At 38.8% G+C, this 144,179-nt stretch overlaps 1 protein-coding gene across 4 annotated transcripts; it reads left to right on the forward strand.

Moving 5' to 3' along the window:
- Nucleotides 1-299: 299 nt before the first annotated feature.
- Nucleotides 300-62,525, forward strand: BCL11B (BCL11 transcription factor B). 4 transcript variants are annotated; one of them, XM_053474893.1, is made up of 4 exons: nt 300-1,097; nt 13,146-13,517; nt 55,897-57,759; nt 59,259-62,525. In XM_053474893.1, the coding sequence occupies exons 1-4, from the start codon at nt 1,040-1,042 to the stop codon at nt 59,291-59,293; spliced, it is 2,328 nt and encodes a 775-aa protein (XP_053330868.1). In that variant the 5' UTR covers nt 300-1,039; the 3' UTR covers nt 59,294-62,525. The 4 variants fall into 4 exon arrangements, with proteins under 4 accessions (XP_053330868.1, XP_053330867.1, XP_053330866.1 ...); XM_053474892.1 differs by having other exon boundaries at nt 59,831-62,525; XM_053474894.1 differs by lacking the exon at nt 300-1,097 and adding an exon at nt 1,207-1,316 and having other exon boundaries at nt 59,831-62,525.
- Nucleotides 62,526-144,179: the final 81,654 nt, after the last annotated feature.

Below are 144,179 nucleotides of genomic sequence, written 5' to 3' on the forward strand. Positions count from 1 at the left end.
ACCTGTTCTTCTCTGGACTCTTTGTGTGCCGGATTGTTTCCACTAATGATCCCAAACATATGACTACAATGCTTTGGGTATATATATATATATATATATTTTTTATGTTTTGGTGTTGCAGAAGCAGTAGCGTTGTACAGGGACCTGAGCTTCATGCATGTGATTTTTGTTTGAGGATTTTTTTTTCTTCTTTTTTCTCTTTTTCCTTGTGTTTCAGGGCACAATGTTAAAAAGCCACCACTAGTCGTCCCCAGTGCTCCTACTCTCTGTGTTTTTTTTTTTTTTTTGTCTCTGGTGTGGATTAAACGTCACGTCCGCACTTGAACTTGAATTTTATCCCATTGTACAGAGGCAGACCCAGCCATAGAGAGACAGAGAGCTCCTGGAGAACCAAGACTCCGCCATCTTCACATTGCAATTAAATAGTAATCCCCCCAGCACTGCGCTGCACTGGCTGAGAAAGTCCTATCTCCCAGCGCTCAGCTCAAGTGAAGTGGCTTCAAACTGCTGGGCATTGCATTCCAGGGCAGTGTCAGGCTTAGTGCAAGAAGCTGACACTTTGGCAAAACCCTTTCCAAAAAAAAAGAGAAAAAAGAAGAAGAAATCCCCTTGCAGGGTCTGGTCCCTCTCTGTTTTTTTTGGGGAGCAATCATATATTTTATTTTAATTTTTTTTTATTTTTTCTGAATTTTTTTTTTTTTTTTCTCGTCCCCTTGTTTATTGGAGAATTGCCACTGCCGGGCACTGTGGACATTATTACACGAGTGGGCAGCAGCCAATTTTTTTTTTTTTTAATTTAAAAGAAGAGATTTGGTGACCCAAGTGGAGAAGAAGTGCCTGCCTAATTAAGAAGAGGACATTTGCATTTATTTTTATTTTGCAATTTTTTTTAATTTTTTTTTTTTATATGCGATTTTCTTCATTTGAAAGAAGAAATAAGAAGAGTGCAAAAAAAAAAATTAAATAAAAAGGTGGGAGAAGAAGAAGAAGTCCCGGACAGAGCAGATCTCCGGGCGATGCCAGTGTAAATGCCAGGGCAATGTCCCGTCGCAAGCAGGGGAACCCTCAGCACTTGTTACAAAGGGAGATTATCGCACGTAAGTCTGCATGGGGGTTGAAGGGGGGGACCCTAAAAAAAGAGCAAAAGGGGGCTAACAGAGGGCAAGCTTTTTTTTTTTTGCAAATGGGGAGGAAAAACAGAAGTGTAGGTGGGAAAAGCAGGCAGATCTGTATGGTGAGATCGTGGAGGGGGAAGGAAAGTTTCTTGAGGAATTTTTGCAGAGGGTGCATGCTGTAACTTGAATGGTGGCAGAAAGGTAAGGAAAAGTTGCTTAAGCACATGGGGGATCCCATTGACAGAGAGTGAGAACTCCACTCCAGCACCCCACTGGTGTATTTAGACATTTTTGCCTCTTTATAATCCTATTATCCCCCCGCTGCCCATTGGCACCCAAGAAGATTTGCATTTAAGGGCAATGTATCCATGCATTTGCCCCAGGTCCCTATAAGCTGCCCATAGATCATGTATGGATGCCCTGTGCCAGCTCCTATCATTATTATCATTATTATTATTATTATTATTATTATTATTATTATTATACTCACATGCAATGTAAATGCATGCATCTGTTGTGGGCTACAGCAGGGGCATTTAAATGTTGCATGATGCAGGGGGGGGGGATCTGTGGATCTATATGGGATTTCTGTTGTGTGGCTGTGTTGGAGGGGCATGTAACATGAATAGAAAGGTAAGAGCAGGGCAATTCAGACTGGGGGTGAGCTAATGACAAACACATGGCCAGCAGAGAGGCTGTAAAAAATGTAAAAAAGCAACAACCAGACTAGCAGCAGGGCCTGGGGAGGCAGAGAGAGAAGGGGGGAGAGGGAGAGAGAGAGAGAGAGGAGGGGGACCCTGGATCAATTTATTAGGAGGGAGGGAGAATTTACTCTCTGAATGGGGCATGCATATCCCAGGCTGTCTGGGGCAAATGGGGTCTAGACTGGCCCACATGTCCATGGCTTTGGTCTGGCCCATCCATAAGCCAAATTCTTGTTGGATATTAGAGGAGACCCCCAAAGTATTACATTAAACCCCCCTTTAGAGTGTGTCAGCCTTTAGCCTTATTTTTCCTTTTAAATATACTTTTTATGATTGTTTTAAACCAACTTTAAATCTAAACCTTTACATTCAGATTTTGCTCTGTAAGCTTATGGATATTTCAGGACCTATTAGAAACGGTCTATTTTTATGCAAGCCTTTGACTCTGCGTTCTGTGTTTTTTATCGACGCTGACCCACTGGGTCAGAATAAAATCCGGCATAATTCTTGTTTTTTTTAAAAAAAACATGCCCGCTGTTTAAGGCACAGCCATGCAGAATAATGCAAGACGCAGAATTATACATAACCTGGTACCCGCCATATAGGTAAATATGTCACGGTTCACATTCCTGCCCCAAAGGGCTTACAATCTATCTCTGCCGGAAGACACACCAAGCTTAGCAAGACTGAAACATTAAATATGACATTTGAACACGCCATAGGTGTGTTATTCCGAATCATTTTTTATGAAACAGTCATAACTCCTTAATTATGGGGGGGGGGTCCTTCTTCTTGGCTGGTGTCTGGCTATAGTGAAAATTAATTTATTTTGTGTGTGTGTTAAGAAATTGAAGATTTCTTGTTAAATTCAAGAACCAAAATATAAAGTATCCTGTTTTATGTTTATTTATATATATATATATATTTTTTATAACCTAAACAAATAAATTCTTTCCGGCTGTGGAAATGTATATATTTTTATTTTATATAAGTTTATTTTTTTTTTGTTTGTTTTTTGTTTTCCTGGTGGAAAAAGAAATACTTTTTATCTTTCGCATTGGTCGTATTGATACAAATCTGCTTTAAAAAAAAAGAGCTAGATGCCTTGCACGAGATGGTAAAATCAGTATGAAACTGCAAGTAATAGTGGCGTGCTCGGTGCACATGGGAGCTCAGTGTGAAACCCACCTAATGTAGGGGTTTATTAATTTAACTCGTGCAGCAGAGCAGCCCCTATTGTGAACACGGCCAAGGGGGGGGGGCAAAGGTATTTTTGGGATACAAACAGGGGATTTGAATGGGGTTAGGGACGGATAAAACCATGAGACCTGTTTGTTTGCATTCCCGCCCATAGCCTGTGCACAGCACACAGCAGCTACTACCTCCTTTTTTTAACCCCCATGATCTCAACCCCCCCCCCTAAAAAAATAAATAAATAAATTGCAATATCCCCCCCCAATATCTCCAGATTGCGCTACACAATGCACAACCGGTTATTCTTGCAATAATCCCAGTTCTAGAGAGAAAAATGTTCTTCTTTCCCCCCCTTCCGAGCTCTTGGCGTGAGGATCCTGGGAGGGAGAAGGGGCAAGGGGGGGGGGGATATTTATGGTAGATTTTACCAAATTTAAATAAATATATATTTATATGTATAGGGTTACATAAGGGACTACCCCCTCCCCTGGATTGCAGGGAGAAGCCTCGCTCTACAAACCCTTCTTCTTCTGCCTGCTTGTATTCTTTTATTTCTCATTCATTTTCACACTTTCATTTTTAATAAGGGGAGATTTTGAATTATTAAAAACTGGCTTTTTATGTTATCCCCCCCCACCCCCCCAGACAGGAAGGTGCACGTTTCTGTTTTTCATATATTTTTTTTTTTGCTCTTGTTTTACTGGTTTCTATTAAAAATAGCAGATTCAGATAGGATTTTTTTTTTCCTCGGGTCAGAATAATGATGCTTATTCCGTTCTGCATATAATGGATGTTTCAGCGTTTACCGTATTTATCTATTATACGGTACTTATTTTTCCAGGTAGCCAGGTGTATCATGTTCTTATTTTTGGGGTGCTGTTAGGACGGGGCTCTGTAAGTCCGAAGAGCGCCCCATTTAGTCAATAGGACCCACTTAAGTGTATAAGGGCTTGTGTTTTTTGGGGTGCTGCAATGACCCCCCCTTATGCGAGGATACTCAGTATACAGGTAGGTATACTTGGCTGTTTACAATAATTTGCTCTTTCGGACCATTGATCGCCGCATCTAACGTGACATCGCTGGCACCGCTCGAATATGCACGAAGAGTATTAGTAGCCAGTTTAACCCTCTTCATTGCCACGCGTGCCAATGTAAACAAAAGAAGTTTAGATTATATTCCGGGTTATTTCTCAAGTACGCGTTTGCTCGAGAAACGACCGCAAAGCAATACATTCTGCGGCGCCGGCACGGGGGATTATCTAATAAATGCAATTGTTGGATTGATTTATTTATTTATTTTTTGTGACCACTTAGTAATGAAGATGTCCGTTTGCAAGGGTACTTGCCAATAGGTAATAGCGAAGCCGGTAGAGTGCTTGCCAAAAGCGCTTCCATGGGGGGGGGGTGATTTTTGGGGAGTTTGTAGACTGAAACTATATAGAGAGGTCAAGTGCAAGTTTAGTGATCTTGCGCAGGACCGTGGAAATCTACGAAGCCCCTGCTTTACAGAACGCGGACCCCAGGCTTACCGCTTTACGCTTTATCTGCCCCCCCGATCGCATTAGGGCGCTATGCTCAGTAGGTGCTGGCAAACAGAGGTGGCGTTTAGGTGTGTGGCGTTCATCTGTCCGTCGTAGAGACCTGTAGCGTGGACGGTAGAGATTACTGCTTAACGTGAGATTACCAGACGCGTCCCTAATGCCCGGGGTTCCGTAAATCTAAATTTATACGTATCGAAAAAAGAGTTGACGGAGGAATTGTTGATTTTCGGGAAGGTAGCTCTTAAGAACAACAGATCATAGCGGCTCGTAGGTGCGGGTATTACGTGGCCCATGTGAAGTAAGTGACTGCTGCGTGGCATTAGATTGCAAGCCTCTGTGACTCAGCCCCGTAGCCATTAACTAATGTGCATCGATGCTGTGTGGCAGAGCCTATTCCATTATACCGTGGAATATCTTGGCACCTTTTAAGTAAACAAGAGAGACGACCAGACAGCAGCATGAATGGCTAAAAGCCTTAAAAGCCCAGCGTGCCGTGCCACCGATGCACACCGTTTCAGCCACTTTCTGTGTCGTTTTGGGGCCACGGAGAGATATTTTTATCCGGCTGCGTTGTCGGCCACCTGAACGTAAAGCTTCCACAAGTGGATGGAAAGAGGAGACCGGGACGGATGTGTTAGCAAGAAAATACCTGCAGATTTAGTGGCCGGAGCGGTCAAACCAGTTTTTATTGTTTATTGTTAAAAGCCCTCTGTTTTTTTTTTGTTCTATAGGAATCTGCTGTCTGCAAGATCTTTTATTTTTTTTTTTGTTTGTTATACAAGGTATCTGCACACGACTTTTCATCTCAATTATTTTAACACCAAAATCTTGTAAATACGTGTCTCTCATGGCATTGCGCTGGCTCCCGGTGTCTAATTTTTTTTTTTTTTTTTGTAATTATTTTTTGAAAAAGAATAATTTTTGAACATTGACGCTCAACCAAAATTTGGACGGATCAGAGCAAAAATAAATAAATAAATAGTCGCATGCAGAATTCCTGCCTATTGACTAATTTAATTCATGTCAAAACCGTGAAACATTAGCGTCCTTCCAAGCTTTTCCCTTTAACTAACTCCTTTTAAAATGAACATGCAAGGATCAGTCGATGATAAAACCATAAAGCCTCTGCAATTAATATCAGCCTAATTACCTTTTATTATTTCTGAGGACGTCACACTGAGTTTAATGTCTGTTTTGCCAAACTATTGATAGAATTGTTGAATTTGTGGAAAGCGCAGAATAATCTTAGATTAAGTTTCTTCTGTAATAAATAATATAATAAATATAAATATATATAGTTCTATATAATGCATGGCATATATATTTTAAATAACATGCATTATATAGAACTATATATATTTATATTTATTATATAAATCTATATATATTACATAATTCCAGTTTGCAGATTTCATCATCTTGAAGTCAGCCTCTCTCTTTATATATATATATATATATATATATATATATATATATATATATATATATATATATATATATATATATATATATATATATATATATATTATATAGCAGAGGGATGGCTCTTTCTCCCATGAGACAGGAGACGGAGAACAGAAAAAGCAATATAAAAAATTAGGCATTTGTGATAAATTAGCTTCGTAAAAAAAAAAAAAAGGTAAAGTTTATTTAAAAAAATAACACTTTAATCAAAAAGATTGACAGCCGACCCTTTCACCGCTGGAAGGTAACTCCATACAGAAAACACTGCGGTCGTTATTACTCTTGCAATGTGAGATGGAACGCCGTTTTTTTTAATGTATGACTAATTTTCTATATGCAGATTAAAATTTGCATGCAAGTCTTACATTCAGTTAAAAAAAACCTTCTGAAGACATCATAGCATCGATTAACAATTCCAGCCCCAAACTCTTTTAAAATACAATAGGGTTCTCTGGGGCGCAAGCTAACAGCGGTAGTCAATTTTCTTATTTTTTTTTTCTTTATTTTGCAAATCTTGAAAAAATGTTATTTAAAAAAAAAAAATTATTTTAATACGTTTTTAGAATTTTTCAGTACGGTTCTTTTTAATTACCGATGGATGCACAGAGGTGAAGCTGTCTTCGTGCGAATAATTAGTCATTAATATAGCGCGGAGAAAAGTAAGATTGATCAGATTTTAAATACCCAGAAATTGCTCGCCGATCGCCTTCGTAGCCTGAGCGGTATTTAAAAAGATACAGTATCCCGATTTGCCTGAAATGTTACCTGTAACGTTGACTGTTTTTTGTTTTTTTTGTTTATAGGCTTTATAGATAGTTTTCAGAATAAACTTTGCTTTTTTTATATTGAATTTCTAGGCTGCACATCTCAATTGAGCCCTAAGGCATTTAACTGACAAGCAGTAACTACTAGGGGGAGCCCGTAGTCCGTATCATTGGAAACCGGTAGCTGAAACGCCACCGTCGTGTTCTAGCAAATAGACAAATTCCACATCTGAGTCTGTTTACTGGTGTAAAAAAAAAAAATCTAAAGCACAAAGAGAAAAATCGACTTATGCAGATTTCCCGATAGCAAATTCATTTTTTATTTTTTTTTTTTTTAAAGAAAAAATAAAAATGCAATTATTCTTTCGCTCGTTTCTTAGAACTCCGGTAGTGTGTTCTAAATCCAGGTATATTTTTATGTTTTTTTTTTTTTAAATGTACCTTTCAAGACCTGCATTTTACAGGATAGGGTTATATTTTAGTATTAAGTGCACTTTTTTTTTAACCACTCGTGTACTGTAAAAAAAAAAAAAAAAAAACAGAAGAAAAAACAAGCAGAGGAAAATCTTGAATAATTAAAAAAAAAAAAAAAAAAGTGCATTTTAATTGAAGGTGCAGAAATCATGATACTTCTTGTGATGCTGGCATACAAAGGATTAAGGGGTTATGGAATTATGTCAAAGATGCATTTAGTAACTCTTTCGCTGCCAGGGACTTCACCTGGTCAGAAGTAAGTTTTGGTCGTCAGCCGGCAGTTTATTTTATGGGGAGGTATCGTTGCGTTTAGTAGCTTAGTCCATACTGTACCATATTGTAAAATTTGTGTATTCTGAAATTATGATACATTTTCTTTAAAAAAAATATTTATTTTTTTTTGCCAGAAAGCCAGGACATTTTTTTTCCCGACGCTTTTAGGAATTACCATGTAATTTCTAAATGTTTTTTTTTTGAATAGCAATTTTAAATGTAATGAACTTGGTCCGTGGAAAGATCAGTAGTGCCATCACTCATAGAAAGACACTTCAGTCTTAGGAACTGAGTACGCTAATTAATTTCAGGTTTAAGGAGGGTAAGATGTAGCCCCCAAAACATGACCCCCCCTACCTACCCTTGAAGGGGGGAGAAAGATATCTGGAAACATCAGCTGCTTGAATATCCCAGCATGAGTACCCCATTCCCTAAAGTGTCTATAATAAACTCGAGTAACGGAGGATTCAGACCTGGAACTGCGGAGAATGCCTTGCCTGGATTAACCCCTGCACTGCTGGGACTGCTTCCACTGCAGAGCTCAGCTGCCATTGCTGCTACCCCGCAGCAGTGATTGGGTTAAAATGGAAGGGAGGATCCTTCTATACCTCTGTGGCTAAAGCTTAGTTAACATGTTTTTGGATGCAAATGTGCCTAAAACATCTTGAAGAACACCACTTCTACCCCAAAATACATGCATCGGAATGTCATTTGCCAGATTCACCAAGTTTTGCCGGTAATAAAAATTACGGGCTAAAAAAATATTATTATTACTGTTTTTTGGCATTTTGCAAGAATACATTTCAAACGATATAATTCAATAGTGGCTTTCGCCTCCGTGAATATTTATTGTTCCAATAAAGCGCTTTCAATAAAGTCCATATTTATATTTCCAATAAGCATAGTTATGTGTTTCAGCAATGATCACAAACTGTGAGAAAGCTTTAAAAACAAGGCTTCCCCCATCACGCTAAATTATAAGCTCTTACCCCCAGCTAAATATGCATTTTTTTTTTAAAGCTGTTTATCTGTCGGCCGCCTGCCTAATCAGTAAATAGAATAAAAAAAATGCCTGCAAAACATTATCATAGGTAGTGAGATGAGTATCTTTGTTTTGCAGAAAACTTGCAGAATTCGGCATTTATTGGAACCCGTGTCCTCTTGTTACCCTGTTGTACCGACGTTTTGGGTCAACAGTAGCTAATTTCTTAAAATATTATCTTTATATGGGTCTCCGTTGGGTTTTTAGGCTGTGCCAGTGATCTCGTCGAAACCCTACCAAAGAAAATTAGGGAAAAAAATAAACAAAAATGTTAAATTGTATCCTCTTATTTTGAAATAAGCAGGCAAAAGAGACGGAATACATAATCTTCAAAAGAGGTGAAAAGTAGGGTGATTTATGGCGAAATACAAGATCTTTTTTCTATCTTGTGCAAAGCGAGAGTCTGTGTTTTAAGCTAGTTTTGAGAAAATGCCATTTTTACCTTTTTTTTTTTTTTTTTTGGAGGAAGGATTTTCCCCAAAATGCCGTAACCTGTATTATGGATATAACAATTTATGGATACACTTTATAATTCACTGATACAATAAAGATCACATGCTTTTTTTTGTTATTTTATGGCTCTTTTTGATTCGCGCTTATACATGTTAACGGTCGTTTGTAGTCCATGAAGATAAAAGATTTGCTTTTATTGTTGGCTGCTCCATATTACAGCATATTGCCCATAGTAAAATAAATGGTTGGGGTTTTTTTCTTTCCAGCTGCATTTAAATTTAAGGATTGAAAATGTAAACCATAGAGTACTGAAGGCACATCATTATATCCAAGGAAAAACATATTATTGGCCGAATATAGAATTTTAGCATCACGAGGCTCTTAAGCTATACCCACAAGACGCAGGTATCCTCGGCAAGTTCTTCGGGCAGAGAAGTGAAAAACAATCCGATTTATCTTTTCCATGTAAAATATCTATTTTTGATTTTCCTTAACACATAATTTAACCCCTTCTCGACAAAGCCTTACATGTACAGGCTCACAATGCATTGTCGTTAATGGGTATAATTTCAACCCGTTAAGGGGTTAATTGTTCAAATCAAGCAAGTATTGGAGCCTTAGGGTCTGCTTGCGACCTAGTCGCCTTTATTCTTAATAATGAATTACAATTACTAATATATGGATGACTTGATGGGCCGTGTTTGATACAGTGTCTGGGAGCGTATATTTAACTCTTTAAGTGCAGGTACTTAACGACGCTAGGCATGACTTTGCAAGCGGGATTTAAAAAAGGCATCAGGTCTAAGTCGAGCATTAATACCCGTACCTCTTGGTTCTGGGTACCAAATCATATATGATAGAGGATAACGTCACCCGTATCAATACGAGTTTAAGAGATGAGACGGGCATTGCTGGGAAAAAAAAAGTCACCCCCCCCAACAAAATGTTACATGCGCGATTATTCAGAGCCATATGTGCACTTGGGAGAGCTGGGCATGGCTGTGAAGGAGGAGAAGTGTTTATGTCGTACAAGCCGTAGGTAAAATTTCCCTGAAGATCTGAACGTACTGGATCCCAGTGATTGTTAACAGCTCCGTTCCGGGCTCTGCTGAAACATACTTTCCTTATAAAACCTGACTTTTCCAAAACAATTCAGATTCCAAAAAAATACTAAGCGTATAATAATAATCCACGAGGCTGGATACAATGTATATGAAGCGGGGGTTAATTGTCACTGTGTAATTGACTTTAGAAACTGTGAAGATCTGACGCCCGTGTAAAATGTACCACCCTTTACGAGGTGGGCCTAACGTTCGATACATGGGTTGACTTATAGAGAATCACCCGGATGTACGTATGCTATACATAAATCTGTAGCTATACGTTCTTCTGCTCTAAGGCGTAAGATGTAGTTCAAGGGGGCGGGGGGAGGGGAAGATTCTGGCGTTCAAAAGATTTAGGTTTTATTTTTAATATAAGTTCAGATGAAAAAGTATCACATGTAAGGCTTAAAAAAAAAAATCGAGCCATGTTTAAGCGGAAGGCACTATATAGTTAATTATATCTAAATTTCTCATTAAAATACGAGTATAGTGGTGAGATCTGGTTTCCGGCCACCTGTAGGATTAACAGACTCGCAGCCGATCGTATAATGCAGTCTAAAGTCATCTTTTAACGATATGCTTTTTAAGTCAAAGGGGACTCCTATTTAACTTGTAGCCCCCCCCCCCCGATATAGAAAGCTGCTAACTGGTACATTCAGTATATATGTGTATGTATTACATATATGTATAGCAAAAAAAAAATAACTTTGCACTATGCTTAAGTCCCTTTCAGCAGTCAAATGGTTAATGGTCCTTAATAACTGTTTGGGGGAAACATGGTTGGTTCTTGGTGTATCTCTGGGTAAGTCCTGGATAATGGACATCCTCCGACGTGTCCTCTGCTGACGTACAGGCGCGTATTCAGTTAATTCATTCATTTACAAGGTCTGAAGACCACACAAGCCAATTCCAGGTAAAAGGAAGGAAGGAAGGTGGTCCCGGAAACATATAATGGCAGAGCTGTACGTAGTCCATGTATTCAGTTTACATTTTTTTGCATGTAGAGTTTTGTAGGAAAGGAATGCGATTAATTGGGAGGTTTCCAGAATTCATTCATATCCCTCGTCCTCCTTTAGCTGGGAGGATGTTCCAGATTCGAACATTTTACCAATCACCTACTTTTTGGAGGGGGTTCTGTTAAATTAATTTATCTATTCTGTTACGGAAGCCCCAGGGTGGGGACGTAGGACATTCCAATGGGTGATAATGCCATATCATGAACTAGACTTCACGTTTTCAAATATTCTTCATGATACATCATTGTCACCTGGAATAAAGTAACAGGGTAGCTGTTTAAACCGGATGTCAAACCCGCATAGAGTGTAAGCTTACGAGCCGGGCCCTCTTTACCTAATGTCTCGGTTCGTCCTAGTCTGTCACTTCTAGAATGTATGGAATGTAAGAAGCGCTGCGGGAATTGTTGGCGCTATATAAGTTAAAGATAATATTATATATATATTTCATAATTTAATATATATTTATATATTTAATAATTTATAGATATTTATATATTTAATACAATATTTATATATATATATATATATATATATAATATATGATATATGATATATTGAGAATTGCTGTTGTGGTGCCTATACTGGTTCAGGCCACGTCATATTCCATCAGATTTGTTTAATCAGACAATAAATCTTACTTTTCAGATATTAATATTGTTAAGAGGCTATATAGCCAGTAGCGGAGTATTCAATTACTGAGCTGCTGGAGTGTATTGCAGGCATTTCATGCGATAAGGTGTACAATGTTATAGCTTGAAAGGCATGATGCTATTAAGCAGACATGAGCACGCGCAATAATTATTTTAAGAACGCGTACGGGTATTTGTAACCACATTCTAGGGCGAAAATATCACCTAGAATCATCAAGGCTTCTGGATTCGTTCTGTATTGGAATGGGAAAGTCGTGTACGGATAATATTACTAGCAGCTGGTTAGGCGTTCTGTCAAAAAGGAAGAAAGAGGAAAAAAAAAATCAGTTTAATTTTGTTAAAATAAGCTTTTTTCAGCTTTTGCGGGAATATTTGTTTAGACTGAAAGAGAAAAGGACATTTTATGCAAACGCTGTGTTCTTTCTCGAGTCGCAAAGAATTCCTATTGTGTTGGTGGAAAGGAAAATAAAGGGGGGAAAAAAAATCCTGAACGTTCGTCTGTCACGGCTTCTACTTTCCCTCGCAATTAATTACAACCCCCAGTAATCGCGCACCTGGTAAACAAGTAGTTTTGTCGATTGCAAAGAGAAGTTACATTTTTTTTTTTTGAGTGGAACGCGTTTGGCACATTCATGGCCAACGCATTCGGAAATTACGTTCAACAGCGCGTATTGCTTGCAAAATTAGGGGACTTTATGCAAAAAAATAAATAAAATATGCAAAAAAAAAGAAATAAAAAAAAAAAGACGCAAGACAATTTATTGCAAGTAAATAATATAAGGAAGTGCGGAGTGCTATAATCTCAAGTGTTATATATTGCCGAGGGCGTGATGCTTCGCTCATGGAACGAGGTGGACGCTGTTAGAAAACATCTCTTTGGTTCTATGGGTGTTTATGGCAGGAACAGATGTCCCAAGGCTTTTTTTTTTTGGGGGGGGGGGATTGTCTGTTAAAATAGATTTTTGTGTGGACAGGTTCAATTAGCTCCTGAAAGTTAAGACCTGTAAAATATATCAGGCAGGTTAACACCTTAATGGCGTTTCTAGGAAACATTTTACTAACGAAGCTGTCAAGGGCGTTGAACATTTAAAAAATATATTTTTATAAAAAATAATTTTTTTTGGACCTTTTTACAGTGTTTTTAAAAATGCTGGCACTGATGCGTGTGTGTGTGTATATATATATTATATCACTTCTCATTTATGGTTATAATATTGTTATATTTATGTTTTTCTAAAAAAAAATTTTTACTTTTCCATAAAATCAGGGAAGGGGTTATGAGGTTTTTTTTTTTTTTTTTTGAGGAAGTGTTTTTCCACATCTCATTGCCTTCTTCTCTTGCTGTCTTGTAGCCGAACACCACCACCATGTTGAAACGGTGATCACCGATGAGGACGACGCTCTAACCATTCCTGAACCGGGATCCATCAGCCTGAGCGGCAGCGGTTCCGACCCCGATTTGTTAACATGTGGACAGTGTCAAATGAACTTCCCTTTGGGAGATATCTTGGTTTTTATAGAGCACAAGAAAAAACAATGCGGAGGCCCGAGTGGCGTCTGCTATGAGAAGAGCCTGGATAAGAGCAGTCCTCCCCCCTCATCTCGCTCCGAGCTCAGGAAAGTGGCCGAGCCAGTGGAGATCGGCATCCAGGTCACACCCGATGAGGAAGAACGTCTTCTCACGCCTACGAAAGGAATTTGCCCCAAGCAGGAGAACGTTGCAGGTACTGTGGCTTTTTAACTGCAGACTACACACTGTGATAAAGTGGGCTGTATCCGCATACACAAAGCCCTGATATATATGTGTCGTATATATGCGCCCTAACATTTTAGGAGACATTTGTATTTCTCTGCCCGTCTCTCTGTTTTTTTGCATCACTGAGAGGGTGGTAGGTAAGTGCAACAGCCTCCCAGAGAAGGTTAGTACAGTGAAGGAATTTAAACATGAATGGGAAAGGCATATGGCTCTTAAATCTAAGACGAGACCAACGAAAGAACCGTTGAAAAGTTGAGGCTAAAAAAAAATGAGCAACTATATAATATCTTTATGGGTGTACAATACAACCGCTCACACGCGCACACGTACTCACACCAGCCATGTTATACACATAATTGCATAGATGGGTGGTTAAAACACTGCTAGCGTTTCTCAGTGCTGGAAATAGTCACACATAAAAAGCACCAATTCATCTTGTAATTAATCAACAGATTAATCCCCGAATATATAGTCTAATATCATTTAAACGTAAAGCTTTGATCTTGTTGGCACACATCCCTTTGCTAACTTACGAGCCTGACGTTGCATTGTTTCGCATGTTAGAAGTCTGAGGATTAACACTAATCCCAAACCTATTTATCGTGATGCCTGTAAGAAGCAGAGTTCCTTTTCCGCTTCCTAGAACGCAGCTATTCCATGCTTCCTTTGTCCCGTATCAGGGAAACCACACGCCCAAACATATGCCAAATCCCAGAGCTCGGATATATGTCCTATGTGTATCAGTGCACAGCCCAAGGACCCGTCCTGATATGTTTTCTATTCCTGTATACAAATCATTTCATAATTCCCAATGACTGACTGCGAAGTCTAGATGATAGGCGTTGTAGTCATCTGAGAACTGGTTAAGATTTTTTTTCTCCAGGGCGTCTTTTCAGAATACTTTGTTAATAGAGAAAAAGTCAACTGTGAAAAACAGGTAAAAAAAATCACGAGCCTATCGCTCTTTCCACGTTTTATTTAATAAGCCACGTCCATAGACTTTCTCCAGACGTAGGGAGAATCCACCAGAATATATGAAATAATCCCTTGGACGCCGACCAAGATCGAGTTTGCAAGAGTCTTCTAAGCCCCTTTTTTTTTTGGCAAATATGCTTGTAAAACTTTTTCTCGAACAATTAGTAGTTAAACCTGCAAACACCGCAAAAGATTTGCTGCATCAGCTGCAGGAAAACACCAGAATTAACTTCAAGACGGTAATTTTTTAAAAACAAAATTTTACATTTTTTTTTTCGGTTTAAATTTAAACAAACTAATAAAAAGCTACTTATTAAATAAATAAGAATACACAATTATACTGGAGAAGCTCAGATGTGGAATATTATTTAAAATTTTAGTTGTTTTTATGTTGATGGATTTCTCAGGGTGGCCATTAATGCCGTTTGCGTTGAGAAGGGCCCTAGATGGAGTTTGGGAGAACAGAGACCAACGACTGATTAAGGTCTGAGTCTTTAAATCAGGATAAATGGGGAGAGTAGATGGGGCCGAATGGGTCCGATCTGCCGGCAGATTCTATGTTTCTATTCCGAAATACAGTATCGGTGTAAAAAACAAATTGGTATTGCTCCATCCCGTTGTTCTTAAGCCATATTTATAGACTTTAAAGGAATCCCTTAAAGTTTCTGACTTCCACCTTTTCGAAAGGAAGAAATACTCATCTAAACAGGATAGTCTTTAAGAAATGGGATTATTTTAGGCTCAACTCAGCTAGGGGCAGCCACAATTTTGATGGTTGATTAGCAGCTACGGACGTAACCCATTAGAAGTGACATTATACTATAATTTTATAAAGAAACCAAGGCATATCACATACATAACTTCATTCTTAACCACCTATTTGCTCACAGTACGCGAAATGGAATATAATGTGGGGAAAAAAAGCCTTCCAGTAAGATAAAATATTTAAACCTTATGAAACTTAACTGCTTGCGTAAACCACAATGTGTAGACCTTCACGGGCTTAGGCGTTTTGTACACCTTTTGGGAAATATTGCCGTGTTGCAGAAATGATTTATTATAATAATATATAGATTCCAGCGTCTTCTTTCGAGACCAACTGACACTTTCTGTTGTTTAATCAATGCCTGTGTCATCCGGGTTATTAAATAAACATGTTTGCCTCTTGGCGGTTAACATAGGATCACGCGCAGTTCCAAAAAAGGTTAGAGGGTGGATGGCCTTCCGTTTAAAAATTCTCTCTTCAAAAAAGTATACGTGGGACCAGTAGAACCAAATGGGCGATACTGGTCAGTCCTTACTGAAGGACCAGTATCACATTTAGAGGAGATGTCTTGGACCTTCTTAAGCTCATGGTCTACACAGTAGAACCTAGAACGTTTTCAAACGTTTAGAGGGCTCACACAGAAGCTTCTTGGGTCTACGGGATGCAGGTTGAACAGGCCCACTGTGAGAATAACTCTACAAGTTTATTTTAAAATGCTAATGTCTACATACAAGTATTATTATCCTCATCACCCACGAACTGCTGAACGTCTTCATTCTCGGCTTAGTTTTAGCGATACATTTGACACGGTTCTCCCCCAGACTCCCTTTACACGACCTTGCAGATCGAAAGTCTAGAATATCCTATAAGCAAATGCCACCGGGTTTAGCCCGTAAGGCAGCGATATGCCTTAACTTTTCAGGGAGGAAAAAAAGAAAGTAGTTGCAACCCCTTATGTATCAAAAGAAGGCGGAATCCTCGTTGCCTTCAAAGAATAATAATCAAGGTGAAAACTAAAACTTCAAGTGCTTCTTTAGGACGCAAAATGAAATTGACTTAAAAAGCAAATGTTTCAACCCCCATATGTGGGTTCTTCATAAAAAATGCATACTTTATGTTTTTAATCATTAGAAAATAGAGTGCCAAGCTGTTGAAAAGCACTATTATGTGAGTAAACTGAATGGGGGGGGGGGTCGTCTCGAGGAGGACACTCACGGAAGTTCTCTGCCCTGCAATTTCTGGAGTGGTGTTCTAGAACGCAGAGGCTCATTCTGGGAGTAAATGATAAACACTGTTATTGGCACCAAATAAGCAATCTGATTTAGTTTCTAATTATTTAGTTAAAAGGGGAGATTAGTTAAATCTGCGTATGTGTGTGTGTGTGTCTGTATGTGTGTGTATATGTATGAGTGATTGTTGAATGGAATGGTCGGGATTATCCTTTTCTAAAAGAAAATCATGACAGCTAATTATCAGAGCTGTCTTTTTTGCTAAATATTCCCCTTTATTGCCGTACGCCATGATGTGCATTAGGCATCCACGTAACAACCGGGCCGCTGACACTCGTCGAGGTTTGCGTAGGATTCTCAGCAGAGAAAATTCGAGTTGTTTTGTGGTTCAGAGCTTCTTACGTTTTTGGCTGCTTATGCATGTCAAGCTGCATTCTGTATCGCTTGGCACGCACTGGCATTGCACGGGCATCAAGAGAAAGAGGCCTGCAGTGACACCTGATGTCTCTAGCACTAAAAGAAAGCAGGAATGTAATTACAGACAGCGCAGATCGTCAATCACAGAGATAGCGGAGAGAGAGGGGCCGACTTCACAAACCGCAGAAAATACTGAGATGGGACAGGCGTAAACTAAAGACAAGGCATCGAATCCAAGCAAATATCCGCAGCACGCACTTTTTTTTTTTTTTTAAATACATTTTAATACAAATGAATAAGAATTTTTGCAGGATTCGATCTTAAGGCCACATTTAAATGGGCCAGGGTAACATATTATTTTAGTGTTAAATTCTTGAAAAAAAAGGAACTTATCTCTGTGCGATTAGCCTTAAGATATAAGGATTTTGCGACCCTGTTACTCAGCCTTAGGACGCGATGTCACTTTAGCTAAATTGTGGCTTTTAAGTATGTGTTTAAAGCGTTATGACACAAAGCATTAAATGGGGAGGATATTTGGAACCTGATCCCCTCTCTCTAGCGCTCGGTTTGAGTGTAGGACGGAGGCAAAGCGCGCTATGTGTTGCTCTTCCAGTGTAATTGTCTGCAAGAGTAGGGAAATAGGCATAATTGCTATTTGTTTTGTCATGCCTTAGAATACGTCTCTGTTTACATCCGCGATGGGCAAACACCAGCTCCAGCTGTCAATGAGCTTTCTTCTCCTATTAGGCCCAGCTAAGTTGGCTGGGAAGGATGGGAACGGTACCCCAAAAAACATAGGAATTCCCCAAACCGCTCCATTCTATTATTGGTCTGATGATGGAACTGCTGGAGTTCTTCTCTCTTTAGAGATCTGTCTGTTTCTCCGGAATGTTACTGAATTCTAGGGATTCCTTGAGGATAGTATCCAGATTGACTGATACACCAGAAGAAAAGATTTTTCTTAAAATTAAAACAGAATGGTAAAATAAGAGAGAACATACATTTTCTGCTTTTTTTTATTTATTTTTTTTAATTTTTTTGGTAACCCCCATAAGCATGGCTTACCACAAGGCTAGCTTGACATGTTTTCTCACCGGTCTCGACAAAGTACATAGCACTGTTTGCTCTCTAGAAGTGAAAGGTCTGGAATTCGCAGGGTATAATAGAAGGGCTGGCGAGATGAACAAGGTGTGTCGGCAGCGGCGTTTTCCTGGTTTACAAGCCGGCTAGATGTAACTGATTTATTAAAGTCCTCGCGAGGCTGTATTCTCGAGCAGGAAATAACGCAGACAGTATGGTCACTGTTCTGACATTTATCAGGTACACCCACCAGGAAGGACTGCAGAAAATAAATGTACTTTATACGCCCAACTGCATATGCTGGTATTTTTGTAGCAGGGCAATATACTTAACTGTCCACAGCTCAAGGACACCAATGAAGTGGCTTTATTTGATTTTTTTTTTTTTTTCTTATTTTTTTAAACTCGGTTAAACTCAGATGTATTTTATTTTAACTTGCAACGTTGGAAGCGCTCCGCAGTTCATAACCCTCAAGGACGAGAAGGGTTAATTGTATCTTCTGGGCATTTCCCTTACAATTTCCCTTCTGTTATTTAAAGACAATTTAGACGATCTGAGAAAAAAAATCCTTTTTTTGCCCCATTTGACTAGTGATTCTTGATGGTGAAAAGCATGGGATCTCATATGAAAGCATCTCATGAAAGTTGTGAAAAGCTCGGGGAAGGCTTACAGATCTCGGCTTGTTGAAAAACGTAATTGTCAGTTTAAATATAGTTTATAGAGTATAGATTATCTTTGTATCATTTGCTTGTGTATAATAATTTCGGTTCTGCTATACCTGAGGCTTTGTTGTCGGTGCATTTAAACATGGAGCAATTCACATGGAATTCTTGCTCTCCTTAACTCTTTTTTCTTTCTCTTTCTCTCTCTCTTTTTCTCTTCCTTTCTTTTTCTTTCTTTCGCTCTCTCTTTCTCGCTTTCTTTCTCTTTCTCTCTCTCTTTCTCGCTTTCTTTCTCTCTCTTTCTCTCTCTCGCTTTCTTTATCTCTGTTTCTTTCTCTCTCTCTCTCTTTCTCTCTCTCCTTTTTCCTGCTGGATGGATATTTATTTATAGATCAATATAAAGTAGTTCATGTCTAGCTGGTGTCAGTGATTCTGTTCTTTGAAGAGAATAGTCCAGCAGTGTATGGAATGCATAGGGTAGTTCTGGGTAGAACCTGCCGAACACCTGTCCTGTAGCATATATAACCAATAGGTGTCATCTGGAAGATGGGCTACTGCTTATCTCCTCAACACGCTTTCTTTCAGGTGCTTCTACATTTTCCAACCTGGATTGCGACAAAAGCGCAATTATCACAGTGCATTTTCTATCTGTTGAGAAAAGTAGGTCACGTATACCTCTGGGGTTGGTTTTGACCCTATTAGTACCATCGACTAATTGTTAGCCTCCTGTAGCGTTGGAAGCGACTAAGTCTGGTTTAATTCCTATGTCAGCTTATTGTGATCATAGCAAAGCCATATAATCCCTCACTGCCTTGGGCATCATAACGAAAATGATGCGTTCAAAAGTTATGCAAAATAGCCTTTAAATGGAAAAATTAAACCACGACATGTGGCATAGATATATATATATATATATATATAGAACATAAGAACATAGCTGATTTATCGTCGAATGAAAGGTTCTATGACCTTTGGGGTTCTAGACTCATGGTTTACATCCAGATAGATTAGCCTAAAGCAGCCTGTTATAGCCACAATTGGGGGATGAGGACACCTACTAGTATGAAACAAATATATAAGGACCATGACCTCTTTTCCAGCCAACAATATGATAGCAGATGATATTCAGCAAAGTAAATAAGCCCAGATATTATTATAAACGGTGTCACTCTCTGAAAAGAATTTGGAATGTTACATGTTACTACTGATAAAAAAAACACCTGTGCATTATCTGGATTATCGGAGGCCACGTCCTCATTCACAATTATGTTTACCAGCTATGTGAAAAATGCACGGTGTTATTGTAAAGATGGAGTTAGCATGTCGGGAGTGTATTGCTCACATCAACGTCAGGGGTGTGCAAACTCTTGGAGCTTGAGGGCTTCTTGGCACTGAACCCAAAAGGCTTGATGTCCCATGGTTTGGCGATCTTCTTAAGATCCCGGCTGCCTCACACTCAGACCCGTAGGCATTAGTACCACGAGGAACTTCAGGACACACAGAGCCCCCATTCATGATACTGAGCCTCATTCAGACGCCCGAGCCTACAAATTTAGAAATCAAACTCTTCCTGATGACAACTCTGAACCTCACTACGCAGCCTCTAGGAATTCCTAGAGGAAACAAAGCCATGACCACGCCATTCGCTGCACATAATGCTACTCAATACAAGTCAAACTGTGCCACAGAAACACCATTCCACGCACACGCTGTACCATTCCACGCACACGCTGTACCATCCCACGCAAACCAAATTAAGCCAAGACTGCTGACCAGATTGTTCAGTATGTGCGACAATCCATACACCACAATCCCACTGCTTTATCCACAGAATTCCATGATGTGCCATCCACAACGAACTAACCCACCTCCACACCATTACATTACATTAAACCACTCACACACCACTCCATTCCTGCCGCACCGAGCCACGGTCACAGCAAGCCAAACACCCCACACCAAGGTCTGGACCTTAGGTAACAGTCTATTCATGGTGCATAATTGCATTTTTACTGTGAAACGATACTATATATATATATTTTTTTTGCTAATTGATTTTGTTTTAATTGGCAGTACAGGTTTCACAATAAACTCTGACATACTAACTCCACGTGTTTGACAACTCAAAATTCACATCGTTCCTTGAGCTGTTTAGGGGAGTAAATGACCTGGTATGTGTTGTTTTTTTTTTTTTCCTCTCAGAGATATAAGGAAATGCATATCTCTGTCCAGGGTTGGGCAGAGCGGAGGGGCCATGTAAGCACACCTTCTAAAACTTTACTGCTGGTAACTGGCTTTTTATGGCTTTATCTGATGGTTCTGGCCTGATAAATATATTAATGTTTTATAAACACTTTAAAGATATACAATGTGTGGAAAACAATGTTGCCTTCTAAATAGCTTCAAAGAACTAATTATTTGTCCAAAACAAACCAAAATAAATGTATAAAAGTAACATTAACATTCTTGGCACAGAAGGAGAAGAGGGTGCTGCTCTTGCGAGCTTACAATCTATTATAAAAAAAAAAAGAAATTAAATTAGATTTATAATCTGGTAAAGAGATCGTATTTTTTTTTTCTTTCATTTCCGACTCCTAACGCCTTAAAAAAAATGTTCCGAAATTCCAGAAGATTTGCCTACTAGAACACACATAGTCTGCCTTGTTTAGATTGTTACATTTATTTATGCACGACGGCAGCACGATACAATGAAATATGCTAATAGGGCTTGTTTGAGAAATGTGTTTTTGAATTCATGTCATGAATCGCACACACACTCATTGATTAACCGGAGTGGGGTGAAAAAAAGAAAAAAAAAGAAAGAAACGGGTGGAATCTCGGGAGATTTGGAATCTGGACTCCGGAGCTAAGCCGGAAATCCCAACGATGTAATGAAAACAGAATGGACTTTTCACTCGCACTGTGGATGGCTGGCAGCGATATCCCTTTCACGAGCCAATGTTTTCGTTGTTGGTGTTCTCCAGAGAAGTAGAAGGGGCGACTCATTAACCCCTTTAACTGGAGTAAATGCACAGAGCCTTTCCATTAGCTATCTGCAACTCTGTGTATAAGTATTTAACCCTTTAATGATGACGTTCCGGTAGCTGCATTTTGATGACATCACAGCTGTTGGAAGCTGGTCGATTGGATTTTTGGCTTGAATATCTTTTTGCATTCTGTTTTTGATCGTGATTGTGTTGGGGTTGGGTGGGGGGGGATACAAAGTGAGATGCATGTGACGCTCTTGTATATAAAGAGGGGTTACACAGGCAAACATATATACAAAAATGAACAAGAATCACAGTTATGGCGTTTTATTAGTAAGTACAGTAGGGTTCCGTTATCGGCTTTATTCCCTACGCAGTTATTATTTTTTTGTGGCGCGTCCCCTTTAAATGCCAGGCAGGAGCCATACCGCGTAGTCTCATTCTGGATTTTTTTTTTCCTTTTACACAGACATGGGGTCAGTCATGGGTATAACAGATGTTACCGTCCTTATCTTTGGATTCTCCATGCTTTTTAAGATGATTAAAATGTAGGCCATGAATACTGTCAGGGTATACTGGCACATTATAATTAAAATATGTTTTTATTAGCATATTTTAACATTGGGATAGATTATGGTATTTGAAGTGGATTTGTGCTTTCAGAAAACTTCAGCTCGAGTAAATCAAGTTAAATCATCTGTATTTCTATTTAAAAAAAAAATTCCAATAAAAAATATAAAAAAATATAATAATTAACAATAATAATTAAAAAAAGATTTTGTAAAAAAAGAAAAAAAATGCTTCTTTATTCTAAGTTGTAGGATATGTCTTAAAAATTTTATAAATAAAAAAATAAATTCTTTTAACTAATCCCTTACGTTTTGAGCACCTACTGCTTTTGTTGTTGTTGTTTTTTTTTTTTTTTTTTTTTTGTGTTTTCCCAGATAAGCCAAATGTCCGTCCCTCTCATTACAATGCTGAATCCTTGTCTGTGTGTACAGAGCTTGAACGATCAAATCCATTATAATCCAGATCCTGCTGCCTTTTGTAACGCAGGGAGCAATTGCAATCATTACACCTTTATTCTGGATGGTTCTAATGCCCGGGCAGCCATATAGATTCCTGGAATTTCAAGTCTGTGCATAATTTGGGGATAATTGCACAGCTGCTCGGGGTCTGAATCCCTTCTGCTGACCTTGGTCAGTGCGTCTGGGTCTCTCTCCTCTCTCGCTCCCCTCTGGTTTTGTCATTTTGACAGCCTCACCCCCCCTCCTCTTCTGCCTTGTCTGGACTCATTCTATAAAACACCAGAATCATTACAACCAAAGCTGCCACGGTAGGGGAAGCGTTTCCTTTGTGAGTCGATAGTTTTACATTAAAGGCCCTGGAGATCTCACGGCTGTTTACGCATGCATGCAAATTTAGGTAGAGTAAGGAAACACTTGAAGACCAGACCATTTTTAGAATTGCAGAATCCATTTTTTGGGGGGATAAAAATGTAATTTTGGTAACGATGGAATAAAAAATTGCATGGTTCCATTTTTAAAGGGTCACTAAAAACCTCTCTGATGGTTTCATGTTGGCCTTTACGGCCGGTGGAATTTTGTACGATAGGGTCCAAAATGTTTGGGGGTCCGTCCTCCCTTTTAAATAACACTAGAATTGACAACTTTTTACTGTATAAATTGGTGTCTCCTGTTTTTTAGTGGCATTCTTGGAACAGTTTCCACCAAGATGTCTTTCCAAAGTTAACATTTTTTTGATGTACGTAGGAGCAGGTTTGGGGTAAAAACATGGTTTTTAGGAGCTCGTGTTTAGCAATCCCTTATTTGTGCAGCCATAGAATTAGAATAATGTCAGGTTTTTATTAACCTCTCTCCTCCGTAGCCTCTCTGTTAGCCGGAGTCTGCCGTTACCAGCTCATGAAGAGATCGCCAATAAAGGGAAGTTTTCATTAGCAGGAAGTTTTATTCTCCTTTTTTTTGTGTAGCTTTCAAGGGTGGCAGGCAGACTTGGCATGTAGCCACGGTATCTTTTCAAGGAGCAGAGAACTATTCCAAGTTGAAATTTATATAGAAACGTGTAGTAAGCCAGGATCCCGCCAAACTTTCCAGACTTCTTTTTGTTACTAATCATTACTGCGAGTGGGTTCAGCTTATTATTTCACCCAGATGCTGTTTTTTTTTTAGTTTAATCATTTAAGTATTTTTGTGACCATCCTTCGTTAAAAAAAAAATTGTTGCCCCTCTTTTAAATTTAATGTTTTTTTAAAAAAAAATAAAAAATTGAAAAAACAAAAAAAACACAATCCAATGTTAATATTTTGAAACAAAAGCTTCCTATTTTTGTGAGGTCTGCAAGAAAAATAGATGCCTATTGGATCCCTGTATTGGTAATAAATTAGAAAATTAAAGATGTATATTTATTTATAGAAACTGGTAACAGGGGTGTAATTGAAACCCAAATTAAGGGGGGGCAAGGAATAAAGAATGTGATTTTTTTTTTAATAATAGTAAAACATGCACCCATGCTTTAACCATCCCTAAAATTGGTTAAAAAAAGTATTATTTAGGCAGATATACAGTACACACACACACACACACGTATGTTCTTTAAACCCGTCCAGTGAGCATAATTGGGCTCTTGGGAAATACATCTTGATCATTGGTAATGATTTGTCATAAAAAAAATTGGAAAAAAAACCCCTGAAAGTGGCATTTTTTACATTTATAATTTGAACGTTAAGTGCTGTATGCTCTTCTCCAAGAATGTACTGCTCTCACATCTGCCGTACACTGTACAATCATTCCCCAGAGTCCCATTTATAGCAATCTAACAAGATAGGATTTGCCTTTGAATATCTGTAAATATGGGTAAAGATCACAAAACTAAACTCGTCATTGTCGAAGACTAAAAGGCAGAATGCGGTGTTTGATGAATGTGTATATTGTATAGTGTTTCTCGGCAGAAGAGAGCAGATAAAACACTCATGAAAGTTCCCTTATTCTCTCTGAACACATCTGCATTAACACACAGTAATTATTTTCTCTATCTGCCTTGAGATTTAAGATAGTCTATGCCGACATAGAGTTCTTGCTGCTGTTACGGCACATAAAGGGTTAATACGGAAGCTAGCGCATACAGTATCTTGTTTGGGGGAGGGGGAATAATATTTTGCGGCATTCAAAAAATAATAATCTCAGTTGTTTCCTTAATATGACAGAGTTTAAATAATTTAAATTCCTTTACTGTCTCAGGTAGTAGGGGGGGGGGAATTCTCAGTGCACTTATAACTTCCTGCTGTGGCTTAACTCAACCACCAATACAATAAATAAAGGGGTTTTTTTAGGCATTGAAACTATTAAACTCAACTTTATTCGTGTGTGCAAATACAATATTTCATTACTTACAATGTATTTAGATGATATTGTTATTGATATTTTGAGTAGGTCTTTAAGAAATTAAGGGCCCACTTTTTATTGAAAATTGAATATTGGGATACTTTTTAGTGGTCCAGCATAGTCACAGAACAAAGTTATATCTGACAGGGATCTTAGAGGCCTTCAAAGCTTGCACGACTCTGAACATATTGACCTGTTTAAAAGATACCACCGACATCTTAAGATCTCTCTCCTTTGGAATCCGTCAATACAGAAATATCTATATTTTATCCAGTTACAAAGTATAAACCATGACTTATTGACATCCCCTCCCCCGAGAGATGTATCAATAACTCCCATGGCATGGACCAGGTGTCCTCTCCATGAGTTGGAAGTGATTGACAAGCTTTCTGGAGACGGTATCCAGTTGGCCATGGTCACGTGCTCATACTTGAAGTATGGTGGAAATGGTTGATCCAGGTACTCTTTTCCTTTTCATCCCAGTTATTTGTTTTATTGGTTATCATAAGAGTGATATTATGCGTATGCGCAGTCTATTAGCGGTTATCTGATATGCACGAGGTTTTTGACAAAGTGAAATTAAATGCCTTTGAGAGAAACCTACGAGGTTTGAAACGCAACGCTTGATTTTTTTGCCAATCATTTTGAAAAATGATAGAATACCTATATAATCCACCAAATCCCTCGAAGGTTGCGGCTAACAACCATAGGGGCTAACAGGTTTCAATGCCGGACCGGTGTTATTTTAACGTGTGGTGATGCTACTAAGTACTTATGCCAATGAGAAGACTGTCAGCTCTTGGGGGGAATATAATACTTCAACAGGGCAGTATGTTTTTGAGTTCTTTTGAGACTTTCTGTTTGTTCATCTTGTAAGATGCACATGTGTGGCAAATCCATGCTGTGACCACATAAATATTGCTTTTATTAGCCGGATCCTTTATCTTTAGTTTTCAGTGTTCTAATTAAGAACAGAATAGGGTTTCTTTATTTTCGGACGGATATATTTTGGGATAGAAAGCACTTGAAGCCATTAAAGCCATGAGCTTAAATGACATAAGTGTTCTGTAATAAATTGCCCGTTTTTTGTTTTCGTTATTGCCTCCCCCCCCACCGTAATTGTAAACCTGGTTCTAGAGCTTAGATCACAACACATTATACATCGCAAAATAAATTATGTTTACTTTTGGTGTTCCTGGTAGTAAGAAAGAGAAAAAAAAAAATCCCTTGGCTGGTTTCTCTTCCTCGTTTCTAAGCATTTGCTTCCTACCTGTTTTTGAGCGAGTGCCCAGAAATAGTAGTTTTTGTCAAAAGAGGGGATTATGCCAACCAGCCGTTCTCCTGCCAAATAAGAGTCTGGATTGCAAAACTCAATGACGTTGTATAAGTGGAGCTTGGGTTTCCTGAGAAGTTCTTTTTTTTTTTGTAGATAGTAAAAACATCACTAGATGCGGCAGGTCAGGTGGGAACGCAAACTGATTAGGGCAACCCCGGTATGTTTTACATCTCAAGAAAAAAATAGAGTTCTCGGCTCTGCTCCACGCACACTCTAAACCCAATTCCCTGTTGTTACCGGCGCAAATGTTACAATAAATGGCAATTGTCACATTCTTTTTTGGCTGAGATTATGTTAGGAATACAGTTTCCTCCCGGTGTGATGTCTGAACTTCCCCGGAAATAAAATTTTATTTAAACAATAAAGGAGCAGCTTGTTTGATTAGCTAACCACACACACGATACGCTAAAAACACAACACGGTTAAGATTTATCAGCATGCAACCTTGTTGGACATTACAGTCGAAGGTGATGTCGTTTATTGTTATGACATAGAGAAAGATGTAACTTCGCATAGGCTTTCGAGACCTCGGACATCTCTTCTTCAGACTCGCAGGAAGTTTAGAAATGTGTCTGTGTATTGTATACACTTACAGGGTTATCTCATTTAAATGTATTAAATACACTTATTGAACGCCTCTGTGTTTTCCAGAACATGTGTAAAGTTGATTGCTCCTGTACCTCTTGGCTGCTAAAACAACTAAGAAAGCCCGTGATACCAATTCTTTCATATTTCTTCATTTGTAGCACCAAAGAAACATGTATTTTGCCTACAAAAACTAGGTTTGCCACCTAATTTTACCATATCAAAGCCAACAATAATCCTATATGTGACTATAGTAAAGAAAAATAGGTGTATCATGTCATGGCTCCGATGTTCAGGTTGACTTTATCCAAATGTAGAACTTCGCCCTAGAAATACTCTCTATGAATATGGCGGACTGAGTGAGATTTCTTTAAATGATCTGTTTTAGGCATTTCCTCAAACTTCTTGTAGCTCAAACCCCAAACTATAGACCCAAAGCCTCTGGGTCACCGATCATTCCACAAGGACCACGAGTGACCCTTGGCTTTAATATGTGCCTTACGAAACCCACCACAAAGCGAGGATGCTCCAGAATTTTTTGAGGTCATAAAGAGGTCTTTCTAGTCAAAAGCTTTGAGATAATTGACTCAAATTATGACATATAGATGCAAAAATCCGGTTAAGTGAACAGTTCTGGTTCCTCAATGTTTTCTTGAAGATATCATTACTCACGGGTCTGGTCAGCTCTGATTTGGTGGCTGAGAGTGTCCAAGCAGAACCGATCAGCTTAGTGATTCCAGCCGGCTGCAATGTTTCCAGAACTTAGCAATGCAAATTAATTGAGCTTGAAGTGATTGTGTGATACGTTGCCACATTTTAATGGCACCTTGTGCCGTGCCGGAAGATAAATATATGTCCTATTTCAGGTGACTGAAGTCCATTTGTTGGATCACATCGTCCATCAGCGCTTACGAGGGGGCGAAAAAAAGCGGTTTGACACAAAATGCTGTTCTGTAACCCTTAAGGTGCCAGGAGGGGAGAAAATATCACTGGCTGGCTTTTTGTTTAGAAACATTTATATTAAAGACAGATCGCCTGTTTTTTGGGGGGTTTTTTAACAGTATTTTGGGGTCTTAGGTTTTATTATAAAGGAAATGAGGCAAAAACTTGAAAAGACTATCATTTCAGCAGCGTTCAATAGATGTTATTGGCGTATCGTCGTACTAGGATCTTCCGAAATCTACAGGCGTTACTATCTAACACCGTCCACATTGGTCACGCGCCAGCTTAATGAGAAGCTACCATTGCCTCATAGTGACTTGATCCAACCAGACAGTCCAAATGTAATATAAATACAGCCTTTAGCTTTTCTCCTTTTTAAATGCTGCCTTGCGATCGGATGAATCCGGCTCAGTGTTTCTAACACGTTCGGGCTACCCTGCCTCCTAGAATATGTTTATTATAATCATTTTCTTATACGGAGTTAATAACATACAGCGTTCTGCGGCTCTGGAAGATGAAATCCTTCATGTCTGGGAAGTCAGCTTCCCCGTGATTTCCAGCAAGACTAATGCGAGCGAGTCTTTCTTTTTTTTTTTTTAATAGATTTTTTTTGTCAGGGGTAAAATGGAACAGATGTGGTGGAAAAAGGGCTGATCTGTTATATATTGTAACTACATCTCGTGGTTCATAGGAGATGAAAATGTTTCATTGAGCCTTTTATAGGCTTGTTTTTGTTACTGCTCTTGAATTTGATTAGTATTAAAGCAGAATTTAACTACTGCGGGGCTTAATAAGGGAGATGACTTTTTAATTTTAAGCTCAGCAAAAGCTGAAAAAAAAAAACGAAATAACGTTTAAGAAATTGCTCTATATATCTCAAGACTGCCACATTTTAATCGGTGGTTTTCCCTTCTTTTCACAAAAGCTAGCATTTGAGCTTCTACTATTAGATGGTAAGCTCTGTTGCCAATATCCCATTTTTTGTTATTTATGGTCTGCCTTTCTTTTTCCCAAAAGGCAGCTCGAAAATCAGATAAGCTGCCAACATCACATGCCTAGAAGTGCATTTTGCAAATAGCAATAAATATTACATTATGATTTGAAAAGCCATAATGCTAAAATAATAGTTTCTTTATCCCTATATTCCCTTTTTTAAAAAAAATAAACCACGCATAAAACTCTCATCAACTAACCGTCAGCTCCTTATTCAAAGATTGTTCTATAGTTCATTAGCATTAACACAATGGCTTGTATGTAATTAGAAACACGGCAACAACATATCTAAAATTAGACTCAACAATTATTAAACAATCGATTTAATTTTTTTTTTTATTCCTAGAAACAAAAGCTCTGGATACATCGCTCTAGATTATTAAGCGAAGCCTTTGAAGAAATTAGAATAATTTCTGCTGTTTTTATATATAAAAATATATAATATTTTCTTTTTTTTGTTTTCTTGTTTTGGGGAATAGCAATATCTTTCCATCTCATATATAGCTATTTTTTTTTTTTTTTTTGCTGGCTTTTTTCTCTACAGGCTCTGTCTCCCAAATCTTCGGCGTCTCTATTTCCAATGCTGGATGCTTGTTCTTTGTTAATCACTTGGCAAGCGCTTATTTGAATATTAAAAATTTCTTTAATCATCAAAGGCAGGAGCACAGCTTCATGAATATTCATATTTTTTTCCTCCTCAGACTGGATTCTAGTTCATTACCCTGCAGTAAAGCCAAACACTCATCAATCGCTCTCATTACAGCCTCTGGCGTTTTGATTGGCTGCCTGCTGCTTGAAGCTCCTCTTTTTTTTTTTTACATATTTTTTTTTCCTCCATTTTTTCCCCCCTCCCCTGTTAGCGTGAGTTGCGGTTCACCTGCCAACAACAACAACAACAAAAGATAATATCGACGTATCTCCAAATAAATTCTTTTGTGTTGTTGTGAGAAGAATCAACAACTTTCCCAACTTCTCAAGTAGCCTCTGACCATAAAAAGAACAAGCAAACAAAAAAAACTCCAAAAAATATCTTAAAGGGGGGGAACTTGAGCTTTGGATAAGAATATTTGTCAAGAGAGTTGACGTAAGTTTCATTTGCATAATGACTTTGTACTTCTGCATTAATAAAATTTGCATATGAAGCCATGTTAATTACTCCTGATCATGCGTTTTGCATTCATGCATAGTAATTTTCTCCGACTTGTGAGAATTAATGTCTTGGCATTGGGGGGAAGGGACAGGGTACAGTCTGCAATATCTTTAGCGACAATCCACTTCTTAACCCTTCCGAGGGGGTGGAGGGGGGCGTCTTATTCCTCAAGAGAACCTCGGTTTTGATGGCAGAATTAGAATTAGTGTTTTGCGTCTTAAATAAGTATACACTGTATCTTTACTATAAAACCTAAGTCATTAAAAAAAAAAAAAGACGGGGACCCTCTGCATGAAGCTGTATTTGATCCGTCCTTAGACATTGGGGGGTCTCATAGAGCAGCAGCTGGTTTCAGAGACAAATATTCCCATGAAAGTCTCAGGAATGTGTCTTTTCCCCAAATGCTGTGTACATTCTAGGATCCAAAATATGAGTTTCCTCTCTGATGGATTTCTTTACCTTTTTATAGAGGTATCCAGCTGTCTTCAAATATGTATATTAGATTTCCATCGAGAAAATGTATCCCCAATTCCTATTGGATATCTCCCATTATAGCTGCGAAAAATGATGGCGCTATATAAATCAATAAAAAATAATCACTTTTAGGTAGACATGAACCGACTTCTTTTTTTCTTGTTACGTTCTGATAAGACCCTCTTCTTTGGAAGAAACTTAGAAGGTACATAAAGGAAAGTCATTTGAATTTCCCCCAAACCGCTTAATCTTTTAAAGCCAAACTTCTGACTCCAGTATTTGAACTGAGAATGGTAACAGGCAATGTGTTCTTGACTGAGGGACCTGTCACGTTGACTAAACATTCCTGGCCTTTCCTAAAGCCTAGGGGTTGATAGACCAACCTAGAAAAAGCTTCGACCTCTCGGATAAGCACACAGGATGAGCGAGAAGAATTTCTCTTACATTCCAGCATTCGGAACGGAAGGTTTTCTGTGCCCATTAGCAAAAAAAGAGAGAGAGAGAGGGAGGAATCCAGGTTACAATAGCATTTACAATAAAAATTGCTGGTCCTGCACTAATCTCGCTGCCTGTTCATGGCAGAATAGGTTTTGCTAAGAACTCCTGCATATCCTGAGCTCCTCTCCCTTCGCATCATTCTTGGTGACCTCTTTATATGACAACTGGAATACAGCATCCGCTCCCGCTGTAAGCTATTTCACCTCTGACGCCGAACACTTTTTTATGTTTCTTCCTCTATGTATTACAGCGGCCTCCTGCAAGCCTACCGAGTGCGATGAGACGGGGGCTTGTTCCGTTTCATAAAAGTGGCGCACAGACACCTCCTGTAGGGCTAGCGTTTCCCAGCAAGCGGTAGTCAGATTAGGCATTTCTCAAAGTTGCCGCACAAGTTGAGGGTGGCGTAGGCTGAATATTTTAATCGGTCATCGGCTTTAGGGATTACACTGCGCAGTCGTTTCCGATTATTTCTCACCCGGGACATTTCCTTGGCTTGTTTTTTTTTTTTAAGATGCGGCAGAGACAGATTATTTTTTGGGAAAATAGAGACTCGGAAGAGGTAACCGCTATTGTTCCCCTGACCCTCTTCCTCGGATGAAACTGCGCCGTCTGCTTTTATGCTGTTGTGTAAATCATTATTCATTCTCATTAGAACCCACGCTTTGACCGTGGTTATAAATAACAGTAAGTATATACATCACACCTTTTGCCGCGAGACTACATTTTCCTCCATAGCGACATTAAGCCGGGTAGTCTCTGGGTGTTTGATACACCTCGGTGTCTTGTTTTTAATTACAGTTCTTGCTAATATTCTAACTGCTGGCCAAGAAAAGAAAAATACATTGAGACGGATATATATTCCATAAATGAGCGTTCTCTTGATTGCTTGCTGTTCCATACATGTGTTGTGACATCCAAGCTCCATGAGTCTTTACCTACAAAAACGTCACGGATCTCTCTACTCCCCAACTAGACCCCCAGGCCGAAGGGTCATCAGGGATGCTGTTTGGACTAAGGGCCAGTGAGGGCCATAACAAGGGCTGAGGGGCTCATCTCTGAGGTTCCATCCTTTGTTAGAACGTATGTGTGTGCGCACGTGGGGGATGATTGATACCTACTTCACGAAGTATGATAAACACTACATGAAAAACTCTGGGCAGTGCTCAGGGCTCCTTGAAAGCTGCCCCTAGGGTTATGTCATAGATAAGAGACTCATTGCGCTCCATGGAATAGAACGCCACGGTTTAAACGTTGAAGCAAAGAAATATTCACGTAATATCTTTTTTTGGTTGGAGGGGGTGGACAGTTGAAGGTCTTTCAGGCATTGAACGAGTTAAAAAAAGGGCCCAAAGCTACATATTCCCCTTGTGTTGGCCCAAACCCATTGTTTCATATGTGTTGCAAAGCCTAATGTGTTAGATTAGGACAGCGCATCAGAATTGTTGATGACAGGAAATGAGCTCGTTCGTAAACTTCCCATTGAAGCCGAGACCTCACAAAAGAGCACTTAGTGTAAAAAATGTTTTGTTTTTTTTTTATTCTCGATACTTAGAGTTGGAGTATTTACACAGGGAATTTTGATTTCTCACTTGTGGTTTTGGCTGCAGCTTCACACAAATGTTTTTGCACTGGTGGTCTGCTCGCCATTTCAGATAAACGACAAAATCAAATGCAGCCCTTCCCAGATGAGTACCGGGTGCTTTGCCAACGATGAAGTATTCCTAGTGGAAACGCAAGGGGCTGGATTCGAGGCCAGAGATAAATCTATCACGAGTAATTGAATAACAACCCCCCCATAGAATGCAGTGAGAAAAAAAATGAGTTAAAACAGTGATACGTTTTATCTCCATTTATTCATCGAGACCAGTATACATCTCATTACTTATCTCATTTTTTCACTGAAATTTGCAGTGGAATTAATTGTGATAACATTGAATCCAGCCATAAGGAAGTTGCCAGATCATTCAGTAAATGTTTTTTTTCTGTTTTGTTTTGTTTTGTTTTTTTTGGAGTTCTGTGTCCTTTTTTATTTTCTCTCAATACATTTTGGTGAATCGAAGATGAGAATTACCCAACGGTTAATGGAACCAGATGCCAATCTCTTCACAGCTTTTTAGGATAAAAAAAAAACGTGTCCAACATCTGTAAGTCGGGTGGAATCTCACAGTGTCCTCATTGAACCTCGTTGGGTGGTGGCCACTTAGAGACCCGTCGTTACCTCCTTGTATGTGATCGATTCCCTGCTTCTGTCTAGAAAACAGAGACCGAGCTTCTGCGAAAAAACCTTGCAGGTGTGAAAAAAATAAAACTTTGGTTGTGCTCTTAATGTGCCTGATGTCAACGTTTCAAAACCTATCCATGTCACGTGTTATTCAAATAAATAGTGTCGGGTCTGGAACCTTTGATTCAGGGTTGGATTAACCCTATGAGCTGGGAATTAGGAGATATTAGGAGTCCGATTATTTTATGTTCATAGAGATAAATATAAGAAAACATACTATTGATGCCAGTAGTCGGCTTTCTAGGGACAATAGTTATCTGCTTCCTGGAATGTATCTGGTTTTATTTGACCAATGGATAAATATCAGCCTCTGTGACATTGAAGAGTTAAAAAAAAGTTACATTTTTGGTGGTTGAAAATGTTTAACTGCTCAGATACTCAATCTTAACCCATTAATAACATATCTTTTATTAACCACACTGGTGTCTTATTCACTACACCGGGAGTTGGTAGATGAATATGGAGGGCCAACCATGGTCAGCTTCTGCAGGGCCGATCTGACCCATTATAACATAGTAAATGGAACGATTTGAAACTCAATTTATTTACACTTTGCTTTTTAAGAATAAACTTACACTGTTGTGTTAACCATTTGTTTTGATGGAGGACGAGTGTTACTATAGAGAGTTAACTTTTCATACCATCTGACTACAAGCTGCTGAAAATGACCGGTTCTTCTTCTGCCTTTTTGACAATAGATGATGAAGTGTTTTGAGATCCTCCCGGTAGATTGCGAGAGGGACTGCGTAACTTTTTTTTTTTTTCTTTTCATGTTTGTTTTTCATAAAAGTTCCCTCCAGTCACACAAGGTAAATTTGCAAAAGACAGAACGCGTGATCTTGTGAAAGGCTTGGACCGGATTCAAGACCCGGTGTTTTTGGGTGTTTAGAATAGGTGTGGTAAGGTGTGAGAACGTTTTAGTGGGTGCCGAGCTACGGGAATCTGGACTCTGTCTTTCGCAGCTTTGCGGCCGACCAATAAACCCTCCCTCTTTAAGAAAACAAACGGGGCCATTTACAGGCAACCTCCGCATTCCGCCATGTTCAACACAAATGTATTTCCACCTTATCTTACAGTTTAACTAACTCACGGCAGCTGGAAAGGTCATCGGGTACAAATATATAGGGTCGTCCAACATGGGGAGCAGGTCCTTAGTAAACTGATGACCTACACAGAAGAAACCTATGGATTATCTTGATTAGTGGCCACACAGGACACCTCTGATTGGCTTGTAATGAGACGCCAAACATCGATCCGTATCACGACAATGTTTTTCTTTCTTCGTTTTTTACAATTTTTTCTTATGTTTCATAGGTTATTTCCTTTCGTACACAGACTGCGCTATCAGAGGGAACTCTTCCAAATGACGTATAAAAAAATAATAATAATAATTCCCCAAGCTTTATTTTTTTTGTGAGATCTGGGTTTTTGGGCTGTTAGTTCTTGAGTGATCTGTTGGCTGGAAAGCGATGCCAGCTTTGCGGGGAAGTAGGGTTGTTATCATGGCTTCCCATAATTACTGCTGCAGTCTACAGCACTTAGAGAATAGGGTATATCAAAGCACACGCTAAGTGTGTCTGACAGTATTTGGCAAAGTTGTATCTGAAAGAAACATTATCTTCCCTTGGAAGGTAAACTAAGCTCCCTTAACCCCTTCTCCTCTCATTCACAAGACAAAAAGCACCAGGGTTTTTTGGCTTACTAATTACTAATCGTTATCTTTTATTTCTCCTTATTTATCCTGAAGATGTTTTTATTTTTACAACTAATATAGCCACTTAATGTTTATGAGATAACAACATTTTAGATCCAGGCTGTGAATTGTCACGGGAAAGAGCTTTAACCTTGCCCTGGATTTAACCCCTTTTGCAGCCTTTTGTTTTTGGGGTAACTATCTAAATGCTAATTATGAGAGCGTCCTATACATTTATCCTTGCAGCTAAACATACTTGGATTAGTCCCTGTCTCCTCTGTTGAGTAAACTTGGATTTTGACGTTGCCAACGCAGTTCACGGTCCTATTGTTTGTTGTTGATTAGATGACAACTTTCCCCTTTCTGTGTAAACTGGAGAGTCATGGGACATGAGTTCTATTTATAAACATTCATGACAGGTTCTAGAATTTTTAACAAATGGAATTTTCTGGAGTTGTTCTTGTTTTCACTTGGTCCTGATGTTACAAAATGGTAATGCAAGACAGCGTGAGACTCCATTAACCCCGCGTGGAAGGGCAAAGGAGTGGACCGGGTTCTGTTATAACTGTATGGTTTTGGATGCTAGGTAGCAGCATCGTTTTTCCGGCTGGCACCAGAGTTACATTGCTACCCAGGCATTAACTCTTCGAGTTCCACCAGCAAGTACATAGGGAGGGTCATGATTTAATATAGGCGGGTAAAAATTGGTAGCGTAATATTTAAAAATAGTACTTTCTAAAATATCAGCTTCGCCACCGGATAATAAAATATGTATAATATATGTTTCCAAAACTGGTCTTCATAATCGGTATGGGAGCTGTGGTTAACAAATTAACAAAATTGCTCAAATTTATGATAATAGTAAGTGAAACCCATTCTGATGGTAGATAAAACCCTATTACCAATCCATTATGCCGATTCTCTGGTTATTTAAAACCTTTGTTTTCTCTTGGGTAGCCTTAGGATTATACCTGGCGTTTTGCAAGTCTCCACCACCTTGTTTAAAAGGTTAATAAGACACGTCCTTTATTGCTCCAAAACGCTTCCTTCTCGCACATTTCTAAATCCCTTAATATATTTCAATTTTATGTTTATCAGATGATCCTTCTAATATTACCGCTGGAGATCCCAGGGCTATTTGGTAACGTATTATGTTACAGTAAAATATTTTATAATTAATAGATGTTTGTAAGAAGATGCTTTGCTCAGTTAAAGAGGTGATGTGACCTACAATACGGGCTCAGCTGTGGGGCATATGTAAGAAACCTAATACCTTTTAAATAGGATTCACAGCCATATGTCAACTACACAAATAACCTTTTATGCGCAAGGTGAGACTTCTCCTCTGAACGGTCCATCTGAGGACCAGTCTTGGCACATGGTGTACCCTTAAAATGTTCTGCGTGGTTTGCTCTTCTTCTTCCTCCTCCTCATACAGCTTCAGGGCCAACTCCTTATTCACCATCGGCAGTTTCTTAATCCGAACTCGCTGGGCTCGAGTTTCTTCTATTTTCTGCCTTATCTCCTTTATCTCATAGGCCTCGTAAGCAAACAGATTAACCATAGTTTTCACCTTATTGGGAAAAATGGGATGAACCAGTAGCTCGTGTTATCTGGACAGGAGAAAAGCCCCAAGTTCTTTTTAGGCAAAGTTCTGCTTCTGTATGGAAAGTAGAACGCGTTGTACAGCCAGGTTTTAGAATGCCCTAGTCGGTGGTCTTTGATCCGTAAATCATTCTATCTCTCTACCTAAAAATTGTTTGTATATTAAATCATTCATATGCACTTACATTAGGGTTCATGAGAGGTGGACGAAGAGTCCGCTTGGCTGTTGGTAGGGTGCCAGATGAGGACACCCATGTTTTAACCTTCACATTTAGTTCAAAGCATGGAGGGGGGGTGACAAACGCATGTGTGTTGCAGCGAGTCTTCATGGCCCTATGCATGCTCCCTGAGTCCATCGTCAGTAGTCTGCGTTCTCATTCATTCATTCTTCGGAAGCTTATGGCCAATTCTTTCATTCTCACCGGTGGCTTTAGAATGTAGGCACACATGGGGTTAACCGAATCACACAGCTCCAGTCCACTGCCTACAGCCTTCACGTGGCCTAAACAGTGGGCGAAATCAAACACTCCTGTTTTAAAATCTGTACAAGATGTTGCTGTTTTTCTCTGCTGAGACTTTAAGCATTTGGAAGTGCATTCTCTTCCCTTCTCCTCTTCTTCTTCTCTCTCTTTCTTTCTTTCTTTCTTTCTTTCTTTCTTTCTTTCTCTCTCTCTTTTTTTTATAGCTGTCTTAAAAAGGAGTTTGGATATTTAGCACAGCTGGTGCTCATCAAATTATGCTCTATCAATAAAATAGCATGTGTAATTAATTTTTAATGCAAAAGGCTGTATTCGGTTCTTTAAAGTATTAGACGGGGGGGGGGCGGTGCTGTCCATCGGCGGAACAATAAGATTCTAGAATAATGTATCTTTTTTTTCGAATCCACCATTCCAGGTAAAGTAGACGAAATTACAGGTTTATTCCAATATTTAAAAACAGCCATTTTCATAGCCTCGCTAATTATTTATTTTTTTTACTCCCCGAAGATGGGTAAGAGGTGTTGGAAATGTAGTTTGGTGACATATGATTTACAAAATTAAAAAATCTAATTAAGCAAAGTAAGTCCAAAAAAAAAAAAAAAAAAAAAGAAAAGAAAATCAAAATGATCTTCAAGGGTCCTGAGTGTTTACGCGCTTTTTGATTGCGATTCTTGGCCCACTTGTTCTTTTATTTAAAAAAAAAATGTGTAAAATGAAGAGACATTTTTAGTAGCAGACAAAAACACTTTTTTTCCCCCCTGATTGTTGGAACGCGGCCAATGAATTTCAATAAGGTTCATTTCTTTGTTACAGTTACACCAAATACAAAATCTACTTTTGGCTTAGCAGTCGATGGGCTGATAGCGGATTGTTTCCTGATAGATCAGTAACCTTATTATTATTATTGTTTATTTATTGATTTGTAGAGTGCCGTCGTACTCCGTAGGGCGGAATAAAACTCCAGTACGCCCACCAGATTTCTAGGTTTTTTTCACTGTACCGATTTTCTGGTCTCTCCGGCAGGAAAGTGATCATTGCCATGTCTTAACCGATTTTTTTTTTTTTTTTTTTTTTTATTATTATTTTTTTATTTGTTTTGTTCTTACTGTACCTTCATATGTAGGCAAGAAAAATTCATTCTGTTCTTTGACTTTCCCAATCCCGGGAAGCTGCAGCCTTGTGTCTCCGGCAAGCGTCTTTATTCAGCTGCGGAGGGTAGTAAATTACTTCTTTGTTGCTGAAAAGCAAACACGACCAACGCACAAAAGTTTTTGTGGCGCGAGAGGGCCAGCGTGTTTGTGGGTTTTTCCCCCTTGCGATGAATATATCTATTTAGTTCACTCAAGCATGGGCCATGTCTCTACTAATCTGATTCGGCTCTTACAGGGCATTTGTTAGCGTGTGTGTGTGTGTGTGTGTTTGTGCGCTACCTCACTGGGTGTGTACCGCTCCTGTCTGGAGGGGGTAAATGGGCTGAAAGAATCACTAATGCAGACATAATAGTAAAAAACACAAAACAGCCGAGCCAAGTGAGGTTGAATGGCACTGATAATACATACGGAAAGGTCTTTGATGCATTAACGTTTTCAGAAGTACAGCCGGAGTGGTGGGCAAGAGTTGGCCCTCAGGTTGAACTACTCTAATCACGCTCAGCCGTTGTAGCTGGTGTGCTGGTTATTGGCTGTCCTTGAGTTTGCTCAAGTCTTTTGTTGACCCGCGGCATCAAAAGCAATTGATCACATTTTAATGGTTTAATAATTAAGCAGGGTTACGGCCCCCAGACTCGGTTTATGAATGACACTTGGCCCTCGTTATTAAAAGTTGGACAGCACCCGTCTCTCTTGGCTCTCCTGTATGTATATGATTGTTGTGGAGACACTTGGTTGGAACCTTAGCCTTGCTTGACCCCGCGAAAGCTGAGATCCGTGGTGATCAATTTCCCATACCCGCAACCATACAAAGGCAGTCTGGAGCAATCAACATCAACCAGCAACATTACCACAGGGGAGAGATAACTTACTGGGGAGGAATAATCATACGGATCCCGAAAACAGGAAGTTAAGATGGCTGCTCCCACGGCAATTACACATGGCTGGATTCTAATACATATATATTGCTTATTTTAATCTGAAAACAGTAATATCTGGGAAAAGTCACTTTAAACTTCAATTTTTTGATCAGGATCCCCGACTTGTTCTTTAACTTCTACACAAAGCTCTAAAGAGAACACCAGAAGTAACAATTTTGTCCCTTTTTTTTTTTGTGTGTAGATGGCATAATATTTATGCATTAGCATTACCCAGACCCGGGAGAAATCATTCAGACCTGCGAGAGAGTAGCGTCACTTTTTAATTTCATGTTGAAGCAAAGCCCTGAGTAATTTTCTCCTTGTCTATTCCCATTGCATCCGCCACGATGATTTTCCAGGCTTCGGAGATCAGGATAAAAGGCTATTTTTATTGCGTTGCAAGATATCAAAGCAAACAGAGCAACAGTCAGCCATCATTTGCCACTTTTTTGTTGTTTTTTAACCCCTTTTCTTCAAAACCCCCCATACAATTGTGTGATGTTGTGACGAGAATCGTTAACCCCTTCAGAACTGCATCCCATAAAGCTTTAAGCACTGCGCTCACCCCTGCAGGGCTTGGAGGGCTAACACAAGCACGTCAAAGGGGTTAATTCATACCCGAGAGGTAGATCAGTCCTCTATATGTACGAAAGGATGATCTGCATCCATCTGTCCGTCCGTCAGTGGATACGTTGTACCGGTTGCTATAGATTTCCATCCCGTTTTTACGCTTTCCTCCTGAATTTCCCCGGTTTGCCACCCGCTTAGGGAGTTACAGAGTAAGATCAGCTATGGTGCAACTTGGTAAAAATGATGCAGTCGTTATAGCAACCAACAGAATTTCAGTTCCACCGGGAGCGCCTCAGTCTTTAAATATGCCGGTCGGTAAAGCCAGTGCAATCACCATAGCGATAAGTAGAACAGAAATAAATTCCATGTAATTTAATTGGGTTTAATACATTTGTAAAAGGCCTCCCTTGGGTTTTTCCCATCGTGCGGTTTTATTCTGGAAGGGAATCCCATGCGGCGGCCGTATCGGGGGGGTGGGGGTCTACGCTACTCTGTCGCTTTAAGGCAAAGTTTACTGGTAATTTTACGGAGCCTGTTTCCAGTTATCCCGGAGCCGGCGTTACGGCGCGAGCGCTGTCCTCATGCTGAAATTAGTCTTAAGCTAGCTAATGTGGCGTTGCCAAAATTTCACGTTTTTATTTTATTTAGAATTCTTTTCGACCGCCAGCCGGAGAGGTCCCGGCACACACATACGCGGTGCTGCGACCCACACACAATATATGTGTGTGTGTGTGTGTGTGTGTATATGTATATATATATATATATATTTATATAGTGTCATTAATATTTTCCTTTAACAAAAACGGGCAAGAAAAGCTACTTTTAACTAATAACAGATGTGGGATAAAGGCATGCGCGCTTCTGTGTCCCGAGTTTTTAATTAAAAAATAATTACGGCTTAATGGGTTTGTTAGCGACGAATGCGAATGACATTATTTTAGAATTACTTCTTCTTTTAAATAAGTGGTTTTTTTTCCCTTGGCTGACTGATTAGATAAAATTAGGAGATGCGGGTCAATAGAAAGAAACTTCACGTTTGTCAAAATCCCTCTTTTCGGCCTGTAAGTCCCTCTAAGCATGCTGCGTTACTGCATAGGTCACCGATAGTTAACAGATCTGCTAATTGAACCGGCAGCGCTACTGTGCATGCGCACAAATCAATTTCGGAGAATTAGATTGTGGTCCCTAATCCCGCTATCCCAAGAGTGGCAAAATCAGGACTGTCCGGCACAAAAAGGGGCAGTTTGGAGCCTTGGTAGAGTTACCTCGGCCTATTAACATGGCAAACCGAAGTGGAAGATTAACCGTGGCTTTGAAATGTGGTGGAGGAACGTATCAGCCTTTTAACTTTACTTAAAACTCAACACCTCGGAAAAAGTAGTATATTTAAATCCCAACGTATTACTTAACATGTCATTTTCACATTATAAACCCGGAAAAATATTTACAGAAACCGCAGGGGGGGAAAAAAAAAATCTGCCATTAGTCAGCTGAGATATTTACTAGTCAAGGAAACATTTGGTATCTGAGGGCTTAGTTACACAGGGCGGTTCAGGGGCAACCCTTTTAAAAGTGGTATTATCACCATAGCTAAATAAAGAGCGGCAGTCAGCCCTAGGCCAGCGCCGCCATATTGAAATTTCTAAGCTTACTAGACTAAGATCCGGAACGAGGCACGAAAAATGTTTGGCTTTGCCTGTATCCGTCTTTGGCAGCGGTGTCGGCCTCGCTCCGGGTCGGAATGCTTTGATAACGGCGTATTACATAGTAGATTTATTCGACAGATTGAGAATTATCGAGGGTGAGCGCTGGTGGACTGCGCTGCCGTGTGTTTTGCTGCCAGGGATAAAGTACAAAGCGGGATTTTGCTTTTGTGAGCAGAACCAAAAAAAAAAAAAAAAAGGTTTCCTAGCCGCGCGTATCTAGCCTACGGCCGCACACTGCATGCCTTCCAACTGTCCCTCTTTGCGCGGGACAGTCCCGATTTCGCCACTCTGTCGGAGCTCTACCTCTGCCCAGCTTTTTCGGGGAGCGAGGTAGAGCTCAGCGGGATTTGGGACCATAATCTCACGTCCCTGATTTCATTGTACATCGTCTGGGACGCTGGAGAATGCCTACGCAGAATTGTGCGCATGCATGGTAGCGCTGCCGGTTTGAGTGACGCTATACCTCCTGGAGTCCCCATTTTTGAATGATGTTTGGTTTTAAATTGAGCATAACAAGATTTGGCTTCGAGAGACTTATAGATTTGTTTGACTTTAGCGTCGGATAACGTTGCTAACCGCCACCTTGGTGAATAGGCGTTGCGTGAACAATTGAAGTGCTGTTTGCCCCGAGAGCGGGGGGCTCCACTGTCTAATTGCCCACTTTTTTTTTTTTCTTCTTCTTCTTCCAGCTCAGTGCATTTTTTTTTTGCCTTTGGTATAATTTGATTTGTTCTTATACGTCTCAAGTATCTAATTGCCGCTGTTGAGAATGATTAATGTCCGGCTGAAAGGAGTCCACATCTATGAATGGGAATTGCAAACAGATGCTTGTTAAATCCATGTGCGCTCCATTCCAAAATACTGAGGCTACCAGCCCACATGCACAGACGTACAGACACACACGCATAGACAAACAGACACACACAAGCACCGACACGCACAGACCCACACGCCAATGTATACCCACAGGAAAAGCCTGTCCACACACATGCCTGTTGTTAAAATAAATGTTAACCTTTTCAGCGCTGCAGCGCTGCTTTTATTGTCTTATCTATTTACAGATGGGTAAAGGCTGCTAATGAATGGCCGATCGGTTAATAGAGAAGGAAAATGCAGTAAATTGCCAGTATATAAAGTTGATTTTTTTTTTTTATGTGGATTTGCAATATGTTACATTGGAAATTCCTACAGCTGGAATCGTGCAGGCAGCCAGATATCAAAAGGCTCTGTGTATTCCCTTGTTGTATCTGCCAAAAGCGATAGCAGTTACTGTGTATCTGTTGCCGATATTTGATGTATCAAATCATCTCTCCACTTGGATCCGCTCTCTCTCACTCTCTCTCCCCCTCTCTCTCCCCCTCTCCCTCTCTCTCTCCCCCTCTCTCTCCCCCTCTCCCTCTCTGTCTTGCACTGGTCGTCCCTTTCTCTCCTTGTTGTCCCCACAGTCCTGAGCATCGTCTTACCAAGTCCTTCTTTTTGTTCCTACTTCTTTCTGCCCCCCCCCACCGAAGACCATGCCCTAGGAGACATGGGGTCTGGGGCAAAATTAAAATTTACGGGGCCACTTTGCTCACCATGCGAGGCCTCACGCGACTGCTAGAAAAACATCACAAATAGAAAATGTTACGCTTATCCCCTTATTTTCTATTTTATGTTTTATTTTGTCATTATCTTTTATTTATTTATTTTTTGTAAACATATTGTTTCCTGGAAACAATATTTTAAAAAGCAATTAATTACAATTTTTTTCCCATAAAAGATGCTAAACCTCAGGAATCTTTGGGAAAAAATTAAAAATTTTGAATTTTGAAAGCTTTTTGAAGATATTATCCTGTGTATCTAATCTATTTCTGCTTCCCTTACTCTGATTGGCTTCTTAATTACACAGCAGCCAATAGGAGCACTTGAGGACATGAGGCGGTCCAAAGAACACCCCCCAACATAAAATGATCTGATATATGATTATATTATATGAGTTATGGTGTGTAGGTTTTATAATTATCCCGAAAAGGCATTTTCTACTTATTATACAAAATATAATTACTAGACATCAACAATCAAATCATTCATTGGTTTATGAAACAGTGCCGGTAGCCCGAGGGTAGCCACCAGGCAGTTTAGGTTATTGCCCCGGCGTGTAAACCCTCTGTCAGTGCTACTGGGCATTAAGGGACTTTAAGGTCCCGCAGACCCTCTGGCATTTAAGAGGTAAACATCTTTAAGTGAACTATCAAGACTCGGTAAATGAAGTTGGATCTGTCAGTATTCAGTAAGTGTACAATTAGCTGCCGACAAATCTTCCAAATATTCATCTTCTCGTCCTCCCAAAATGTCAAGAAGGAACTTCTCAGAATTTTTTTTTTTACGAGAGCCGCTTGTAATAATGTAACACGTGACGCCTGTGGCAGACAAAAGCCAGCATAAAATGTCATTATTCTCTTAAATGGATTTTACCTATATCCAGTTAAACACCCATTCATTAAATTACCTCCCCAGCCCCCCCTCCGTTTATTAGTCTTCAGACACTGTGTGACATCAATTACTACAATTCGGTTATTTCATGCCATCGAGCAATGGTAAATGTCTAATTTCTGTGCAGCCACATAAGTTTCTTCAAGTCATAAAAAATATCTCAACACAGCTAAATTTTAAGAGTTATTCAGCTTAATAAATAACCGTGGATAATGGAAAACCGGTTTTGGAATGTCTAAGGCAAGTTTGACCAAATTTGGGTTTAATTGGGCAAAATTTGAACATTTTAGGCAGGGGAACCTGTCGGTGATCTACTCAGAAGATGTCTCAGTCTCCTACTTTGCTCATGTGCAGTATTCTGCCACTAACTGTCACATCCTGGCCAGCTGGCAGCTTATATTTGCCCAAAACTCCAGTAACCCCTACCTTCTTCTACCCAACTCCAGTTGACACCCAAAGCTTGCCTAAGAATCCAGCCTGCAGCGTCTGCCAATGGAAGACTGGTCTAGATGATGTAAGATGCATCTGGATGATTCTGTCAAACTCACGTATTGTACTGAACACATTTACAAAACTATTTTGTACTTATAATAGCTTGTTTGAACAACATGCAGTGGACACACAAGTCTTCACTTAAATGCTGCAACATACTTCATCTCAAATTGTATTCCTCCAAGTCCAGTAGACCCTTCACCAGGAAATTATGACTTCTTACTTCTGGTTACGTCTTGATTTGCCAGTTTTCAGGTCACACGATTCGGTAAAGTTCCTTACCCCACCTCCATCACCTTTACTCTATCCTCCTTGGTTGTGTTGGTGTCTAATAGTTTGTGGCCGACATTATCTACCCATAGAACTTGTAGAAACAATGTCTTTTGGAGTGCCACTCTTGAGAGATTCGATACGTCTTTGTCTGTGTAGACGGGTTTCACTCTAGAATTTGGATCCTGCAGTCAAGGTGGATGTCCATGTTCTGCAAGTCCCTCACAATCTTCATCTAACGTTCTCCAGGCCAATCTTGTGTACCACTTTGGGATTCAAAATGTTAATAGACAGGGTTATTCAGACTCAAAGCATTAATAGAAGGCGTGCTGCATCAGCTTGAGTTCTTCAACCACACAGAAGGGTTTCTAGGTGAGTTCCACCAGAAAAAAAAAATGTTGGCATCCAGTTATTGTGTTTCTCAATACAATCAGTGGCTCTCAAAGAGTTAAGGCAACTCCAGATGTGATTTAAGCACCCATCATGCCCCTGTAATAAAATGGACAGGTAAAGGTAGAATTATGTTTAGAATGACAGGTCCGACCTTACGTGATTTGCCCCTTTACGTAGATATAAGCAGATAGTCCAGATTTCACACACTCGGTAAAGTGATTCATTCTATTGACAGCAATCAAGAATCCAGAGGCTGTTGAAACTTCCCCTCTAATTGAACTGGGAAAGGTAAACCAGTTTCAGGGCTCTGCACACTGTAATTGCAATAATTTAATTTAGCTATTTAACCTGTAATTCAGTAGTATTTATTAAAGAGCATGGGAGAAAATGAGGCCATTAGGAGCCAGAGATGAATACATTGAAATGAAAATGAACACTTCTAACTGCCAGTTGACCTTCGTTTTGTCGCAGTTTTTATGAGGCTGGTCATGGTAATTACTGGGACGTGAATCATAGGGAAAAGTGAATAATTCGGCAATGAGTGATTTTTTTTTTCTTCCTTCTTTAGCGTTCGTTTCCCAATGAGTCTTATGAGGATACAGGGAAGAGTTGTGTTTATTTTTGGGACTCAAATAAAGTGATCTATTGTGTGGCCGGCATTCTGGTTCGGTTTAGGAAGTGTGCTGGAATGCCACGCGGGTCACGGCTCAGATTGTGAAATAACTCCTGAAGTGAAGCTGGGGGTATTAAAAGGGGAACAATTTCATTAATAAAAAAAAAAAAAAGATGAGTTCTTGATGCCAAGTGTCTTACGATGAAGCATCTTCTGGCCATGGAAAGTGAGTCAGATACAGCCTACATGACTGATACTTACTTGATATTCTTTTGTTTGGGGGGTCCTGTGATCAGGCAGTGGATCGTCTATAATTTAATTGACATATCAAACTAAAAAAAAAATCGTTTTCAGCTTGATGGCCAAATATATGTAGTGGAAAGACTGAAGTGTTCCACCAGTCTATCCATCTGTCTGTGTGTCTGTCATCTGCTGTCTGTGTGTCTGATCTTAAAATTAAGAAAAAATCAGAATTCAATGAGTTTGGTTATTGTAACATTTAATCAGCATCCCAAACCCCTTATATTCTAAAACATATATTAACCTTATTTGCTGAGCAACCTCCTGCTATGGTTCAATTCTGGCTGAGGGTGTCAAGAGTCATATTCCTCCACTTGCCGAAAGCACATAAGCTGAAATTATGCGAACATATATGCAACGTAGCATCCTTCTTTGGGCGGAAAGGTTTATTAAGTAAAGACCCTTTTCGTTTTATTAACGAACACAACTCAGAACACGGGGTTTAGAGCTGTTTTACAATCCGACTCCCAAAACAACCCGAAAGTTCTCTCCGTCGTGTGCTTTAACTTTAAAAAATTCCTTCATCTGCTCTGTTGCTTAGAAACGGGATCATTTGTCATGTTTTTTAAAAAGGGTGGTTGGGGGGGGGCCTGAAAATTGGATGTAGTGTTGAGAACGCGGTGAGAAAATTCGATCATATCTAATTCCCATTTCTATTGCTGCGGACATCCTTACTGCCCAGCTGCCCTCTGAAAGTCTCCGAGCTGTGGGATTTTGTGATACATGAATGAACACTGGGAAACGAGCCAGGATGCTGCTTCTTCATCATTTATTACCTTCCAATTTTAATTGTTTTCTTGATTTTATTTTTTTTTTTCTTTTTTTTTTTTTTCCTAGAGAAAAATAAGGTTTTTTTTCTCCCCAAGCGCCCCTCATACACACATATAAAATACAACAGGTTAGTAAAAGCACATTCAGACATTAAATAAACATTTCAGACACTTTGACCCAAGCCTTCTTTTTTGTCAATCCATTTGACTTAAAGGGCAGTATTTGAGTTTAACAAGCTGACATGAAAGGTGCAATAAACAGCTGATTTATTCCTTACGCTTGGTTGTTTTTTTTTTAAGAATTAAAAAAAAACACTGCAGTAACCCAAGAGAACTGCAGCAAAAGTTATAGTAAATATCGGCTTTATGGCGTTGACCTTCGCTACTCGAGATATAAAACATTGTGTAAAAATGTCTTGCAATCAACGCCAAGCTAGGAGGAACATCAAAGCAGGTAGAGGGCTTCAAATACTTAGATAATCATCTTTTATATTTTTTTCTGTAAGAAAGGGGAAGAAAGGAAGATGGATGGAGATGTCAGGATCATGAAGGTCCCTTGTTTAATATCTGATCCTTCAAAGACTACTCTTTTATGCCAACTTTGTAACGTAGTTTATTGAGCACGGCACCGGTGGAGTTAAAAATCACAAAAAACATGCTTGGTGTGTATATGTGTATGTGTGTGTATATGTATGTATAATAGAACAGTAGGTATAAAAACAACACGTAAACATTATGATCACAGAGGAAACATAGAATATGTGAATTAAAAGACCAGAAATTACCAATTTATGTAATAAAGAGTTCAGCATTTAACCTGGATGTAGGATTTTAATTCCCTTTATGCCAGAGAGCCAAAACTCATTTTTATCTGTCAGTTCTCCGTTAATTGAAAATGACTTGTAACAAAGACATGAGATCTTGACACATGCAGCCAGGGAAAGTGTTTACCCTGGTAGCTAAAAAAAAATGAGGTTTTTGGGCTTTTTTGATACAAAGAATCCGATGTGGTGATTTAAGATTATTTTTCTCCTTTGCACCCTAATAACGCGTTTGGGAAATAGGACAGGATTTTAAAGTAGACTGTTTTGGAAGTCTTCTTTAATATCCAACAGCTAAAAATCTAAATGAATATTACATAGCGCAGATTGCAGAGACAAGCAGCTGTGATCTTGTAGCGTTGCAGACCTCCAAAGATTCACAGGGTTGTCAGAATATTATATGTTTTGGCCAGAAGGCACACGATTTTGCTTCATAACTGCAGAGTTTCACGGAAAACCCCAGCAGATAAAAAAAAAAACCAAGTGTTTTTGGCAAGGGAAAAAGGGGCTATCTTTCATTAGAACCTGATTTTATGTCGACGTTCTGGTCGCCCGGTAGAATGCTTGTTCCGCTCTGACACGTACAAGTTTCGGTCCCAGCTGGACGAGTCTTGTAGTTTTGAAGGAGAAAAAAAAAAAAACGCTGCTAGGATTCCTGGTTTCCCCAAACGGGGAATTTGTTTCTCAGGCTCGTTTCGTGTTATTGGAAAACGCGTGGCTAGGACGTTTATACTGAGTGTGCTACTGTATGCAAGAGAGATATTCACTGTGTGCTCTCCAAGCTGCGCCTGCCAAGGCAGCGTATGAACAACAGCCAAAGAAAACACAGGCTGCTTTCCAGCGAGAACCGGCGCACTTCTGCAAATAGAGGAAAAATTGACTCTCGTTCTCGTGTTTCTATTGCAGCGCTGATTGTTTTAAAAATAGCTTTTAGGCAGCGGTCTCTCGTAGGATTTTAGATTCTTCACATTTTTTAATTCCGTCTCTTATGTAATGAATACTGATCCAAAGAAGGAAGGCATTTTGTTTTGCCTGGACGCTTTTTCCACAGTATTTTGCCAGCGCTAAAAAAAAAAAAAAAGAAAAAAAAGAAAGAGAGGGGAAAAAAAAAAGAAAGAGACCGAACTTAGCACCCAAGTTGCTCAGCGTGCTGTGACGTAACATTAAATCAGATCCATTCGTTGCGTGTATACAGGTTTTTTTTTTTTTTGCTTGTTGCTTGGTAAATACTGAGTTTTTCATTTGGGATATTTTAAGGTCTTTTATGTTTTTTGCTGATTTATTACTATGTTAATTTACAAAATATTTTGGCGTCTCCTTTGTCTTTTCCTATCACTGGTACATTGCTAGCCTGCCTTTGTCAGGAGAGGATAACATATAAAGCAGATCTGTCATTTCCCCCAAACCCTACATTTTACAACTCAATAAACGGGGGAAAAAAACCCATGTATATTTAATAAACACCCATCTGTATCGGTATAGCATTCCCCTTCCTATTTTCATGATCTACTGGAGTATTTCTACCCGTTAAATTATCTTTCCCCCCTCTTGCTTATTGTTGTTGTTCTGGTTTCCTCGACTGATGGCTCATAGTTGGATCAAGGCCAGCTTCAAGCTGACAGGTAGAAGAACAACAACAGAATGTCTCCCGATTTATGGCTTGGGCCATAACAAGATCCATTTTATTCATATATCTAGGGCAGAGATATCGATGGGGAACTTGAGAGCCAGACGGGAAACTGTTTGACCCAGTTTGAGGTTTTCTTTCGCAGCCAGGAGAAGGCACTTCTCTAAAGATCAATACGGGGGACCAAAAGGTTAGGATCCAGCAGAAATATTTCAGGTGCCATGGCAATTGTCCAGCATTGGATCCATCCTTATTAGTTCTAAGTATAAAAGTATAAACCTGCAACATACACAATTTAATTATATATATATATTATGGTATATGTACAGTATGGGACCAAAATATTAGGTCACCATATCTGGTCATCAAGCCCCATGAACTCTCCAGTGTTTAGGTTTTGTCCTGTTTAGGTTATATTATTTTAGTTTTTTAATTACTAATGACTATGTTTTTGGATTGTTGAGGGCATCTTTTTGGACATGTATGTGTGCTAGGTGGTTAAATAGACTTCTGTATGTTGTATCGATGGCGGTTTGCACTAGAGGTCCAATAACATTACAAGAACCATATTGAGGATGTTGATGGAATTCTTTTCCGAGGTTCCAGAACTTTGCTCGCGATTGGCCCCTGTCTTAAGTAATCCTTCACTTTACTTGTTGGAACGCTGTATGTTGGCATGCAACTAGGATCCTTACTGATTCCATCAGCCTACAAAGGGTGAAAACGGTAAACGCATTCAGCCCCGGCAAGATTGACCGGCGTTCCTTTCTATTTCTCAGTGAGGTAGATGAAGGGAGTTGGCATTGTCAGGCTACTGAAAGCTCTGCAGAAGTGCCGCAGGTTTTTCATATGGAAATGTGAAATAATGGGGTGATTAAATAGAGCTGTATATTAAAGTACATCTGACATTAGAATTAGCATAATGTGCTCTAGCCCTAGGCAGAATACTTTATTTGCCATCTGCGTTGGACCAAAATCCCCCAGGGAAGCGCTAAAATATTCTGAATAAACTGAGCCCGAGTTCTTATTGAGAATAAAATACCATTTGTGGCACGTCGTATTGATTCGTCTTAATTGCGGTGCAGGAAAGAACATTCAGTCGTTGATGACTTTTGTGCTTGGTGACAAGTCGGCAGGAGCTATTCTTACACTGCAGTTGGTTAACCTGAACAGACTGTCGTATTTAGACGAGGTGAAAACCTTTTCCTCCAACAGAACGTGCCGCTGCTCTAGAAAAAGGAGATTAGCTCATTTCAATATTGACTCCCTACCTTGTTTTTTGTTTGGTAGCCACGGGACCCGAGAGTTCCTTTTTTTTTTTTTTTTTTTTTTTTTTTTTTTTTTTTTATGCGTGTAACCTTTTCAAGCTGTGGGTTAAACAAAAAGATGATGTCATAGGCGTGCGACTTCCTTCGGTTAATTAATTTGTTACCTACATGCGAGAAGGGTCAAGATGATGACGGCGAACGACGTCGGGGGGGAATGCATTTTTGTTTTCCACGTTTTATACTCCACCCTCCTCTTCACCGTGAATGAATTTAACCAAAAAAAGGATTGAAACAATTCAATCTGGAAATAAATAGAATTATACTTTTCTTTGTCATTGTGCAAATGAGGACTTTAAGAAAAAGAGAAAACAAGCAGAGCGCTCGTTGTCTTGAGAAGATGATGCTAAGTTAGAATATTCCACCTCTGGGAAGCCAGAAAAAAAAAATCCGTACATACCCTACTTGTCATCAACAATTACAAGGCCCGGTTCCTACCCTATAATTTTCCCTTATTATACGTAATTTAAATATTCAAACTTTCTCAACGACCTCCGTCTATTATGTTTTATTACTTATTCAGATCAAGAGAGTAACCTTTAACTTGCGAGACAATTGAAGGAAATTTACAAGTTCGTGTCTGCTGTTTTCTTGTGTTCTATAAATCCCAGCGGATATGATCGCTTTTTCTATAATGTCACTCCGAACAATATACATATATTACTCCTTGTTTGCACTGCTCAGATAATGAGTCCCCTTTGTATTAGATAACCTATATAATACAGCATTCAGGCTCTCTATAATGTCAATTATCTCCACGCAGCTAAATGTACAGTACATTAAAATAAAATTTACATCGTTTGGCATGCATCCTAGTATTTTGGAGCAGAGAGAGAGAAAAAGAAATCACGCTCTGGTATTGGTTTTTATTTTTCACCGTTTAATAAATCACTGTTCACATTTAGACTGTAACACGAAACAAAGGGTTTAATTATCAGTAAAATAGGACATTTATACCCAAAAATAAAATAGGGGTTTATTGTATTAGGAAATATATGCGTGACACCTATTGTTTTTTTTTTTTTTATGAAGACAGGTATGATCTAATAGTTAAACCAATTAATGTTGGAGCAGTCTCGATGTTTTTATAGAATGACCCAGCGTGTATAATGGTGCGGTAACTGGGAGACTGGGGGAAAAAATCACTTGTCTCTGTTTATGTAACACTTTGAAAGAAGTGGTCTCGCCATGGGCTAGCGATATTATTTTTGTTTTGTAACAATTGCCGTCGCTTCTTAATTTGTGACATAGGCAATGTGGCTATGCGCTCTCTCTCTGTATATATAGATTGTAAGCTCCTTTGAGCAAGGCCCTCCTCACCTGTTGTTTCTGTAATTCAAATTGTTATGTTATATACTTCTTGTTATATCCTGTCTACCCGTTGTACAGCGCTACGGAATTTGATGGCGCTATATAAAACAATAAATAATATATATATATATATATATATATATAAATAATATATCCTATGATAAATAATCATTCCCCCTAAAAAACTATCCTAAGTCTTTACTTTTGAAACCCTTTCACCTGTTACACATATTGGGCCTGTTCTTGGAATTCTTTGAGATCTGATGGCTGCTGTTGACCCATTCTTAAGAAAAATAACAAATCTTTAGCAGAATTACATTAAGCATGCAATAGGCTGAAAAGGAGAACTAAGAAACCATACGACTTTCCTTGAGAAAGGTTAACTGACAGAAAAGTCTTCAGTAAATAAGAATTATTGGTTACCTGAGCCAGAGTTCTGTTTCAGAGTTCTAGTAGAAGAACAAGAAATTATAATAGAATTGGAACGTTCAATGTCAATTAGTTTAGCTTTTTTTGTCACCCCAGGGCTTCATTTTCTATCCATCCCACACTGTATATTTATAGTCACGTACCTCCAAGTACTAGCTACTACAATCCACTAAACATAAGCATAGGACGACTACGCGTAGAAGGGTGTAGAAGTCCCACCGCCTGTGTGTGGCTGGAGTGACTTTGGCTTCCAACAAGACTCCTAGATGTTTGGTTGACCACAAACATCATCATCATAGTTTAGATCCCATTATATTCTCTTATCGGTTTCTGTTTCAACATAGTTTATAAAGTTTTATGGTGCTAGAGTCATCATTCCCGCAATAACTATCATCATTCGAATCCTTGATGTATGCATTTCACTTTCTAAGTCTTAAGCAAGCACGTTCCTTGATTACAATGACCTCATTCTGGTGACATGTCTATGTTATCACCAAACACCTACATTTACTTTAAGAAGAAACCTGTAGCTTAGCAAATGGTGCCATGTGTATCGCTACACATATACACAGATTGCTCCAAAAAAACAAACTTCCTTTTTGTTTAAAGGGAAGCCGTGACCACCAGTGAAAAAAATAATAAAAAATTCTTTTACATTCTCCAAAATACTCGTATACACGTGTGAACTCTTCAGCATATTGACGGCAGGAAATGTATCCGAAACAGGAAGTAATGAGTCCAGGACAAAAATGCTTCCCCCTGGCCCCTTCACAAATTACTAATGCAATTTCAAATATGCTACGTTTTGTCACATAAATCCTTCCAAATGTGTTTGACTGATAATTATCTTAAAAAATTTTCTTTTGTAGTTCTTGATGTAATTCCCCATCATAAATCAGAAGGGACATTATGACCCCCTCCTACACTATAGGTGTATATATAACTATATATATATATATATATATATATATAACTATATCCTATATATAGAAATTTCTTGCAGCTCGTATAAAGTGTGCACACTTGCCGATGTTTCGATGCCCTTGGTAATCATGCAGCCATTTTTTTGTTCTTTCTTTTGCTATCCCACACACAGATTTTGGTTACTAATACAACTGTTTAATGAATTACAACAGGCCGGCCAAATAAATTATTCCAGATCGCTTAACCCAGATTGTACCGGCAGAAAAAAAAAACTTGTGAAATTTTACACGTTTTCTTTTCTTGCAAAATCTGTTTGTTCTCCTGGTTCCTCCTGAGACTTCTTGACTTTCTGCTCCTGTGAAGAAAGAACATATACATTGCTTTAGGCAGGATATATAACCCTTAAGACAAAATATGGAAATGCCCGTTCTCATGAAAAAATTAATAAAAAAAATGTAATGTTTATTTTAGAAGAACTACAGAGTGTAGCGGGTTTTTGGAGTCCTCCAAAACTGTGTCGTAATTTGGATAAAACATTTCTATTATTAATTTTTGAAGGTTTCCACTAGAGCAATTATTCACGATTACATAGTCGGCTCAAAGAAATAATTAATGTGGCGTGACTTGGTTGTCTTTCTTTCTTTCTTACTTTTTTTTTTTTTAAAAAAAACAAGATTTACTGACATCAGGCTAAAGAAAAAAGAATCAGAATTCCTGCTACATGCCGTAGCAAGTTTGCTATGAATAGGCTGGCGTTTTAAAGAAATACGTCCTTTTATGTTATTCGATTGAGTTAAGTAAGTTTTGTAACGCGGGTTTACCTGAATGGAACTTGTTAAGTCCTTACAAGTTTGTGCAGACTGTGGCTGCTGCGTTGAGCATATGCCTCGTAAAAAAAATGTTTAAAACAACAGTTTTTTAAGAAATATTTTTTTAACCCCCCCTCCCCCCAATCTGGGGATCACATTTGTTTGGGCCCAAGAAATGATCAGGGTGGAATTGAGGATAGATCTGTGAATAGTCACCTACCGCTTTAATACGTTGTGCGTGATCAACTCCATGGATCTTCAAGGATAAGACATCGATGACCACTTTGGCATTATCTGTAGCTGGAAGGCATTAGCATTTGTAACGATTAATACTGATAAAGATATACTTTATTTAGTTAATGCAGTAATTTTATTTCTACAGTTCCGTTAGTGTCTTGCGATTTGGGAATAATGGCCAACTATCTAGTCCCTACGCCTCATTCACTCATCCTTTCGATGGCTTGGTATTTTGATGGCGGCTGGCTCTCCCTTTGGCTGAAGTTGGCCCCCATTTAAATACTGGATTGTAGGGGAAGGCTAAGATCTAAAAGTATATTTTTTGTAGAATGAGTTCATAGAGGTCCATGGAGTTTCTGAAAGAGGCTATTGTGGAATTATCTTGTCTGTACCTGTCTTTCTTGTGAAGCTTCTGAGGGATTAGGGATCTAATTTCTGCGCTTGCTACGGGAATGCTGTAAAAATATAAAAAAAAAACGCAGGCAAAAAAATATGTTCTCGTTCTCTCTCTGTATACGTGTGTGTGTGTGTATATATATATATATATATATATATATATATATATATATATATATATAGGAAAGGCTATTTAAACTATAGTTTCATTAATTAAAACTAATAAAAATATTAAACCTTGAGAGAGGTGGGCCATGCAGTGTATAGTAAACGCAGAAGAAGACATTCTGCTCATGTGTCTCTCTGTAGTTCCACCCATTGTCCTTTTATTAACATGGTATTATTTTTTAAAAGTTTTAATTAATTTTAATTTAAAAAGTACCCTTAAAGTTAACTCAAGTTTTGAATCGTTAATATCTGCTGAAATAAATTCTATTTATTCTATTTATTTTTCTTTTTTGCTTGGAGGCAGTCCTGCAACTGTAACCGCATTTGTATAAACAAGGGATGTTTGCAAACATCCGCACTAAATAACGCGCAGCAAAAATAAGCAATATATGTGAGTTAAAATGCCACCGTGGGAGCAGTCATCTTAACGTCTGGTCCTCGTGAACAGGTCATTCCCTGTTTAAAAAAAAAAATCATTGTTGATCATTCTAATAAATTAATTATTCATACTTAAAAAAAAATGTTTAGGTGAAAGTTCCTTTTTTGGTTAATCTCTTAAACCCCTGGAATAGCCGCCAGGGCGTAATTCTCCGTGCCGGAGTTATCTGTGCCGGGGGTTTTATAGCTGTGCAGTTGTAGTATATAAAAAAAATCAATGAAAGTGTGTTAAGATGATGATTATTGAAGCACCTATTGATCTGCTATTGTTTGACTATGCCAACAGTCTTTTAAATATTTACCTGATATAAGGCTCATATGGAACGGTTACAAATAACGTATTCTAGAGTGTTTCTGAAAGGTAGCAAAAAAAACCTAAAATGACCAAAATTATGTAGTGGTTGCTAAACCATTTACTATATATTGGTGTTTATTTGTTGTTAGATTATATTTCGTGGCACCCCCAGTTAGCGAGTCTGGGATATGGCTCCCGCCATTATCATACCAGCCGCTGATACTTCGTTCCTTATTATCCACACCTGATGTGCCCCCCAAAATCAGTGTCAACCTACTGCCTTTATATGTTTGATGTTATATTTCTGCAGTCTTAGTAATATATGTTGTGTTTTCTTTTCCTTTTTTTTGTCTGCTTTAGGTAAAGATGAGCCTTCAAGCTATATTTGCACAACATGCAAGCAGCCTTTTAACAACGCGTGGTTCCTGCTTCAGCATGCTCAAAATACGCACGGATTTAGAATCTATCTGGAAACAAGCCCAGCAAACAGCTCGCTTACGCCACGCATTACTATCCCGCCACCTCTGGGACCGGAGACTGTTGCACCATCCCCCCTGATGAACTTCCTCGGAGACAGCAACCCATTTAATCTTTTACGTATGACAGGACCCATTCTCCGTGATCATCCAGGCTTCGGTGAGGCTCGGCTTCCTAATACGCCGCCACTCTTCAGCCCGCCCCCTCGCCATCATTTGGACCCGCATCGCCTTAGTGCCGAAGAAATGGGGTTAGTTGCCCAGCATCCCAGTGCCTTTGACAGAGTTATGCGCTTAAACCCTCTGGCAATTGAGTCTCCAGCAATGGATTTTTCTCGAAGGCTACGAGAACTGGCAGGGAACAACTCCACTCCTCCTCCAGTCTCTCCGAACCGCGGCAATGCTATGCATCGCCTGTTAAATCCCTTTCAGCCAAGTCCGAAATCACCTTTTATGAGTACGCCACCATTGCCCCCCATGCCACCAAGTAGTACTACTCCGCCACAAACGCAGGCAAAGAGTAAGTCCTGTGAGTTCTGCGGCAAAACTTTTAAGTTTCAGAGCAACCTTATAGTGCACCGTCGCAGTCACACGGGGGAAAAACCGTATAAATGTCAACTGTGTGATCACGCATGCTCCCAAGCAAGCAAGTTAAAACGCCACATGAAAACACATATGCACAAAGCCGGTTCCATGACTGGCAGGTCTGACGATGGACTATCAGCTACAAGCTCACCAGAGCCAGGCACAAGCGAGCTAACAGGAGAAGGAGGGAAATCAAATGATAATGACTTTAGAAATGAAAGTGACCGTTCTTTGGGTCATGAAAATGAAGAAGAGGAGGAGGAAGAAGAAGAGGAGGAAGAGGAGCTGGAGAACGAAAGTAGACCGGAGTCCAGCTTCAGTATGGATTCAGAAATGAGTCGCAATCGTGAAAACGGTGCAAAGGCGCTCCACGAGGAGAAGTCCCTCGTTCTCGGAAAAGTCATGGAGAATGTAAACCTAGCTGGCATGCAGCAATACAATGACATGCTTAATGAGAAGCAGAAAAGAAGTCATTTCATAAAACGGTCCTCTGATCCAAGAGACTTATGCAGGAGAATTCCAGGTGACGAAGATGGAGTAGAGAGAGAAATTATCCGCAACGACGAAGGGGCTGTCAACGGAAGAAGTTTTGGCTCAGGTGAATCCTTTCCAGGCTTGCTCCCACGTAAACCAATGCCCATTTCCGGTTCTGGTCTAAACAACTCTTCGAAAAGGATAAAGATCGAAAAAGATTTGGACTTACCACCAGCAACGATAATCCCTTCTGAAAACGTTTACTCTCAGTGGCTGGTCGGATATGCAGCGTCGAGGCACTTCATGAAGGATCCCTTCCTAGGATTCACAGACTCACGACAATCCCCTTTTGCAACGTCTTCTGAGCACTCATCAGAAAACGGAAGCCTACGGTTCTCCACTCCACCGGGTGACATGCTGGACGGGGGTCTCTCAGGGCGGAGTGGGACAGCGAGTGGAGGTAGCACGCCTCACATCAGCGGACCAGGTCCTGGCCGACCTAGCTCAAAGGAAGGGAGGCGAAGCGATACATGCGAGTTCTGTGGCAAAGTATTTAAGAACTGCAGTAATCTCACTGTCCACCGCCGGAGCCACACTGGAGAGCGGCCTTATAAATGTGAGCTCTGCAACTATGCATGTGCCCAGAGCAGCAAGCTGACGCGCCACATGAAAACACATGGCCAGATAGGTAAGGAGGTCTACCGCTGTGACATTTGCCAGATGCCCTTCAGTGTTTACAGCACCCTGGAGAAACACATGAAAAAGTGGCATGGAGAACATTTGCTGACGAATGACGTCAAAATTGAGCAGGCAGAAAGAAGCTAAGGCCCCCTATCTGGGTTTAATCAGGGGTCTAGGTATCAATATAATATGTACAGATTTAACTATTGCCAACTGAGAAAAGCTGACCTAACTTGCCTCCTTTTAACATAACTCTTAGTATAAATATTGTTAGGTGTCGCAAAGTGGCACGATAACCTGTGTCTTCAAAGAGTTAAAGTCAAACCTGAGGGTTGAATAAGGCAGTAAAAATGTGGAGCCTTTTAACTGTGCAATAATTTCTGTATTTATTGGAGTTTTATTTGTAATTATGGCATGTGCAGGTACTTTTTTTATTTTTATTTTTTTTTTTCTTGCTGTTTAAATTTATTTTCACATTTTTTTTTTTTACTTTTTCGTGCATTCTTGTAAAAAAAAAAAAAAAACAACTGCTCTTGTGCTGCAGGGGATAGCGGCCTGTTACAAAAACAGTGTATTTTATTCCCCTTCAGAACAAAGGGGGTCTATTCCTCCCCACAGAGTAGCCTAAAACAATATTCCTTAAAGGGAAGAGTCATATCTTAAATTATATATATATTTTTTTTTGGGCTGCTACTTTTTTTCTGGAATTTAAGCTAAACACATGTAATTTCTTGGAAAGAAGCCATCAGTTATTTTTTTATATCATTTTTATTTATGATTTTCTTGTTTTCCATTCTTATTGATAGGGGTCAAGAGAAAATTTATACAGCGGTTTACAATCTTAAAAAAAAAATAAAAATCTTAGCACTTAGGAAATTATTTTGCTTGGGATCATATGCAACGTACAACTTTTGGGCATAGAACACGGTCCATATTGGGGTGCATTTTGTAGAATCTAGAACGTTATGCAACAGTTTGCTAATTTTTATCATCACGGGTAGACCTAATTTGAAACGGTTTAGTTACATGGGTTCAAGGAGGAAGCCAGAGCGGGACAAAAAAAGCAGAGATCATCCCTAAATCAGGCTAATAGGAATACATCCTAGAACGCGAGCAGCTCCTCGTAGTTAACACTTTTGCTGCCAGAGTGTCTACTGCGGAACCTTACAAAGCAATGCTGCTGTCTAGTCTGGCATACAAACTGTTAATTTCTCCGCTGCTATCCCTATAAGCCTTAAGAAGGGTTTTCGGGTCGTTAGATAGCCCTACCCCACCTCCCATTCCGAAAAAGGTTAGTTCTGAGTGCACCTGCCCCGCTTAAAAAGGGTTATCATTGCTGTTCAATGCATACGTTATGTTATTGTAATTGGTTGCTTATTTCAAGTACTGTGGATTATAAATTGAAAATGTTATTTATTCTAAATAATGAAAGTTCCATTAATGACACCTGCTTTTAAGATTGTTTTTCCATTTTTTTTTCTTTTCTTTTTTCTTTGCGTGCACCAGGAGGACAGCAGAGATCAAAAGGTTACCAATTTTAATTATGTTGACCGCACTTTAAAACTTGAGTTCTGTCTTGTCAATGGCTTCTGATCAAGAAATTATAGCGTATTCTCTTACTCAACCCAACGGCGGTTGAACTCTATAAAGGGAACATCTGAGATTAAGTGTCAGCATTGCAAAAGCATGGCATCCACAATGTTGACACTATAAAAAAAAAAGATATCTATATATAATTTATTGGACGGTTTGTCTGCTGCCATTCAATTTTTTGCGAGTGCCTTCAAAACCGATCTTCCTATCCGAGTCTTTCGAGACAAAATGCAAAACATTTTTGTGAAACAAAAAAAAAAGACTTTTAAAAAAATAGTAGTACGAGAAAAAAAGTACATTTGTTTAAAAAAAAAAAAAAAAGCGAAAGCCACATTTTACTTATAAAACAAACAAACATAAAAAATTACTGGTTGAAAACAGTGGACACAATAATGCCATAAGACCCAATTTTAATGAAGATGTTTACCCAGCACAACTTTGAACGTTCTTGGGCTGACTTATTTTCAGCTTTTGTTTTTTTTCAGGACAGCGCTGCTTAGAAAACGGATTGAAAAATATTTACTGCTGAAATGAAACTGAAATAACACAATTTACCAGTTATCGTTGAATGGGGGAAAAATACAATTCAGGAACAACGGCTATTTTTTTTTTCCAGACATTAAAATTTAGTGCACTCTGTCTTAAAAATACGTTTACAGTATTCAATACGTACAAGGGTAAAAAAAAAAACAACAAAAAAAAAAATAATTGTGTGTATGTGTGTTTGGACGATCATTTCTTTTTTTTTTTTTTTTTTTTTTTTTATTTTTGCTCAATAGGTTTTAAAAAAATGCCATAACGGCCCATGTGTATATTGTTTTCTCTTTTGGTGATGGGGTTTTAGTATATATTATATATATTAAAATTTCTTGATTACTGTAAAAGTGGACCAGTATTTGTAATAATCGAGAATGCCTGGGCATTTTACAAAATCAGAAAAAAAAAATAATCCTTGAAAATGTTGCAGTAAAAATTTTTTATGGTGGGTCTATAAATATGTTCTTGTCACTGTAATTGTAAAGTCTGAATTTTAGTATTTTTTTCCTGCCTTGGGTGTTGAAAATTTTTTTTTTTTTAATTTTAAAATTGTATAGAAACTTGTATTTGGGGATTAAACGGTGATTGCTACACCATGTAGAAAAAGTAAGTAGAAAAAAGTGCTTAATATTGTTATTGCTTTGCAGAAAAAAAAAATCACATTTTTGATCTGTGCTTATTTTTCTCCTCCCTTACTCCCTATGGAATGGATATTAATATTGATTGGTTCACATGATGTAGGCACTTGCTGTATTTTTATTGGAGCTTGTAATTTTTTAACTGTACGCTTATCCTTTTAAAAGGATTAAATGTACCTTTTTGTTAGTGAATTTGAAAAAAAGAAAATCCACAAAAAACATGCTGCCATAATATATTTTTTTAATTTGGCAGGATAAAATATTGCAAAAAAAAAAAAAGAAAAAAGAAAAAAAAAGAAAAGACATGAATCATTTGTAATTTAAGTCCTACTGTACAGAATATTATTAAGTTGTTTAACAACTTTTAGGTAAATGAAACAAAACAGAAACAGTCGGTGTTTTGTTCACTAGTAAGTTAAGTTGTACATTATTTTAACCCAGAATTGGCCTACAAAAAAAAAGTACTGTTTCTACAGGGAAATAACAACTCATTAGGTGCCTGGACCTTGTATCAAGGCCTTAGCAGGTATTGACTGATAAGTACTTACAACCCATTTACAATAATTTGTCATTTTAGATGAAAAAGAGAAATAAGGAACATTCCATTTAGACCCATTAGTCTTTCTAGTCCTACGGCTAGAAAAGTTGGTGGCATTCTGGTGGGGTCGAATATGTTTTATTGAGAAAGCTTCTGCTCAATAAGCTATACAAAACCGATGCAGATACATTTGGTATCAATACCCCTTAGTGGTCCAGGCACAGCCATGCAAACCCCTGTAAGAACAGGATCTTATCTGTTAACGGGTCTTGCCGATCCATGAAATGTGTGCTTTTTAGCTCTTCACTTCTTTTGGTACATTCCATAAATTCCTGAATGTTTGATGGACTGAGATGAAGTTGTGGACCTCTACAACGGGCGAGCCACTCCCAAGAAGGCAAAATTGATTTCCAAATCGAGTGCATCTAAAGCCAACCCGGTAGATCAGCCCATAGACGCATTGGGGCTGCCAAATTCTTCATGTAGTGCAAAGTCATGTTTACACAAACTGTGTGATGTGAAAAATACTTCACCAGCAATATGAGTAGCCTCTACATTGCCAGCATGGACTGCAATGAGTTGTCTAGAACACTGTATGAGTTACCTAGAACACAACTGCATAATCACGGACAAACAATTTAAAGAGAAAAGCACAAAAGTGGCTGTACATTGGAAAATCGATCTATTTTCTCTTGCATAAGGCCCTTAAACTTAAAAAAACAAACAAAACACAAGCACAATCAGCTTTGACATCATATGCCTATACTTTGGAAAACTTGTGCTACGCTACATATTGTGTGCCCCCACCAACAACAAGAATCAAGAAGCCAGCTATCCCCTTGGTGGTTACCAGCAGGTTCATCTCAGTCCACGGTAAAAAGACAGTCCAAGATTTTGTGTACATCATTATTGGTGCTTTTTGTATTTCAGAACCGCAAAGCATAATTAATGTCACTTAAGTTGTTTGCATTTGTACGGCAAGGCGAAATATTTTTATTACCTTTTTCTATTATTGTATGAGCTTTTTTTTTTTGTTTACTTGGAGGTTTTATCGTCTTTTACTACAAGTTTGGAACTATTTATTAATTGCTTGGTATTTGCGCTCTGTTTAAAAAACAAGAGCACTTTTTTTTATTATGGATTAAAATGTTGGGACGGCTAGAGGTCATTTCAACATGACTTAGTGAAATATTTATTATTGCTTTTTTTTTCCTCTGTAAAGGATTACGACGTTTTTTTTTTTTTTCTTTCCCTTACTTGTCACATTGTTGAGTTCAGCATGTGTCGGCCATTCCATTTGTACGCTCGTTCAAAACAAGGCTTGTTCCAGTTTTCAAGTTATAAAACAGACAAACTTTTAAAAAAAAAATAAAAATAAATTGGACTTTTAACTTGACGATCTGGAGATTGTTCATGATTTATTTGTTAATAACAGTGATTTTTGAATAAAAAAAACCTTCCTGGTTATTTCTGTGTTTGTTCACTAATACTTGATCAAATGCTTGAAACTCATCTACGACTCATCTACAATTCAAAGTACAGACATACACTGGGGTTGACTTTCTGTAATGTTCACCAGTAAGAGCTAGTAAGGCTTTTCACATTACTAATGCATGTCTGGGGATAGAAAGGGTTAACACCGTTGCAATGCAGTATAACATGTATATGTTTATCATATGGTGATTCAGAAGTCTTCAATGGTCACTAACAGATCATAAACACAAACACATTTTGCATACCAAGGCTAATTCATATATGGACATCTTAACACTTAGAACATGAATATCTAAACCGTTCTTGAAGACCATAATTCCTCTGTTAATTTGGCATGTTTTGGCCTTGAAATGGATTTAAACAGCGGCAGCATTTCTCTTAATCTAAGAGTATAGCCAATGGAATCTTTGAGAATAGAACGTTCTAAAAAGTTCAATATTGAGTACTTTTGTAATTCAAAAGGATCGAGGGTAGAAAGCAAGGGAAATAAAGACAACCAATTTATACCAGGCTATTCCGGAGAGAACCATCACGCTCTGGATTATAATGGACGTTTGCAACATCCTCTTTTGGCTCGTACTTTCATGATCAAACATTAAGGGTTTGATCTTGAGGCTACAAGCAGGTGACCGTCAACTGTTCTTAGTCTACAACTCCCATTAACCGAGTGGCGTTGGGTGCCTTCTCTTGCATGGTTAATGTTGGAATGGTTTGTGGACCAAGAAAGTTCCAACTAATACCATTTATGAATTGACCATACTTTAATGAAACCATGAAGAATTTTGCCCAGATGTGCCATCCTTGAGTACATCATGAGCATAGGCACGTGCCCATGTCCAACGCACATTAAATACCATAGAAGTATTATGTCACATGAAACCTTTTGGGAATTATTTTCATAATAATGCATAGCAAGCTGGATGGTCCTTTTAATCGCAATAAATCAGACTATCTTCGTTGAACACAATCACATTCATTACAAAATCTATTGTAATGTTAATTTATTGCAACAAGAAAAAACACGAATACATCTTTTAACTGTATGAAGTACATTCTTTATTTAGTTGTAGGATCCTGATGGTGTATCTTGGCAGTTTCATATTCAACCTCCGGAAACTCCATTTGCATATAAGATTGTTTATGATGTCAGAAAATCCAGTGGCCAACATCTTTAACCCCTTAATGACATTGGGCAATCCAGAAACCCAATGCATTTTGAGCCCGTACATGTACGGGCTTTGTCATTAAGGGGTTAAGACCCCCTCAATCCTTCATCTCATTATTTCCTTACTATTACAATGTACATGTTTTAATAACTTTTTGTTCTCTCGATACACCCCTTTAAGCAACATGTAGGGGAGTTTTTAAAGGCCCTAAAGTAAATAATTACTGTATATGGACTCCTGGTTTCCTTAAAACCGTCCTGAGCCTGGATACTGGGTTTAAAGATTCCTCGTTAACCCTTGCACTGGTCACGAGACCTGAAAAGGAGCATTGAGTTGCGCATTTGTCTCCCCTGCTGAATTATATTGCCTTTAAAAGAAGCCAACCCTGCTTTGTGACTATAAATTACTGCTGGGTTTTCTCTTGATGGAAGTATCAATAAGGTCAAGTCATACGCACACATTACTTTCTTATACTTAATAACATAAATCAATGTATTAAAAGCTACTTGAGTACAGCAGCCAATTGTGGAGGAAAAAGGGAATGTAATTAGACCGCATCGCGTCGCTTGCTAATAATACTCCCTTCTTATTAATACTTTAAAGACAGCCTCGCAACATGCTTCTAAAAACCCATCGGCACCGCAGGTTATATAAGCCTTATCATGCATAATCTACAATTAGCTGACTTCTTCATTTTCTCCAAGAATAGTGAATCAACCATTTTTTATTTTTAATACTGGCAGCAATGGTCTTATTGGTGCCACAGCATGGATGGGGTTAACTTTTTTACATGTTGGACTGCTGTGTAATGAATTAGACAAACAATGTACATATTCCTTGCCCTATTGGGCATACAATTTGAAATATTGTGTATCTTATCTTGCCCCTCTGCTATCAAAGTGTTGCTCACAGCTCCATGGCACTTAAAGGGTCCCGAGCACTTTTTTTTTACAAAACATATTCAATCAGGCAAGATAATATAATTTGCTCCTTTTTAATTTTTTTTTTCAAACATTCACCATCCAAGCAAAGAACGTTAGTGAATAAACCTTAGTCCCCGTCTCTGCTGCTTTTTGACGACTCGGCATTCCTGATACTTCTATCTCTATCAACCTCCAGTTTCCATTCACCTGTCACTTTCCTCTAATCCTTATATCTCCTCCACCAAACTCGAATCTTCGGGGTTATTCTACCTTATTCTCGTTACATCACACTCATATTACTATATGTCGGCAGTCATCTTAAGTTATTACCCATGACCAGTTTAACCTAATAGCACAAACCCTATCCGTGCGTCACCTTTCGTATTCAGAAATCAGAGGGGACGATATATATTTGCAGTAGAATTCTAGAAAGACAAATGGCTGGCAATTAGATAGATCTGCATACTCACTATGAGGAAGGCTTGGGGTTGTAGTCAAGACCAGACCATAAACCTCATGGTGCCCATCAGCTTTGGCACCCAGACCCCATCTACAACGGGTACCAAGACTGAGCAGGGAAATGCTAAAACCAGTGATACTGTCCATCTGACATCAGAGCAAAGGGGTATGATGTCACTGACAAAGCTGGACTACTGTTTGCAGATACAATGTCATTCACTTTAGGCGTAAATCCTTTTCTTTACCCCTAAGACCACCATGAACTGTTAATAAAAAGTTTGCATGGCGTTAATTGCAGGATACGTGCTCTCGGCACGACATAAATATTTAACGGCGATGAAACACAATGAGAGACACGGAGCGGAATTAACTGTGCAGATAATCTGTCTTTGCGGAAAAAGAGTTAGTGTGACATCATCAAACTATCCAGGTGAGCGAAACAACCGGATTATAACACTAGGTGCTATTTGGAATATTTCAATGCAAGTAGAAGGTATAAAATAAGTGCAGAGAGCGATTATCTTATCGCATTAGTAAGGATGCCCTTAATATTATTAATAATAATAATAATAATAGGGGGCAGCTGCTGCGGGTCATTAGCTGGGCACAAGAGCTTCCAAATATTAAAGACAACCCTGCTTACTGCATGACACTGAGAACAGCGACTTTACATCTTGTCCATTAGTTAGTCCTCCTCGTTGTGTTGTTTCTCCCCTTCCGTAGAAGCCTTGGTCTTTTTGGCTGGTTCAGGCGAGGGAATGCCACCATCTCCTTACATACAGGGCAAGTGTGGTGCACTTAGTAGAAACATTCTATTGGTTCCCATACATTACATCACAGTACATTTATTTATATATCGCCAGAATCTGTAGCGCTGTTACAATCAGTGGAATAAGTCATACAATAACTGGTACAAAAGGGAGAAGAGGGTCCTGGTCTTGTGAGCTTACGATCTAGTCGGTGGTTGGGTGGAAGTGTGGCAGTAGGAGCAGACGGCTTGGATAGGGATGAGTTGATCGGTTTTTCATACAGATAACGTGATTGGGATTTGTGGGGATGAGAGCTGTTAGTGGTGGGGAGGGTATGAGGAAAGAAGAGATTGGCATGTGAGCGAAGGCAGGGTCATGGCAGAAGAGAGGGAGAGTTGTGGACGGTGGAGAAGTTGTGATTGGGAACAGTGGATGAAATATGTTTAAGGTGTAGGGGAAAAGAAGAGTAAAAACCTAGGGTTCATAGAACGGATTAGGGCGATTGGGACGAGAGACTAGGCGGGTTACCTGCACGGGATGATCGCTCCATATTTAGATTTTAGGAACATAGAGATTTATGTTATTCGGTCCATCTAGTCTGCCTGTTTATCCTGATGTAAAGACTAAGACCTTAATTGGATTGAATGTGATTATAGGTATTATTTTCCTTCATTTTTGTATAATTGCTTTCATCAGTTCTACTTAAGACGGGTCTTCCTAAAAACTATTCGTTTAGGGCTTGGGTTCTGTCTGCAGGCAGCTCCACGCACATTCCGGGGCTTTGTGATCTGACTATAAGCCCGGGCTGAGCCCCTACAGACAGCAGCCAGGATGTTAATCCATTTATCAGGACTGTCCTGTCCAGTTTGGGACTGTTGCCACCTATATATGTGCACGTATAGTAATGTGAAGCTCCTTTAACAGTAAACCCGTGTTTGAGGCCTTTGGCTTAGCTCTGTTACATCCATTTTTTTACTTCTTTTTAAAAAAAACCCCAAAAGGTTATCTGCTCTTTGAATCCCCAGCCAGTGGAAATGCTTTGTCTTAATTACCTCAGGAGGAGAAAATGCCCCTGAAGCAATCATTGGTGTTTGTTAACACCCTATCCAGCGTGCCGCTCCCCATAAATAAAACATAACGCAGATTATAATACCGCGCTCCCATGGACTCCGGGCCGTAGTCAGCGCGCAGATAGAATTCACAAAAACCTCCCACAGAAGCAGACAGCTTATCCGAGGGCATCAGTAAACATTATCCATCGCTAAGCAGACGACAACACGCCGCGTGTTAATACGAAGCTACGATGCTTTGCCAGGCTGGCTGGATATCCACGAAGGAATCCGAGGCTGGAAAACAAAATATAGAACAAGAGGTTTTTGAACAAAGCGTAAGATCCCTATTTAGGTCGTCGAGCCCGTTACGCATAGAATTCTGCAAATGAATGAAAACAATAATGGAATGAAGATGACAGGAGAATGGAAGTGGGTCCTTGGCCGTTGGGAGTGCAGTGTTCTTAAAGAGACAGAAACACATATACATGTTTTAAATTTGATATTCATTTGCGGTTTGAGGTAGCTTTTATGACAACGCGGCTCTGAGATGTGGTCGCTTGCCAATGGCTACTTGATCATCACATAGTGGGGCTGATAGTCCACATCTAGGAATGACCCAGGCCTGGTCTGCCACGGTCTCCTCGTCTGCTCCTTATGGGAGGTAAGACGGAGGTGAGTGGCGCTACAATGTCTGTACTGTAAGCTTGGGGTCACTTAGCCGCTTTCATGGAAAACGAGTAAACATTTCTAGATGCAACATGATTGCAAAAGGGTTTTCTAACGATCAATTAGCCTTTTGAACGTTAACTTGGATCAGCGAACACAACGTGCCATTGGAACACAGGAGTGGTGAGAGTGATAAAGGAGTGATGGGAGTGATAAAGGGCCCTTGAATGCCTTTGAAGAGATTCCATTAAAAAATCAGCCTTTTTCCAGCTACAATAGTCATTTATAACATTAACCCCGTCTGCTCTGGATTTCTGATCCATTTCATGTTATTTTAATGGACGTAATTTGCTTTCTTTTCAAAAATCAAGGGCATTTCTCCCCAAACACATGATCCCAAAGGGTAGTTATATATATATATATATATATATATATATATATATATATATATATATATATTGTGTGTATTTACTGTATATACGTTATTTGCTGATTCTATTGTGTTCAATTCTGGCACTCACCAAAAACATTATGTGACCTTGAATGACTTTGTGTTACAACACGGGGTGCAATAAACCATCCAGTTGGAAAGACAAGCTGTAATGATGTGATTAAAATGTTTGATACAGTAATAGGGGGGAAAAACCCCTTCTGATATAATTTTGAGAGACGTGTCTACTTATTCACAGTTTGGGAGATTGACGAGCTGATCTTTAAAACACCAGCCAGTGTTTACAGTGAAGATTTTTGAATATTGAATGAAGTTTGCTGTTGCAGATTATACTCGTCCTCTAATCCCTTAATACCTCGGGGACCCCCTATCATGTTTACACTTTTATATTCACGCACAGCGTGTTGTAAATTGCATATTCCTGGTCCAAAGTATTTTTTTTTTTCCCGCGGATCAACTGTATCCGTGTTACAAAGTAACAAACAGACCGAAATATGTTTGCAGTTTGGCACCTTCTGGTGATGCGATATGATCTGTCCAATTTGCAGCATGGCTGGGTTGATAAAACCTTTCTGTGCCAGAGGGGCAAACCATAGATTGTATATCAGGTGGCAGAAGGGGTTAATTTTCAGATGCTTATTAAGAAGTGGGGGGATGTATTTTTTTATTTTGTGCAATAAGAGGGGGCACCGTAAGATGGAAATGATGAGTATAATGTATACATATACCATTATATCCACTTATACAGGAAACTAACCCAAAATACATTCTTCCTTCTGAATACATCACTCTAATAGCTATTAATATGTCGCAGAATCACAGGAGGGACAGAGGCCGGTGGGTTCCGTTCTAAGTCTCCTAATAGACTTGGGCTTAAGGCCAGCCTGCTCATGGAGGCAGGAGTCAACGAGCGTTACATATTGCGGCCTTATGAGACCCCGCAGTAGCAAGGCATGATGCGTGGTGGTGCCAGCGCTCTCCTGGACAGAGGGATTTTGGTCTTAAAGAGGGCCTGCTCTGCTTAATGAGGGACATTTTGGAGGAACAGGTCAAAATGTTTTTGTTGATTTTCTGTGATGTGCTTAGGCTTTTGGTAGAAGTCCCTATTTGCCCTGGGGTAGCAATGTCCCATTTTGACATTGAATTCCTCAGGGTAGGGTAGGGGTGGCACCTTCTGTTCCAGGGGGGCAGGTAAAGCCATGTGGTCACATTAACCCCTTGACCCCCCTCCCCGGTAACTAACATACAATATGCACATATTTACACACACTCACATACTTATGCTAACACACACATGCACACTCACTCATAATAATGCACACACTATGCTCACATATACACGCTCACTCTCACTCTCTCACTCTAACACACACTTGTACTATCATGCTAAAACAAACACCTTCATATACACAAAATGCTTACATTTCCTCTAACACACACTCATGCTTACACACCTATACATCCACATTGACACTAACATACATACATATTTTTTTTTACTGCTGTTCTTGTCTCCGTGATCGGGATGGTCGAAGTTGGTCTGCCCCTGAGAATTCCTAATATGTATTTCTTTTGCATATGGAAACTTTCTGTTAATTTGCGGTGTTTATAAAATACACCCAGTCTGTGAGCGCAATGAATTATTATCGTTTTTACCTTTGATACATTGATAATTAATTTGTCTGACACCATATGGATTACTTTCTTTCCGTTGCATAGACATCACTTTCTGTTTAAAGCGCACGTGGCATTATACTGGAAGCAAATGGAAACGCTGGTCCCACAAATTATATTCATGGACTCCGGAGCAACAATATTCTGACCTTTTAAGAAGAAGCTTGAGATTTTACCGGTTACAGAACAGACAAAGTGTATCTGGGGACTGAGACCTGCCGGAACAAGTGTGAATATTTTGCTTACAGCATAACTATCATAAAAAAGGATAATATGATATGTCTGTCTACATTTAACTCTTTAAGAGCCAAAGGAATAAGTTATGCTGGCTTCCTTCCATAAAACCCAAAGGAGTCAAAGCTGATTTAAATGTAAAAAATATATATATATATATATTTGGTTTCTATAGTGATACACACTTCATAATTGTTTGTTCAGTCCCAAACAATGTAGTTGTACTCTTCCTGAGCCTTTTGTAGGGTCAGATCATGGGCTGGCTCCAGTTTATGAGTTAGGGTAAGTTTTCTCCCCTACCTTGGTCTATAGTGTCATCAAATGAATAACCTGCAGTGGAAGCTTGAAGGTCACCACTTGTCTTAGATGGTCAGCTCTAGGAGGAAATTGAAATGATGCTTTTGATAAAACAAATATTTTCCTTATTGCATTCAATTGTCTGTTGATAAAGTAACATATATTACGTTTAACTTCATTGCATCAGAATATTATCTTAATTTTAGTTAGCATTAGTTTAACGGAACTCCTTAATTATAAAAAAAAAAAAATATTTTAAACTGAACCTTGAAATGGAATTTCAATTTAGTATTAACTGTTAGCCTAAACACTTTCTTTTAGACACATTTAGAACTAAATGAAGCATTAGAAGCAGCTTTCAAAGTGCTGTAACATACTGGACATTACATGCCCTTCAAAGAAATTACCGTATTTGCTCGATTATAAGACGAGGTTTTTTTCAGAGCAAATGCTCTGAAAAATAACCCTCGTCTTGTAATCGGGGTCGTCTTCTAATCAGACCTCAAATAGAGGTCTGATTAGGAGACTAAGATCCAGATCCCCCGCACCGCTGCAGGGGACCTGGATCCTCCTGTATGGTAACCTCAGCTGCTGCCGGCGTCTATCACCGAGCGCCGGCGACTATCACCGAGCGCCGGCGAAAGTGCCGGCAGCAGCCAAGGTTGCATAAGCGCATACCTTCCCCGGATAGCCCGCCCACTGTGGGGAAGCAGAGCCGGTTGGGGAGATTCCTCCAGAAGACCGGAACCCGGCGGTACTGCGATGTCCCTGCGCAGACCTCTTCAATTTTCTGGAGGAGGCGGGGCCTAGCGGGGTCACACAGCGTCATGCTGTAATCCCGCGGGAGCTGCAGCAAGCGCCTGCTGAGGCATCACGGTGAGTGAAGTGCCTGAGTGGGTAGTTAAGTGTCTGGGTGGGTAGGTAAGTGTAAGTGTCTGGGTGGGTAGGTAAGTGTAAGTGTAAGTGTCTGGGTGGGTAGGGAAGTGTAAGTGTCTCAGTGGGTAGGTAAGTGTCTGGGTGGGTAGGGAAGTGTAAGTGTCTCAGTTGGTAGGTAAGTGTCTGGGTGGGTAGTGTCTGAGTATGTAAGTGTCCCCCTATATGCCACTCTGTCCCATGATATGCCTTTTAACCCCCTATATGCCAGAGTGGCATATAGGGGGTTAAAAGGCATATCATGGGACAGAGTGGCATATAGGAGGGTATAAGGCATGCCTGGGGGCAGATGTGCATAACTGGAGGGCAGGTTGGTAAATAAAAGGAAATTAAAAACAAACAAATAGTTTACATGAATTATTATTTATTTACTAGTAAAACTTTTTTCCTATGGGGTCGTCTTATAATCAGGCTTTTTCTTTTTTCCTAAATTAATATTCAGATTTTGGGGGGTCGTCTTATAATCGGGGTCGTCTTATAATCGAGCAAATACGGTAGTATTTAATCATATAATATTTTGCTGAATGCAAGGAGTCTCTTGGAGTCTAGCAGAAGTGAGTAGAAATCAGTTCATTCATAATGCAGAATTCTGTAACGCCAGTCAGTTGGATATCTGGGGGGGATTATGGTCTAGGGGACTAATGACAGCTTGTCCTGATACATGGCATCTTGTCTAAACTGCAGACCTTCATTAAGGCCTGGGCAGGACTATGAGGTGGCTATTCTGTAGACATCTACCCCAGCAGGGGCACAAAAGGTAGATGTTCTTCCTAAGAAAATACAGTAATAACCTATTCCCATAGAGAATCTCAGCTGCAATGGTATATCTTTGACATGTTTCGTTTTCTTGCTGTCCTGGTTAGCTGCCCTGCTTTCTTGCTTTCGTGGGCAGTAGGGATCATGGGGAGATCCTCTGATCTTCTCTGAGTTGCCAAGGTAGCTGTACAATGAACGGAGGTCTGCTGTGTTGCTCCCATGTGGCTTCTGTGCGGTGCTCTACAGTTGAGCACCTTAAGGTGGCTCTTCGGGGAAGATGGGTATTCTTGCTCCTCCGTCTCACCTTCACCCCTCTCAGATCCAGTCTCGCCCCCCCTCACCTCTATCTACACCCCAACAAAGAAGCCCCAAGTTGGACACCTGAACTCTTTGAGGATTGAAGTCCACTAACTGACCCCTAAAGGCTTCTCCCTAAAATAACTAAAGCTTGATTTGCCAAGCTCATGTCTGCTTCAATCCTATTTGCAGTACTGAGATAGAATAGATAGAACGTAAAACATACCGCATGATTCTACAATATGAATAAATAAGTACCAAGATATATGCATGTGTGTGTATTGTGTTGCACGGAGAAAACTTGTCTTCAAGAGACAAGTGATAATTTCACACGGATGATGACTGAGTTAAAGCTAGAAATTGTCTCATTTGACTAAGGGCTGTAATTCTGCTGCAAAAATTCATTATGTTCTGTTGAGTGATACAGAACCTGCTTTCCCTCTTCCTCACCGCCGTCTCTCACGCTGATGCTATCTCGTACCCCGTGCTCCAAACACTCCATTTGTCCCTGCAGTCTGGATCATCACCTCGATCAATCACTTCAGTTCCCTATCAAACAGAGGAGGAATAAACCAATCCATGACAACATTGTTCTTCCTGTTACTCCATCTGTAAGTGATGGATTAAGTAATTTTTGTTCCTCAGCCCGAGAACGCAAGGCATTGCTCATGGTCTCCGCTTGCTGTTTTTTTTTTTTTTTTTTCTTTTTCATTCCGACATATAAAAAAAAAAGAACAAGTAACGGTTTTAAAATAAAATACTGTCACTAGCGGAGAAGTCTATTAACATGTGAAACAGTAAGAATTGAAATAATCTATTAAAACAGTGGGAAAGATTTACATTCCGCCGTATCTGCAAAGCAACTGTAGGCTGTTCTGTATCCAATCGTGTAAAATCATTTATTTGTCCTGATAGCGCACCAAAGTCACACGTACAACTATAAAACACATTAGCTTGCGCCACGGTGAAAATCTTTGATCTGTATCAACAGGAGAAGCCATATAACAGGGATATTAGGATGCCTGGGGATGTGACAATGATGGTTGGTGGCATTTTAAATAGTAGTTTAAATTTAAATTTGCTGGGTATCTGACCCCCACATCTTTCAATCTTGCTTAGGTTTTTTCTCCCAATGCTTAGTCCATTTTATCAAAAACAAGGACCGTCCGCACACCTCAGTTCAAGGGAAGTAGATAAAGTACACACACGCACGCACACAGATAGAGAATCCTATTTCAACAATGGTATAGCTGCCAACAGTCCTGAGTTTGTGGGGACAATCAGCAGGTTGGCATACACAGTGTCCACAGTGACAACATGGCTCCACCCACATAAAAAGGGCAGTTCGTGACATCATGCCGCTGCCTGCATGTTGTCATGTGACATCACACGCGTTCCGGTTCCCCATTGTGGGAAACCAGAAGGTTGGCAGGTATGCAGAGAACTCATTGACAATGAGACGGCTTCAAAAGTATCAGGACCCCGAGATGGGACAGATGGTTCTTATGTGCCATCAAATTCTATGTTCTATGGAACTCTACAAGCCAATTTTTTTATGCAATGCCCGTGGCCCCTTAAAAAATACTTCTTCTTGCTTCCTTTTATTCTGTACAGCTTCTTCTCTTTCGTTGCAGCTCTGTGCGTCTCAACCACAACCTTCCCCCGCACCCTTCACACACCTTATACCTGAGTGACCAACCGGCGTCTCATCTTCCTACTCTAAGCCTTGATATGCCTTAAAGCCTCCGTCAACTTGTCTCACCCTGCGACTCATTCGCTTTAGTATTTCGTTCCACACCCAACCAAAAGAATGCATTCTAAAGGACAAAGTTATGTTTAATACAGAAAATAGTTTGAACCTGATAATATTGCTATCATGCTGATAACGCTGGTAATAGTATTTAAAAGCTATAGAGGCTGTTTTTAAAATTATTTCTACTATAATTTGTTAAATCAACAAACACGGTAAAACATGAGCTTTTTTTAATCCTGTAATTAGCAGAATGTTATATACCTCTGGACACAAATTACAGAAAAACAGCAGCGCATGAATAATAATTGATTATATACACGGTATATGCTTGACTTTTTCGACTGGAATAGAGGTAAGAGTTCTTGATTAATATAAAGAGCTATAACTCGGTTTTTCTATTTTTACATCATTTGATTTATCTCTTCTTTGGTTTCAGACAAGGTCACATGAAGCGCGATTTCACTGGGTCCAACTATGAAGGTTATTTGTTCTTGTTCCCATTACACAATGTATGGAAGGGTACCGTAAGGACGCGTAACCCCAAAGTGCTTCAGAGACCCCAATGTTTTAGGTAGATATGATTGCTTTGGGGCCAATCTCGCTATTCTACATCTCGTATTCCAACATGTATCAGCATGACGGAGGCTTCGTGTCTTGGCTGGTTATCAGTCACGGTAGGTTCACACCTAGACTCGCGAGTGCAGTTCAGGAGAGCATATCTCCAGGAGGACATTTACTAAATTAAAGATAACTCAAACCTGAAAAGCTACTAAATGATGCATGTTGTAAATTATAAGGCTTACGAGGAAAGACTTGACATTTCACTCGAAAGACTGAAGAAGGAGAGGTGATTTATCAGAAATATTCATATGCATCAACTTTCAGGAGGTAAACATTTTTCAGAGAAAGACGAGTCTTCCTCTCTTCCTTCCACCGATCGTCACCTGCTTGTGACAGGTCTAGGCTGCAAACCTTAAGCCTGCTTTAAAGTCGATCATACCGATCGCGGGCAATGTTGTTATCCTACAAAATATGCATTCTATTGGGTTACAAACTTGTCTTATGTGTCTAACGTGGGAGCAGCCGTCGTAATGTCCCGTTCTCAGAATCTGCACCATTAATCCTGTCCTGTTATGTCGGCCCGGCCTTTTTGTTCAAACTCTTTTTTGTTTTGGCTTCACTAGAAGGAGGAACGAACACAAAGGAGGGGACATCAGGACAATTAAGGACATCATGATGTTGTTTTTCTCCAGTGCGCCACTAAACTCCGTTCTTTTGTGGCAGGACATTTACTAATTTAAAATCGAATATTTCTAAAACAAATGCATTAAGAAAAAAAGCACAAGCTATGTTTAGTTTTAATAAACTAATTTAATGATTCTAAGAAGTGGTAACACAGTTCCCAATGAAAAGTTATGATGATAGGATGGTCTTATTAAAGCTTTTTACTTCCGCGGTAATTCTAATTGGAAGCACTGACCGGTGAGAAATTGGGTGTAAAAAGGAGGGTATGCATTGAGAGATGTTTTCTGAATTATTTCACGTTGTGATGTCACAGGCGGTCACAACGCATGTTTCTACCATTGTTTGCATCACAAGAGGAAAATACTGTTTCCCACCCATTTTTGGAGCTGTGAATTTTTTCTTATATTTGGACTTATATCAGGACCAGGACTATCCTTTTCCTTAAGTCATCCCTGATGATGTCAGCACATAAAGCCTGTCTTTATTAACAAGCAACAACACGGAGCAATGCGGCTCTGGGCTAGAAGGCATCCCTTAAATGCAATTGTGAACAGAGACCCAGAAAGAACTCTGTAAACTATAAGAAGACTGCTAATTAATTGTTTCCTGATTTACTAAAACCCTGTTTACTTCAGCTGTACCAAGCGTGACGTCACCTGGAAATTCTTAATGAATTCTCCTGAACCTTGGAGTTCATGGTAGACTGAACAATAATGAACCCAACAGAGTCTGAGTTGAATTAAGTTCGGCTAAAAGAAATCTGCTAAAAGACCTCTAATCCACCCAAAATGACGTAACAAATATAGCATTATGACAATAACCAGGGAAAAATCTTAAAAAAGTAATGCTGCCCCGCAATATACATTTTCTATAGAAATCCGGTGACGCTGCTTTCCTGCTGGTATCGACTTAAACGCTTATCATAACCATGAGTCCTATAATATTTTTCTGGCATGGTCAATTTTCGCCGACATAGTGATGTCATCTTTTTGCATGCTTATTAGAGCATCCAGCAATGAATTATAAAATAGCAAACACCTGTCACTTCCCTTTCCTCGGTGCAGGAAGAATGACCTAAAGTCTTTCAGACAAATAAATCAAACAAATTAATTTAGAGCAGTCCTGAAAGCCAAGATTTTAGTGTCTCTTACTCTTAAATCCTGCACCCAAAGTCAAAGTGACTAATGTGCAAATAATTAAGATGTGCAACATTTCCTGGTTACGTCTTTCGGATATATACATTTAAGTGGATTCTATCATCGAGTTACATTAATAAGTAGAACATTCCGCATTGTGTTAATGTTTTAAAGTTCAATTTTAAGACATTTTGGAATAGAGAATTCTAGGATTGTTTTTTAAGCGACCGCAGTGCTGTTTTACCCACCGGCAGTCTCCATGTGCCTAAAACCCCTTTAACCTATGGGCTCTCATGTTTAGGGATCCCAAAATCAAGAGGATAATCAGGCACAATCTGATGTCTTTGGCTCACGCCATGCATCGGATTAAGACAGCTGGTTAATGAAGTCATGTGATGTCATACTTGGCTCTGTTTTTATTTAGGGTTTGGCTGCAGATGGTACATCTAGAGGCACATCTAGATCACTGCTTTATGTGTGGTTAATTAATTAGTCTGTAAACGAACTGCAGTGTTCCAGAAGCATATTCTGGACTAAGGAAATAGGACTAGTGGAGTGAATTCCAAATACAAATATAATTTTATGTATACTAATTGGTTTTCTGCCATTGACTCATATTTTAGGGTCCTGGTCCTCCACTGTTGGACCAGTAAATTCCAGCGCACCCTCACAAGGTGGGCTTCCATGACATCCAGAACATTGACATCAAGTTTTCAAGAATGGATTCAACTTTCTTGGGAAAAAAAAGCATAGAGTGGTTTGTTGATATAGGGTTATAACTGGGCAGAAGATGGTGTTTTTGGGGGTCCGCTGGTAACTTGTGTTGCAATTAGATCCCCGAGTAATGAGCATCCGGAAGAGATGGGCCTTGGGTGCAGAACCTTAAACTCCTCCACTGACTTTAAATGTCAAGTCAGATGTTTCCCGTACGATACAGATTGTCATGTAGATGTGTAAAAGATTTTGTTTATCGAGCCTCAAATGTACAGTAGCGTTAGAAACAAGGGAGTGCCACAAATTACGATTGCTCAACCACAGTTAAGAAACTCAGAGGTGTCTCCTCTGCTCTGCTTTTCCTTATCTCACCCCGGAGTTTTCATTAATCTTGTCATAGAATTCTAGGTAATATTTTATGAACTCGTATGCTCCTTGCTTATAAACCGAAAATGCTGAAAAAAAATCCAGAATGTATTCAATGTAGTTTCGGGTGACGTGTAACTCACAATGAAGCACCCGCAAGCAACTCCCTTCAGCTATATGGCCAGACGCTATTCAAATAAAGAGAAGAAAGCTCAATTATTAGCTTAGGCAAAACTATTGAAACTTACAAAAGAAAGCCATACAAAAAAAAAGGGTTAATGCAGTTGACTAGATTGCTGGTCCGTGTTGTGGGTTGACTTATCGCATTTTAAGTAAAAATATGGGCAAGAATGCAAAAAATGAAAAGAAAAGGTATGCGTGACTGCTAATACCCAGAAAGCTTTGAGGCTCAAACGGACAGCGGTGAACTCTCGACCTCCAGAAGGTTGGAAAGACTTGTTGATTCAGGTAGAGTCTGGAGTTGTTGAAAAATGCCGTTGTTATAGAGGAAGTCCAAAAATCCCCCCCCCCATATAGAATAACAGCATAATCTAAGAGGAGACGATGGGAAGGTGTCATTTCAGTTTAAAGGTAATTTTCATGTCGCCTGCAGTATCTGGAGTAAAGAAGGAAGTATTTATCACAATGGTAGTGTAAGATCTCCTGTCCCTCATTATAAGAAGAAGACTAAGCCTAGAGAGTGGCACATTTCACATTAAGATCCTTTCATGTCTCAATCCGTTGTTTGGGTTTTTGTCTCTTAAAGGGAAAGTGTCTAAAGCGATAAATTAGCAACTTTAATTTTAGCTACCACCAGAGCCGAACTGGGGATAACAAGGCGGCCATGGCACTTTAAGACTGGTGGCCACCTTATGACGTAAGTGCGTCCGCCAGCTGGATATGACAAGCCCCCCGTTACGTTTTTATGCTCACGTAGCGTGTCGTTGGGCATGTCCAGCCGGAGGCAGTGGCATTTGCCACAGAACACTGTTCCCAGTCCAATTAACATTAAACAAAGCTTTAGGAGGCCATCTGGACCATGTCAGCCTCTTATATTGATGTGCACAGTGAATCCAAATCCAAGTCACAATTCCTGATGAAGTATGGGGGGCCATCTTCCTTGCCTAGAGAGATTAATTTACCAATACTTAGCATCAGTAGACTAGTGGGGGGACCCTGGATCAGAGGAATAATTCATAAATACTGTAAGGTTCTACAAAGCTGGGGTGTTTGCTCTCCATGCATAGAGTGGTTCCTTTACCACCATGTAGAATCGCGGGTGTCCTTGACTTGTGTCACAACGAACATATCCAAGTGGGTATTGAAGTTGTACATTACCTCTCCCCATAGGAAAGGGTTAAAGAAAAGGCAGTGTAGTTAAAACAGGCAGGTAGATAGCCAGTTGAACTTGTTTTTTTTTTTTCAAGCTGTCTGCAAAAGTCTACAGGACTATTCACAACGCCCCCGGGGCTGGTATGAATAGAAACCAGAGATGTTCCTCAACAAAAGGGCTTAAAACCCTGGTAAGCCTTTTGTTTTTGCCCAGGTCTACGGCCACTAACATTATTCCCTTTCCTGCGGCCAGATAACATGTCCCCGTCTCGGCGGCAGAAAAGCTCTTTTACATTCTAATGTGACCTTAGTGTTTTTCTCAAATCACAGGCACATCTGACTACACTTGAGGTTGAATCGAGCTAATGGCATTCACCTCATCTTTAGATGCAAAAATTGGGAGATAAAAAGGGCTTGATGTGAAAAGGAAACGGGGGGGAGGTACATCAGGGTAGCAGAAACAGATTGGAGATTTAACTAAAAAAATCTTATGATTGTGAGCCGATAATAAAATGTCTCCTTTTTCTCTTTCTTAAAAAAAAAAAAAAAAAATTCCCCTACGGTCCTTCGAGATGTCCTCACGCTTTTATTTTTAATGATAGAATCTTTTTTTTTTATTCTCTAGCCGCAGAAAATTTCAATGTTGCTGCATATGTGTCCAAGAGATACCTTGACCTTTAACAAATCTTACTTTTTAAATCAGATGGAATGGTTATTGCAATATTCTTGGGCCTGTAAGATTAAAAAAAAAAAAAAAAAAAAGAGCTTTCTTCGGCAGTAATCAGACCTGGATTACATTTATTAAAAGTGCAGCATCTACATTTAAATGACACTTGTCATTCTCGCGGAATTATATTAAATCCTCTGAAGATGCAGCGGCCGTCTGATTTTTAACCCCAGCTAAACCTTGCAAAATGCAGGGAATGTGTCGTGCCTTCTCTTACAGGTGTCTGGCAATGTACTAGAAGCTTAGAAAATAATGGGGGGGGGGCCTTTGCAATAATATATTCCATAATTATATCAGAGGCTGAAGATGTAATATAGATGAGAATTTTACTTGCTTTCAACTAGATTACAGGTTTTCGCCATTATTCTTTTTAACTCCTTCAGGGACTGAGTGATACATTGTAAAGCAATCTTCTGACAATGAGAGGTTTCTAATTTTATGTACCACATTACATTTGTTTTAACCTAGATTACAATCTTAGCATAATTTAATAGTAGAAAGGTGCATTGTAAACAGGGCTGGGCATAGCCATAGCTTGCATGCTTAGTACATTAGCCTACTAATTAAAATGTACAAGCCCAGTAGCATGCTTGGGAATCTTTGTTGATGTGGAGGGCCATATTTTGTGGCTGGAGGGCCAGACCTACAAATGCTAGCACAAATATACAGACACACTCACGCTAGCACCTTCACGCATATACTCCAACTGGGTCCAACTGTGACTGGCCTTGTTTGAAGATTTTTGGATTCGTCTGGGGGGGGGGCATTCCCATTCCCTCCCTCCCTGCATGGCAGGCCCTCAGTTGGACAGCCCTTTCCTTGAGATTGTGATCATTAATTTAATTTCTTGGTGGGTGAAGTTTGGTTAGCCAAAAGGAAATCTCCGCTACCTCTCCATGGGGTTAAAATATTCTCAAAACATACCCCAAGGCAAAACACATTTTCCCCTGGATTATCACTATGTTAAATTAGATTATTGTTACCCTGAATGCTGGTGTTTATTACGAAGGCATCCAACCTTTCTTAAAGTGATAACTGGATTCACCAAACCGCTTCATTTGGCAGTACATTCCACATCTTTACTGCCTGGGCTTCCTTGTTGAGTTGGAGACCTCCATGGTGGCATCCTGGAGCTTTCCTCTATAAGGCCACTTGGCATTTTCTCTATACGCCTATGGTGTGTCCTGGCCAGGTCTTGGATTACTGTTCATGGGCTATGTAAACCCAACATGGCTCCATAATGAGTACGCATATGTTATTTTATAACCCAGACTTTGAGCATTTCAGATAGAACATGAAGTGATTTTCAGTTAATTATGGCAGGCTCCTACGCAAGCCGCGGTGAGTTAGGATTTGAGATTACTGTACTTAGCACGATTAGGGAATCTGATGAACATGGCGAGGTGGTGTGTGTCAGTCTTTGAAGAGGTTACCTAAGTATTAAAATCATTTCTGGACCGCTTAGATTAGTGTCAGGGGAATTAAGAGCGTTGTTACCAGCGTATCGTCTGCAGAAACTCAACAGCCTTAACCTTTCCTTGATAGAGGATCTTTCTAAAACCCATTGCTCTTTCAAGCTGAAAATGACTAACTCTATGCGGGAATTTAACCCTTTCATTGACAATGGGTGGTCCTTGCTGTATATTGGATGGCTAGCAAGATCAGTTCTTTGAAACATTAGCCTGCTATTTCTCCAGTCTTGTTATGGATGTGTATTTGGTATTAACGATATTCAGCTTGCGATCACGTAAAAGATATATGAAGGATATATTACAGTACGACTTGGATGAGGTCAAGGATGATGCCACATTTTTCATGGACTGTCCCCGGTTACTATGTTTCCCTGAATGTACCACCAGAAACCGGAAAGCTAAACCAGGGCTGGTCTTAGTACCAGGAGAGTTAGGCAGCTGCCTGGGGTGCCTTCACCAGGAAGGGTGCCATCAGTAACCCCAGAATCTGCCCCCAATGTGTAGCACTGGTACCTGACAGGGGCATACATAAGAGATCTAAGCATATATTGGCATCCTAAAAGTAAAAAACATATGTCGTATACTGATGTTAGGAGGGAATGGGGCTTCTTGCCTGGGGAGCTTTTTGATTAAGGAATGGCCCAGGGCAAAGGTTATTTAATTCGGAACCCTCAGAATCATCATAGTTCTGTTATGAATGTGCTTGCTTCTGATATCGCCTCTTCTGCTTCCAATATTAGAAAGACGTATGGGGAAAAAAACAGAATTCCTTGGGTCATAAAACAAACTTCATGGTTTTAGAAACATCAATATTTGTAAGAATCGGCAGCAGATTAACGTTCACTCATTTTTTAATTATATTTAACAAAGTAAACAAGGTGCGTTGTAGTCTACCATGCTTGTGGACGTTACTGGCCCCTGTAGCCCCCAAAACAAAAAAATGCATCCCTCTTTAGCCATTTCAATGTCATGCCTTCCTACAATCGCAGTTTTTTCCCCATCACGTCATTCTTCCCTTCGCACAAAATAAACAATCGTATGTTACTCAGATCCAGGCTGGACAAGGAAATGAAAATGTGAAATAAAATAATATTTTGGTTTTTGCTTTGTTCTGACACTTAGCCCTTCCTCTAGATTTAAAGCTTCACTTTATGGTTTTTATTAGACTACATACATGATTTTCATTTTTTCCCCCCTCTAGCCCGTCCGTTCAGCTTTTCCAGACCATGATACAATCTGGCTGAATAATAACAACATTTTGATTTGTGAGATATACTACAGGTGCAGCGAGGCCATTAAGAGCTTCCTACATCAGCTGTTTTTTTTTTATTTCTGGGGCACAGAAATAATAAAAAAAAAATGTAATAAATGATACTGAACCCAGACAAGATAGAGGCCTAGTTTGTAAATCAATTACAGACAAGAGGGCCTTCGTTGAATCGTTGAACATGGACGGGCTGAGATTTTGCAATAGGAGAAGAATACGCCATACAGGGATTGAAAAAAAAGATTCTTAATACATCTCAAAATAATTTTGTAACTAAATGATCCAATAGAGACCTTATTCCTGGTGCTGTTGAACGTCCAAATTATTTAACCATGTAAAAGAGGAAAGAAGACTATCACGTTTCTTTAAAATGCCAGGGGCTGCAATGAATATTTTGTGTAAGTGGAACAGCACCTTTAAAGCCATCACATCTGTACACTAAACAAACCTATATCATGATGTTTAAATATTAAAATAAGTCTATTAGAAACCTCCATTATATGTAGGCCCTGGAAGCAGCCATATTGAATTCCCATGTCGTAGTAACCATACGATGTTGAGTTACTCTCTCTCGTTGATAGAAGCCTTTTGGTTGTGGTAATGACAAAATGGATAAAATTATATTTTGAGTCTTGCCGTTGTTGGCCGCAGATCTCAACTTCTGCTAAGTAAAATAAACCCTACATTTTCAAACCACATATCGCCCAGACAATGACTCGATCCAAGCTGTTGTTTTGTTGAACTAATTAAAAACTACGAAGCTCTTTAGAGTTTAAAACCCCTCATTATGTTTAGAACAATAAAAAGGACATATAAAAGGAATTACGGGCCTTTATACGGACCTACATTTCAGATATGGTGATTAGTTTTGTTGCGTTACAAAAATCTGCATGCTATAGACGTGATTGTGTGCGTTTTTGTACTGTAGCAATAATGATATTTTTATAAAAATATTTTAATTTTTTTCTAAATCAAAACCAAGGTTCGCCAATCTCTGAAATATATATAGTTATTATTGTTATTATTTTTTCATCTTCCGTCCAGCGCGTTGCTTACGCCTGTCACCTGGCGTAGATTCGACCTTCAGTCCAGTAGACAATCCACTTGCGGCCAAAAAGAACCAGAAAAGGTGGAAACTCTCTCTGCCGTCCATTCATGAAGCGGGTTAAATTAACTGCAGACAACGAGCCTTTTGTCCCCGATGTTATTCTGTGCATATTCATTAGAATAAACTAAAGAGAAAACGAAGGAGAAGCTCCTAGTGCCCCGGTCCACCATTTTGCCATGATAAAGGACTTATTGTCATGTGCTCACCTGTGCCATAACAGATGGGTAAAGGAGACCCTGAGAACGTGTTAATTGCTCTTTTTCATTATCCTGGCTCTAAAAGCTCAAAGAATGCCCCCTCTAATTAAAGTGTCTACGGCGGATCTGGGCATCTGGCCTGTGTCATATTAATCACAGTTGCGATATGAGAAAATGCTCACCCCACGCTCTGACAGCACGAAGACCCATATATTTGCTAGAAATATTTGCTCCGTGTTTGCAACATCTTTTTAATAATAAACTCCTTTACTCGAGCATAATCTACTTCTGAAGAAAAAAAAAAGAAATAAAAAAAAAAATTCAGCCAGGAAACGATAAATTAATTTTGATCTAATGAAAATGATAAAAATAATTAAAAAAATCACTTAAAGTAGACCATCGCCATAAGCGTTCCGTTCCGGGAACTTTCACCTCCCAATAATTTTTGTAAAATTATCTTAAAATCTTGCTTGAAGCTGACCGGTTAAACACATCATTTAATAATCCATAAAATCAGTGTCAGAGGCTTGATTATTATTATTTTTTTTTATAGACTTCCCGATTTACTCTTTTGGTTACAATTCAACATTATTTGTAATCATCTGTATAATAGAGCCGGCCCGAAAAACCATCAATTTGAACAAACAAAGGGAACTATTTTTGATGATTTATAATCATATGAGACCTACAGTTATCAAATTTACACGCTGAGTTAATTACAGCTAAATGATTTAATAAAGACATATCAAATTTTGTTTCATTCACACTATATCGTGTAAGTGGATTGGGTTGCTGACCTCTTTTTCGTAGCAAATAAACACTGGTCATTTTTCCATTTGCAAACAAAATTCCCAAATATTATTTTATTATAACTTTAGCGTTTTCCCCCCACTACTCAAGTAATTAACACATATTAATTACTTTTAACCGGATAGTTATATTTCCGCTATACTCAAAGGAATATAAAACCACGTATATTGGTATAAAAAATATAATAAAATAAAAAATGTGCAAAATAAAATGGATTAATAGATTAATGTAATTTTTATTCAAAATGTAAGACGTAGTATGTATTTTTTTTTTAGTATTTTTTTTTTTTTTTTACAAACAGTTCGAGGGTAAGAGGAATGCATCGGTTGCCGTGCGATACTATTAAGGGTTAAATCATTTAGTTCCGTCCAATGATTAAAATTGCTTTGTGACTGAAATTGCGTTCAATAATGCAATGCAGATCCTGTGAATAATGCTTTAGAATCTATCTAGTGATTAGTTAATTATGAATTAAAAATCGATAAATGTGCTTGGAAATAAGATATTCGTTTCATAAGTTGGGCGATTTGTCGATCGTTGATGGGAGTTACATAAGGCACTTTGCTTCAGTGGTTTCGGTCAGCAGAATTAATTATGGTATATGCCCTCTATTAAAACCTAAACTGTGTTTACTTTGTGTGCAGAGCGGATAAAACAAGACGTTCTAGACTTCCACGCCAGCGGAATTGAACGTAAAAAAGGTGCAAAATTAGAGTGGAATTTTTTATGTCTTCAAATTTGTGACATCATAAGTTTAGCATTTTTCTGGCCCTTTTTTTTTCTGAGGATGATAGGAGTTAAAGCTTAGAAATATATAATGTGACGGCAGATAAGACCCGTTAGAACCATCTAGTCTGCTCTGGGTCTCGTCTTAGATTCAGAAGCCGTATGCCTGTCCCATGTTTTAGGTCCCTTTAGTGTATTCACTATAAAAAAAAAGTGATCCTGGCTCAAGTTTGAGCTTGGGTGGTCCCGCCGGCGTCAGTGGGCGTTCCTGCCTACTTCAGTGGGTGTTCCCGTCAACATCGCGGGACACACGCCCAATTAAGGGGGAAATGGGCCGGAGTGGGGCGTGTCAGGACCCCGCGACCCGGAGGAATTGGGTGTCGACCCGGAGGAATTGGGTGTCGACCCGGAGAACCAGTGCTTCTCCAGGCGAAACCTGGAGAGTTCCCAGGTATGCTTATCACCATAGCAACCAATGGACTATTTGTGCTGATTGACTTTTACTCAATATATCACATTTTATCAAATAATCCTCGCATGTATGACAGACAGGACCGTGTATAAAATAATAAACACCCTATTTTTTGTGGACTCCTCATTTTAGCCTACTCTCCTTCTGCAGACTTTACTCCTTCTCCTCTTTTTTTGGATCAATTAATTCCCCTTCTAGACTAGCCCTAATTTTAGATGACACCCAAAATCCTCGGGTGAGTTGAAAGGTGTGTATAAATCACAGGGAGACGGAACGCTGATGCGACGTTTAATTAGTCTCTTGCATGCGTGCTTATGGGTGAACGTTTCTGTAAACAGTAAAAGACAATGGCTTCTTTATCTTCAGGAGGACATGCCGGACAGTTTTGTGCAGGCGTGAACATGTAATCCGTTCATACAAGTTAGCCTTAAAAATGAGACATTCAACATTCTTATTAACTCTTTCTGTCTGTCATGCAAAAAGAATGATTATATATACTGTATATATATATATATATATATATATATATATATTTATATATATTCCAAATACTAAATAACAATATTTTTGTTCTTTCTCTATTGTTTCTTTTACTAACCTCCATAATTTATTTTTACTAACTCACCAACCTATGATTCTCTTCAATCTTGTCCTAGTGACCAAAAAGCCTCCTGGGACATAGTAGCGATATCCAGAGCCAGACTGGCGATCAGAAGGTGGCCTCGGCAGTTTAAGACAAGTGGCTGCCTGATGACGTAGGTGAAGCTGATGGTGAGGTGAAACATGTTGGTTTCTATGCTCCTGCGGGGTGCAGCTGGGCATATACAGCCACCGGCCCCACACTTCAGTATGGAGTGCTAATGGCCATACCTGGGAACTCTGGGTGAAGCACCGGTTCTCAGGTTCTCCGGGTCAACACCTTAATCCTCCAGGTCGCGGGGTATTGGCACGGAAGTTCCCAGGTATGCCGATGGCCAGTGGCCCACCAGGCATTTGCAAATGGACCATATGCAAGGTGTATATTGTGAAAAAGTATTTTATTTTCTATTCATGTCCATGTTGGTTCTATGTTATCAGTTCATTGAGGGTATGATGTCATATATTGGTAACTTTAAGTTTTAGGAAGTCTTGAAATCGACAGATCCCTTTATTATTATTATTATTATTATTATTAGATAATTTGACAGTATTTTAATGTTCGATTTATTTTTTATATTATTTTGTTTTAATTGTTAATTAATTCATGGGGGTTTCATCTGTATAGCGGTGAGATTTCCCACAGAGCAGTACAATATGGAATTAACTCCTGATGGCTATTATACTTCAGGAGGATTAGTGGGTTTGTCTGAAACAAATGGATCTGAGAGACAGAGCGTTCTCAGAATTATTCAGTTGTGTTAAGGGTTGAAGGGGCCATCAGGTGTTAAACAAGGGTCTTTGAAGTAAAGCCCTTAATTCTAAAATTCTTGTGGCTTTGAGCTGCTTGTGGTCAATTTGGTCTTGATCTAATGACCCAAGGATTAAATCAATACTAGGAATCCTTTAATTGTCTCATTATAAGGTTTATCACAAAGCAAGAGTGAAAACTCCACCACATGTCCACAAGAAGATCGACTGTGAGCAAAGATAGTTTAATTAGAACATTGACAACATTTATTAATGATACAGCTCTGTTAATTTAGAAGCCTGAGCGCGCCATTAGATGCATATTTACACTGCAATGTGTCGCCAACAAGCTCAGGATAAACATTTAGTTATATGATACATATTTTGGTACAAAGTAGACTTGCATTGGAGGACCTTCCTTTGGTCCTTGGCGGTACAATGTTTATATGACATTGCCGGCTGCCCTCTTTTACTGTTTTTTTAATGGGGATTAAGCCAAATGTCTGGTGTCATGGATAAAGAAAAATAAATGCGAACAAATCACTTTGGCATGGCTATTGATAAGGGATTCCTAACTCCACGCACAATGAACAGTACCAGATTCTTCTCCTTTGACCCATTGGATGAAGCTGCTATCAGAAGTTGCATTTTACTAATACATTTAACTCCTCCGTGCACCCATCGCTCTTACTGCCCTCCATCCCTTTCCTGACTCTGTTTTATCACAACTCAGTAGTCGGCATGCAGAAAATCCCTTGATTGTGCTAATAGGCAAATGACAGAGTCTTAATCAAGGATGTGAAACCTCCAACCCCTCTGCTTGCATTATAGTACAAAGCGAGACATCTCCAAGAAACAAACTGGCTGGGAGCAGGTATTAGGAGTGTAGGAAGAGATTTAGAATATCTATTTGTGCAAATCTGTGCTCTCTAGTGTACTTGGAGAGAGATACCGAGATAGCGTCTCCTGAACAACTGGCAAAAAACTTCTATTACTCTTTGTTTAATAGTTCTTGGCGCCCGGTCTCTGTTTGTTTTGCACTTAAATGCATCAATAAAACATTGTCGAAGGCATTGTAGGAGGATAAACCTGACTTCAGTTCAGAATGATAGTCGCCATCTAGGAAAAAGAGAAAACTGTAGCGATTGCAAGCTTGGGATTTGTGGTCTGTGCTACCATGACCACTTTTTGGGATGTGTAGTAGCCAGATATGTGGACCAGCAGAGTCAGCGATGGTCTATGAAGAATGTATCCTCTAATATGGAATGTGACATATTGTACTATGATTCCAAATATTTATCAGAAGTAAACATGTTATTTTTTGGTACAGAGCCTTGGCAGATTTTCTTTGTTTTTTAGACATAACTGTTTTCCTAGCCTGGAGCGAACACCTAACACATGCCTGTCTGCCAATATCATCAAAAATTGTTATTCGGATGAGCAACATAACCATGTCTGCAAGACAAATGACCCCCACATACATACATACATACACAAAATTGTAATTTTTGGCCAAAATACCCCTGAAGACCTGATGATAAAATGCCACCCCACCAATGGGCAATATTCACCCATTTACTAACTTATTTTATAGTTCTTTATGTGATAATGATTTTTGTTTTTAAGATTACAATGTAAGCTTTGTTTTACAATATTACTCCCTTATCTGGTTTTCATTTTTATAGGATTTCTAGATCCAAGTTCATGTTCTAGAGACGTAGAAACATATTACTGGACTTGGCTTAATTTATGTTATTGAAAGCGTATTCTATTATTATTTTTTATTAAAATATTTTGAATACATTATTTCCATGCGTTTCGTTATTTGTGTGTTGTTTATGAATATATATTGATTTGACCTTATAATCCAGTTCCTGTACTATTGTTATCGATCTGATGGCAGATTAAAGCAAATATATTGGGAATAGTTTGGCAAAATACGGTTTGGTTTTTCCCTTTAATTTTAAGGGATGGAACATCACATGAGAACTTAAATCCTGGAGACAATGGTGGGAAAAGCAGGACTGAATTTCCCACAGGGTCTCCCCGGAGCCCTTCATTTGGCCACTGGTTGTGATGTGAAATTAGTGAGTTAGGAAAAAAGGGATGGAGAAATCTAGAGCAAGCTACGTCGAGCAGTCTCGAGGAGCCATCATACCCGACTGATTAAAGTTGACCAGAACAATAACCACAAAGGAACTGTAACCCTTAATCTTCTGACCCAAGGTCAGACATCTTATCCAGGGTTACTCCAAAAGGAAAGCCCTTTCAAAGAGAGTAGCTTGGGTCTTCTAAGCTCTGGCTCACACTTCTGCGCTCATGACCACCTAGAGTGAGCCAGATGTTGGACTGGTCCCTAATACAGCTCTGCTGCTCAGTCCGATGTAAAACGTTTCTGATACAACATTTAAGGTTAATGATAAGGAAACAACAAATAACAAATATACTTCAAGTCAAATTTTGTAGGAGGACTAAATTTAACTCTATAACGATTCGTATTTCTGATAGCAAGATTTTTGGAACCCCAAGTGCATTATTTCCGTTCCCAGAACTATAGCTAAATCATTATACAGAATCTGAATAAATTCTATGAAAGTGAAAGAAATAATATGGGTTTTCCTAAAGTGAAAATGGGTGATTTAAAATTAAAATGGCTGTTAAATGTTAAAGTTAAGTGGTCACGAAATACTAGGGACATCAGGAAATTTACATAAACAGTCCCTCGTTGGTCTCTTAACGCCCGACTTTTTAGCATTTTGTTTTGTTAATAAGTGACAGATTTTGCAAATTGCTGGTGAAGAACCTAACTGTCTAATTAAATTTCAGAGATGTTCAAGGTTTTGAAGAATGTGATTGATGCCCGTATAGGTACAGCACTTTAATGGAGTCCTCCTGACACACCATTTAAAACATGATGTTTTGTTTTGATCCGTCTTGTCATTTTTTCATTGCTGATTAAAATTAAAAATGTACCTTGCAAATCCATTGTAAGTGTACTCCCCCCCACACCCGGAAGAATCGACGGGTACAAATTATTTTGTCAATCTCTGAGCCATCAAAATGTGTCTGTGAACTAATTCTTTTCGTTATCTCTTTCTATTTTTTTTAATATCTGTTTTGTACTGTTCAAATCAGGAATAATAACAGGAAAAGTTTAACATTCTGCATTTAACATAGAAAAAAATAACAACTTGTAGGTATTTGTAATTAAATATTTCTTTATCAAACAAAGCCAAAAAATTGGAAACTCTAAATAAATATTTTTCAATATTTGTAAAATCCTGCTTTGTATTTTTTTAATGTGTCCGTATAAATATATTTTAGCTTTTTTTTGTGCAGCTCTCTGCAAAAAAAACCCCAAAACTTTGAACTCACTGATTTCATTATACAATATGAAGAGCCAAGCCCTAGTGAGCTTCTGGTGCACGAAGGGCCAAGCTATCCCTGCATCACACGTAGTCATAGCTTTAAATTTAACGGGGTGACTTTTTGGGGCATCTTCCATAAACTCACATTTGGCCCCAAGTCTGGGTTTCCCTTTCTCACCTTGTCGTTCTCTTCACTATTATAGTAAGCCTACTTCTTCTTCACTCCCTGTGATCACCCTTATTCTTCTCGTGCACAAGTAGCAGCTCCTTTGGTCCTTGGTGGAATGCGTTGGCTTTGGGCAGCTGCCTCTTTGCCTTAAAGGGGTCCCTGTGTGCAGTTAATGGAGGGATTTCTTAAAAGCCATCTCCATTCACTTAACCATGAAGCGTATAGGGTCAACTCATATGTTCATGCAAGAAAAGCTCACTAGGGATGGTCCTTCTTTATTTATAGTTCAAACTCCTGAGTTGGGATGGTGAACAAGTTGTACGTAATGCAACAACGCACTGCTGATCACTCTAGGATATTGCTAAAAGGGTGTATGGGTGGGTTCTAGCATGTTTATAAAAAATACCTTATCAATGTAACAACTTCAATGACTCCTGTTACTTAAAAAAAACTATTACCACTCACTTCCTATTTTTAATTTTCTATTCAACTTTTTCAGAAAACATTTAAAATTGGCTTCCCTTAACGCAATGATCAAAAACCACATCTACTACATCTTATTCTCCGCCATCTTTGACTTCATTTGTATTTTACAGGGCTCCACGTTATAAGATGACATACGAGCCGCGAATCACCACAACAAACAAACAAACAAACAAACAAACAAACCAGTTTATATATTGGAAAAAAAGAACAAAGACCCTTCAGTGAACTGACCATTCGAGTTCTAGGTGAATAGATCCAAATGTTGAATAGGAATAAGTGCATCCTTCACTAAACTTGTCTACCTGACATAAAGTATCAAGGTATGAATATATATATGAACATATATATATATATACATACATATATATATATATATGTATATATATAAATATGTTTCTTCGGCAAAGACAGCATTCCATTCTTTCTTGCAAAGAGTTAACATTCTCTTTTGAGCTTCATCTTCTGATGTTCCCATGATCTTCTGTTTCGCAGCAGAAATTAGTCCATTTAAACCATCCCTTTTGTCCTGCCTAAACAGATATATCTCTTATTAAAATGTTCAGGTTTATCATTGATTGCAATATTTCGGCTCATTGTTGCATTCCTGTATTGTAGAACCTGCCTTTTGTCATTTGACGACGGCAAGAAATGTGAACGTCTTTTTATTGGTTCTGGGAAAAGAACCAAGTTATTAATATGCTTACTAAATAGAAAAGTAAATATGGCCAGTAATAATGTAAAGAACTAATATGAGAGGGACTTTTATACTGCAGGAGGAAAATGATCATCTACCTGGTTATAATAGAGCACGGAATATGGTGAATTTCTAATCTAACTTTTCTTCCTGTAATATTTGCATTAAAATGAACTGAAAGTAATTTATTTTAACTCAAATAATACGGTTGAACTCAACCACCACTAAATTCTGTTACGGCAAAGTTTTATATAAACAAATAGTCTAATTTATATATTTTTATATATATATATATATATATATATATATATATATATATATATATACCGGATATAGTGGTTGTGTTTGTGTATATATAGAGTGTATATTTAGAGTGTATATATAGAGTATATATATTTATATATATATATATATATATATATATACATTTTTCAAATAAGAACTTGGTTTGATACAAGCCCGTTTTTAACCGTAAAATGTGTCAACATAAAATAATCATATATTAAAATATATTAAATATATTATTATTAAATATATTATTATTTAATATTTATACATATATATATATATATATATATATATGTATATATATATATTATAATATATATCTAAAACAAAACAGTACAAAACAGATTAGCACTATAGTTGGAATAGATAAAAGATTAGTCTAAAAAAACCCACAAACAAATATTTTGGCAAACCATTTATTCAAGTAATTATTATAATTGTTGTTATTATTGTTATTATTAATTTGAATCCCTTATGGCTTAATATTTACCCTTTATATATAAACTTCCTAGGAAAGTGTTGAGGATGCAATATTTTCACACATGGGACAGAAAAGTCCACTGGAAAAAAACATGTCTGTATGTTCCAAGGGTCTGCTGGATTTATTTTGCCTGAAAATAAAGGGAAACCAAAAAAGAAGAAGAAAAAAAAAGAAACAAACAAAAAACTAAACAAAGCTTAACAGCTGTGTAGCTGAGCGAATTTAATGTCATGGAAAATGTATTGTTATTGTGGGAGTACTTTGCACTGTGAATAACGGCTGCAGCACTGGCATGGCGAAGGACAGGCAGCGAGACGCAGGGACGAGAGCGTAGAAAGGGACTTGATTGCACTGCCTGTCACTCAAGCCTTAATTGCATGCAAATGACTCCAGAAAGGAGTGGTTTATGTAGATGTTTAGGTCTTCCCAGGCACAGTAATTAAGACAAAGGCTTGAAAAATCAGGTGCAAGATGATCAGCTTGTTAACCCCTAGTTTGACAAAGGGCAGCGCGATGAATTGTAACGAGCGATGGCGTTGGCCATCTTTGTGGTTGGGTTACCCATAGACTCCCTCTTTTTGGGGCATCCTACAAGGGCCACTCACTGTCACTTAGCTGTTGGAATTTAATAAATTAGAGGCGAGGCACCAAGGCCGAGTCCAAGCTAAGCAAAAGTCTGCCAGTTTAATGGCAGAGGGCGAGACATGAAACCGTAATTATCTTCCCACTAATAATGATTGCGTATTTTGATTTTCTAAGCATATACGCGCAGGTTGAAAAGGCAGACATAGTTTTTTTTCTTTGCAACAATTTGTATTTTATTCCCATTCACTGAACCTGTGAGTTTAATTATAATGTTAGAATTTCTACCTTTTTTTCCTTCTTTAATCTCAAAATATTTATTATGAATTTACCTAATAAAATAATTACAGAATTACATTATAAAGGTATGTGTATTGTTGAGCTGTACTGCAGTTATTATTCATCCTAAAACACATGGGCTTTTGGTTAATAATATAAATAATGAAAAATCTGTCTTTCTACGCCTATCGAGTGTATGCGGTATTCTAATCTATACTTAAGGAAATATTACCCCAGGCCCCGCATTAATACCCACAGTCCTATTATACCAGATATAGATTCAGGGGAGAGCTTTCCTTGAATGTTGGCTCTGTTCTGTCCAACCAGATGCTCAACGGAAATAATCCTGATACAGTTTTAGGATTTTTCTAATTAATATAGGATTAATTAACCAATTATTGGAATCCCGGGGATTAATTTCGCATATCGCGGGATAAGTATTAACCTAAAAACCCTGACTTGTATGATGTATTTGAGTGTACTCATGGCCTAAAACACGAGGCTTTTTCCCATTCTCCACGCCGTTGTCTCTCGGTCTACACATGCCGGTGAATATGTCTGTCTCTTTCTCTGAATCTCTTTTTTTTTGTCCGTGTCTTTCTGTGTCATTGCCTCATTGTACTTTAATTACTTCTCCTTCTCTCTCTTTCTTAAAAGCTTGGAGTGGGTTACAGCTGTGTTTGTATCAGAATTTCAAATGGAAGCTTTTCACAGCTGGATACAAACAAGCATGATGTCATCAAAATCGAGTAGGCCTGCCCAGTAGACGAATACCCACCTCAACAAGGATGCATAAGAATAGAATGGACATGGGCCGTGATTTTATTACTCCCAAGTATCGTCAGCATACCAGCGCTGAAGAGGTTAAACACACAAAGACCCCAATTACTACTTGAGTAGATATTTCCCTTAAAATGGTCTGGACCATATTTTATTGTATGATGTTAAGTCTAAATTCCATTGTTCACTTAAATGAATGAGAATTGTTTTTGCTGGCATCTAATGGGTTAATCGTTTTAAGCGCTTGCATGCTTTATGTATAAATCCAGGTTACTGATCAATAAAGCCTTTAATGTAATTTATAACAATGGATTAGTGAAAGAAAAAGATTCCCTTTCAGGAAAACAAAAAAAAAAAAAAAACTGCTCTCCGTCAAACTGGCATTAACTGGGACGGACAATACAAATTATTCCTCTCCTTCTGTAAAATGTCAGTCCGTTTCCCATAATTCCCAGCAGGCTATGATGTCATAGCAAATGGTAAATCAGACACTTTGTTAAACTTGATCAAACTGTTTGCAATATGTCAATATCCATCAATACTAGTCAAGCTAGATAGATGCACCCATACTCAAGCATTCTGGCTTATTATTATTATTATTGTTTTATATAGCACCATCATATTCTGTAGTGCTGTACAATGGGTGCTGCTCTCTATTGTAACTCTTATTTGTAACCCTTAATTTGCTGTGTATATAAATAAAATTAAAGGTATTGCCTAGAATATGAGCGCAAGCCTCCCAGTCTTTCAAACGATCAAAGAGGTTTCAGAGGTGTAGATCATGGGACCATAATATTTACACTGTCTACATTATTTGCCGTTTTTCTGTTTCAGAGCCCAGATTTTCTTGTTCTGTGTGATATTTATAGGCATTTAGAGGTTATTGAGTCACCTGGTTGAGTCAGGTGACTCTGTGTTGTGTATGTGATCTGGATACACCTCTTGTAGGTAATGCATGCGGAAGCCATTTGAGTATTATCTACGTTTTTTTTTAACTTCCATTCCAAAGGACCAGGAATGGAAGGAGGGAGAGGGGCATGGGATGGGGTTTGTAGCTCTCCAGATGGTTAAAGGCACTTTACCCCCCATCCCAATGGACAGGGGATCGGGGCATAGGTTGGCTCTATAGCCTGGAGGCTATTTATCATACCCTCCCATACAACTGGCACTAGAAGTGAGGCATTGGGGGGGGGTTAGGCAAGGGATGGGTCTGTGCCTCTCATAGGGTATTTTATTAAAGTTTAATCTCTAATGCCAGTAAAAAGTTGACAGGCCTCAAATACCCAGCCTCAAATGGGGGTAGGTGAAGAAGGCGTATATGTACATCATCAAAACCTATAGAGAAGAGACAGCCAACGGGTAGCTCTCCAGCTCCAAATCTCCAAGACCCATGTGTCACACCATTTTGATCGAAACTTACTAGAGATGTAAGTTAGCCTCTGGTATAAATTGTTTTGTATGGTTTATAGTGTCCTTACTTTGGGTCCATTCGAGGTATCATTGAGATGGTCCATATGATGCACAGAAGCAGGATACGTCTGGTCCGTCTCACAGGTTCGATTTGAATCGGACATGTCCTTCTACAGACACCGTGTGTCACTTGACTAGTTTGGCACCTTCTGCATTTTAGTGCAATCATTACTGTTCTCCTACACAAGCTTGGAATAATCTCAAAATCTGGTATTGTAAAGATTTTCTGTTTTGATTATATTGTCAATGTAACAAAGCCCTTCTGAGTTATTCCAAAGACGCTTTTTCATCTTCTGTGAAATAACTTTTTTTGATAAGCTAGTTTCATTCTTTTTCTCCTTGCTGTCCACAGTCCTCATCTTGCCTCTCGTCTGCTCTGCTAAAGTTCTCAGGGCTGAATTGAGATGTCAAGTAATGGTCAGCCAAGAGTCTGTTCTACCCTGGAAAGCAGAGTCCATCAAATATTTAATTGTTAACCCCCCCTCAGGACACTCAAGTTCACAGCTAAGAAACTGAAGAACGCTCGACAGGCAACAAAAAACGACTGTTTGTCTCGGAACATTAAAGTGTTACTACCATAGATTAATTGTGTCGGCTCTCGACTCACAAATTAACATATCAATTTAAATATCTGTTATTATAGGGTAAGTTTTTATTATTTTTTTTAATTAAAATCACACTAATTTTTTTGGTCGATTTATATACTCTGCTTCTCACTGGGTTTCTGTTCCAACAACCTGTTTATGCTTTTAATCCGGGTAATGTAGACATATTGGCGACACCAGAGGGTAAAGCCTTCCAAAATGGAATATTACAGTACATTTGGCTGGATCTTCTAAGCCTATCATAGATGCCAGTTTCAAAAGCTTTATCGGTGCCCATTTTAATCAATGGGAATTTAGGGCAGGCCTATATTTGGAATTTCTTTTCTGCCGAGAAAATAGTACACAAAAAAATATTTCAGTGCGCCGAACGAGGGTTATCATTATTGCTTTACTGGAAAGTCTAGAATGAATAATACTGGTATTTTAGAAATAGAAATTCTTTTGCTGTAGGGCGTATTAACCGATTGAGTACCAGAGACATTTAGTATTATCACAAACGTACAGGCGAGCAAACACATTGGTTTTATAATTTTAAAAAAGTGTCCAAAATAGGCCCAAATTATTATTATTGTTTTTAAATATATTATATAAACCAGCCCTACAACCCAGCCCTACAACTCTAGTTAGGTCTTTCTTTGTAATTTGCTTCCATACGATGAATTTTTAGATTTTTTGACTTTTTTTTTTTGCATTGACCTAAGTTTCTAAAAAAATATATTAATATGAATTTAATACAATACGTGAATTAAAGCATGTATGGGGTAGAGAAAAAGGTATAGAACAAAATTTAGGCCCAAGGATCTAATAAAGTTTGAGGTAAAAAGGGGCAGATTTCTAGGCCCAATGGCTCTACGCAATTTTTCCTACACGCTAACCGTTTTAATAAAGTTTTTATGTCGATACTTGATAATACGGAATAAACAGACGTGGGTTCCGTTCACAATTATTGACTCGTGCAATAAATCTTTTTCCCCCTGACCTTAATACATTTTACACGTGGGAAAACCAGATGGTGCGCAGTGCCTGTCGTGATACGGGAAATATGACAATCCCGTCCTTAACACGTCGCCCTACATTTCAGAAACAGAATATCGGGCGGATTTGCGTGCTGCAGGTGATCGAGAGATAGCACGACGCTGTGAGAAAGTCTGCGTTGTGGGAAAAAAGCAGGTTCTTTTCCGTGAACTGTACACTACATGAGAATGAGGGTATAAAAAGCTTGGACACTCAGACAAAAAGAAGACCATTTAGCCTTTTCACTGAAGTCTAGGATCCTTGCTGAGGGATTATTTTACATGGGCCTCTGTTTTGGCTGTCAAGGCCCCGGATTTTACTCAAAGCCAGGCACCAGATGTCAAGCCTCAGAATTCTTCACAAACGATGACCTTACTGGGTCAAGGCCCTATACAGCAGTTTTTCGCTTCAAGCTGTGTACAACAGAAGCAGCAGAAAGGCTCTCTTCGAGAAAGTCCGTCTAAGTGACTAGATCCTAATTTTTTTTCCCCGCAGACTGAAGTCCTTGTGATGTCTATGAGAAAAAAAAACTAAAACACCCTAGACAGTTAACTTCTCCTTTTCTTTTCTCTCCTTCCACCCCACCCCCCCCATAATGAATTTATGGATGTTTTTCAGAATGCATGATACAAAGATCTAACTACCTATATTTATATCTTGGTTTCCTCTAGCAATTCATTTGTTTTTGGTTACTGTATAGAAGCCTACATTGTGGTAGGGCGCATAGTGTCAGAGTTGGAAGCGGAATGTGTTGTAACGATTTACAAAAGAAAATACCGAGTTCAACTCCTCTACGCATTCTTCCGGCCAGCAAGAATTCTTTGTATGTATTTTTTTTTGTGCGTGTTTCTGGCTGGTAAATCAACTACAATATGTTCATTACTGGAACAATGGTAGAACCACCATAGGTAAAAACAAAGAGCAAGCAGATAACACACGTAGACGTAGGTGAGAATTTACTCATGTAATAAAAATGAACCATTATATGCTCAAGGTTTTATTAAATCTTTGAGTTCTTAGATCTGTGTTAAAGCCACGAGTTATTGCATATGGCAAACAAATTTCAAGGACGTAGTATAGTAGAGGGATAACCTTTTTTTTTATTATTTATTTTTTTACAGTTAGATCTTCATTTTGATGTGATGGTGGAAGAGGAATGAAATGTGATTTATTCTGGACAAACTAGAAGAAAATTGGAAGGATATCTTCATAGACCGAGTCGGGGTAGGATTTACAAATAGCTGAGGGTCTGGTACGATCCTGATTTCTTACTTGTATATCAATGGATGGATGGAAAGTGAGGAGATGTAGGTAGGTTAACTGATAAAGAACTAGAGTATGAGGAGAGATGACCTAGGGGGTGCAGCAGTTTATTTGACAGAGGGCCATCTTGGTCCTTCTCAGTCCAGAAGTGTAGGAAATAAAAGAGTGGATCCCATGATTTTAGGGAGCCACAAGAAGCGGGTTAGATAGGCAGACATGATGAGGGAGGGAAAATGGAAGAAGGGGTAGATGACCCATAGCCAGCTAAGTACAATTGTAAATAAAAAATATACATATATATATATATATCTTAATAGGAAGAACAAGAAGGGGAGGGAGAGAAAGATAGGAACAGATAGGTTTTCATGTTTTTGTTTGAGAGTAAATTGGTCATTGTTAGAATTTAGGTCCAATTTAGGATCAATAACAACGTAGGGTTAAAATTGTTTTGTGTGGGGATCTATAAAGACAACTCATATGTTCTGTGTGAATGAGCATATGATAGGCCCCTCTAATCCCTATACTGCAAGGCTAACGAGAATTGATATAATCCAGTTACGTGCATGATTCCAGTGGAAAATGCACGTCAGAAACATTTTAAATGACCAGTTACCTAATTCATGTCTATTTTCCTTGCAACATCCCAGTTTGAGAACATGGACTGGGAATAGGAGGTGTAGGGATAGCCCAAGGTAAATCTCCTAGTTACGTTATCTGCTAATACACATAATCTGTTTTCCAGTAAACAGTCTAGGACGGGGGACATTTTATCTGTCACGACGAGACACCATGAAAAAGTACTTACAACTGCAAACTGAATCACAACCACTAGGGTTCTATGCATATTGCACCTATTTTGAAAAAAACAGGACTAGATTTAATATCTCCGGGTTTCTATGTTGCTACTTCAACTGCTTCACAGCTACAACATAACTGGATGGCCCCCTCTACCCTCAGATCCTACCACCTTGGGCGTTTGGACAAGGCTGGCACTGGCAACTAATACCCCCACCTCATGGCTAATTGCCACCAGCTGATTTCATGTGACAGGGCTGATACCAGGATATCCATGGATGAGGTTGTAAGGGCGCTTTCCCTACTCTTGTTTAAGTAGAGTTTTCAGGGATTTTCTGGACACAATGGCATGGCTGTGTATGGATCACGGCACTATGTTCCCTTCCACCCCTAGGATTGTGAACCCCTCCGTAGATATGTGTAACTATATGTAACAGTTTGTTAACACTCGTGCAATGTTTTAGGGTCTGGAGCCCTGCAGGACTTCAGGTATCAGATCCCACTAGGTTCTGACCTACTTTCTATCACATTCAGAACTGAAGAAGGAAAAAGATCTGCTTTTGCCAAGATCTCCCGCAGATGTTATTTCGAATATTTTGGCCAGCTCTCTCCACCAGATGTATCCAGGAGCCAGAATTTAGATTTCAGAAGTCCAAATATTTTTTTTGTTGTTGTCAGTCAGGTTCATTGTCCTTAAATAACCCTCATTCTACTTGTTTTGGGTTTTTTTGTGTGAATTTACCAGTGCGGTTGGTAGAGCTAACGTCCTTGTGGGGTAACTACACATACTGTAACAACTACAGTTGTTTTAATAACAATGTTTATCAACCCAACTGCCGTATTTACCCAAACTCAAAGACCCTGTGAACATAGCATTGCCTAAGGATGTAGGAGTCATGTATGTTCCCAGGAAAGCCAGCCCAGGTGCTGTTTTCTGTTTTTCCTTGACAGATCATCTGAATATTTACTAAAGAAAAGGTATTAGTTTTATTTTCCGAATTGATGTAGCAGAGTAATGATGGTTCTCAGTAATGTGGCATGATGTTGGTACCCTTGCCTGGTCATACCTGTCCAACCATGGCCAAGATGGCAGTGTTTTGACTTGCTATCTGTGTCTCCTGTGGGATAATTAGTGCATTTGTAGAATGTATTTGCCCTAAGATAATATGGAGGGTGGGCAATTTTACCAACTCCTCAGATCACCTTATGGAACTCCATGCACATCTACTGCTCAACAGAACACTTTGCCCCTTTTCGTAGTCCCATCTTCCCCCGACTGCTTCATTATAGGATGTGGCTTAATGAAGTATGATGTTAATTTGCATCTCTATTGCCCAAGAGGCTCTGCAGCAGAAACACCTTTATTTGCCCTTGTTTCAGAGACAGGCGACTAATCTCCTTTGGTTGGCCAAATCACTCAAGTCGCACTAGCCTAAAAGACAATGCCCCCACCTGCCAAACTAGCCAGTAGCCTCTACACAATGTGAACCATTAAAAATCCATTTTTCAAGCTGTAAATGAAACGCACCAGTGTCATTTTTCAGCCCACCGTGACAACCAAATATTTGTCTCGACGTTAATATTGAAGTTTAATACTTAAGAGATTTGGAGGAGTTTATTTTAATTTAATCTTTTTTGCCACCGGCAATCAATTGTACTTGTCACCCACCTGATAGAGAACCGGCAATTCTGCTGCAAAAAAAAAAAAAAAAAAAATAATAATAATGAATTAGCTCCTCGTACCCACAGTGTCTGCCCAGATTTTTGGTTATTTTATGAATTTTAATGTTATACGCGTGTGATTTTTTTTAGCACATTTCCTGCAGGAAGCATTAGAACATGTCTTTCTAAATTATTTATATTATCATAATTAATCTTTTGACTATGACATCTGTCATTTGGGCAATAAGTAGACAGGAAACCTGCAATTTCTAGGACATATTATATATATATATATAATAATAATAATGTTAAGAGAATGGGCCCATGATATACATTAGCAGCTGTCTATGTATGTCTGTAACCTAAACCTGGTTTTCAGGAGTGTCCAAGCAAATTCGGGACTGTCGGCTCTTATGTTTCAAGTCATGTCTACTTTTGTGGCTTAGTTTCTAAGTCCATTTTGTTACTCGTTTGCTTCCTCACCAGTTAAGTCTTCAAAAGGTCAAGAACGCCTGATCTCACAAACCTCTTTCCTCATGTAGGTCAAATACAAAGGCAAACCGCTCAGATTGGCGGCTTTAACAGGAATAAATTGCCTGTTCTAATATTTTTGTAAGAAGGAATTTATTTGTAGGGTGGCGCAGTTAACTCAGACCCGCGGTCAGCAGTCTGATGGATCTGTCAGCGTTGTAGGACGCCTGTCACTCAATGCAGCAGCCTGCTGCGTATTGTGGCGTTCCTTGTATTAACTCCCCGCTGAGATAATTCTTTTTTATCCTTTTTTTTATGCCACCAAGTGGGTCTGCCACTGTACTGCTGTTTCTCATCTTGTTAATTGAGTCATTTATTTCATTAAAAGGTGAAATTTTATCAGGCTCTGTGAGCCAAACATGAGAAGCCACAATTAAAGGTATATCTCGTATTAAACACTTAACATGTATGTACACAGAGGTCTGTCTGCACAGACATCTGTGTACTTTATCAGTGCCAAGAAACATAAACGGCAATCACCATACTGTATGCTTTAAATGAAAGCGGGACGTGTGTACTCATTCATTTCCCAACGTATAAGATGGTATTCGCAATGAATAATCTAACAGTTACAGGTTTATAACAATCAATCCTTTTTTCTCCTCTCATTTGGACATATACAAGGTGTGTACTGAGAGCCTGGGGTAATTATATCAGCATAATCTGGAATTCTTCCGTTTTGCCCCCGAGGCTTAACGTATTATAGTTCCTTGTCTGCGGGACAGAAGGAGTGGTAGTAGCGCTGCCTACCCCATCTGGACTTACCCTCTCTTCATCAGCTTTTATCAAATCTGCCACCCATGAGTCAAGGACACTGCATTCTCTTCCGACGAATGTACCATACCCAAGTTTTAGGAATGATAATCCCTCTTTGGGATTCGGTGACCACATTGGCCACATTGGCCATGTTTTCACAGATAAAGTCCCCCACCCCAGCCAAAAAGCTAACCACAAGCCTTAATAAATAAATAAATAAATAAAAAGTATCCCAGTCTGGCCATTTGACAAGTTGGGAGGTATGATTTACTTATCGACCTTCAGCAGGAGCAGTCGTATGTGTCTTCTAATGTCTTGTTCCAGAATAAGGTCTGCGGTTGCTTGGAATAACATGAGGGAGCAAAGATTTGAAGTCATGTGACCTATACCCCCATACAATGTCTAAAGTATATAATGAGAGAGGGAGATTTGTATTGGAGTTGTAGGCATTGGGGATGTCAAAGTAGAGAGATCCCACCGCTGGGTTCCACCATTTATTTCCCACTAGAGCAGTGGGACCATTGAATTTACACTTTACCAAGCTGACTTAAGTCCTGCTAGGATCAGCTGAGCTGAAAAGCCACCAATTTCAAACACACCGGCAGACTTAACAATGAAACCAGTAGACTGCTGGGTTCTGTCTCAGATCCACCACGGATACCCTGAGACTACATATCTGTATCATTTTCCAAAATGCTCTACAGATCCCACCGAAAGGACACATGTTTTACAATATTTCTTAGTCGTTCCCCCTCTGACTTTTAGTTACTCACATTACTCACACCCAGGTGACAATACAAATATTGCCTTATTGATAAAAAGCTACACAACATTTAATAAAGAAACAAACGCTTTGAGGTGAATGTAAACAGTTCGTTGTCTTGCGGAGCACCGGCTCGCCCTGCCCTGTCACATAAAGCTGCCTTTGTATTATTGCCGAGGGGGGGGGGGGAGTGTTGGTCAGACAGGCTCATAGAACTTGCTTAGAGGAAGTATAAGATCATATTAATAGGTCTGACGCTGCAAACATTCTACCTAAACGTTGCTTAATGTCTTGCTTTTAATCCCTTAAATCCGATTCTGCGGTGATCTGGCGTTACGGCTGTGAAGCCGGGAGATCTCCCCGCAAACTCTGAGAATGTATCCGGACTGCCGGACAACTTCATCTTAAAAGGGGTCCCCGTTTCTCCCGGCACTTCAAAACGTTAAACAGAGACACCTTTATATTACGGATTTTAGAAGCCTGGCTGTTGGTGTTGGGCGTTACCGGGACTTTTCATGTGACCCAGCGATAGCTATATGCTGTATATATGTGACTTACTGAGATGTATATAAACTATTCTGACTTTTAGGGCTGTAGAACACTGTGACACACTTCCACCCAACAAACATTATAGAAAAGATGGACGTCAGTGGAGGAGATAGAGGTCGAAGGATTTGGATTCCCTGAATTTAGCATGAATAAGAAGGGAAAGACCGTTCCTTCCATACTGTCCAAACAGCCTATGCATTCTTAACCCTTCACATTCCTTATATTTAGTGTTTTAAGTTTATGCCTGTCAGTGCTGCGGTATCCACGAGGTATAGAAGGCACGTGGCTCGGTGACCCGGAGCCCCTGGGGCATGGGTGCTTTCACGGATAATCCAGTTCTAATATATCTAGAAGGCAGTTGCATGCTGTGTGCAAGGAGGAGAGGAGCCAGGCGCCTGGGGCACCAATGGGTCTTAATCCAACACTGATATTTGGACGCTATCTGCTGTTTGATAGGGTAGATACTGCTATTGATTCAAAAAATTTATTGTTGAGCCATGTAAGTACATACCTGGGGCTTTTAAGTGGTGCATTGTGGGTAGGGGTGCATGCAAGACAGCCCTACTTATCAGCAAAAAGCCATTGAAATACCATTCGATCCATACATTTCCTATCAAGTTTAGATCAAAGATTTCCATGTACAGCCGTCACGTGCATGTAAAACACCCGTGTTAAACTGTTGCCGTAATACATTTGGAATTAAATAATAATCCCTACATTTCGCTCTGGTTTTCAGCACTGCCTATTGTTCTATGTCACCAATAATAAATTTCAGCCCTAATTATCTTGAAACAGCTTTAAAAACAACAACCCGATTACGTAAGGCCCTGTTTTTATAGCTGGTCCTTTGATCCCATTCTTGGTCCTAGAGTAACATATTTTTGAAGGTTTTTTTTTTTTTCTCTCTCTTTTACTTAATTTGTTCTTATTTTCCGTCTTTGCTGAATGCACATTCTGGGCAGGTTGGCTCCTGCCTCACAATGGATTATTTTGCCGCCCCAGACTCCGGATTATGCGTGCATGGAGAGGAACGCTACAAGTTAATGAATGGCTGGCGATTTGGGGATACAGATATATTACCTGTCTAGTCATTGTCTCAAACAAGCTGCTGAAGAAACAGCTAGTGCGTTTAATTGTTAATGCTTGTGCAACTTTTCTGTAACATAGTTGCAATTGAGAACCATGTTGTGTTTTTGCATACCTCCCAAGTATCCTTCTTTTGTCAGGAAAGTCCCTCCCTTGAACCAAAATCTCTTTTTTTTCTTCCTTCTTCTGCTGATGTCCTTCTTCTGTAGGAGCTCATAGTTTTCCGCAGCCTTAAACATAACAACAACGTGTATAGAAACAGCCGAAATAAAATACTTGGTACAGCCCTGCCCCGCAGCAGTACCGCTAACCACCCTCACTCTTTGGCCATTTGGAATGCCAGGAGGCAAAGTCCTACGTTTTGGACGGGCGCCATTGATAAGATAGATTTTTGAGGGTTACAATAACGTCAGAGTATGCGAGTTCATGTTACACTTCCTAAAACAAAATTAACCTCTTTGGCCACTCTGGGACTTTATCACAGCTTTTTATGCGTCGCTGTGACATGTTTTAAGGCATTTCTAAGTAGAATAATGTATTCATCATATAGAATTTAATATACAAAACTAATTTTTTATATGTTTATAAGCATCTGACTTTTAAGGCTGTAAAACGCTATAATAGAGGAGAGAGACAGACGTTGGGATTTTGGTTGAAAAAAGTGACACTTGAGAAATATCCAATGCATTATTATGTCATCAAAGATTTTTAGTGTTGACCATATTGGTTGTTAATACATAGATATAATATATTTTTGGTCTTTACCAGGATACAATAAAACGTTCTTTTCTATGACTGTTTGTCTTATGTTTGCTTTTTTTCCGATTTCACACCAAATGTGCAATATTGTGTGAGTTTTGCCTTTTTCTGGCGCTTTCTAGGAGGCTGTGTATGGGAGTGTACACTTTAAGCAGTAATAATCCCAGGTATATGTCACTGTCTGGTTTTTTTTGCACAAGGTGGCATTTACATGACATGTTTTACAAAAGGCGCTAATTCCTTTTTATCCAATATGAAGTGTGTTAGTGGGATTATGTGCATCAGTGCCTTTTTGCATTATGCTTTTGGAGAGAATGACTATTCTGACCACAGTCAGGAAAAATCTGGTTTATTTAGGGGTTTGAAGGAATCTCTTAATTCAGGGATAAAGACAGAATTAAAATGGCTAGTCTGGGCCTGGATTTACAAATGAAGCTTTTATAGAAGCCTCCAACTTGGCCCACCATGAGAGCGGAGGGATTTAAAGAGTTACTCAAGGAGCAGGGGGCAACTGTGTTTTTTCAGTGGGTTTCATAGGAGAAAAAGTCTTGCTTGTACCTTTATTTACTTCTGCCCCTAGCAAAGATGCCCTCCTGTTCCACCATGCAAGTTCACACCTAGAGTTGCTCATTTGACCTTGAAGATCTATACATAAAACTACAAGTTTCCAGTTGTGTGTCTCTCGGACCCTTCTAAATTATGTATTCATTCTTCAGAGGAATACATTATTCAGTTAAGCATAGCAGTGATAAAACTCTATTGAGTTTAAAGTAAAATACAAGAGTCCCAGGTGATGTCAACTGGGATATACCTAGGTAGAACTCAGCAAAGTCAAGGGAATGCCAAAATATTGGATTGTTAATGGTTAGAATGACCCATAGCCATGTTCTCCTTCAGTAACTGAGCTGTAAGCTTGGAGGACCTTTGTAGAAGTTGACAATTACATTCCTTGTTGAAAGCCCTATTAAACCACCAAACTGGATACAGGATAACTCAAGTGATCAGACCTTCACTCAAGCAAAAACCTACAAAATAATTTAGTGTAAGATTATCCCAGAATGTGGGCTACATTGTTTCAGTTGGGAATAAAATCCAACTGAATCCATAAAGCAATAGCAAGTCAAGTCATACAGTATGGATGAGGGGACACTAGGTAGCGAAGGTCGTACTGGAAAAGTCCAGGTGGTGGGAAAGACTATAGGAACTTTGATGAGTCGAGAAGTGGTGGCTAGCTAACACTTTCTTCCATTCCTATTGGTTAAAACATAAAAAAAATATAATATATATATATATATATAATACATGGCACTAGTCCAAACTTCAAAAGTCGTAAAGATGGTCAAACTTGAATTTTGGAAATGCAATTTTAGCTCTTACCATGATACTTATATCAACAGAATATCTGTTATTTAAAGTAGAGCTGTCAATTCACTCATCATGCAACATCGTTGTGAATTCTTTTGGAGGATGACAAGTGGAAAAACATTTTGTTAAGAAAATAAAGAAGAAGAGGGTATTATCTTGACGAGAAACTTCACACATTGAAAAAGTAGAAAGACCTTTTGATAAAAAGGGCTGGGGAAAAAAATTAAAATAAAGGTAACAAAGTCATACTTTAATATTCCTCCCTCATTTTCATCAATCACCCAAGCGATACTCCCCAGATCAACGCATTAACTTGTTTATGCTTTACAACGGCGAAAAACTTCATTGCTCCATCATTCATTCCGGAGCGAGCGGGATAGAATACAAAAGGCAGTCTCTGAAATTTGCATGGTGCTCAATTATACATTAGTGAACATCACTTGGCAATCTGTTCATATCAATTTAATTGGATTTTAATACTGCTTCTGATCTTGTTTTCTAATTAGCAGCGGTGCCTGGCAATAAAGCAGAATCGTGCACCCGGTAACACCTTTGATCTCAGCCATATGGAGCCCCTCCGTGTTCTCAAATTTTCTCTCCCCTGACTCAACGCAGGCCGGAAACGGAAAAAAAAAACAACAACAAAAAAAACGATGCCCCCGATGGCCTTTCTACCCCTTTTTGCAGCGTATATATTGATTATTTTTATTTTTCATAGATACTAAATGAAAATAAATACAACATAGTCTTTTAACTGGGTATACTTTGAGGCTACAGGTCTTGGGTTATGTTAATTGCTTTCTAAGCATTTACTGCTTAAGTCTCAATATTTTGTAGAAAAATGAAGAAAAACACAAACGTGATTAATTTCTTTGAATTCGGTTGAATTATGATTATCTTGATGCCATTTTGTTACCGAAAGACATTTTTCGCATCTTTTGGAGGACATTTTTCCAGCTTGTAACTGAGGGACGATTGTGGATGCCTTGGTGGGCTGCAGTACTGAGAATTAGGCTTATTTTATAAGGAGGTTCTCTAGAGCCAAGTGCAGCTGGACGTTTGGAAAAAAAATGAGCAATAATTGAAAAAAGCAAGTTATAGAAATGGAAACATAGAATCTGATGACAGATACATTTGGCCCATCCATTCTGCCATTTATTTCTATTGTCTATAAGATCCTCCAGCATCTTAGTTCTTCACTTATGTTCATTATACAGTAACACAGTATGTCTATCCCATGACTCAGTTCCCTCGTTGCATTAATCTCTAACACTTCTGCAAGGCTGTTCTACCTGTCTACCACCCCTATGCAACAAAATACTTTTGTACATTACACCCGAGTCTCTGACATTCTGATGAGTATAACCTCTTGCCATAGCAAGTCTCAAATAGTGTAATCTCCTTCTTCTTTCCGCTATAAATGAATACTTTTTAGTAAAGTTTTACTAATGTTTTGTAGATTTTACTACATGATTTTACTTAAAAAATGTAAACTCTTCATCAGACAGGTTTCAGGTTTGGAGTTTCCTCCAACATAGCTTGGAGAGGGGAGAAGAATCCTTCCTTTGTCCAGACTATGAAGCTGCGTAGAACCAAAGAGGCGGAATAAATTAATAAGTACTAATAGTAATACAAAGCTTGTCAAGACGTATGGTCCCAGAATGTTGAGGATTCAGAGAGGTGATGGATTCACTTTAAATCTCTACTGATAGAGGGAATCACATCAACATATTTCAAAGTAGACAATCAACAAGAATTTGGTTCCTTTGGGGGTTTTTTCAAGTTTTTTATGTGTTACTATTGGAAAAACCTTTACATTCCATATAGTTCTGAAATTTAGTCTGATCTCCCTGGGTTAATTGAATCAGATGAAATTATTAAATCGCCAATAGTCTTCTCAATTTGATCTTGTCCTCTTAACCACCCTCCAGCAACGGAGGGGAAAATATGTCTGATCCTCAGATTTATAAATCATTTCTTATGAGTTGAACGTTTTAAAAGAGAGTATAAAAATCTGTTATGTGTCAGAAAAATCCGTGGAGGCATTAGTAAGAGTGGATGATTCTGAATCCCCAGAAAGCTGGGGTGTTAATTTGTAAATCTAGAAAGTGTACATGGAGAATACTAATTTGTCGTTAGTAAGATTAACATGGTCTAGGGAATAGAGTAAATTATTGACGTATAAAATACAGGAGATCATTGATGCATTACATAGGGAACTAATACATATCAAAATTCTACTTGTGTTATAGGACTACAAGTTAGATTTAACCTTATTGGTTCCTAGAGGAACTGGAATGCGTAGCATAGAATTCCACCGTTACTCCTCTAATGTCCATCTTTTCTAGGAGCTCAGAATGTTTTCCTAGGTATGAGGGTAAGACAGGGTTCTACAGCCCTAAAAGACATAATCATTTGTATAGAACATTACAAAGTCATGTTAAAGTCTCAAAAAGGGTTCCAAAGAGACACCGTGCCTCCTAGAGAGGTAGACTTGGAAGATATGCCAAAGATATGCTTCTTAGATCAATTGAGGACCCGTGAAAGAGGGGAAGCTTAGTATTCTGGCCGAGCAGGTTCACAAAGCTCGAGGAACTTATAAGTTTGGTCCATTGGGGCACCCAGCATGTAGAGTGTTTGTGCCGGGGTACTTATTCATAGCACTACTAGGGTTGATAAATTCTTAATACCCTTCATGGCTTTCCCACTTGGAGCGTCTGTCCACTTTTTCCATCGATGATGGAAACCACAAGGTACTTTGGGGCCTCAAAAAGTTTAAAACAATACGCCAAAGATTACGTAATATACCCTTGCAACATTCACCATTAATAAGGACAACTTTAGGAAACTTAGCCCCCGAGGAATTAAAATGTATTGATTTATCACTTTGGCATTCACATAGTTAAAACTGCCCCCATCTCTGTAAATAACACAACTGCATATTCAGAACACCTCATTTTTTTCATTGGCATGCTGTCATTGATAATTCAGTGCCAAAACTCCTTAATATCCATATTTTTTTCCCCTTCCCTTCTCTGGCCATCTGTACAGTTCTAAAATATCCTTCAGGGCTACACGTTAATGAAAAAAAAAATACTCTCTCCCTTTTTTTTTTTCTTTAGTCCAACAACAGACGATCACTTCACATCTCTGCTGAAAAGGTCAATATTTTTACTTGTGTTCAATCATTCTGGAACAAAGGCAAACACAATTTAATTTAGATGCAAGTGCTCGGAAATAGGATAAAAAAAAAGTTACAGGGCAGAAAATTAACTGAAATGGCAACGCATGTTATAAAATAAAATGTTATAAATAAAATAAACATGGATTCTATGATTATTCCGGCATCAATATTAATTTGTGGAAATTTGAATATCAACTTGGTGAAGTTATTTAATATCAAAATATAATAGAAAAAAATAGAAAAAAATATAATTTTTTCTCTATGTTACTAGACAGTCTTAGTATATTAAGGGAAAATATCTGAACACAATATCTATTATTCTCAGCGGTTGAGTATGTCGGCTAACCAAAGATATATAAGGGCTCAGGATCCACGCTTGGTTTGTGTACTGTGGGCTGGATTCAATGGCGGAGAGGAATCCATCACCAGTAATTCAATAGCGATTCTACCATAGAATGGTAAAAAGTAAAAAACAGCGACATTGTATCTCGATGATTAAACTCAGCCAAGTATATGTCTGTTTTCTTCTTCTTCAATGCAGTATATTACTGTTTAATGACTTGATGATGATTCCGGGACCTCTCTTCATTGGGATATGCCCTTTAACACTTCACATTTCTCTTTCAGGGACTGGCTTTCCTACATCTTGCCCAAGGTATCTCTACCTCAAGCTGAGTGTCATTTGTTGTGGGCACCAGGCACAGACCTCCGGAGTGCAAGTGGGACAGTTACATGAGAAACTGTCCACAACCATCCCGGTCAGGAAAATTAGCGATCTGGTATCGCAGTTTGCGGAGCTATTGACCCCCCACTCAATCTGATCTGCTTCACTAGGCCGGGGCCAGTCGTACGAAGCTCCTTGAAAAGTACGTCAGGGCAGGAAAAAAGGGACAGAAGGATTTGTAGGAGCACTTAAGAGGTATGTTGTGAGAAATGATCTTATATTGTTAGATATCAGGCTCTAGAGTGGTATCTCAAGGATTTTGTTTGCTGGTGGCTACCAATATGGCCAGAGTAATTTATTGTTGACCACCATGGCTCAAATCGACAAACACACATAACATTCTCAGCCGCACGAATGCACACATCACAATAAATGACCTGCACCCAAACATACGTGTGCTGCAGTTCATCTAAATTCCCAACCATTACCCATCACTAAAATATAGATGCTGTAGATTATTATTACCTCTAAAAAAAACTTTACATTAAAGCCCATCAATCGTTTTTCCAAAGACCTACATTTTATAGTTCTTCATGTTGAATAATCCTATGTGATGATGTTCATACAGCAATACTGTATATCTTTATTAAAAATAACCCACATATTTGTATAACATTGTATCAGCCGTCTTAACGTTCCATGTTCAGGATCTGCGTGATTATTCCTTCGCATTATCGTTATCTCTCCCTTATGATTAAGTCGCTGATCGTTGCTGATCGGTTTCAGCAGCCATTGTAAAGGCAGGGTGAGCAGGGGGAAGAAGCGAGATAAGCTAAGCCCAAAATTAATCAGACATGCTCATTTCTCCATGTTTTACCAATGATCTCATCTTCTTTTTGGTGGAAATATGTGAGTTTTAAACAAATTATCACCAAAACAGCTACAGGTAGGTTTGATTTATGTTATAGTTATTATTAAAGCCGTGAAGGTGACAGTTCCCTTTTTAAATAAAAAAAGGACCAAGGAATATTTTACCCTCGGAGCTTTGCTTATAAAACGTATTTCACGTTGGCGTTTGTAATGTAATAAAATGATGCTTCCTATGAAAGTGTAGACTGCCATAAAGGGACACCTGGCCAGGTCTGCATATCGACCTCGTTAAAAGGCCATAAAACGTAACTCTGATAAGACCTTGGAAGCCTCTATTTTTGGTTTTTACAGAGACTTATTTCCTGTTTGTCAAATGACTTTGCTTGCCAAATCTCTACATACATTTGCGACATTAGCTACTATACCAAATACATAACTGCTCATTATAAACTTGCATAAATAAACAAGGCAAAAGGTTACGCGTTGCTGCCTAGACGTTCCTCAGAAAAGTACATCGGTGGCAGATTTTAAGTCTCTTGGGTCCTGAGCAAAACACATATTTTTTACAGTTGCTGATTCTCTAAGGCTTTGATATTTAAATGAGCATCAACTATGTTCTTTGGTAGCCCCCCCCCTATAAATGTCGCTCTTTGCCGCCATGTACTTTGTTTTATGTGGTGTTTCATTTTCTAAAATCAAAACATGTTCTCACTGATGTGTTTGTAGGATTACAGACTATTAGTACTATCCCTCCGCCAAGGAATCTATCACAATCCAGCAGTCCTATCGTTGGAGGGCATTTGACGTCTGCGATACCGCTGACTATGCCGTAAAGCGTTCACGCACTGCTGTGCTTTCTCTCGGTTAAGCAGGCAAGCTGCAGGATTGTGATCCCAAACAAATTAACGAAATGATGTAAAAATAATTAAAACATGAATTAAATTCAGTTCAGTTTTTTACAGATTTGAAAATACAATTCTTTCAATTATTTTCTTTAATTTTTTTTAGAAAATATTTATCGTTTTTCATCAAATATTCTTTTCTTGATAAAGTGTTGTTAAAACGTTTTTTTTTTCAAATTCACAGTTAAAACGAATAATTATTACAATAAATACATAGCTAAAAGAAAAAGATGTCTTTTTCCGTATATATATGGCAAATCGCTGTACATTTTTTTTCTATTTCTAGTTTTATACTACATTTAAGATTTTTAACAGTATGTTAATGTCAACTTTCTACCAGGGTGATGGGGATATCAAAAGGTTGGAAACAAATTAAACGTCTAATTCCTCAATTTTTAATAATAAAAATAATGAAGGAATGTGATTTCAAAGACCACTAAGTGATAAAATGCCCCCCCCTCTGAATCGCAGAGACAGCATTAAGCTATAAATCGGCAAGGATCTATTTTCCAGGTGAAAAGAAAATTAGATTCTTGGTTAATAATTTTATTGTTAAGAGGCTAGAATTTTTCAATTTAGGTTAAATTTGAATTTTAGATATTTTGCTACCATGTTTAAAACAATAAAATCTTATAACTTTTACATATATACTTAACTTTTCTTTAATGCTCATTTATGTACATTTTCATGTACATCACCGAACCCTTACCTATTTTTTTTAATTAAACCCATGAATTAAATTTAAAATAACTAAATAGCACAATTTTTGATATTCATAGAAAAATTCTTTCACCTAGAGGTCAATTATCTGGCATCTGGAATATTAAGTATGTAACTTCCAAAGCTAAATATTAAACAAATTAATTGAAGATAAAGATTTCTTCTCAAATCCTGACGTCCAAAGGCTGCATGCAGTTACATGCTATAACAGACGAGACACTGGATATCAGATGACAAGGCTTGTACATAAATTTAATGTTTACTATAAGTTCATTCCAATTACAAAAGATATGTTTTATGCTAATAAGACTGACTAAAGCATTACAAAACTGCTAGAATTTGCGTTTAGAGTGTTTGTCTTTACAGGTCGGTACATATGCTTCAGGAAGAACACGTAATATCGACACGAAAATATTGTGTTGTTAAGAGACTGAAAATAGCATTTGATTTGGGGTTGTTTAATCTTTTCAGAAGGGTTTGCATTCAGGGGATGACCAGTTTATCCATGAATTATTTTGTGAGGTCAGGACTTAAGTAGATTCAATGTCAGAAGAGCAAATAGGTTCCTCAGCTTTTACACCAGACCTAGCTTTCAAAGTATATAAAAGTTTGGTTGGATTGATGACTCGATCCATGAAAGGACGTATGGATTGGAAACCTTGGAGAGTTTATATCAATAGGTTATAGTTGCATAGATCAGTATGCTGGTCAGACATAAGATATGATGTAATGTGATCCATCTATTCCTACGTCTTCTGGAGTCCACGTAGAGTAACAGGATGAAAGGTCTCCTCATCAGAAGACCATGGGCTTCACTCAATGTCGGAGATAAATCAATCACGAGTCATTGATTAGCAATCCACCCATAGATTTCCATGGTCAAAAATAGCTAAAATACATTTTATTTCATTTACAAGCTAAAACCACTCAATAAATAACATTTTCATGACATAATGAGTAAAGTAAAAGGCGAAAGTTCCTGTTTAAAAGGGGAAACATCTCATTTTTTGAAGATGGGGCTGGGAATGTGATTGTCTTAAGACTTTACCTTCATGACAAAGCATGAATGGGTGCATGAATGGGCTCACAATGCATGGTCCTTAATGGGTTTGAGGATAACCCGTTGTCCTCAGGGGGTTAACATGAAAAGTTGCTGGTACCTTGGATTGCCTTCCAGTGGAAGGAAATCGATGACACGTGCTAGCTTTGCCACCTTATACCATTGATCCTAGTTTCTCGGTATTAAAAACGTACCTTTTTTTAATATCTCCGAAACAAATCCATGGAATTAAAACCAAATCTCACAAGCTGCGACTACTGGTTTACACATGCTTGTTATTTTAGTGATGCTTAAAACGCTTAAGATGGTAGCTGCCATTTATATGAAGCATCAGGTCAATATAAAGACAAATGGCTTCATGGAATGCTACACATAATTTCTAGTTATTTCTATAATTCATACGCTGGAACAGAAAGAAAGTAATGTTTTATTAGCGAACTGAAAGGCAATTTACCTTATCCAAGGTATATAAGGATAGACAGACCCAAGTACAGACAAGAATATTTGCCATTAGGAATCTTTATCTATCATTTCTTTGTAACACATTGGCCTGTATCCCAACTCATATGGCGCGTTATCAAATTTCATTCAAGCAGGAGTTTAAAATGAACGTTGATTTAAGGCGGGAGAAAAGCAGGTATAGGTAGGCCCAGACTGGCCATCTGGTACATCGTTGAAATGCCCGGTGGGCAGGTGGGCGGCAGCGCCAAGCGCCCCAGTGGTGCTACCAGCAAAGTGAGCCTAAAAACATTGCGTGTAGTTGCGCATATTCAGCTGGCGGCACTTAAAGTGCCAGGGCCAGCTCCACGTCCTCAGTCCGGCCCTGGAATAAGTAGGATGTAAGCGGGAAAAATTAAATTGAATGAGTAGGGGAATAATATGAAAATAAGAGAAAAAATAATGGGATTAATTTGGGAGGAGGGGTGGAAAAAATATTCCCGCACCTGGGTGGTGGCTTTACTCAACCCTAGACTTCTATGAAATGCATTGCTGGTCAGACCAGTAGTAACGTATGTGTCAGGAGCTGTCAGTAATTTCCGATATATTAAAGTACTTTACAATCATAGCGTAGCACACAATAAACAACCCTGCGAATGTTTCACACATTGTCACCCCTTTTGAAATCGCAAGCTCTTTTCTTGGCACCTGAGACGTAGTGACATAAAGAAATTGGCACCACTAGGCGGACCTGCTCCTGACTCACACTCGTTTAGAGTTAATACACTTATTCCCTGGGCCACTCTAATGCACGACCTTTAAGAACATTTGCCCATGGCGGAGCAGAGAGTTCAACCCAGGCAATGATCTCTTCCAGGGACATTCCCAATGTGATGTCCTAACACGCTGGCAATAAATCTAGTCATCTGAGGAGGAGGTAAAGGGGGAGTGGGAAGGACTCAGGCGCTGAGTCTAATGCTTTGCTATAACTTACACTGCTTGAGGATATTGGCAGAGAATAAACTTAAAGTTTAATTATCTAAACTATAACCTGACTTGTGGATAAACAGAGAAGCTTCCATTTGCTTAACACACATGACTGCATCAAAAGAGGTCATTTTTTTTTCTTGCGGTCTTATGATTTTTGTCTGTTTGTCAGTTTTACTCAAAAATATACATGGCACGTGAAAGGACGTTAAAGAGGAACCTGTTTTAGCATTGTAAGTTCATTTATTAACTCATTAACCCCGAAACATATGCTTTTTTTGTTTAAAATTAATTATTTTTGTGTATATAACTATATCCTCTCTCCTTCCTACCTTCTCAATATCACAAAGGCTACCAAAAGCAATCGATTTACAACAAATGAGAGGAATAATCATGCAGACCCTGAGAACAGAAGGTTCCCATGGTACCTAAGGTACCTTTTTAATGCATATATTTTACTTCTTTAAACACCATAGGTTTATAAAATGCAGAATTTGGGAAAGTAATGGCTACTGCTGTATGACTCCAATTCCCATCATACATGGTATCATCTGTCGATTTACCGTAGTTATTAAAAGCCAGTTAAAGCCAGTTTTCCACCCATCTGTTTTGACCATTAGTCTTCTGAACGTTTTGTTAAAAGGTTGGGCTCCGGTGACACAACAGCCTTCAAGATAATACTTGCCCCATTACTCAATACATAATGTTCATTTTTTAATTATATAGTAATAAGTGTTATCCTGACACCCTGGCAGTGTTATGGACCTTGGTGACCGAGTATGACACATTTGATTTTAAAAAAAATCAACCCTGCCCAGTACTCGATAAGGAAATAAAATGCATAGAAAATCTATTAACCCCTTAATGACAAAATGCATTGTTTTCAATGGGTTTAGGGACCGCCCATTGTCCTTAAAGGGTTAAACAATGTTACAAACACTCTCAATAGGAACGTACTTAAAGGGGAAGACCATTGGCAAAAGAATTGAGCACAAACAAGAATTTATTTTTAAAAAAGGTAAACAGCACAAAGTTTCTGAAAACATAGAAATATATCCCCCCCAAAAAACGTTTAGAGAATCTACTTGGAGAGCAAACAAGGTGGACGTAAAATATTATGAGATTCCTTACTTATTATTAGGAGACAGGGTGGAGCCATGGTGGATTTGTCACGTCAATCACTTCATTTCACAGACACTCATGCACTGTGTACAGACTCCCCACTTAATCCTCTGCGTGTTTAATGGCATTAAGTCCTGTCAACCTTTCTTCTCTTTACCTTGTAGAAGATAATTCCATGCTATAGAAATACGATGCTTCAAAAGAAGGTGTGCATTGTAATTATTGTCTGCCCATAGACATGATCTTAAAAAAAGATTTTATATATGTGATCTAGGGTCTCGTTATGTCTATTAAGCCAAGTCTATCTATCTTTCTCACTATCCCAATTTATCTATCTATCTATCTATCTATCTATCTATCTATCTATCTATCTATCTATCTATCTATCTATCTATCTACCTATCTATATATCTATCTGTCTATCTATCTATCTATCTATCTATCTATCTATCTATCTGTCTGTCTATCTACCTATCTGTCTATCTATCTATCTATATATCTATCTGTCTTAAAAAGATTTTATATATGTGATCTAGGGTCTCGTTATGTCTAGTAAGCCAAGTCTATCTTTCTCTCTCACTATCCCTATCTATCTATCTATCTATCTATCTATCTATCTATCTATCTATCTATCTATCTATCTATCTATCTATCTACCTACCTATCTATATATCTATCTATCTTAAAAAAAGATTTTATATATGTTATCTAGGGTCTCGTTATGTCTAGTAAGCCAAGTCTATCTTTCTCTCTCACTATCCCTATCTATCTATCTATCTATCTATCTATCTATCTATCTATCTATCTATCTATCTATCTATCTATCTATCAATCAATCAATCTATCTATCTATCCATCCATCTATCTGTCTATCTATCTATCTATCTATCTATCTATCTATCTATCTATCTATCTATCTATCTATCTATCTATCTATCTATCAATCTATCTATCTATCTATCAATCTATCTATCTAGAATGCCCTTTGGTTCCCAACTCCTTCTGTCATTCTTCCTGATCTTTCACAGACCCAGTTTCTGTATGATCGAAACAATTTCCCGGAACAACAATTTTGTGTCTTTTTAAATATTTTTACATAATTTTAACCAGTGGAGAATCAGGCGGGAGGGGGATAAGCGCACTTTTAATGTTTTTTTGTTTTTTTTAATCATGACCGCTACAGCAATTAAGTTCAAATCTATTAGTAAGAATCCCTAGTTTTTATATGAAGAAGCTAAATATTGAATTTGTATCCACATTATTATTTTTTTTCTAAATATGTATCTTCAGCAGTAGTGTAGCTACAAAGCCACTGGTTAAAAATCGTCCTTCGTGTTGTTTTAGAACAAGGTTTAAATTAAGACATTGCTGTGTATCTTTCTGAATTCCCTGCGAAGAAAATAAGAGAACATGAAAAACTAATCAACGCTAGTTTTACTTTCTTCGAGATCAGAAGACTTAGACTGGGTGGGACAGTGAGAATAGAAAGTATAAGAAATAATTTATAGGACAAATCCCCCTCAAGACCATTGAAGAAGAAAAAAAAGACCTGGCTCTTGACACTAAAGGCTTAACATCAAATACGGCCAGAAATCCATTTTCACAGTTTTATTGCCCATTCTGGACGCTTCATTTCAAAGGGAAAGAATTTGAATTCAGACACATAAAATTCCCTTTGTTCTCTTGCCCTTAAGCTTTTGTGCCAGTGTGGACGTTACTACAGGGAGAGGTTGAGATCAAAAAGCATACGGCTCGGATACCTGGCCCCCAAATGAAGCCCTTTGGCATTCTTAATTAAATCAGCTCTCCTTTGGATTAACAATGTATTGTCAATTACAATCACTTATACCCACCACGCACTTTACCAAACGTAGAAGAGCAAGAGAAAAGAGTACAAGGTTGTTACTGAACGCTTTCATTTCACGTGCAGTGTATTATGGGTCCGTGTGAAACATAACTCTATCAAGAAGAAAACATATGGGAGATAGCTTTTTATGCTTGCCAAATAAACCTTATATTATGTGCTGATACTAAGAGCCTGGATATTATAATGTTAGAATGTGAAAAACATGGTAATATGTTGATAAAAAAAGGTAATTATTTCAAACTGGAGATAACCAGAAGCAATCTGTGGATAAGGTCAAGCGGAGCTGGCCTGCTGGGAAGGTCCAATGAATTTGTCCAGCAGCACACAAAGTGTCTTCTTCACCCTGGTGGCCGTATGTGGAACTGCACGTAAAACACAACAACTAAGCTTCACCAGTGACCCAAAAATATTAAAATTGGAGAAATTGGAGATTCCTGTCTAAAGACCTGTTTAAACAAAATAAAACATCAAAGTCCTATCTACCTTTTCTGACATATTTGATGCAATTCTACAACATCTGTAATATGTATTGAATTCTACTGATTTAAATGTCACATGGTAGTTCTAATATATGAAATGGCTTTAAATCACCAAGATGCCCCAATGCTACTTCACAGGGTCAAGAAAGATGGTGACCGTACCTGGGAACGCTGAGAGTTTGACCTGGAGTCTCCGGTGAAGCACTGATTATTACCCTGAAGCATGGACCAGTTTCTTTCTTCTCCGGAAATAGGAGCGGCATTTGTCCCTGTCCACTTCATGCCTACGACCTACCTACTTCCACCCACTTTACCTAAGAACGGAAAATGATGTTAATGATTTGCACGGAAAAAGATTTTGATATTTTTGGTTAGTACAAATACTCCAAAATGATCTCCTAAGTATTTCTCCAAAACATAAATCTATTCATGTGTTTATATATATAAATTATAGAGAATATGTCTAATATCACATAGGGTAATCCTGCTGGAAGACTTCCAGTCACCTGTTTTGTTTCTATATGTGTTATTTGAAAGCTCCAAAGTTGCGTTTCCCCCCCCCGTTTGTTGTTCGTCTATAATCAGCTTGAGGGGGATTTTCTAGTACTTTGTTTTATTCTTTAGCTTGCTTTATTTTTTAAAAGCTTAGTTGGTGTTTCTCCAAGGTGTCAATACAATCGATGTACATTGATGCGTATTCTGCTACCAAAATATTTTATTCTCTTTGCAAAATTGTTAGGAGAGATTTACCGGCGCCCAAGGATTTCAAGGAGTTGTCAGGATGTAAAGGGAACGTAATGCTCGAGTGGTAAATTTACCTAATATGAAAGAGCTGCTTGGAACGTATATCCATGTCAGAGCCGGACTTTTCATCACAGGGTGACCCTGGAGCTTTAAGGCCAGCAGCCATCTGATGACGAAATGGCTTGATATGGGTGGCCGCATATTAATGTTCTAGTACTGAGAACGCCAGTCAATTTGTACTGTCACTTTCAAATACCATTGCTGCTTGGAGGCAAGGGTCTGTATCCACTGCCTTATCCTGTGATAGTGATTCTTCATATTTCTGCTTTTCTGTGCTATATAGCTAACATGTGTGCAGTGTGACTGCCATCCTCCAGCTTCCTTATAATGTTTGACACTTAGCTGTGATTTCTCCAACATTTCCAAAAAAAGAACTAACGTCCCGATTTCCTGCTACCCTTTGCCTATACCCGAGACTTTATATTTTACATTGTGTTTTGGTCTCATGGTGCTCAGGCATCTCAGTGGTTGGCAAAGGATCACGGGAGGGGTAGTACCCAGCAGCTGGGGTGCCACATTGCGCATCTTCATGCGTTTTAGCTGATGGTGGTATTGGTCTGTGCCTCCAACACACATATGCTTTCCCAGAACACATGTAAAAACCATTGATGTGCACATCTGTGCCCTGGAAATGGCAGAGCCCGATAGCCAGCCTAGGCTAATATAGAACAGCTGTCTAACCAAAGCCAAGCCGGCCTCGTAGACTGACTTTTTCTATCCCCAGAGATGATCCGTGGAATTTATTTAATTTTTTTTTTTTGTTTTAAACTCAGAAAAACCACCAGATGCGCCAATGAAAATATTTCATGAATTGGTATAAAATAGCACTGTGAAATACAGTCAAATCTGCTAGATTTTATTCCTAAGTCTTAAAGCAGAACATATTGCGGCTCAGTAAATTCTAACAGACTATAACGTTTCATATTTTTGCATGGGAGAGATTTAAAGTAATGACGCTCGGTAATCTTGGTTTCCAATATATATCCATAGGCATTCCTTTTAGTGTATACAATATCGGGGCTTAGATCAATTTCTCTTCAGAATTATGTGCCATTAAAGGGATTTCGCCACCCTCGATGTTCTTACGGGAAGAATGGCGAGCTAAATAGCTATACAGTGGGCTGGCAGATTTAGAAGCAAGTGTATAGTTCAAAACAAAACTTGTTCTACCATTGTTGGCTCTAAAGCTGGGTGACATCAGAGTTCAAAACCATATGCAGATCAGTTGTATGCGTATTAACGATCTTATTGGCTATATTTTCTTGAACTCCTGCTAGCTCGGTGTATAGGTCTATGGTAGAGGGTCTCTGGGGGGGGGGCGAAGACCCTCTGCTGCCTAAAAGGCTCCTTGTAGCACCAATGCCCACTGATCTCCGCAAACCATTAACCGATTCAGCACAGCCTCTATAGTTTATTTCCATCCAATGCCGTGTGTCCTTAAAAAGAGGATCTCTGGGATATGACATCATTAAAAAAAATTGGTGCTGTCACGATGGTGGCGCGGGGGGGGCAGCACCGAAGATAAATATGGCGTTGTGTCTAGGTGTATCTACTACAGGACAAATAGCCTGTCCAAAGATTTCTTTTTTTTTTTACTTCAATTCAATTTAATTCACAGTAATTAGTATCCATGAATATTCTCTCCTACAAAATATTACCAAAAATCTAATTAATAATCTATATTAATAATCTGTATTATAGGTGACCTGACCATAGGCCAAATTCTACGGTCAGGTCACCTATTGATGTCAAGGGTAGTCAGTAAAATGAATTGCTCTGAGTTATGGGTGCCGACAACTTCAGCTTGAAGAATTTGGCTACAGAATTTCTGATAAAATTGTAGGCGTTTAGAAAGCACCAAAATCGGACCACGGTTTCACACCAGGAAGAGAATTCTGGCGTTCAGGCTTTGCTAAATACTAACGTTTACAAAAAAAATACTGATCAGTTGGACTTTTTTTTCTATGTTTGGCAGGTAATCTACCCTTTAGGGAAAATAACTCATAATAAGTATTCTATATCTACTAGACAAAGCGGTTTGTGGTTGTCTACTCCTTTGCACCACTAACAGCACTTTGATTCAGGAGATGTGATTTATTGAATTTAGTTAAAGCTCTTGAAATATAATTACACATAATGCTAGAATAGAAACTGTGAACTATACATTTCCAGGGCAGAAAAGTTTAGACTCCATACATTACAAGTTTACACAAATAATCACTCAATAACGCTAATGTTAGGCATATTGGAGGGAATGTATAAAAAAATTATGGGGGGAAATGGTCTTAAACCCCATAACAATCTATAAAACGATCCAACCAAAAGAAACATTCTTTTGGTTGCTATGGTGATAAAACCACTTTCTAGACAATTAGTTTTATATTCATTATCCGCATCGTCCTTTTAAAAAAAAATGGCAGCTCTTTTCCCCAAAATGTGTCGGATCACAAAATGATGGGATTGCCAATTTCGATGTTCTCCGGTTTCTGTCTCGTAATTCCATTCTTAGGACGGAAAGAGTTCTTTAAAGGGATAGCGAAGTCTCGCTACAAGCGGAGAGTTTCTGAGGATAAAGCTCCCTGTCCAGATTCCACTCGAGGAAGCTATATTATTGATTTGTGAGGTACTTATGTGGTCCGGATATTCTGAATTCCTTCACTCGATTTGTATTACAGAAATCTATTGAATTTCAAAGAGCAGTTAGTCTCTTCTACCTGTTTTAAATTGTCAAAGGGAGGCATCTGCTACAGAGATCAGTCAGATAAACCCTCCATTTTTATATCAACAGACATGATACTTTGCTATCATTTAACCCCGTGGAGATCTTTCATGGAAACATAGAATTTGATGGCAGATAAGAACATTTCGGCCCATCTAATCTGCCCGTTTTTTTCCTGATGTTAAGAGTCAAATAACCATCAGCCTTTGGTCTCCTCTTAGATTCAGAAACCATATGTCTAATGTTGACACCAGAATATTCCTTAAGTATAATAATAAAGACAATATATTTTACAGATTTGCCAAATTAGTTGTTTTATTTAAAGCAAGGTTTATGCAGCCAACGTATATGCCCAGTTACTTTCAATATAGGGTACAAAGTACCTTGGTGTCTTATCATCCCTTTAATATTTAAGAATACAGCGGACTAGGGAGGATCGCACCCATGCCACTCCACCAAGGCTATGCGATCCTTTGCTTTTTGAATCCGAAAGCTCCCGCCTCACCCCATCCGTACTTAAAAGAGAACGTTAAATCAAACCAGACGTAGAAAATAAATAAGAACGCTTTTCGAAAATGTATGCATTTATTTTTTCTGGGTTTTTTTTTAGCATTTATCCCAAAAAAGATCGTTTAGAAGAAGAAGAAGAAAAGGTCCGAATACAGTCCGAAAATACATTATACAAAATGTAAATCATTCAACAATAGGTAATGAAGCAATACTTCCATTGTTAAAACATTGAACCAAAACAGGGCTTTCATTAGGAGATGTAAAACAAACGGTGTATCCATCTGATTCATATGCACTCGGTTTATAACAAAATTGTATAGGCTGCAGCCACCGAAAGTCTTTGATCCATTCTGTGAGGTTCAGAGAATTCCTGGAGAATAATATTATGTCTGTAATAGTTCAAAGTATAAAGAGCTTTCAGCTGTTCGCTCTGCTCACCAATTTAATTTTGGAACATCATTGTATTTATGTTTTAAATTTGATGGAATCTGCTTTTTTCCCCCTCGCATTTCGCTGTCCATGATCAAGGCACCCCGTTTGAAGAACAACACTACCTGGCTTTCTCCACGGCTTGTGAAGCATAACAATCAGGAGAAGATTGCATTTGCACAGCATAGTGTTTTTACAAAAAAGACTAGTGTGGGGTGGGGGGGAATCACAGGAATATTGAGATTAAAGATTAATTCTGCCCAAAGGGCTGTGTAATACATTTCGGCAGCTAATATGATGGATGTACCACGATGTCAGACAAGTATCAAAGCCCGAATCTCTGTTTCATGTCACGACAAAAGTGGAGGTGAAGGTAGACTTATGGAATTTTCTTATGCTTAATACATTGTGTTTCAGATAACCGTAATTCAACTCCATCATCATCAGAACGGTCAAGTTCCTTGTAGAAGAAACCCAACCATATTCTCCTCCCTCTGTATCTTGCAGATGGTTCCGAGAGAAGCTCATTTACTTAAGCAGGTGTTGGCTGGAGAGTTTGTCGGAGACTTGAAGGTGTAACTTACTGGGGAGTATTCACTAGAGATGATGTTTTCCATAGATTCTGAACTTCACTCAAGGGCAAATGCCAGTGAGCTTCTCCTGCAAGGTCTGAGTTTACCCTGTATAATGCATAAGTAACGTGGGAGATTTCTCTGATATAAACTATACGTTATAAGTGGACACTCATGGTCTTCCTACAGGGGAAGCTCACTGGGGTTTGCCCTTCATAATGTAAACTCCCAACTGTCCTGAAAACTCCCTCTTTAGTGAATAAACCCTACAGGAGGAATTTGCAGGAGAAATTTGCCAGGGATGGTCCTAGATCATGAAATAATGAACAGGCCAGGACTGGCCATCGGGCAAACCGAGTATATGCTGAATATGCCCGTCAGAACACTATGTAAGAGTAAAAAAAGCACATATCCAGCCGTTGGCCGCACTTAAGTCATCAGCCGGCTACTGGCCTTAAAGTGCCGGGGCTGCCCCATCATCACCACTCTGGCCCTCGTAATGAAGCAGTGACTCTTTGCATTAGTCAGTCGAATTTAAGTGCTTTGGCCCTATTGTTCTACAAAGGTTGACAATTCTATCATACTCTATATAAATGATTATAATAACAGTAATACACAGAGGTATAATTTAATGTTTTTACAGAATGAAGTAGAGGTTGCCAAGCTGCGACTGACATAACCTCCCATCACCTAGGATAATATCACCCTACTGATGATTTGCGTGACCCGTGGATCACTCCTGTTTCCGAATTTTTGACACCTTCCATTAAAAAACACCCAAACTTTTCTAAGTAAGCTCCGGTAAACACAGGTCGGTATTAGAGTGCAACCTCCGACTGTGAAAATGATTTCTAAATATAGAAAAGCATGTGTGGCAAAACTTAAAATTATTGCTAAAGTTTATACTTACGGGGTTCAAATCTATTTTTAAGAACTGTAATATTATACGCTCCCCACCCCTTTATTTTAGATAATGGACACAGAACTTGCTGTGAAGGCAACAGAGAACATATGCCTTTTAGTGATATGATAACTTCATTTCACTTTTTCGATATTTTGAACTCCTAATGGAGTTATTAGCTTAATTGTAGTATTTGAGGTCCAAAAATAGCACCTACTTTTCCATTGGTGGCTTTAAGAAAGCCCCATTTGTTGTTTAGTATTTATTTGTACTTTCTGGGTCTTTAACACCATGAAAAAACAATACCTTGTATTCCGCACATATACAATCAGGTTATATTTCCCGTTCCTTATATAAAAGGTACAGGCAGTGGCGTATTTGCCTCCAGTACTGCCTTAAGCCTAACCAAAGGCAGTGCTACCTGCCACCTCTCTGCGACACTGTCCTTACTACAAGGGATATAATACCCCTGAGCTCCATGGAAGGAAACTGTGGAGGACTGTGCCGGCTCAGCGCAGATCTCAATAGTGTTAATCGACTAGATGGAGAGATCTGTGATCTCTCTTTTAACTGGTCCGTCAAGTAGTGGTTATGCGGTAGGGTGACTGCTGCCCGCCTGGACCTGCCACCTCAGGCCTAGTTGGCAGATGTGGTCACCCTAGTCAGCCTACGTCAGAATACGCCACTGGGTACATGTGCTGAGAATGCTTACTCATATGTTCAGAATGGTTACATCTCTATCATGGCCTTAAAATTTCTGTGTAAAGGTCATGGTGTCTCAATAAGAAAACAATTCCACTTACCTATGAGTAGAACCCATATGTAAAACCAGTTGCCATCTAGGAGGCTCAGTGAAGTGACCCCTGATGACATCTCATGGCATCAGTGTGCTCTGGGTGGCCATTAAGGAACCATTAATGGAAGCCCTTCTTTAAGACAAAGACTATATTTCATTGTACACAAGAAAAATAAGGAACATTTTTAGCATGTAACATTGTATTTTAGTAATCATTTTAGTAATAATGAGCTTATGACATGTCCTATGATAAATTCTTAGACCTCTATGATGGAATGCCCTGTGTATGCGTGATCTCTAAACACATATGGACAAGAGGTTGCCGATGACCTACATAGATTGTTCAGAACATCTTAAATTTCCATCACATCAGTAACTTTAAGACTAACCATGCCTGTCCTGTATCTTTGAGTAACCAAGATGAACACCAGGTTGCTGACACATAATATATCTCTAGAACCATGTGGCTTTGTGGCCCCTACTTCTAGATCGTACATGTCATCATTGTATGTTTCCATAGATAGCCATTTATTCATTGTGAACCACAGGAAGGTGGTAATTAAAGAGTTACAGGAAATGTTTTGCTACTGAAACCTCTATCGCAATGTCAGTAGACTCTCAACCAACTCTCAACCAGCAATTAATCTTTTGCAAGTGCTGCAATATGATCTACAAAATACCCAGCAGTCTCAATAAGCACCAAATAAAGCACTTTTATTGATAAAAAATGTAGGGGGCTCTAAGACTTCAAGACTTGTACAAGTCAGGTCACTATTCTTAAAAAATATATCCACGAGTACACATCTTTATGCAAAAACATGTATGACGGCCAACATGTGGTCAACTGGCTGGACCTTTAGTTTTTTGTTTTGTGGATGTAGCTGTTACAAAGTTACAAATTATATTTATTGTGTATTCATTTATTATTTAGTTGTAGATATTGCCACTGAGTTCGATGAATTGCGTTTCCCAAACTACGTTATGCAGCCGTTTAAACCACATAATCTCTTCCAAACGTATATGTTGCCCCAGATGAATTGACCTGGTAATAAGTGGTTGTATCTCGGTAAAATTACATTTCCCAAAGGTTACTGGATTTTCTCGTAGGTCGCCCTAAATTTTGTTAATTTGCTTTGCTTCAAAGAGCTTTTCAATAAACAAGTACCTGGAATATAACGTAAGTTCCAGCCAGCAGGATTTCACAACAAGTTATCCATCCTGCCCGACCAAAACCTCAATCATATTTGTGCTTAAAACACCCACACCGGCTATTTGTCTTGGACTAGAGTTCCTGGCAGAGAGCCTGACTTAAGCCTTCAGAATAAGGGTTTGCTAAAGAATTCTGGCTTTCACTGTACGATTAATGTCCACAATTGACACCACCCACTGTACTTAGCTTACAGCATTTTGGCAGAAACGCAGAAACCACAAGACAAGTTTTATCATCTGGTAAACCTGTCGCATGAAGGAAAAAAAAAAAAAAAAAGAATAAGAAAAAAAAGAAGAAAAATTGACTTCAATAAAATATTTCAACAACTATGGCACATTTTAATTAGGTGCGTACCACATAATTATAGATTTTTTTTTTACTGTATACTATTTCATAAACCAGAATAATTTGTGGATGTATGGTTGATTAACCCATTAGTGCTCTGGGAGATAATTGCTCTGCTACCTCTTCCAGGGCTAAGCTTGAAGACATCAAATATCAGAAACAAAAAATGGAATTGTTAACACATATGATATTGTTTTTCGGTAATATTTGTAAATTTCAAAATTTTTAGAGCAATATAAATAGTTTAAGGTTTCAGACGCTTTAATCCTGCTCTTTGTGGGGTTGGCAGATGTTTATGTGCACTGAATATTACCGTGGACGTGGCCAGATCAAGTTTGCTTCTGAGCTGACACCAAGACTCTTTAACAATCCATGACAAAGATTATTGTCTTGTGATTCACATACGGTTCTAAACCTTATATTGATTTAAGTCACTTGTATTCGAGCAGGGAAATAAGCTCCATCAGCCCCGAGGATCTGCCCATTCACCCTGAAACCCTGAGATTGGTGAAGAACCCCGAGACTTAGGGGCAAAACAAATGAAAGTCCTAGGTATGCATATTAAGGTAAGCATATAAAGTACAGAATATTCTAAAACTGTGGTATGTATACTCCACACGTACTCAAATGCAGATCAGACTCATAATACTTTCTTTTTACAGGAACTTAAAAATGTATGTCCTGCTTGTGTCTCCTCCTTCTGCTTGCATTGGATCAGGATCTGGTGATGCTACCCCTGATGTCTAATGGAGAACCAAAGGGTTGTGATGTCATGTGTTTGTTTGCTGACCTTCCCACGGGCGTAGGAACCGGGGGGGACGGGGGGGACAGATCCCCCCCAGGAAATCATAAGGGGGGGACCGATAATATAGATATCCCCCCCAGGGCTGTACCTGAGGTGAGTGCACTCGGGTGCAGCTGTGAGGGTGCTCACAGCTGCCCGATGAGCAGCTGTAGCCTGCAGGACTGGTTAGGGAAATCCGTGATCTCCCCAACCAGTCCTGCAGGCTGCAGCTGCATAAAGGTCACACTCACCAGCGTGCTGTCTGTAACTGAGCGCCGGGGCGACGGGATATGACGTTTATATCCAGCCCCGGCGCTCAGCATAAACAGCTGTGCGCAGCCGCACTGCACAGACTGCGAGCGGCAAAAAGGAAAGTTGGAAGAGAAAGCGGAAAGGTGGAAGAGAAAGCAGAAAGGAGGAAGAGAAAGCAGAAAGGAGGAAGAGAAAGCAGAAAGGAGGAAGAGAAAGCAGAAAGGAGGAAGAGAAAGGTAAGAGATGTGGAAAACGAAGGTAGGTAGGTGGGTGGATATGATGTGGAAAACGAAGGTGGGTGGGTATGATGTGGAAAACGAAGGTAGGTAGGTAGGTAGGTGGGTATGATGTGGAAAACGAAGGTGGGTGGGTGGGTGGTTATGATCTGGAAAACGAAGGTGGGTGGGTGGTTATGATGTGGAAAACAAAGGTGGGGGGGGTCTGATGTGGAGAACAAAGGTGGGGGGGTCTGATGTGGAGAACAAAGGTGGGGGGGTCTGATGTGGAGAACAAAGGTTGTGGAGGGGGGTCTGATGTGGAGAACAAAGGTTGTGGAGGGGGATCTGATGTGGAGAACAAAGGTTGTGGAGGGGGGGTCTGATGTGGAGAACAAAGGTTTGGGGGGGGTCTGATGTGGAGAACGAAGGTGGGGGGTCTGATGGTAGATTTGTGTGTGCATATACATATGGTGAGGCATGTGTATGGGTACTTGGGCAGGCATATGTGTTTTTGTATAGGGCAGCTGTGTATATGTGTACATCTGTATGGGCAGTGCATATGTGTACATCTGTATGGGCAGTGTATATGTGTACGTCTGTATGGGCAGTGTATATGTGTACGTCTGTATGGGCAGTGTATATGTGTACGTCTGTATGGGCAGTGTATATGTGTACGTCTCTATGGGCAGTGTATATGTGTATGTCTGTATAGACAGTGCATATGTGTATGTCTGTATGGGCAGTGTATATGTGTGTGTATGGGCAGTGTATATGTATATGTGTACGTGTGTATAGGCAGTGTATATGTGTACGTGTGTATAGGCAGTGTATATGTGTATGTCTGTATGGGCAGTGTATATGTGTATGTGTGTATGGGCAGTGTATGTGTGTATGGGCAGTGTATATGTGTATGTGTGTATGGGCAGTGTATATGTGTACTTCTGTATGGGCAGTGTATATGTGTACGTCTGTATGGGCATTGTATACGTGTACGTCTGTATGGGCAGTGTATATGTGTGTATATAAGGAGTATATTTGTCTTATAGTGTATACGTCTGTGTAAGTATGCGCAAGGGCAGTGTATATTTATGGGGAGGCGTGTGTGTGTGTGTGAGCAGTTTATGTATGTTTGGGCAGGCGTGTATAAGGGTAGTGCATAAGTGTGAGTACTGGCAAGTGTGTATCTGCAGGCAATTGCAGCGTATATGTGTGTTTTTGTGGGCAGGCATGCGTAAGAGCAGTGCATATGTGTGTATGAGCAGGCATGTCGTACTTAAAGGGAAGATAATGATTCCCTGTAACACATGTTTAACCCATTGTGTGTGTGTGTGCATGCGTGTGTATGTTATTCAAGTGTTTAAGCGTGTGGATATGTTCCTGTGTGCATGACGTGTTAGGAGTCTTAGATGGTTCCTTCAGTACATCATAGTAGTCTCTGTGGCTGTGTCCAGTGGGGTCCATCTGTGGTTGTAAGATTTGTCTTTTTTTGTGAGTTTCTGTGGGAATTTTCTCCCATTCATCCAGTAGAACGTTTTATGAGCTGAAGGTGATAAACCAAGACATTTTGGACAACACTATGCTTCTAACTTTGTGGGAACAGTTTTGGGGAAGGTCCTTTTCTATTCCATCATGACTGTGCCCCAGTGTACAAAACAAGGTCCATAAAGGCATGGTTGCAAAAATTCCCCACAGAAACTCTCCAAAATCTTGTGGATATCGTTCCCAGAAGAGCGGAAGCCGTTATAGCACCAAAGGGGGACCAACTAAATATTAATGTCTATGTATTTATAATGCAATGTCATAAAAGTCCCTGTTGGTGAAATGGTCAGGTATACCCTACCAGTAAAAATGCTATCCCCCCCAGATTTTTAGGGGTTCCTACGCCCATGGACCTTCCACGTGCGTAGACTGGAAGGGGAAGCAAGAAAAAAGGAATATGTACTGAAACTGTCTCATATGTTTCTGCCCCCCCCAAACAAATGGATACAGGCTTAACATTGGATGGACAGCGCTGTGCACCTAGAAACCCCAGCTGAGGCTGCATCCCCTCCAATCCCTACTGATATGTAATGGACCTCAGGCATGTAGACCCCCCCAAACATAAATATCAACTTACCAGGCTCTATACGTATAGATGGGAAAATGACAAAAATAACCAACAGTGCGTGCTAAAAATGGGTGTAAAATAGCCACATATGGTCATACTATGGAATGCAGTAGACAGGGCGGCCATTAAGCACCTCCATTTTGCATTTCCATTGTGCAGCGCTGAGTAAAATGATGGTCTTATATAAAACAAAAAATAGTAATAATTTAATTGTGCCATTTGTAGAATGATTCTACTGTCCAATGTATTTTATATAACACACACACACCACATAATATAATAAGAAAATGGTAGCAGAGTTCCTAGAAATAAGTGATCTTCCATAGAATTTTGCTAATAACAATAAAACATGGGATTTTGTTTTTTATTTTTTTTTGGTTTGCCAAAGTTAGTGTTCTTTCAGACACCAAACCGCTGTTCAGGGCAAGGCACAAAAAGTTTACAAAGATTATTAATGGTGTGAGTCATAGTGCTAAAGCTCCCTTGTGTTTGATTATACAATAAACTTTGCATAACGTAGAGGTTTGTTCCAAAGGAAACTGTAGACGTTAGACCTATTATTAGTCAGAAATCTTACTCTCAAACTGAAGTGTAATATTACGCTTTAGAATCTGTTTGTATATTACCTAAAATGTTGTTTATCATTCAAATGGAGTGTGCCAAAAAATATATATTTTTCAGAATGTAGTTATTGCATTTGCAAAAAAAAAATAAAAAATATTAATAATAAAAAAAATAATAAAAGAAAAAAAAAGAAAAAGAAAATAGAATAAATATCGAGAAAGAAACAAAGTTTAACAATGTAACATCCAGAAACACAAACCAGCGTTTTGTGACTGGACCTTTCTGCATTGATTCTCTATAAAATGTTTTACGCGGAGCTAATATTCTAAGTCTTACTGCAACTTCAAATGCATAAAACAAACAAAAAAAAACAATAAAAAAAAACAAATTATAATAATATTAACACAAATATTATTTCATACTCCTCGTAAAGAACTGCTAGAAAAACCCGAGATTTTTGCTCCATGTTCCACTTTATTTTCCTTATTTTCAGGATATTTACTACTATGCTTTTTGAAACTTCATGTGATTTAACTTAGTAAAAAAAAAAAAAAAAAAACAGTAGCGCTGAAATAAGATACTCCAAAAATCTCCAGCAGAGGAATTAATAAGGAGTGATTGAGCAATGTCAGCACAGTCACAAAACAGACACAAATAAGGTACAGAATCTTATTGAATGCGAAGAAATATCCTTATAAAAATAAAGTGCCTTTTTTTAGTTGAGTTTTATTGGACCAACACAGAAAAAGCTTTTGGGAGGTCTCTTCTTGGCCCAATAAAAGGTATCAGCTTTAACTAAAAAGACTCCATCTTCTCTTGGTCCATTACAACTATATTCATTGTTTCGCCCCCCCCCCGAATCTCTAAGGTCCTTATAATTCTGTTTTTCAAAAAAAAAATAAAAAAAATAAGGGTGCCTAATTTTATGACACGTATGGTACAATACACAAGGTATATTTGCTCTGTCTGAATAACCCATGGGAAGTGTTGTGTAGCAATGCAATTTATTTTGAAATCTATGGCCTCATTCTATGGTTATGGGAAAAGAAAAAAAAGCTTAAAAAAAAACAATATTAATACTGGCCCATAATTATCAAGTGATCTCTAGGTGCTGGAATTCAGATTTTTTTTTTGGCAGTCATCCTATTGCCGAAGGGGGTGTGTTGGGACACTGGGTAACTGTGTTTTGTTTTTAATGTTTGATCATTCTGGAAAAGTTTAGGCAAGTTCTGAATCTAAATTTACATATCGTGACCTCAACAGTATATTCAGGAACTAACTTGAATGAGCAACGGCAGGTTAATTTTTCCCAAGTATATAAACGGTATAAATGTATGGAAGCAGAATATCCAGACATGCCATTAAATAATACCACATTGACATATCGATGTCATGGCTAGTCTTAGGGGCGGCAGGTCCAGGGGGTGGCAGCAGGTCCAGGGAGGGAGGGGTGGCGGCTGCTGACATCTTTGATCTCCCCAACCAGGCCAATTATACCATGGAGGCTGTGTCAAGCATGGTGTAATTGGTCAGCCTCTATCTACACGGAATGACAGGATATGACATCATACCCCGGCGCTCCGCGTAGAGTCATGGTAAATGCTGTTACATCCCCGCACCTTGGGATGTTAAAGTGGTCCTCTATCTCTGCCTCTCATTTCTTTCAGCTCCAAAATGATCTTTTCTTAATATTCACCATTTTAATCCCAGTGGGCATATCGCAATATGGTACAGGTTAATGCAGCGAGGCTAGTTACATACATGGTGCAGGCACCCGGATTCTGAGTCTCTACAGCGGGAAAAATGGGCAGACCGGATGGGCCGAAAGGTTCTTATCTGCCTTCACATTCTACGGTCTTTTTTCAACATAGATGCTATATTCTGAAAAAGTCCTAAAAACCTAAATCTTTGGTTGTAGTAAACACGTCATTTTATGTACGCACGTCTTGAACCTGCATGTATAATAATTCAGTACTGATAGCCACAAAAAATCATATACTTGGAATAAGTTAATGAATTCAGATTGCTTCACGGACCAAGCCTTCCTTTGACCAGAAAGGCATTAAATCTAAAAACTTGTAAAAAAAAAAAAAACTCTTTTAAGGTGACACCATCATTTGGATTAGAGTTAAACTACAACATCAAGTATCCTTTTACGATGGCAAATTTCAAGGCAGGAATGCTTCACTTTGGCCAAAAAAGGCTGAATTAGGTTTCCCATTCATGTTATTGATTTTAATATCTCCACCCGATAAATACCAGCTTTATGACATCCATAAAGGATACTGACAATTCCTAACAATAGGCTATCTTAACTCTGTAAGTGAAACATTTCATTGAGCGTTTTAAAGGATATGTCACAGTCACAAAACATTTTATCACCAGCTTTTATATCTGTGCAGTGATCCCCAAAACTCTAATTAATTGTACATCTTATAGTATTGAGGATTCACTGCGGGAAGAGCATACACACATATATATATATATATATATATATAATGCAATATATGGAATAGTCCCATACAGCAGATTGCAAATGATAGCATACGTTTGGAACATAAAAGTCCGCAGAGTTCCACTAAATACCGCTATCAAGTATGCATGAGACTTGGATCACAGGCTTAATTTGCATACTGGAGTTACTGAGCTGTGATAATGAATAATACTCTGTAATGCTGGCCTGCCACTGAGCGGATTTAGTGCTGGTATTTACAGATATGAAGAGTTAAAGATGATTGGCATTTTAGTTTTGTGCCCGAATGATGTCCTCTTACCCGCCGATGTGCCATGTGCATAATGCCACCACAATGGGACAATGGTTGGGGCAGAAGGTTTTTCCTTCTCAGCCTATTTGTAGATTCTAAATAATAGGACTCTCTTTGATTTGCAATATTAATTATTTGATAATCATTTACTTATTTTATAGGAAGGTATGACTATATTATGGAGACTTATATTGTGATAGGGATATTTGGGAAGGGAATTATTCAATTGTGATGAGTATAACTGTGTATGGCGAATATGCTAAAATGATGCAAATTTGCACAGGTGTTTTTGGATGTGGTGCCTTGGGATTTGAACCCTGGTGCTGAAGGGCAACAGTATAACCCACTGAGCCACTGTGCCACCCAGCAATTTGTATTGATGAACCAGGTGTAATGTGAATAACAAGAATTAGAATGGGTAGGAGATCTAGTAATAGGAGTGGTTCTGAGCCAAAAGGAACATCAATGATTGGTGAGAATAACTGTCAGTCAATTTCGTTGACTGTTCACCTTTGGGAATTGGAGAGAACCACTGCCCATCATGTGTATGGAATTCTATTGGACTATGTGGGTGATGTCATGCTTAGTTACCTTTAAAGCAATTGGCTGGGTTTGGCAACACATCTAATATATCGGCAACCATTGGATATGATTGTTCCCTCCTCTAATCCGTGATGTCATTAACAAAGGAGATATAAGGCCAAAGAGTCTCCATTTTGGAAGCCATTGGCCCAGACCTCTGATGAAGCTCTGAGGAGCGAAACATGTCAGGGGGGCTACTCGTCTGAGTTTTTAATAAGCCTGTGTCACTGGTCATAATTCAATTATTTCTGTTGTTAGGGCTGCAGCCATCAACAGTATATATGATTTGATATTATTAGTGTTTTACGGCATATGCCCTCATGTTACAGTGACGTATACCTTTCATGGTAGGACTGGTGACATTGGTGTTTTTAAACCTCTTTTTTTTGGTTATACCTTTTAACAAATACATTAATAAAAGTTATGTTTTAGGGTGGGGTAATAATAAGGGTGTTTTTGATCCCGGGAACGGGATTTGGTTTGTTTTTACTTTTAGGACTAGGCTCTTTCTTTGTGGTTAGGTGGTAAGGAGGGGATAGTTTTGCATGTCCACAGCTGTCCCCCTCTCAATCCGTGATGTTACCCAGAGATGGACGGCCAACTGAAATATGATGTCATGTAACCAGAGGCTACCCTAGGATTGACCCAGAGGAGTGAGAGCACAGAGGTGTGTGAATGAAGGCCATTGTTGGAGAATAGGTGCACTCCATGAAACGTAGCCAATATAGCATTCCATTTGAACTAACATTATAACATGTCTATGATGAATCAGACAAAATTATTGATCACCCAGTTTGTTTGAGGCTCAGGTGGGCTCTACGTAGAGCTCTTCAATTGTTTCATCTCTTGTTTTTCCAAACATACTCATTTTTACTAAATATTAAATTATGTTGTAAATGAACTGTTAAAAAATTGGAAATTGGTTCTGACACTCCAGGGAGCTTTCTAGTCTTTACTCCCTAGTTGTTGGCCTAGTTGTCAAGGTCCCATTTTATGGTGGCCTTCAAGGAAATAGCCTTCATTGGCCATTGAATAAACTGGGTCTGAAAACACTCCAAATAAAAATGGCTGCTAGTTCAGCCATATCATGTTCTCCAATAATCAGTTTTTACCACAAAAAAAAAAACCACTTTATTTCCTCTTATCACAAAGGGCCAGCTTGTATATATAATATATGATATATGTGTATAAAGTGATTTTTCAGCATAAACTGATTATTGGAGATCCAGCTTATTCTATTGGATTTAAATGTGATTATTTGTATTTTTAATTAAATACGTTGGTGCCATGGGCTATAATATTCTCAGTGCTCCTGTAAAATGTAAAGGTTTTTTTAAGGGAGGTCTACTTTAAACAAAGTCTAATAAAGTCTGCTTTAAACAAAATAAAAATATAAAGTTGTTTCTGGGTGACACACAACCCTGGTATTCTTCCTCTGAACATTTTCATACTGGCTCTTGCAAAACGCGGGAAATAATTAGCTGTCATTTATATAGTAACTTCGGAGGCCTTCACGCGGGAGTGATAATGTCTGCATTAATTCAGGTGTATTCTTCATTCAGACACCCCGTCCAAAATGTTGTATTTTGTCTTGAGTGCAATTAAAAGCTTGAAGCTATTTAGTCTGCTGTAGTTTTTGACGGGTGACTGGTTCCCACGCGTTTCAACATGCCTCAGATTGTTAAGAATTTTGGAGCTTACAGAAAAAAAAACTGTTATGTCAGTTGTAATGCAAGAACATTTTTTTCCCTGTTAATAACAAGGTACAGTGGAGATCCTGCATTAAAAATAATGCATTATTTTGCTCACATTAAACATGCCGCTTCTATCATATTTCAGTGGCAGATAAGGTCATTCGAGTTACACTGATTCATACGGAATGTGATATTTACGAATGTTATAATACACTGAATCAATACAGAAGATCATATGCGCTTTATTTCAGGGAGAGTCTGACATCTCTAAGTTTAAAATCATTAATGAATAAGTGGGACTTTGGTGTCCGGTCATTAATTGTACCTTAACACTTTGTATGGATGAAGTGAGTTTGGAATAAGTTGGACATCAGTCTCCTCTACACTCCTGGTAGGGACAATCCTGTCTTGGAGGTATAAAGTATAAAAGTTTTATATATGAAAACTATTCCTTTTTTTGCTTTTATGGTCTGCGCATACACCATTTATGCCTCCTAGAAATGTATTATCCGGAAGATCATACATAAAGGTCCAAAGGATTTGAGATACGTTCCTCATTGTTAGTTATTACCAGATCTAGACTATTCCAATCTATATCTGGGTAATTAAAATCTCCCATGATTAAAACTTCATTCCTATTTGCAGCCTTCTCAATTTGAAATAGCAGCTGATCTTCCCCCTCATTACTAATGTTGGGTGGCTTGTAGCATACACCCACAAGTAGTGTGTGACTCTTTCTACTATCTAGGTTAATCTCCCCCCACAGCGTCTCCACATTACTACTGTCATCATGCACAGCTTCCTTAATACTGGGCTTTAGTGTAGGGTTTGCATATAAACAAATCCCTCCCCCGGTTTTATTTACTCTGTCCTGCGTATCATCCCACCACGTTTCCGTGATACCGATCAAGTCATATTGTTCATTACGTACCAATATTTCCAGCTCACCCATTTTGTTTGCCAAGCTTCTCGCATTTGCTAAAAGACATTTAAGGTCACTACCCATTTCTGGTGTAACGGTTGACAAATAATTCTTGACAGCAGGTTTTGTACTATGCAACACCATATTGTCTGTGCTAACCCCACCAATGCTCTCACCCCCATTCCCATAGCTTTTCCCATAGCTAGACCCCCTTCCCAGTCTACTCTACTCTTATTGAAGCTCTTAAAAAAGGGCCTCAATAGATACAGAAAATCACAAGCACCTGTACGTCTTCTGAACTCTTTTTACCCCTTTCTCCTAACAGGATGGGCAGCTAAACCACCGACCATCATTCTTATTGAAGGCTGAGTTCACTCGAGTCTTCAGTCCTTACTCCTTCTTGACGATCAGATAGACAATAGAGGGCATCTTTTGCCCTGAGAGCCCTTGAACATCTCACTCCCAAATTGGACTGGGTTCCCATCATTAGACTCTTGTAGGAGCTGCTGCACCTGCCCATTTTGTTTGGCCTCCCCAGATCACAATGATCTGAAACTCGCCATTGACTGTTCCACACTTAGCAAGGATCAATGGTACTTAGAGAGAAGACAGTACACCCAATCCTTCATCTGGATAAAAACAAAATCATAAAATGACATTACCTTCTTTATTACATCTCTCCCAGGACCATCCATTGAACCTTTCCAAATGTTTATTTTCTCGTGCAAATGAAAGTAAGAATGCATATTTATGTCATTTATTTAAAAAAATGATCATGTAAAATGATTGCTACATTCAGTCCATCAAGCTTTGTGACCTCCTTATCTCCAGTGAAAGAGAAATGTTTGCGTCTGATTTCTGTTACAGTAATGTTATTATTATTTTTAGCGGCAAGCACAGTTAATGAACCAAAATTGTTTCTTTTTGAGTATAGCCGAAATTCTGCTAACCATGATCATTAGATGTCATGTTGGCTCAAAGATCTCAGAGAAAAGAAAAATCTGTTTTCAACTGAACTAGCAAATAATAAAAACAATTGCTTATTTTTTTCATTATAAATTTAGTGAATTGAAATAGTGGGTGCTTTGCATTGATTATAGTGAATGTTGGTTATTTGGGTTGACCCATTTCCGTTTGACATTAGGACGCATTGCGGTTGGTTTGGACCGTGTTAAGAAATTGGAGTCCATGAGCACCCACATACACATCCAAAACAAGTTTGTATATTCTAGAACAGGTTTTCTGAACGTATGGAACGTTTACCCAAAGGATTCGGTCTAGGCTATCAGACACCGCATACAAAATCCTTAGAAGGGCGCACAGACAAATGCATCCAGGGCCAGACTGGCGATGGCCAGGTGGTCCTGGGACTTTATGGTGGCGCCCGCCTGGTGACGTACATACATACAGTTGCCCTTACAACTCTTTGTGACTTATGCTACCCTACTTCTTGTTCCATAAATACGTTGGCCGAGGAAAAGGTATTCATAACCTCAAAAAAACGGAATCTTCTCTGAGCCTTATATGTCCATATTCAATTTCTACTTACAATAAGAATTTCCACAGGGCTAAATGTAATTGAGTTCAACCGCTACCTTCTCTTGTCAACAACAACCAATAATATGTAGTTCTCTAGATGAATTTTTACACTAGAAGTAATTGGAACCATCAAATTCTCACGCAAAATAGGTCTCCCGGCCATTTGGGTGTCATTATGTCAAACATGAGAACACCACACACAGGCAACTCGGCACAAACTTTGCATTTCTACAGATTCGTTTTCAAACCATGTGCCAACAACCCTGATTTTTTTTTTTTATACTTCAATAAAAATAAAGCAATAAACAAAAGAACCCAACTGAAGACTAATCATAACGTGAGATATTTTACCGTCTCAAGAAAAGCCCTAGACTAGTTATCTGAAACTTGCCCCCTTTTTTTTTTTTAAGCGAAGGCTCGAGAAGGCTAGGAATAATATCTTGGAATTGGATTGGAACAAAAATACTGTGGTTTAGAAAGGGATTACATCTGGCTGCATTTCACTGGAAATTTACACCATGTCCTTGGTAGACGAGAACCAAAAGGACCTCTTTGATCCGAAACATGATCTTGCTCAGTCTAGAAGGCTAGAAAGTCATGCATTAAAGAAAAAGATGAGGGTTATGGCCAGAGCTATAATTTTGAAATGTATATTCCTGCCATGTTGGGTGTTGAGAAATATTTTCGTTTTCTTGCAGCCGGCCAAAATTAGAGAGTCCATTGAGGAATACACTTATTGAGTATCTACTTATATAACTTCCGTACCTTTCTTGAAGACTCACTATTGTTAGAGCCAAGGTAATTAGGAAGCATTGACGTGGTTTAAGGATTTGGGATTTATCTGACTTCAGATCCAAAAGGTATCGTGGCTCTTACAGCAAATTTTCCCAACTGTTGGTTTAAACAGCCGAGGAATTTAAGACGATTTTCGTGCAGACTCGAAGAAAATATGTTATCAAGTAAGTAACACTAATGAAGTTGGTTTGACCTCGGAGACGTGATGTGTAAAGGATTCATTGCTTCTAAGCTTGACACATTGGTTGGCGGATTGCATATCATAAACCCTTTTAATTCTATTCTGGCTGAACTTAAAGGCTAGATAAATAACTTCGTCTGTATCTCCCTTACCATATAATTGTACCAAATCACACTTCTGTTTTTCAACTTCAATGCAACGGAATTTGGGGTAAAAACTGATGTATACTGCTCTTATACCTCTACTAAGCACGTATTACCCTGCGATAGATACTGACCTTAACATGCTTTTAAATTAAATGTATCCAGTGATATGCTTGGGCTATGCCCTGCCCTGGGTCCCAGCAGCCCCCCCCCAGTACTTACCTCCAAAGCTGCCGATCTCTCTGAGTGCCAGGAAATGCTTCAAATCATGGCACGGCTTGGAGTAAGGACCCTATAGATGCTCTGTTGGTGAAGCACAATGCTCCATAATGTATATGGGCCAGTTACAAGGGAGATCTCTGATGCTCCAAGGGCCAGTTGGGGAGGTCAGAAATCTCCCTTGTAGCTGGCCCTTGGAGCAGTGGCCCACTGGGGAGCCTGGTCATGCCTTAGAATTGTTCCCCTTGAGGTGTAATCCAACATATTCAGGTTATCACGCATTGCTTACCTTTCAAAATCCTCAAAAGGTTTCGTTTCATCTAAACTTTTTGTTATGTTTTTATTTGATTCTTTTATCAAACTTTTATCAAAATTCATAATTCCGGCAATCACATTTCCTGCTCTGAAGACCATAACTTTGAAATGACACATGAAATGGTCTGACAAGAGGACATATGTACAGAAATAAATTGTTTTGAAAGCAAAATAAATAATGGTACATTAGTGTTTGGTCAGAAAATCAGTTTAATAAGGGCCGTACGTCACCGGAGAAAGAACATTTGGAGAAAGCTTATCTGTTCTTACTGAACAGAGTTAATAATTTAGCCATTATTTTGATCCAGTGACTACTTCCACTTGATTTAAATCATATTCTCTCTTTTCTTATATTCCTTGCATTCGGTATAAAATATTCATTTTTTTCCTTATTACATTTTATCCAAAGACAAGCATTATAAATGTTTTCATTATCTTCTCTCCATGTCTGTATAGAATATCCACGACCGCTTATTAAATTTAGGCTTCATTTTACAGCCGGCTACTCAAGGCCTATATTTTCAGGCCAAGTCATCTATGTCGACCCAAAACCAGATGTTCTGACTTCAAATTTTCAAGACTTCACTTTGCCACTTTGATTACTGCCTAGTTTTTTTTTTAGTCCTCATTCTTTGTGTTCCTTGTGCTTGCAGTTCAAAAAAAAATAAAAATTACAAGGAAAGTTAAAAAATGCAGATAAGGTTTTTCCAGTTACCACAAAGTGGAAAGCTGTCTTGACGTGGAATTTTTTAACCATCTTGGAGCAATTTTTTTTGATTTGACGTGTTTTTTCAACAGAGCGTGTATCCAAAAATCAGCTGCCTGAATTTTCAAAGTCTCAGAAGCAAGAAATTTTAATTTGAAAACAGTTAACATGCGGGGGGAAAAGCGGGAAAACATCTCTCAGTTTTCACTTTCTTACAAAGTGTCAAAGGTGTCATTCATTGTTGTGATACTTTCAGGGAATAATAAGATTTTATTGCTGTCTTCAAGTTTTTATTTTCTCAATCTTCTTTTTTTTTTTCGTTCTAACAACTTGGCTCAAGACATAATGGTAATTTTACTATTACCCCAAACATTCTAAATATTCTGTTGGTGACAATAGACAGCGCTTAGATGGCAAACCGTCGCACTTAGCTGTCAGATACCGTATCCGAAGAATTCTTTTTTTTTTTAACTGTGCATATATTTAGTCAGGAATATAACGGAAGCCTTTGAAATTTGGAATTCAATGACAAGCCGATGGCTTTGTTGTGTCTTCGTGTTTTCTTAGTGTATTAAAAAAAAAGACGAGCAGACAACATCACAGGGGTAGGTATAAAGGACCTCAGATCTTGTAGACGTATGTAAATAAACAATCCAATGATTACTTTACTTGTATGATTCTAAGGGCAATAAAGAAGCAATTTCCTTTAATGATTAAATATTTAATATTATTTGTCACAGGGAACAAAGCAAACGTAGGTTGATTCAGGCCCACACTGGCCATTGGGTTCCTACTCATCATTCTTTGGGTTTCCTCTTACCAGGCCTGCACTGGCACACTAGGCCGATGGCCGACAGCACTCTATACTCACGGATATGCCTAACCACACAGTGTGTGAGCATAAAAATCTTATATGCCACCTCTGGCTTTAAAGCACGGGGGTAGCCTTGTTATCCCCATTCCAGCCTTGCCACTTACCATTATCCCCACTTTAATGGCCGATCCACTAATTTATCTGTTTTGTAGCATCACGCTACAAAGGTTTAGGTAGCTGATGTAGGTAAGAGTGCAGCATGCGATCACTTTAAAAACAATTGCCAGTGCACACAGCAATAAGGGGCATAAGTTAGTTCCACAAGGGGCAAGTGCATAGGTGTAAGGCCTACAGTGGCGGCCATTTTGAATAATGGGGTATTATTGAAATGATAACAAGTGTTTGTAAATAAAACCAGAGGGAAAGTTCTACATAAATAATCTTTTCAGTTAAAAGACGACATGTGGGGTTATTTTTGGGTTAATAAATAAATATGAGGTTTTAATTAAGTAGAAAAATGGATAAATTACATGTTTCCCATCCATGTCTATTTCTTGGTGACTCAGCCAGGCCAATCAGAAGATGAAATTTAAGAGAACACCTATGTTCAAGTAGAGAACTCAACGAATAATGATTCCGTGAAGATAACTTTGAGAATCTCTGTTCTGGGTTGATCTTATTTCCTTAAAGTACATTTAATTTGGATTTCTTTGTTCCCAATTAACTTGAGCCCCCTTCATACACTGAATTTCTCTATAGTACCTTTCATGATTCCTAACATGATATTACTATAAGAGAGCACGGCTTGTCCGGGTGCCCATTACCTGCAATATATTCTGGTTTAATCATGCATACATTCTCCACTACTATGGACAGAATGAAGCTGTTGGATTTAATGTATTCTGAGGCAGACCAACTGCCGTTCATGACGGGGGTAAGAAAAAAAGAGGAAAAGACTTGCTTGAGTAACCGTAATAATTGGAAAATTATTTTGATAGCCTGAAACAATCTAATATATTACAGGATTTTATTAAAATAATATCAAATCAAATTAACTGCTATTCCATAATGAATTAGGTAACAAGGTAGGCAGATATTAATCGGTCTTGGCTTGAAGGCAGGGGAGTCAGAAATTTATTAGCCGTTCTGACTTTTCAGAGGAAGACAACACAAATGTGTATCATAGTCAGCAACAAAAGCCCCTGAGAATAAGAGTGAAGCATTTTTTTAAATATCTACTTCTAATTCATTATGAAAAAATAGTATTTTTTAATGTAAATTATTTGGGGTTTTTTCATCTTTTTTTGTAATTTAAAATTGTTTACACAAATTTTAGGGTAGTATTTTACTTTCCTCCAATTTTTTTTTTTTTTTGCTTTATTGATGAAACAAAAAACTCCCATAAAAAAAAAAAATCATATATATAACAATAATGGATCTTTAATCTAAATTACTATGCACTGATCCCAAATTAACAGCTATTTAGGTGAACTGTAGTCAACGTGGATATGAGGTGCAAGAACCAATTTTGAAGGTTAATGAATGCTGGCCATGTTTAAATTAAAGTCAATTAGTTTTTAACTGCACATCACATTACTTAGCACAATATTAAATTGGGCTCAGCATAGATGACATCTTCATGTGTTGGACCCAACATGAAATTAATTTAATTTTACCCGGGTGCTACAGTTTACACACGTGATATATGAGAGAGGCAGTCCTTTCCTATTAAATACTGTATTTATGGTAATTGGTACAACAGGAGATTAAAATTCTGTTATGGTTTATTAATTGGCATTAATTCTCCCTCTACGGACAATAAGGCCACCAGCCCTCGGTTATACTGGAACAAGAAGAACACAAGAAGCTGTATCTTCAGGAAGAGTAAGTCCATATAATATGGTATTTTCTGTAGAAAGAGCAAAAAACACAGAATATTACATTTTTAACAACAACCAAAGTTCTTCAGACCAAAGACATGGTTGACGACCATGTTTCTACCAGTACTTTGTGTTTAAATATGGTACTGACTCATTCTTTCACTCAAGAGGTTTTGGGGTTTTTATACTGGCAGAAGGTCTAGCCAAGTAACCACAGAGAAATAATTTGTACAAGACTTTTTATGGAGACAAAAATAAACTTTCCACACATTCCTAGTGGTATAATTAGTTCAGCGAACAATAATTGTAGCACTAAACAATTTAAACAAGTGGGCTATTATGTTCTGGTGTAATTAGAAGAATGGTATCGGAGGCAGGATTTTGAGTACAGCATACTGAATCATTTTCAATCATAAACCCAATTACTGGAATCTAGTGAAATATTTAGCTTTTCA

The sequence above is a fragment of the Spea bombifrons genome, chromosome 9 (assembly GCF_027358695.1).
Source record: "Spea bombifrons isolate aSpeBom1 chromosome 9, aSpeBom1.2.pri, whole genome shotgun sequence".
Lineage (NCBI taxonomy): Eukaryota > Metazoa > Chordata > Amphibia > Anura > Pelobatidae > Spea > Spea bombifrons.

Coding starts and splice junctions, on each gene's coding strand:
- BCL11B (XM_053474891.1), top strand. CDS start 1,040: ATGTCCCGTCGCAAGCAGGGGAACCCTCAGCACTTGTTACAAAGGGAG. Junction 1,098..13,145: donor ACAAAGGGAGATTATCGCAC/GTAAGTCTGCAT, acceptor GCTGTCTTGTAG/CCGAACACCACCACCATGTT. Junction 13,518..55,896: donor CAAGCAGGAGAACGTTGCAG/GTACTGTGGCTT, acceptor TGTCTGCTTTAG/GTAAAGATGAGCCTTCAAGC.